The following is a 124,702-nucleotide window of genomic DNA, read 5'->3' as shown; positions in this document are numbered from 1 at the left end:
TACTTTTCACTTGAGATGTTGTTGATATTTCTATCCTAGCTGTTGCAATTGTACGAGTACGTTCAGATTGTTTCTCGCAATGTTGTGGTATCCGAACGTTCAATTGACATCTCTGAAATTTGTTTGTCTGTATGCAAGTGCACGTGTTTGTGTATTAGTTTTTCACGAATGTCGGCCGTAAACAGTTACATATTGTACATGGGTGGCCGGCCTAGTGTCATTTGTAACCAATCTTCTTTGAGTTAAATGAGCTTGCTGACGTCTATCCATTTGAAATGTGTCGATTCACCAGCAAACTCCTTCACAACTTGACCATTGTTTTTCCCAGGTATGCAATGTTCTCTGGACTCCAATTAATTATTGAATCACTTGGCTAGGACCTTTACTTTGTCCTGAGTGTACTGTTTTCCACTCTAGCGCGTTTACACGTCGCTTGTAGCTTTGCATGGACGATCCTTCTGCAAGCAGAGTGAGAGCATTAGTTTGTTTGTAGTGAGACTCTTGTTTGGAACTCTCTGAATTTTTCGTTTTTCCCTCCACAGAAGTTGGCTTAGCTTGTAGTTGTGAGTAGTTGTGAGTAGTTGTGAGCCTGGAGCCTCGTTACTGCATCTATAAATGAGTGACCGTACTGACTTTCAAATAGTGGCTGGAGATCAGCTAAAATCGCATCTTTAGCATTTATCACGGTGGTTGCTACGTCCTTCGACAGCGCCAACTTTTTCCCTGGAAAAGCACTCATTCTTTGCAGTTGGACAGGGTGTGACGTTTTTGCATGGAATTAGGCTATTCACTTCCATTTGGTGAACATGGCAGAAATTTTTTTCCTGTCCTTTTCGAATAGGGACCCTCGACTGTACACACATAAGTAATTATAATTCTTGCAAATTTCACTCTTACATGTACATGTGAGCGCATAGAGTAAAAATGGAAGCTTATACACGTTCACATAAATTGAAAAAAACGCAATTGAAATCTGGTAAAAAGCATGCTGAATACTTCCATTATATCTTCAATACTGTAGCTCAGGTGATGTAGCTCAGGTGACTCCCTAAACGTCACAGGTGGACAGAGTAAGGCTTCTGGAAGAATATGGCTGCTAGAATAGAAAATGAGCTAGAGAAAGAGAAAGCAGTGACATAGATAGTGAGAGTCCCCCCTCTGGATCGAGAAGCTACCTCTAGCCAAAATGACTCAGATGAAGTCAGGCAATCTTCTCCTGGTTCCAGAAAGGAGAGAAGAGCTAAGAGAAAAGAATTGTACTTAAGAGGGGAGGCAAGAAAATCATACCACTTCTCCAAGGAACTTCAGTCCTCCTTTGAGGAAACTGATGACCTACCTGGTCCAAGTGACTTTCAGCCTAGTGACTGGAATGCTAAAGTATGCAAGAGTTGTGCCCCCAAGAGTTGTGCCCCCATACTTAGTAAGTATTATGATACTTTTAAGGGGATGAAGAGGCAAGGATCTGAACTTAAGCGACGAAAGACCATCAATCCCCATCCAAAGCGACCCGAAAGTCAGCAATATCGAGATCTTGTGAAACAAAACGAATGGCTTCGAAATAATGTATTTGACACACTAGGTAACTTTTACTTCTGCTCTGGCTGCATACGCCATGCCCTGGGAATTTCTCACCAGCGTCTATCCAGGCAAAGATCTATTAAGAAGAGATTGAGTAATGAGCCTGTTCGTTCAATTACAAAATCCGAAGTGGAGGCCTCAGTGAATGTGTTGTTATGCCACAAGGATGTGACCTTTCCTTTATGAAATGGTGGAAAACTATACCTAATACTTCAATGGTTGACGTACGTTAGCGTAATGGAAATGCTGGAAAGGATGCTAAGAAAGATGCTAAATCCGACTTTTTTACTTTTGTTGATGTTAATTCTCAACCTAATGGAAGGAGTGCTGACAGCTCTTCAGCTACTCATTTTTTTCTGCCTAACTTCCGAACTATACAGACTGCAAAGAAAGATGTGGCTCGGTATGAAGAAAGAGTACTCCAGTCATTGGTGGGGGTTTTCAACAAACTGCAAAGAGAAAAGCAAGGTGATACTATCTCAAACTACTCGGCATCCACATGGCTGAAGAGAGAACGACCAAAGTATTCCCACAAACTGGATTATTGCGACTACTGTGTAATCATTGCGACGCAACCTCAATAGAATTTGTCAAACAGGATCAGCAAACAAAGAAGAGCAAATAAGCATTGAAACAGACATGGCTAAAATTGAATCAGAGTTGGAAATACATCGTTATACATCGTTATAATGCTAGGAAATCACACGAGTATTATTTTGAGACCAAAAAACGATGTGCGTCAGAGTGGAAAGATATCCAAGCGTTAGAAGCTAAGCTAGACAAGACTGAATCAGAGATTGGCCTTCTAACATCGTATTGGGGGAGCGTATTGGGGGAGTTCACCACAGCCCGGTGCAACTTACTACTTGCAGAAACTGTCACATGACATTTTTGGGATTGTGGACCATTCGTATTTGACGAAACGATCGGGCCAAAGAATACCGACCATACCATCTCCTTGATACTCCAGTACATCAGGAACCGACAGAAGGTACCGTCATGGGTACAGAAGGTACACATATTTTTAGATAATACTGGTAGTACTAACAAGAACGCATTTTTCATGGGATGGGGCATGGAGATGGTACAGCAATTGGAGATTGATTACTTGCATTTCTCGTTCCTTGTAGTAGGGCATACCAAATTATATCGATCGGGTGTTTTCAGTAACTGCAAAAGCCTACAGTACCTCTGATGTTTTTAACCTTTTGGATGTCATGTCGCAAGCTAACAATATATCAGGTGTTATGGTTAATGGTAATTCGATTTTAAACTGGCGAGATGCGAAGTATTCTAAGTTGCCTGGCATAAGGGCACTTCACGATTTTCTGAATGCAATGATGTTTGTACGTGACTACTGTCACGAGGAAGCGGGAGCCCCAAAGCAATCAACCATTACGTTAACTGGAAATAAGATTCCCGAGTTTAACTGCTTTCCAGGCGTGAAAGAGAACTATGTCGATCTAGGAAGGATACGAACACTCCAAGATACGAAGTTGAATCATTTAAAACAGATGTTTAAAAACTATATATCTCAAGAACAATGGCTTGATTTTTTAAAATGAATTCTGTTCATGACCTGTTATTTTGTGGTGTTAAATCTTTCTCAACTTACATGCTTGTGATAGTGTACTGGCTAGATGGGTAGAGCCACAAGTTTATGCTTGCATTGAGCGTTGTTTTGCATTGAGCGTTGTTTCATTTTTACTCTATGCATCCTACTCCCTTTGAGTGTGTCATTCCTGTGGTAATGGAACATTATCCTGACTTGCAATGCTGTACATACATTGATTAAGGTTACATCATTCCAAAATAGAAATAAAATCAATTTTGCTGAAGTGTGCATAAGCTTCCATTTTTACTCTATGCGCTCACACATGTTTATTATAATGTAGCTTATTATAATGTAGCTACAGACCCTCCCCCCCTGCACAACCGTTCACACATTCACTTTCCATTTCCACTTCCATTTCCACTTAATTAGATTTACAAATACAAACCTGAGTGTTCCAAATAAATCTTGAAACGTTTGTGAACGCTTTGTCCGTTGGTCAGCATTGTTTCCAGGGATATCGCAGACCGGGCATACCCTCAGTTGAAATTGATTATTATTATTTATCTGCTCATGCATGTTTCTATTTTGTACAATAATAATTATTACTGCTGTGAATGTTAAACGAGAAGCGTGGGTTTAAAAGTATTGCGCATGTGGAGTTAGGCTGCTCTACGTTCGCGATTGCCGGAAGTAGCATGCGCTTTGCAAAGGGCGGCTTATTCAAACTCTCTTTGCTCACCTACATACGCACAAACGCACAACATACGCAACATAGATTAACTTACACTTACACATATAAAAAAAATACCTATGGCAGGGGCATATATATTTTAGGATAAACAAAAAGTTTTTTTACAAATGGAGTTCATGGAGTTCAAGTAGCGATGGAACGAGAGATATTACAGTGAGTAAAACAATACAAAAGGCAGCGAAGAAGTTCTTCCTGACAAATTTGTTAGGAGACTCCGCGAGTTCTTTTGTGACAATCAGCCAGCAAATTGTTCTGTCCAGTTCCAGTTGAGGTTGAATTACTACTGACGACTCAGAAACCCCAGACTCGGGAGTCACAGCAAGATCAACCGTGATATTCAACAATTAATAACTTCTCTGGCCACCCTCGTGGATACCGACACAACCCAGAGGTCCGTGGCATGAATCACTGCCAATTGCCTGTGTGCACCGTGTGTCACTCAGTTGCGTCCAGAAGGCTGCCAATGAGACATAGGCGGTTACTGAGTGACTTATGAGTGACTTACGAGTGTGGGTAGACGACGAATACCTTGAGCGCGATACAAGATAGGCGGGAGTACGTGAACTCGTATATTGGCAATTACATAATTACACTGTACCTTTCACACATTGTAGGAGATTAGGTCGAGGTCATGACGGCACCTATCGGGACTATCGGTCAACGTTCGAGGCTATCATGTAGTAGTGAAGTACATGTATAATTATGTACGTGTAAACTCAGAATTAATTATCATCAAAATCGTGATGAGTCTGAATAATCGGGAGGCATAACCCCATCTTCAATAATTATCCATCTTCAATAATTATCTGAGCTGTCCTCTTCATAGTCACTCTCGTCACATAGTCACTCTCGTCAAAAAATGTACGTAAATAAAAGTATACAGTGTAAAGTCTTACATACCTTGTCCTCATTGCAGTGCGATCTCGGACCTTTTTCATACTACGATTCACATTCTCATTCTATAATGACACAAGGATATGAAGTAACAGTACAAGTACAGTACAGGGTAAAAAAATGTTGTACTTACCCAGTCCAGGACGGCCAAATTCATTCGCATTAAAAATGCCTTCGTCGAAAAGTGAATACGTTTAGATAGGTATGTTAGCATCTGGTGATTGAAGGACTCGACACTGAATACAAAACAATGACCACAATACTGACATAGTGTACGTACATGTACAATCATAATACTTACTCTGCAAAAGTATTGGGCGTTTCGGTAGATGTATGATCTTGATCAAAGCCTTACTACAAGTTAGCTTGTCTTTGCTGGGGGTGTAGCTCGTCATGTGGCAAGACGAAGTTGTGTGGCAATTGGTGCGTTCTCCCTACACAAATTCATGTACATGAACTCGTTGCGCATAATTATATCATTATAGTGATTTGGAATGTTAAGTATCAAATCCTGCAGTTGAGGCCTCACAATTCTTCATTGACCGTGAATCTTGATACTCTTCCCTATAATTATAATTACGTGTATAAGTATTTAACTTACGCTCTTCTCCCTAACTAGGCCTTGGGTAACCTTCCTCAATTCCTTTGCCACATTTTTTGTACCTACACACCAGAATTATACACATTTACATACATGTACTACAGCATAATAATTTATACACTGATCTTACCGAATTTATGAGCCCCAATTCATTCACATATTTGGACACCTGTGCCTGCATGTCATGGGCTACTACGTTGTACGCTCAAGTAATAACAAACATAAAGTTTTATAACTAACCTCTGTTTTGTTTTGCACTTGAGCTTGAGGGAGAACAAGCTTGGTACATCCCTTGTCTGAGCAGTAGAGCCGGAAAAGAGTTGTGATACCAAGTATCTTCTTGGTACTGCGAAAACTCACTCAAAATACGTATGAATAAGACACATTACATTACCTTCCAGACAAGCAAGGTACAGGTACGCATTGGTGACCCACTATATCAAAGATGAGCAATGGCACACATAGTTTATACAATAACACACCTCTCCCCCTTTGGCGATATATTCTGGGTGTTGCATCACATCATACACAGCAGACATCATACTTGCTTGTGCAGCCCTATCCAGCTTTTGGTACACTACGGAAAATACAAGTATTAGCACTTGTCGAATGTAACTGTGCCCATGCCCAACGTTTCCTAATCGACAAAACTGAGTGAAGTTGGTATATTGGGATGGTAAATCCATGAACCATCCTGCGCACACACCTGCGCACACCTGCGCACACAAAGATACTATTGTTCACTGGCCTGCAAATACACGGGAACTCGAACACGTCCGTTTCTGTTGCCGACAATGGAAGACCCTTTCTATAAAATATACAGTGTATTTCTTAGAGTCGAAGCAGTGCTTCTCAGTGATGAAGAACAACTGATCTTCTGTCTTTGTACACGATGCGTTGTTCACTTACCACTATTACTCATGAAAGATTTCACAGCTGAGCAATCACTAATAACAGGGGGGGTGGGGATGAGAGAGCCAGAGATGGAGTGTTTTTCAACAGAATCAAACAGAGTGTTGATTAAGCTCAAGTTATCTAGAGGAGGTCCGGTGTCAATAGCTCTCTGATGCCTCTGCTGGAAATCTCCACTTGGTCCAGAAAATGAATGTCAAGACACGCTTTCTCGAAGAAGTAGTTGCCATTTTTAACTCAACGCACGTGCCATCTATACGCCTGCTGTACAAGGCAGCTATGAAGTGACTTTCTTAGCGCTCACAGAGAAAAAATTAAACGCGTTGGCCGGGCCCCTCCCCTTTTATACCCGTTTAAGTTGAGATGAATGAATATTGAATGCTGGGATGTTGAATGCTGGGATGTTGAATGTTGGGATGAAGCTTGTGAATTTTGAGCTTGTGAATCTTGAAAAGAAAATGCTTGAACCCAATATAGTTTGCATTGACGTCATTTAACCTTTGACCCCATTTATTTCTCCTGGTGGTAGCTTAGTATTTAGGGATGCCCGTGCTAGAACGGTGTACAGTCGACACGGGTAAGAAGAGGTGACATTTGGATACTTTCTTACCGCATACTAGTCACTAGCTGGGTAGGTACAATTTATAGTGTAACATTCAATAGTGAATAGTGAATGAATGTGGATAGTTCCCAAGGCATTGAAATTTAAGACCTTGTATTTCAGTCACATGATAGTCACCTGACAAATTAATTATAAAATGTAAAAATCATGTAAAACATCGGCATTAAAATAAAGAGAGTTTCTTGATACGACCGTGCCTTAATACACCTGAGAAGTTTCATCTGAGAGTCATCACTGCACAATGGTTGAAGGACTGGACTCTTCATATAAAATTGATGGTTTTCATGTAGTCATGTAGCTTTAGGCCTAATGCATGTTTTGTTCGAGCTCTTGGAATTAAGCTATCTGGTAAACCCTATATAATGTATATACTTGTGCCATATTTCATTAACTTTTAGCGTGGTCATTTGCAGCACGTTGGAAACTCGAAGTTGTAAAACAGCAGTATTGAGAAACGCCCACTCAAAGATTGGAAAAAAGTAAGGTAATGGTGGAAGTAAGGTAATGGTGGCAAAGCGCTTTGTTGGAAAGAGTTGCATCAGATTTTGCAGAGATGTAGTAGAAAGACTGTAGATAACTATAAAGCCAAGAAAAAAATTTATGAGATTATACAATAAATCTGGCTATTGCTCAATACCGCTGTTTTCCCAGAGCCTGTCACATAATTATATTGAACGCATATTGAACGCAACAAAGGCAAATTACAACCGCTTAAGATTAGCCCCTTTTCAGATAGGTACTCCTCGTCTGCCAGATGAATTCAGATTTTTATGTAGCACTTTGATCGAGCGTCGATCAGTCTCCCTGGACTACTTTGAGTACAATCTTCTGAGTTGGGACGACTGTGGAATCGAGGTGTGCGAGGTGTGCGACACTTCTCAATTAGTGCTATTAAGATTTGCTAGCAATTGCCTAAGAGTGTCGCTGTATATGCTTTGCCCTCGCTATATGTGGTAGATCTTTCTCGATCATTTAGGGTATACAAATGATCAGACTCTTTCTCAATAGCTTTACCAAAGTCTATTAAAACCGCGTGATACAAACGCCGTGTTTGTGTGTGTGTGTGTTGTGTGTGTGTAAGCCGTGTGTAAGCCGTGTGTGTGTGGTGTGCACTAGTGTGTGGCCGTGTGGTGTGGTGTGGTGTGTGTGGTGTGTTGTGTGTGTTGTGTGGAGGGGGTGTGCAGGCCGTGCAAGCCGTATGTGTGTGGTATGTGTGTAGGGGTGTGCACGCCGTGTTTGTGTGTGTGTGTGGTGTGTTTGTGTGTGTGTGGGTGTTGTGTGGGTGTTGTGTGTGTGTGGGTGGGTGGGTGGGGGGGGTGCAGTGGTGCCGTGTGTGTGCGTGTGTGTGTGGTATGTGTGTGTGTGTGGTATGTTGTGTGTGTGTGTGTGTGAGGGTGTGCACTGTGTGAGGGTGTGCACGCAGTGTTTGTGTTTGTGTGTGTGCATGTGTGCATGTGTGGTTGTGTGGTGGCACGCCCTGTGTGTGTGTGTTGGGAGGGGGTGTGCAGGCCGTGTGGTGTGTTGTGTGTGCACGCCGTGTTTGTGTGTGTGGGGGTGTGTGTGGGGGTGTGCACGCCGTGTGTGCGACGAGTTCATTTGACGAAAGATATGTGGACAGCGCTTAAGCCATCACTCATGCCTTCTAGTTCTTCTGCAAGCAGCAGCAAAAGCAGCAAAAACAGGCATCCCGTAGAAAATGCGAAGAGAAGAATTTCTTATGCTGATTGACGAGTAAACGAAGGAAGTCCTTCAACGATCTCGGCGAGTTACCGCAAGAAATTCTAAACGATGCTGCCATGGTCAACGAATTGGTTGAAGGCAGTGAAGTTAGAGACTCTCAGCTCCCCCTAACTTTGGCCAACTATAACAGTACTGTAGTCATTATGTCATAGTTATCATACTTATTTGTTATCTACTCTGGGCAGCTAAGGCCTGGGTCAGGCACTGATAAGATTAATTTTATTCATTGCCTATATTTTATGTAGATCATGTAGATCATGTAGTGTTAATGAGATTCATAATGTTTATTAATGTTATTCATTGCACATGACGTCATAAGGTCAATGTATTTGCTTAGCTAGCTGCTAGAACTATTATAGATTGTCTTTGGCAACAAATACGGCGGACTTAAACAAGGTAAGAGTAGCTGTTTAGGCCCTCAAATTAGGCCCTCAAAAGATAGATTATGTTGTTATGATTATGTTTCCTTGATGGTTCCTTGATGGGAAGTAAAAGTCTTTAGCTCTGACAGCCACCCTAGAGGTAGGCTATTTTGTGTATCTCAAGAATACAATAACTCCTACTCTTCCCATCAAGGATACTAGTACCTAGCTATGAGATGTTCATCTAGCCTTGTTTTTGAAGCTTGATCTTGGCATCTTCAACGCCGTATTTGCACTTCTCTTTCTGAAAGTGGCATGACGTCATCATCATTTATGCATCATCATTTATGGGACTAATTAGCATAATTGAATTAAGCTAATTAGGAAAAAGAAAACATTGAGCTTCATTTTGGATCATTTTGATGTATGCTGCATATTGCAAATAATACAGCAGTATGAACATAGTGTAAATTTTGGTGTTAAAATCTGGACCCGGGCCTTAAGTGCGCAGAGTATATAATTATATACCTGTCTGTATAATTATAGTATCTATTATTACTTCTATTCTTGGTGAAACCATCTTGAGAATATTAATTTTATAGTGTATGTTTTTACATGGTATACATTATATTCTTACATCATATTCTTAATTAACAGTGAAGTGAAATGTCTGTAAATTCTCTATCCGGTTTCCAGAGCAATAAAATGCCTAGCAGCCCATACAACAAGGAATAAAATGGTGTTGCCATAACAACCACGGTCACCCGTTTTTGTCATTTTAAATGCTCGGCCAGCGGTGATCCAATTTTTATGGATCAGCCTATTGATTTTCACATCATATGAATGTAACAGTGCTAAGATATATCAATTTGAAGTACAATACGTACATGTATTACTATATCGGTGAACGATCTATGAAATTTACAAGCTCACATAAAGACTGTTCATTACTGCTAATTCTATTTTAGCTAGACTATACTTACACTACTGATATTCTAGCTATACTATACTGAGCCCTGTCCTGGTCTTTCACCGTCCTGCTAGTGTCTAGGTCCATGTCATGCATGTCCTCAGTCCCAGACAGTTCATCAGCGTCTGGTATAAAGCTGGTAGCCTTTGGGAGGTATCCTACTATCCCCTCTCCTTCATAGGCACTGTCATCACCAGAGGAGAAATCTCCATTACTGTCCTCAAGCACATCGGCACATCCAGCCATAGCTTCGTGCGGTAAGATGCTGCTTCTAGACTAAATTGCACGTGATTCTACAGCTGTGCGTAGAGAATTTCGCAAAAAATGGTCACTATTTCGGGCCACGATCGTGGCCTGTGACGGTTAAAGGGTTAATAATAAATATTATAGCAATAATTATGACGAAATAGCGGTATCTATATAATGGTATCTATATAATGGTATATAAATCAAGTGTGGTATATAAAAATTAATAATCAAGAAATAGCGGTGTCTTGGTATAATTATAAATCTAGCAATAATAGCGGTGTCCATAATGGTATATAAATATATAAATCAAGAAATAGCGGTGTCTGTAACGGTATATTTTGTGTCTATAATGGTATATAAATCAAGAAAATAGCGGTGTCTATATAAATCAAGAAATAGCAATAATAGCAATGGTTATAATAAATAGCGGTGGTATTATAAATCAAGAAAGAAATCAAGAAAATAATAGCGGTGTCTATAAATCAAGAAATAGCTAAGAAAAAGCAATATAAAAATAATAGCGGTGTCTATAACAGCAGAGTGTCTAGCATGTAGTAAGTGTGCAATAGCACTTTTTTGTGTAGATAATAGCAGGGTGGTTGCTATTATGAAAATCTCGTCGGCAAAGGGTAGGTGACAGACAGACATAACATAGGTCAGAAAATAACATAGGTCAGAAAAAGTGGGATCAGTTGGGCTTTTTCAGCCTGGTCAAGTTTACCAGGCTCTTGCCTTTCATATTTACAACCATCGTGTCTAACTTCACTCTAGCACCACACACCATTTCACTCTAGCACCATTAAATTTTACCAAGACATCTACATTAGTTAACTGTATGTAACTCTGGCACCACAGCACACCATGTAACTACTCTGTTCGGATAATGAGGATAATGAGGATATTATTAGTTTGACCAGTCATTGCTTACCGCGTTATACTGGGGGACAACAATTGGATATGCTCATCAACATCACTGTAATCGGTCATCGGTAATACAGTAACTCAGCAAATGTACTGTCAACCCCTCTATCTAACTACCGTGCGTAAGTAGTCGCTCAAACTCGCTCAAACTCTTCGTCTCTGCCAGTTTTAAAGCGTCAGAGAGACAGAAATCACAGCAATTAGCAATTTGCCGGTTAAAACTAGCTGTTTTGGCGTACCTGGCAAGTTCTACTGGGTGCAGATGTTTTTGCTGACTTCTTCATGGTTGGCGGACTGGATTGTCTTTGGTGACTATTACGCACAATTGTACAAATCTGGTTCATTGTGGCAAGATGAGTTTGAAATGCTAGAGCTAGTTGTAAGTCACGCCTGGTCAAGTTAGTGAGTAGACACCACTTGGAGAGTTGCTCAGAGTAGCAGACTAGCAGACTATTGCACAACTGTGCGTAAGTATCAGCATAGGCTGAGCAACTGGCACCAAGTATTTCAAGCAACCAGCTTGGAAACATTTGCTTTTGAAATACACAAAAGGCTACAGCAGCTAGCCTATGCTACAGTTGGTGATAATTTGTGTGGCAAGATGAGTTTGAAAGCTAGATGTGCTCGCGTTAGAGGTTACTTTTTACTTTGTAGAGTGAGAACCGATTATAAACGACCTAGTGAAGCATTGCATGTGTACACTGAGCAATAAGGTGAACCTTGTCCCCCAGTACATCCCCCAGTACAGTATATGCGGTATCAGATCAAAAAGATACAACTAAGCACATTGATATGTCGAACAGAAACTGTTGGATTACATGCCAGAATAATGTCTCAGATGGCTTGGTGCAATCTGAGAAAAGAGACCGTTATAGGCGTATTCATGACTCATGGTGTTAATTGATCAATAACGTTTTAATAGCTTATATGTATCTACAGACGAAGAGCCGAAGAGCCGTCAGAAAACTGTCACTATTGTTCACTTTTTCTAAAAAAATGTTGCCACGTAAACAATTTTTCCGCCCTACGAGGACCCTTGCGGTAGAATTTACATCCGTTACTTAGCTAACAAAATTATAATGCACATTCACGCATTGCGACACATACGAGTGCAAGGGAAGCAAGGGAAGCTATAAATGATCTACTACACTACTCCTACTCTCTCTCTCTCTCTCTCTCTCTCTCTCTCTCTCGATCTCTCTCTCGAGTGTCCTAGATGAGTATTTCACTAAGAAGACAGTGATGCAATGGACACCACAGGTAAAATCACAGTATACCATATCACAGTATACAGTCGCTAAAATAAGACAGCTTGACATGCAAAACTCATACACTGAATCGGTGAACGATCTATGAAATTTACAAGCTCACATAAAGATTCTAGTACTATGCTACTTGCCAGAGTCACACAGTGAACCCTCTCCTGGTCTTTCATCCATAGCGCTAGCGTGTAGGGTCCATGTCATGCATGTCCTCAGTCCCAGACCGTTCATCAGCATTGGCAGCTGGTAGCGGTATCCCATCCCCTCTCCTTCATAGGCACTGTCATCACCAGAGGAGACATCGCCATTGCTGTCCTCAAGCACAAGTAAACAATCTAGCCATAGCTATAAACTTCGTGCGGTAAGATGCTAATGAAATTTTAACATAGATTTTAACATAGCAACGTGGCTAGCAACATGGCTTGGACTAAATTGCACGTGATTCTACAGCTCTTCCTCTATACAGGGATGTGCGTAGTTCGAGCTACTTTTCTACTTAAGTATCGCAGAATTAGAATTTCGCAAAAAAAGTCACTATTGCGGGCCACAATCGTGGGTTAAAGGGTTAAACAAATCATAAATTCATCAATACAAGAAATTATAGCAACGACAACTACGTATAACAACAGGACGGAAACACTTACACAATACATCCAATCAAATACGTTACAGGGTGGGTATGCGTAGCTAAATCATGTACTTCAAAATCATGTACTTCAAAATATCGCTGCTGGTAGTGAGGTAGGTGGCTGTTTTTTTTTGTTTTTGTTTTGCAGGAGTTCGTAACTCTTGCAAAAACAAGACCTATGTCTTTTAGAGACTTGCTCTATTCCAGGTTGAATACGTAGTGTATCGAAAACCACAAGCATAACGCTGCATAACGCTTTTGTGAAGGTGGAGCACTGAGCACTCACAAAGATTGATACCCTCCGCAAAAATATGGTATGTGGTATGTGGTATGTGCTCTCTCCAAATATGTGCTCTCTCCAAATGCTGGTGAAGTCATACTTGCTCGCCGTTTAATGGCATCGTCTTCAGTAACGAAGCATAAATAATTAATTATAGCACTTTCATTGATACACATATACTATTATGTTACTGTTTTTCGTCATTGTTTTCGTCATCATTTTTACAAGCAGACAAAAAGCCAAGGTTTCATTATCCTCATCATCTAAATAATAATTATAATTATCACACCATCATTCGTATACCTTTGTACTTATCTTTAACCCTTTAACCGTCGGATTCTTAATTAACAGTGAAGTGAAATGTCTGTAAATTCTCTATCGGGTTTCCAGAGCAATAAAATGCCTAGCAACCATATACCAGTAGAATGCCCCGTTTTTATCATTTTAAATGTCATTTTAAATGCTCGGCAAGAAAATCCCAAAAAATTTTTTTATGGATCAGCCTATCATATGGTATAAAGGCTTGATTAACAGTGCTAAGATATATCAATTTGAAGTACTATATCGGTGAACGATCTATGAAATTTACAAGCTCACCATAAAGACTGTTCATTACTGCTAATTCTATTTTAGCTATACTATACTGATATTCTAGCTATACTATACTACTTGCCAGAGTCACACAGTGAGCCCTCTCCTTGGTCTTTCACCGTCCTCGTCTAGGTCCATGTCATGCATGTCAGACAGTTCATCAGCGTCTGGCATAAAGCTGGTAGCCGGTATCCTACTCAGGTACATTAAGGACTGGGACCAGCAATTATTGTTGATTCAGCGAAAACGAAGCTCTGCTGCTTTAATCTTTAGCTCAAATTCCGGAGCGTCAAACCTTAGTTTACTTTTTATTGCAGTAGTTAGTTCAAAGCTATATGCAGGCACTACCGTTAGCGCCTAACAGTGGGATCAATGAAAAGTAAGTTATTAGCCTTTACATGCAAAATATTAAGCTTAAAAAGTACTTTATTTAGAAAATCTCACCTTTAGCTGATCCCACTGTTAGGCGCTAACAGTAGTGCCGCTTTGAACTAACTACTGCACTAAAAAGTGAACACTTACTAAAGATTAGAGCAGCTAGACTAATGTGTTTTAAGCACAAAACCTCCAAATTGTACCCTTTCCTCCGCCGATTTCAAAAAATCATTGTGCCTCAAAAAATCATTGTGCACACTGTGTGAGCTATGCGCACGCTGCAGGTACCAGCACATGCGCATTGAGCTGCTCTTCCACGTGGTATTTTTAATATTTTGCTTCGAGGTACGGTTCGATCAGAATCGTCGAAGAAAAGTAACCGTTTTATAATTGCTACCCTCAGGGAGGTTCTAGGGAAGCTAGAGAGTGAGAATATGGCACGAGAGGACAGTGACTGGGATCATAGCTAGGTAGGAAGCTTCCTTTCAGAGAGGCACTTGAGGTGGACCATCTTCCTGAACCTGGTAAGTCACTATTGAGTAGTCGTTTGTTTAGGCTAGTTAGTACAGTGGACATCATGAGCCACCATTAAACTGTGTGTAGGTGAAGAAAATATTTCCCGGCGTCTGCCGATAGAACCTCAAATACAAGTTTCTGCAGATCCGGTCCTGAGTGAGCCATGTCACCGTGAGAACATTCTGAAGTCACTTCGTAACATCATACAATATTGTTTGTGTACATAAGTGTTAACAATTGTTATTTGCTAGGCTGATTCCATGAATGCGGTTCTTTCCCGGCTTTAATTAAAAAAACAAAATACAGAATAAATACACATTTTTCTTTAAAAATACATATCTCATGAAGCATGCATTGTAATCACTTGCAACTATTTCCTACAGGTAGCCCATACCCTGGGGGTACAATGACATCATCATCGTTACCTAGCAACTGACCACCCCCACTAATTAACGATTTTTTTACACATTTCACAATTATGAACATAAACAATATTATTGTATTTATTGGAAGGCATGAGGTAACTAAAGACACTAAATAAGTGTTCTCAATGTTCTCACGGTGACATGGTTCAATCAGGATCAGCAGAAACTTCTCGTATCGGCAGACGCTCTTTTCCCGGGAAATGTTTTCTTCACCTACACAGGGTTCAATGGTGGCTCATGATGTCCACTTGTGTACTAACTAGACTAAGCATACCATACTGAAGCTATCCAGACTACATTATGCCACGGGCCACGATCGTACCCGCCAATAGTGACTTTTTTTGCGAAATTCTAATTCTGCGATACTTAGGAAGTAGCAGGAAGAGCACGTGTCTAGAAATTTCCAAGCCACGTTGCTATGTTAAAATTTCATTAGCATCTTACCGCACAAAGTTTATAGCTATGGCTACTTGTGCTTGAACAGCTGATGTCTCCTCTGGTGATGACAGTGCCTATGAAGGAGAGGCCCAAATTTATGCCAGACGCTGATGAACTGTCTGGGACTGAGGACATGCAGGGACTGAGGACATGCATGACATGGACCTAGACGCTAGCACTATGGACCAGGACACTATGACTCTGGTAGTTGAGTAGTATAGTATAGCTAGAATATCAGTAGTATCAGTAGTATAAGTAGTAATGAACAGTCTTTATGTGAGCTCATAGACTCATAGATCGTTCACCGATATAGTAATACATGTACGTATTGTACTTCAAATTGTATTGTAGTTCAAATTGATATATCTTAGCACTGTTACATGTGAAAATCAAGCTTAGTCAAGCCTTTATACCATTATGATAGGCTGATCCATAAAAAAAAATTTTTGGATTTTATCTCACTGCTGGCCGAGCATTTAAATGATAAAAACGGGTGAGTGTAATAACCGTGGTTGTTATGGCAACACATGTTGCACCATTTTATTCGTTGTTGTATGGGCGCTCTGGAAACCCGATACAGACTCCGACTGTTAATACAAAAAACTCTATACAAAAAACTCGTTGGTCAGGGATTGGTCAGTTCTAATCTTCCCTACCTTGCTTCCTTGGAACTGGCTGAAAAAAGTCTGCTCCAGACTTCGTAGTTATTAAACAGCTTGTTGCAGCATGCACATTAATACAGCATGCACATTAATAATTACCGTATATGCTCGATCAGAGGCCGCTCTTGTAAATAGTAGCCTCGTAGCCGCTCTCAAATAGTAGCCTTAGTGAACTTCGACTCTAGTACGTGGCAGCCAAAAAAATTATTACAGTAACTCATGGCAACTTTTGATGACAAACTAAATTATCTGGCCCCTCTTGAATTGTAGCCAGCAAAATGAAACATTTAGTAGCCACGTATGAGGTGCCGTTTGTGTCAAAACTATGTAAAAGTGAGACATATATATATGTGACAGGCTCTGGGAAAACAGACCAATTGGCGCAAGCTATAATTTTTGCGATCTATATACCAGATGATAGAGCAAAGAATTGCCTACGTATTGATGTGCTTAGTTTGCACATATCTCGTTCCATGCCTGAGTTATGCGCGTTGGAAACTCGAAGTTGTAAAACAGCAGTATTGAGAAACGCCCACTCAAAGATTGCTAAATTGGGAAAAGTAAGGTAATGGTGGCTGCTTAGACAAAGCGCTTTGGTGGAAAGAGTTGGATTCAGAGCATCAGATTTTGCAGAGAGGTAGTATAAAGACTGTAGATAACTATAATCCAAGAAAAAAAATTATGAGATTATACACTGTAGTCTATAAATCTGGCTATTGCTCAATACCAATATCTGCTCCAATTGGTCTGTTTTCCCAGAGCCTGTCACATATGTCCATGGGTATTTATAAATGTCCATGGGTATTTATATATATCCACGGGTATTTATAAATACCCGTAGACATTTATAAATGTCCATGGGTATTTATAAATGTCCATGGGTATATATAAATGTCCATGGGTATATATAAATGTCCATGGGTATATATAAATGTCCATGGGTATATATAAATGTCCATGGGTATTTATTATATGTCCATGGGTATTTATAAATGTCCATGTGTATTTATAAATGTCAATGGGTATTTATAAATGTCCATGGGTATTTATAAATGTCCATGTGTATTTATAAATGTCAATGGGTATTTATAAATGTCCATGGGTATTTATAAATGTCCATGGGTATATATAAATGTCCATGGGTATTTATAAATGTCAGTGGAGGATGTGTGCTTTTCAGGGTGTGGTTTTGTTACATTACAAGTGATAGTCACATGACTGTTACATAACCTGCCACATGGTCACAACAATGGCTGAAGGCTCAATAAGTGTGAATGTTGGAGTGTTGTCTAGTGCCCTGGCTGTTGCAATTCAGCAAGCAGCTAGCAGTGGACAGTCACAGTCACCTCAAGTCCCTGCCAATCAAAGTCAGCACACTTCCAGTCAAAGGTACAAATGTAGTGTACAGACCCATGAAAGTTTCAGATATAGGCAGCATTTGATCATGCATCAGCCCACAATAATTTAGCATTACTAAGGAAGAAAGTGCACACAGGTATTACTTTATGTTGTGCATGCTGCATGCATGATAACACTTATTTTTCTGTCTAGGTCTTACGATGTTTACAGAAGCCTTATCGATTTGACACAAGAGTCTCCCGACGATATGTCAGGTAGCGGCACTGACGATGAGCTTCCCAAAGTGGAGTTTTCTCTTGCACCTCAACGTGATTTGGAAGAAAGGTATTGACTAAATTTGAAACATGACCGTGTTTCATTTATTATCTTCTAGGGGGGTTCGCAAAACAAATCCAATTGTATCCAAGCACGTAGTTCTCCAACATCAGTTGAGAGTACTAACTGGTGCAGCTGATGAGGAAGATCGACAACGGATATGTGTACGCCGTAGTCACATTGTACAAGATGCATTGTGTGCTTTCGCCAAACCTTCCTTTCACACCTCAAAGATGTTGAAGGTGACCTTCATTGGGGAGATTTCAGTGGATGATGGAGGTCCCAGGCGAGAGCTGTTCAGTGTACTCATGAGGGAGCTCTTTGACAAGAGTGGCCTTTTCACAGGCTGGCCTGAGAATGCTGTACCAGTGCACAATGTTCATGCCTTAGCTGAAAATAAGTTCTACATCACTGGAAAGATCGTTGCAACCAGCTTAGTACAAGGTGGGCCACCCCCAGTGTGCTTCAGCCGTGCTGTTGCAGACTATATTGTGTTTGATGAAGTGAGGAGTTCTCCAGACCTTCAAGATATACCTGACTTCGAAGTTTGGCAGAATCTTGAGAAGGTTGCGTGTGTACGTGTGTGTGCCTGTGCCTGTTTTTACTACATTTCTACAGATGCTAACTATTGTGAATGTTGAGGAACTCAGGTCATTCACTGATGAGCACCTTGAGCTTCGCTTTGAGTGTGGCTACCAGAAACCAACCAGCTCGCTGCAGATCTCAGATAAGGAGGAGATCCTGAAGACAGTGTGGCTCCATTTTGTGTATTTCCTCCCTCTTGCTGAGCTGCAACAGTTAAGGAAGGGATTGAGGGAGACCCTCCAGCTGGAAATTTTGATGGTCCAATACCCTGATGACATGCATTCGTTCCTTGCCACCTCAATTGCGTTTGATGTTGATGGTGGTGACCTCTTAGACTGGTTTGTGGCTAGCTACTCGGAAAGAGGAAGCAACAAAAGAAAGTCAGAGGAGGCTGTTTACCTCATGTGGAGCAACTATGTCATGGATTGCTCTGGTCAGTTACACACATTTATACAGCACTGTATATATGTACATACTAAGCATTTATCGTTTGTCAGTTACACATTACAGCATTTATCCCAACACAGATGGTGATGAATCAGGTGTGTCGATTGGTGACATTCTACAATTTATCTCTGGCTCTAGGAGGCTTCCAGCAGCTGGGTTTCCTTGTATCCCTAGTGTCCACTTCACAAATGAAAAGATTCTCCCTAAGACTTCAACATGTGACGTAAGCATCACCTTTCCAAGATCTTTTGACGAGCTGCCATATGAGATGTTTAAGAAAAAAATGGATATGAGCGTTTTGGATTCTGCTGGTTTTGGTGGTGGTCCGTAGTTAGTATATAACAGTTCCAACTTTGACATTTTAGCTGCTGTATTACTTCATTGTGTTCATTCATTCATTCATCATCACATTATTCATTCCTTTTTCATTTATTTATTCATTCTTTCATTCATTCTTATCATAATTATAATAATTGAATATTACATCCAAATACATTGTGAGCAAGTAGCATTAAGATGCTGTCCTGTAGTATGAAGTACGTCGACAAAGAGTCCTCTACCATTATCTTCTGCTTCTTCAAGGGGATTTATAGTTTGGAAACTTTGTTTTAAAATTGAGCATGGTATAAACTTAATTCTTGGCACTGATACACGTTCTCCTTCAACATCAGAAGTGTCCACATTAGCTGTAGTACCAAGTTCTTGCTCGCTTGTTTGCAGCATACCTTCAAAAAAAGTTGGTCGATTGCCTTCAGTAGATAAAGGATGATGATTCCAACTATCTACGAAACCTGAAATACATTTGTTTATTCTTGGCAGGAATATCAGATGCAAACAGTAAAGATCCACTTCATTTAAGGGGTCAAGAAGTCCATCACTTTCCAAAGATCGGAAGATTTGGGAAAACACGGAACCAACACATCTATGAACGTCACGCCAGAGTCTCTCAATTCTTTCATTGTGCACAGAACTCCCGGTGATTACACAACTGTAATCATTATTGTGTGCAGCAATCATGTACCGCCATACCTCTACATTTTCTCCACCGTGATCTGATCTCACATGGTTAGGGACACCATAGTGCCTGATACTGTCAGTGAAGAGCTGGAGAACAGTTTCTGAACGATTGTTGTCGGTGCATGCCACATAAATGATAGTGCGGGAGAAGCCGTCAATTGAACCATGGATCACAAAACGCCACCTTATAAGTTTATGATGGCCATCAATGTGCCACACATAATTTGGGTGAGGGGCACTGTACACACGGCGTCTAACAACAGTACAGCGACGCGCAATGACATTTTCGTGATCCGTTCGATGAATGGAATCCCTGACAGCTTGCCGAGGAACTTTTAATCCCCTTGCTCTTAAGTGGCCGCAGACAAGTCGTTCCCCATCATTCGGGTGATCTCTTTTTATACCACTGATCACATCATCTAGCTCATTATCATCCAACATCGACCCATCCTGTGAGGATCTTCCATTTTCTTCTAATCGTCTGTACAAAGTTGCTCTTGATATTCCCAAGATAGACGCAATTTTATTCCATTTGTAATGAAGTGATCGTATTTCCAGTATTTCGTCAATGGTAACAGTGGACCTCGGCCTTCCTGGACGATCAGACCTGTATATACACATAGACAGTTATGTATCAGAATTATTGTTCATACAGATATAGCACAGTGGAACCTCGTCTTATGTGACAAGGGACTTGCCCGTGTATAATTATGGAAACTGAAGTACGTGGTGTTTACCATAGGGTAATGGTAATACCGCCGGTATGGTAAACTTTCTGCTAGAGTCTGTCACTGACCTGTCACTAATGGGACTCTGGTTGGCACCACTTGTTGGCACTTGAGGTAACTGTAACTGACCACTGCTAACTGCTTGCTGAATTGAAACAGCCAGGGCACTAGACAACACTCCAACATTCACACCTTCAGCCATTCTTGTGGACCATGTGGCAGGTTATCATGTGACTACCACTTGTAATGTAACAAAACCACACAAAACCACACCCTGAAAAGCACACATCCTCCACTGACATTTATAAATACCCATTGACATTTATAAATACCCATTGACATATATAAATACCCATGGACATATATAAATGTCTATGGGTATTTATAAGTACCTGTGGACATTTATAAATGTCTACGGGTATTTATAAATACCCATGGACATTTATAAATACCCATTGACATTTATAAATACACATGGACATTTATAAATACCCATGGACATATAATAAATACCCATGGACATTTATAAATACCCATGGACATTTATAAATACCCATGGACATTTATATATACCCATGGACATTTATAAATACCCATGGACATATATAAATACCCATGGACATTTATATATACCCATGGACATTTATAAATACCCATGGACATTTATATATACCCATGGACATATATAAATACCCATGGACATATATAAATGTCTATGGGTATTTATAAATACCTGTGGACATTTATAAATGTCTACGGGTATTTATAATATCCATGGACATTTATAAATATCCATGGACATTTATAAATACCCATGGACATATATATATGTCTCACTTTTACATAGTTTTGACACAAACGGCACCTCATAGCCACGGCTCCTGATCAAGTATGTTGCAACTGCGCATTTGCTGACTCGACCTCTGCGCTTTTAATACTATGTACTGATGATGTACGTACAACTAGCTAGCTAGCTACAGTCATGAATCAGCCGCACCTTTGGACACCAAAGGTGCGGCTGATTCATAGCTAGCTAGCTAGGTACGGTTATGCACAAAATTTAGAGGGGGCATGGTTACGTTTTGCTACGTACGCGGCCGCCATTTTGAGTGGTAAAAGCACCATAGAAACGTAGGCTAAAAAGTGTAAACTTTTGAGCTATGGTGAAGAGCTGCTGCGCTATTGGTTGGATCAAGCCTTTCATTTCCTGTAGATCTAGATTGCCCAATCAACACAGTTTTTTATGCTCTGATCACTTCACTACAGGTCAGGATCCTCTCTCCAAGGAGTTTTCCAGTATACTGACAGTCCAACCAGGAAAAAAACAAGTATCAAAACAGAAAAACTTTATTAACCCTTTAACCGTCACGGGCCACGATCGTGGCCCGCAATAGTGACTTTTTTTGCGAAATTCTAATTCTGCGATACTTAGGAAGTAGCTCGAACTACGCACATCCCTGTATAGAGGAAGAGCTGTAGAATCACGTGCAATTTAGTCTAGAATTTTCCAAGCCACGTTGCTATATTAAAATTTCATTAGCATCTTACCGCACGAAGTTTATTTTACTTGTGCCGATGTGCTTGAACAGCTTGAGGACAGCAATGGCGATGTCTCCTCTGGTGATGACAGTGCCTATGAAGGAGAGAGGATAGTAGGATACCTCCCAAAGGCTACCAGCTTTATGCCAGACGCTGATGAACTGTCTGGGACTGAGGACATGCATGACATGGACCTAGACGCTAGAGCTATGGACCAGGACGGTGAAAGACCAGGAGAGGGCTCACTGTGTGACTCTGGCAAGTAGTATAGTATAGCTAGAATATCAGTAGTAAGTATAGTATAGCTAAAATAGAATTAGCAGTAATGAACAGTCTTTATGTGAGCTTGTAAATTTCATAGATCGTTCACCGATATAGTATTACATGTACGTATTGTACTTCAAATTGATATATCTTAGCACTGTTACATTCATATGATGTGAAAATCAAGCTTAGTCAAGCCTTTATACCATATGATAGGCTGATCCATAAAAGAAATTTTTTGGATTTTATCTCACCACTGGCCGAGCATTTAAAATGATAAAAACGGGTGAGCGTAATAACCGTGGTCGTTATGGCAACACATGTTGCACCATTTTATTCCTTGTTGTATGGGCATTCTATTGGTATATGGTTGCTAGGCATTTTATTGCTCTGGAAACCCGATAGAGAATTTACAGACATTTCACTTCACTGTTAATTAAGAATCCGACGGTTAAAGGGTTAAGAAGGAAAATTGTAAGAAGGTACAGGAAAAAGCTGAGAGGATAGAAGAAGAAAAGAGAGAAGAGAAAGTTGCAGAAGAAAAGAGAGTTGCAGAAAAAGAAAGAGTTGCTGAAGAAGAAAGACTTGCACAAGAAGAGAGAGCTGCTGAAGAAGAGATAGCGACGAGAGAGCTGCAGAAGAGTTGTTGAAGAAGAGAGGGCTGCTGTGAGCGTGAGTACACAAACTGATTTTACGAGCCTGCAATTTACTGCAATAATTTACTGACGATGGTCTTTCCTTCTTACCATAGCCCGTTCTTTACGGGCAATTCATATTCCTAATAAAATTAAATGTAATTTACAAGAGCCGAGAGTGTCTCACAGAAAAGTGTGGTCTTTTGAATTACCTTGATTTAAGTTTGGGGTTTACCGTGCAAGATGCAGTGGGATAAGATGCCAGCCTTTACAAAAGACAAAAAAACAACTCTCACAACAGGAAGTCGATACTGGTAGACAACTGGCACGCGTTCGAATTCATGTTGAAAGAGTAATCGGAGCGATACGACAGAAGTACTCTATTCTCTCGTCAACACTGAATGATGATGTGCGACAAAAAAACAGGCAGTAGACAACAATTGTGGTAGTTCCTATTTTTTTTAGTTATGTAATCGTCTATACATGCACGCTCACTATGAAATAATCTTTCATAAAATAATCTTTCATAAAATAATTAAAAAAGTCTGTTCACTCTTTCTCACTGTTCACTTTCTCACTGTTTCTCGTTGACGGCATTTTCAGGGTTAGGGTTAGGATTTAGGGAAGGGGGGTTCTTACTTCTTGGCCGCGCAAAGCGCGGACAAGAAGTGTCACTCGGCGCATAGCGCCGAAATTTTTGGGCTGACCACGCCCCCTTTTACATGCCACGCCCATTAATTAACCACATTAACCACATTCCCCTTCAACAAAAACAATTATATAATATCGGAAAGAACACAAGGCAAGCCATTCTCCAAGGCAAGCCATTCTCATGCTCTGGGATAGTGATTGCACTTTCTTCTCTTTCAGGAGAGCACCAATGTCCATTGGCTGATCCTCAGCGGAAGATCTCGTTGCTTGCTTCGATGAACACGGAGGGGTGATGGAGGTGGCTGGTGGTTCCAGTGGAGAGATAGTTCTGACTGGAGGAGAGATGGTTGTGACTGGAGGAGAGACGTTGATGACTGGAGGAGACGATGGTGGCTGGTGGTTCTCTTAAAGAGGAGACTGGCTGTAGACTTGACGCATCATCTAGATTATTATATTAGTCATTATAGCAATTATAATTAATCTATACAGTGTCTATCATTCAGTATGCAGTGCCATGAACTCTCCCTCACCTGAAACTTTACCTCACCTGAAACTTTACTCTTCTTAAACCAGGAGTCAATGGAGGGTTGCAATCTAGCCTTTTGTTAGGATTCATGGCCAGGCTCCATTATCACTGTGACCATGTGGCTGTGAGTCAATATAGCCAGCCCCACCCTCATATTATGCAGAGAGAGAGTACCAGCCCCACCCTCACATTATGCAGAGAGAACTTTGTACCCTATTGTCACGACAGTACAGTAAGCTAGCTAGCTAGCTAGCCAGGTGTATTAAATATAAAGTATCAACTTAGTGGAAGGGTAGTTCGTACGAACCACCTCTGGATCCGCCACTGCATTCTACATGAAACCTGAAATAAAAAGACCATCTTTTTCATTTTTACAATAACAATATTGTAGAGGAAACAACCACGAGCGTGTAGATTGCATCTAGCCAGTAGCTCAGGAAGTACTTAAAGAATTCTTTTGCTTTGTGCAGCGCTTCCTCCAAAAAGCGCTTCCTCTAAAAACGTTAAATCTTGTTCAATTCGAATTACCACCAATTAATTCACTTTCTCTCCAGATAATAAAATCAGCAGATCGCAGAGTTGGTAGTAGTAAGCATGGTTTTTTTTCAACTGGTTGTTCGTTCCTGAACAAAAAGAACCAAAAAAAAAGATCGTTGCACCTCCACTTATGGATTGATTTGGGTAGATCGAATATTAAGAACAAAAAATGCATGTGTTGCACCCCCAGGCGGCGGCTGATTTATACTATGTGATTTATACTATGGGCGTGGTTTCCAGTCTAGCAACTAGCAACACTGCACTGTACTGTGCCAACCCGTATGAAGTTTATTTAATACTAACCTAATACTATACTAGTTAATCATAGAAAGCCAGCTATTGGCCACTAAAATGTGAATCGGATCATGTGCTCTGTCAGTATCAGTATCAGAGTTCTCTGTCGGTAATATATAATGTTTACCATAATTATAATGCCACAATCAAACATATCCACAAATCAAACATATTAACATAATTATTATGCTAAATAGATAATAATAGTATACTGTAATAGTTATGGCATTATTCAGAAAGTTTGGCATTATTCAGTTAATCACGGATAACTTTCCAGCTGGTGGATGACAGCTTGGACATATCCAAACTTGGCTCTCGAAAGGCAGCTCCTTCAATATGGGAGGTGATTCCCGCCAAAATAGCTGCTTTTCACTGAGAGGTCTGAGAGGTGTATTTTTTGAATGGTCTATTTTTTATTAGGAGGTACATTTTTGCCCGAGAGGTGTATATTTTTGAGTGGTCTATTTTTATTAAGATGTGCATTTTGCACGAGAGGTGTAATCTATTCTATTTTTTTAATGAGATATGTTTATTTGAGAGGTGTATTTTTTGACGAGGTGTGTTTTCATGGCATTGCATGTTGTTCAATGCCAATGGTTTAAAGGTCAACTATATCGCAGTTCTGCGCATGCGCAATCCTAGGCCACATGGTCAGTAGCTCTAGCTAGCTCTAGTCTTGCTCATATCGTGTCGACAAGAGTCAATATACCAATATACTATCACTATACTATATCTATGGAAGAGTCCAACTCTGAGAATCTGAGGCAGCAAGTTTTGCAGACAACAAACCTACTTTTGAGGGCTGTAGATAGACTTGCGGCTGGATCAAGCTCCACTGGCACCAGTGTCGAGGTCACTTCCAACTCACGCGAAGATATCCGCCCAACTAGCCAACTAGCCAAGATGCAGGTGGAATTCCTGGCACAGCCAACTCACGCCCTCAAAGAGGTGTACTTAACGCTAACCATGCAGGTGCTAGTGGATCTGGTGGAGCTGGAACATCTCGTGAAATGGCTAGACTCTTCAATTGGAGTGGCAGTGAAGGGTCCGTGCACCAGGTCCTAAGAGTACTGCTACAGGAGTTTCGAAAAAAAAGAAGTTGAAGATGTACAAGCACACGTTTGTTTGCCTTGCCAGTACAACTCAGAGGTGAGTAAAAAAATGGCTATGACGTATGACGTACTGTAAAGGGCGTATGAAGAGAAGAGGGCATGCAACTACAATCTATCCTATTACAAATGGGCGGGGCTTATGTGTAAAGAATTTGTGTAAAGAATTTGTGTAAAGAATTTGTGCCTAGTGGGCAATTGGCTAAATCATGGCTGCATATCCTGCTGACTCATCAATATACGTTGTGAGTTGCATGCCCTCTTCTCTTCATACGCCCTTGGTACTATGCTGTTATAAAATAATGTAGGTGTCTGCCAGACCAACCAATGCGATCTATGCTGCAATTAGCTGGCCTTGGTGAAAAGCACTTAGAAATGTTCCTGTATGGGGATGCTACACTTTGCATTGCTGGAGAATTTCCCAAGACTTGTAGATGGGGGTGGGTATGAACTTTTGAGGCTAAATGGCAAGGGTGAGAAAGAGCTGATACTGATAGACATGCCATCTGAAGGGTACACTCCTCATGTCCTGATCTCAAGTTAGTTGATCTCCAGTGCCAAAATATTCGTACGACCACTACAAAGGAATTGTTCGTTGTAGTTGTCACCATACTCAATTTTAGAGAGGAAGTAGTCGAAGTGTTCTTCAAGAGTGTCAAACATAAGTTACCAATGAATGAAATCAAAGAAGAAAAGTTGGCTGAAAAGTGTATGAAAAATTTAATGTGTATGAAAATGTGTTAATATTTTTTATTATAGCTCACCTGCAGACAGACCTACTGATGCTGAGGACCACAAGAATTTAGGTAACATACATGTATGCACTTGTGTACATTTTTGTATCCACAGTGTTTGATAGAACTCCGACCAGTAAGTCCCATAAAGCGGTTATAGGATTTAAGATCTTGTTCAATATGTTTTAGAAAAGAGCCGAGAGGATTGTCCACCCAGGTCTGAAATTTGTTTGTGTCTTGTCAATTAATCAATAGTAGACATCATCAGGCCTGCCCAAACCAATCTCCAATCTGATGAAATGTTCACATTTGTCGTTAGGAGGCCACATTTTCTGGATGATGTACTGATGCAGATGGATTCAATGCAGTATTCTCCAACAAAGAAGATTGAGGTATTGACTTCTAACTCTTTGCGTAATGTGACTCTTTGCGTAATGTGATTATGAATTCATGTGTGCTAGGTGAGCTTCCTGGGTGAATGTGGACTAGACGATAAAAAGAGAATTTCTTAGCATGCTACCAAAAGCCATGTCCAAGTGTTACATGGACTGTGGTTCTTTTAACCACGACCCTTGCAGGTGACAATTTCACGTATAATTAATTATGTACATGTATTTTAGTTTATTTTATTTACCAGACTGACGTGTTTCTAAAGTTGGGGAAACTTGGTGCTACGGCTTTAGTGGGCTTTAGTGCAAGGAGTACTCTGTGAAGGAAATGGCACAGAAGGTAGTATATGCTTGAAATGTTCGCTTCAATAGAAGATTCGCGTTAAATGCCAGAAACCACACCCACCAATAGCTTTGCGTGGGAGTTTATCCCCAGTTTTAAAACATGAATTTTGCACAATTTTGCACCCCACAAAATTTCCTGCTATATTTTTATACTTGTGTTCTGCAGATTACTGATGCTACCACCGTTGATGATGTTAGGAAATTAGCTGGAGAGCAGTTTGATCTGTTGAGTTCTTGTGGCTTTGTAAAACCAACATCCAGCATTTCACTGGACGATCGTGCTGTTATTGTGAAGGCACTGTTTCTACATCATACATTGCTACAGTCCAAAGCAGAGATAGATCAGTATAATTATGGAAGGCCTGAAAGCATTGGGTGTGTTGAATTCAATCAAGCAGCATGCTACACTTCTAAAGCCATTCTTTTGTGTTGGCCAAAAGGATATTACAGCAGGTGCAGTGTTGCAATTAAAAATGCATTAACATGACAAGAAGATTGTAACATGTATTTTGTTAACTTGTGTCGTAATTGCTTAATTTTATCCAGATTACATTCGTGGAATGTTGAAAGATATCAAGTTCTCTGAACAAGGATCTTCAGCTCGTGAAAGAGAAGAAGCTACATATATGCATTTTTTGCGATATTTGCAAAACTGTGAATGGGTACGTTCTAATGTTTATGTACAGTAACAGTATAATGACATTTGTTTATAGGACAACATGAAGCTGAAGCTGAAGAAGAATGTGAAGGTAAACCCTAGTTCTGTTTGTGGTGTCTGATTTTTAGCAGCAAATGGGGTTTTCATGCTAGTTACTACGTGGCGGCAATTTGTGCCACAGGCAGTTTATTGGTCCAATTCTAGTTATATTCCCTAAAGGCTGGCTGAGAACAAAGGACAAGGGGCCAACACACCAAGTTGCCTACAAAAGGCCATTAACCTGCATGTTTGCAGTTTTGGTTGGAGGATATAGGTTCCAAAGGTCACTACTTACCCACAGTGTTATATCATACGTGAGGTCAAAATGCAACAATAGCTGGTTTCGTGTGTAGACCTAGCCTCCCGTGGTGCTTTTGTTAATAATTATTTATTATTTTACTCAGGTAAAGTCACGATCAGAACGATCATAAATTTCTTCACCGGGGCAGAAGAACCGGGGCAGAAGAACCTCCAATGGGATGGGAAAACTGTCCTGTTCTAAACTTTAATGATGACAATCCTTTTCCCACTGCTTCTACTTGTGCTTTGCACCTGACTCTGACTCTTCCCACTCGTTACTACAATGTCACTATAAGGATTTTGCCAAGGCAATGGACGTTGGGTTCATCTATCATGGAGGCTTTGGTCTGACATGAAGTGCTGCATACTGGCTGTTTTTCATAATACTCTCTGTATCACAAGTGTTTTTTTCTCATTATCATCTCATGTCAGACACCAATCATAAAAAGTATATATCCATGATGTTTATTCTCATTCATTATCATTCATTATTCATTATCATTCATTATCATGAAATTTCATAAATTAAATTAATTATAGTATATATACAATCATCATTTGAAAAAATTTATTATTATTCACTTGTCAATATGAGTCTTTGAATATAGTATAGAGCCAAGTTGATACCGTAATTTTCTGATTCATCAAGAGATGGCACAATACTGCTGAGGTTAGAGACTTGTTCATCTGACAGAAATACCGTGGATTCTGGAACAGCTACTGACGCTGCTTCACCGTCAAGTTCATAGGGCATTGGACCATTCCAGTCCACACCATACAGTACAGTATCATCCTGTAATAATTATTTGTGTAAACACCAAAACAAGTTCCAAAATACGTCACCAGTGTTCAATATAATTATAGGCGTAGCTTGAGGACCACCCCCCCCCCACCCTCTAATGTCATAATGACGTTAAGTAGTTTGGAAGTGCCCCTATAACAAACAAATAATTTATTATCACAATCTATTACCTCACTTATCACACCATCAACACTGGTCCTGGACAACCCAGATATCCAGAGTTGGTTAGGCGATAACCCACCCTCACTCGACAGAGGATGCGGATTCCATGAGCTCATAAATGACATGTTGATTCTCGGTAGAAACACATGTCTTAGACAAAACATATGAACTTCGTCATCTACATCTAGCAGGTCAATGTTTTCCATGTTAAAAACGTCAGCCTCTCGATTCTTTGATTTCTACCTGTAATGAAGCTGGCGCGACCAGTACCCCTTAGTGGATGCTCCAGCATAAATTGAGCGACACTCACCACCCCTGTCAGCTCTCACCCTACTAGGCAGTCCACACTCTTGAACACCTTTCATAAACAAGTTGAGTACAGTATCCGCTCTGTTGTTGTCATGACATTGAACGTCGCCTGCTGTAGCCGTCTATGCATCCATGAATAACCAGTCGATATCTACAGTAATACAACACTAATTTGGAAAATTGACAATTCACCTCAATGAGGATGGTCTGCACATTTGCATCTGGAATCTCATCAATGGTAGGTGAAATTATACACACAGTAGCTAGTTCTAAGGCTAGTACACACAGTAATATTTGGAAGGAGCTGTTCCTTCAACTAAAGGTGAGATATTCTATAAAACATAGTTTTCTAGCTTAATTTTTTACATGTAAAAGCTAATAACTTACTCTACGTAGTGCAGACGGCTCCTTCCGAATATTACTGTGTGTACTAGCCTTAGAACTAACTACTACACTAAAAAGTAAGTGCTTCAAGGAGCGTTTAGGACTCCGGAATTAGAGCTAAAGATTTAAGCAGTTTGAGATCCATTTTTATGCACAATTGCTGGTAAAAAGTGTGGGCGGAGCTTCGTTTTAGCTGAATCAGCAATAATTGAAGGACCCAGTCCTTAATTCACTTGAGTTTAATGAAATCATCTTGTCCTGGGTTCTTGGATTATTATGGAACGCCAAATAGGTCAAAAATACATCCCACTTCAAGGGGGTGTCTCACACATCTATCGGTTGCTTTGCACACATCGATCTTTACCCACTTGTACACTTTTGACATCTATCGACTACTTGACATCTATCGACTACTTGACATCTATCAACTAGTTGACATCTATCGACTACGTATACTTACATCTATCAACTACTTGACATCTATCCGATATGATACTACTTGACATCTATCCGATATGATACTACTTGACACTAGTTGGAATCCGCCCAACTATACTTGACACTATCCATGTACATGATCTAGTTGGGCGTGGCCCCACCCATTGTAGCCCCACCCCACAGGGCATGGTCCAATTTTAGGTCAGAGTACATGTACCTACATACCTGTGAGAAGTATAGTATAGTGCAGTGTAGTAGTAATCTAGTCTAGTCATGGCTCTTCATGTTAGCTCTGATGAAATGATCGAGTTTCTAACAATATTAGAAGATGGTATAAGGACTATTCAAGTGGAAGATGAACAAGGAACTTCCAATGTGCACAGTCTACTTCATCAGTACAGTGTGAAGACATTCTCGAAGTTGTTGTTTATGCCTCTGACTTGTTTCCAGCTGGGTGTGGAGATGCCATTGTTGATGCAGTAACAGAAGTGTATAAGTATATTGAAGTAAATTGCCTAAGAGATAGTCACAGAAGAGGGAGACCTTGTGTGAACGTGTCTGAGACTCAGTTGGAGCACCTTTTGTCGTTTGATTTTAGAGTTAGAGATATTGCACACATGCTTCATGTATCTGAGAGCACTGTCAAGCGAAGAATAATACAGTTTGGATTTGAAAACAAATTACAGCGCACAGACAGCGCACAGACATCTCCGAATCTGACTTGGATATTATTACTGCTGATTTTGTTCGCCACTTTCCAAACAGTGGACAAAATACTTATGATGGTTATCTAAGAGGGAAAGGGATAAGAATACAACGATATCGAGTAAGAGAGAGCCTTTCTCGTATTGATGAAACAGGAGTACAAAAACGTCTGAGACGAGCCTTACACCGCAGGAGATATAGTGTACCTATGCCTAATAGCTTGTGGCACATAGATGGGCACCACAAATTAATACGCTGGAGAATAGTAGTGCATGGAGGCATTGATGGTTTTTCTCGATTACCAATCTATTTAAAAGCGTCTACTAACAACAAATCTGAGACTGTACTACAGTGTTTTTTGCACGCTGTTTCTGTTTCTTGTTATGGTTTACCTTCACGTGTGCGGTGTGATAAAGGAGGCGAAAACGTTAAAGTCTCAGAATACATGCTTTCAAATCCTGAACGAGGTCCTGGTAGAGGTAGCTGTATTGTAGGGAAAAGTGTCCACAACCAACGGATCGAAAGATTGTGGAGAGACGTATTTGTTGGTTGTCTGTGTATGTTTTACCGGTTGTTCTATGCTCTCGAAGACTACAGTTTATTAGATCCTACAGATGAAGTGGATATATTTGCATTACACTTCGTGTTTCTTCCACGTATTCAACAACAACTAAATGTTTTCCGCGAGAGCTATAGCCATCACAGATTGCGAACTGAAGGCAATAGGACGCCATACCAGCTTTGGATAGAGGGAATGACCTCACTAACAACAGATGGAGCAGCATTACAAGGAGTATTGGATGATTCATCAATTGTAAGTATTAGTGATGTGTTTACCTTCATTAGTTTACGAAGTCTGTGCATGTAGTACGATGTACAAAATGTATTTGAAACTGGTGGGTCAGAGTATAAGCATTGTGTTTAATTATTTCCTAACTATTATTACAGGGAGATTATGGAATAGATTGGAACGGCCTCCCTTGTATCGAGTCCCAAGATGGGGTTGCAGTCCCAAGCACTAATTGCCCACTGTCTGATGCACAGTTTAGTATGCTTAAAGAAGAGGTGAACCCACTTGCTGTTTGTGATGACTATGGCATATCGTTGTTTGGTCGCACCAAAGACTTAGTAGCTAGATGTCTGTCTATTTAGAATGATGTAACATAATGATATTGAAAGAATCATGATAAAGTATGAAAGTGATACAGGGTGAATAGAACACAAAAAGAGTATATGTTCGAAAGAATCATGATAAAGTATGAAAGTGATACAGGGTTAATAGGTTTTGTCAAACACAAAAAGAGTATATGTTCATTTTATTGCAGTGCTTATAGGCAACCAAATCCTCCATGGTTTTTCATACCATATACCATTTTCTTTTTAAACTCCTCTGGATTGTTATAATACTTGGAGGGCAGGGTTAGCTCCAACACACAAGTGGACGACGTGGGAAACACATTGGTATCGTTAAATCTCAGACCCAAAGAGTTATCAAATCCCATCGGTGGAACAGACTCTGAACCAGTAGTAAAAGAAAGAATGGTCTTAAGACTGACAGAATCCTCCGAGTCACCTACAGTATTAGCCTAATGATAACAGGCACACTGTAATTATAGTTCATACCTTCAACACATTCACAATCGTACAGAAAATCTACAAACAGCATGTAAGTAGCCTCTTCTTTAGCAAGATCATTTGAGCCCTTAGGTGAAAAGTGGGTGATTTTGAACATGGCCTTCATGGTCTCTGCAATAATTACAACAAAACTAATTATGGTTACCAGTTACACACGACACTTACCAGCAGTCAGAACTTGTGTGTTATTGTGCACAAATAGAGGCCTCATTAGTTCAGGGTACTTCACAAGTGCTTCTCCCACACCGTTCACTTGCAATCCCTCCTTGAGCTGGTTAATCTCTGCTAAAGACTCGAGAAGAGTGTAGTAGAGTTTTAATGTCTTCACTATCTCAACTTTGTCTGCTTGCGTCGAGGTAAAAAGTGGCTTGCTGTACCCGGCATTCACAATGGTGTCACATTCATCAAGGATACAATCTTTTAGGTCTTTGTCATCAGCAGCATCATTGATCTGCAGGTACAGTGTTGAATTATACACATAATTATATAGATAATATTATATACCTTCTGAATAAGGATCCGGACGTTAGTATTTGGTACTTCTTCATCAGGTATGTCAATATCACAGATTTTAACACCACACAAGTATGCGTAGAGACTACTTCCAAAAAAGGAGAAACCACTACCACCCTGAGTGATTCCCATGGTCATCAATTTTCCTACGAGAAGAAACGTCTCACCCTGTATAAAAAAGTGTATGTCAGCGACTACGCATACACACTTTTACATCAAAATACCTGCAAAGCCAATAAATCATGCCGCACAAACTTACTGTTCTCATGGCCCTCAAACATGGACTGAGCTATCTCTTTCCCCAACAGGCACCAAAACTCCCTGGATGGGCCTCCACCATCTTCTGCTTCCTCACTTACAAAGTGAACCTTAATTAGAACATAATGTAGAGTGTTTATACACCATTAATCCTTATTCTAACCGTCAATGTCTTGATGCTTGTAAATGCAGGCTGCCTTGCAGCTCTGAGTGCATCTACTAACACATGAGTGCGTCGTATTGGGATCTGATGATATTCCTTGAACCGATACTCAGACAGAAGCTTCAGCAAGCAAGAAAGAGAGCTGACCATCACACTGCACACAGTACAGGTATAAAAAGTGTTATAGTGAAATTTAAAGCTTACGATTTATGTTGAGTATCAGGTTGCTTGCTCTCTGTCAAAGCCTGTTTAAGTAAGGCATCCTCGATCTCCTATAACATTAAATCAATATTGTAACACTAATTGTAACACTAAATTGTAACACTAACTACACTAAAAGGATACTAACCTCCCTAGAATCGGAATCTGAGTCAATCAAAATGGAGTCCTTTGTTGGTTTGACATCTTCATCAGATGAGAAGCTGCTAGAAAACCTAAAAATGATGCTAGTGAAATGAAAAGTGTTGAACTGACCTTTTATAGCGGCATCTTTCAACATGATTTCTCAGCTTGCTCACTTTCATTGCTTCACAGCAAAACATGCACTTCTCCTCAATCTGTCCATTAAACATCAAAAACAATAATAATTTTGCACTTAACACTTTCCTACCTCATCTGCCTCCCACTGCAGGTCTTCGACAGTTGTCAGATCCAAATTCTTCTGTATCGGCCGGAGGTAGAGCCTTCCACTCCCAATAACGGTTTTCAGCGTTTTAACAGATTGTGTTAGTTTCCCTTCTACAAGTGCTAGGTCTTTTGAGTTGGGTAAACACCTGAGCATTTCAAAACCACCGCAATCACTTAGCTTGGGAAAGGTTCGAACAATAATACTCCGAAATTCTTCCATGGAACATGTGTTGATGTTAGAAACTGTTACAGAATTTTCTCCAAGTCCAGCTCCAGGCGCTTTCCACTGGCAAGTATCACTTAGACAAAAGAGTTTTAAAGTCCATGGCTGAGTGCGTCCTTTTTTTACTTTGGAAGTAGATAGAGAAGTAGATGGTCTAGAGTACGGAGAAAAATTTTTTCTTTGCTCGAGCCTTGCTTCACTACTGAAACTTTGTCTCACAGATCTCAGCGTATCGATAGCACGACCACAAGCAGATGAGCTTGAGCCTACATCACCCACACCCACACCTGCAATGTACACAAATCAATTATCAGGAGGTGGACGGGAAACTAATTTGTAAGTTGGAGTGGCCTAAACGAAGTACAGCTTGCTTAACTACACCTGATGAGTGTCTTGCAGGTTGTTGACTACGAGCATCTCTCTGTTGGCTAGGAGCTTGATTAGCAAGGATGGTGTTCAAAATAGTTATTCCTTCCTCCAGTTTCTTGACTTGCTCTTCTGAAATCGACATTTTGTCTTTTATTCCATGACTTGCTCTTCTGAAATCGACATTTTGTCTTTTATTCCATGTGGGGCCAAGCAAGCGTATCACGTGACTTAAGGGGGTTCACCTGAAGTTAGGCCACACCCAACTAAGGACACTATCTCAAGTATGTACTCTTGATCTTGCTCGTATATAAATGCACCTAGACCTAGACGCGACGTACGTGGTGAGTGGTGGACGTGTGATGGTAGATATCAAGTAGTGGATAGATGTCACCTAGCTGGTAGATGTAAGTATCTGGTAGATGTAAGTATACGTAGCAGAAGATGTCAAGTAGTCGATAGATGTCAAGTAGCTGATAGATGTCAAGTAGTTGATGGATGTCAACTAGCTGATAGATGTAAGTATACGTAGCAGTAGATGTCAAGTAGTCGATAGATGTCAATTAGTCGATAAATGTCAAGTAGTCAATAGATGTCAAAAGTGTACAAGTGGGTAAAGATCGATGTGTGCAAAGCAACCGATAGATGTGTGAGACACCCCCTTGAAGTGGGATGTATTTTTGACCTATTTGGCGTTCCATAGGATTATAGCCGCTACCGTTTCTGATTGTCCTGATTGGAAAGCTTGCTATACCTAGATCTATCCAATACAGCAAACCAGTGCTATACCCTAGCTACAGAAGGCTAACTTTCCATATCGTGTGGTTTCGAAGAATGCAATCAAAGGTCAAAGGCAATTAAATCGAAAGCGACTAATAACAGGAAGGTTTCCATAATATTATGCTGACTCAGCGCGGTTTCCACAGTGTACGTGTCAGGGCTCCTATTTGAATTCTTCTTCTTCTTCTGAGACTGTACTAGTAGACTCCTGTGGACTAGCTCATCTACACTACTCTATATAGTTTACTGTGGACTGTGAAGAAGGTAAGAAGATGGAGGGCTATGGAATAGATAGTAAAAAGTAGTCTACAAAAATTAATATTAAATAAAATTTATTATTATAATTTTCACAGTTCCTGCAGTACCAATCTGTATCTTCTGAAGGAGTATTCTTCTCTACTTCAATGTCAGTGCAAGACCTATACAAGAGATAGTTATTAAAAATGTATGTAGTAGCTACATTAATTTTTATTCTTCGGTCCCAAACTTACCAATGATACCAGACAAAACATGAATCACACATAACCATGTTCCACTTTGACGTAATGGCTCCACATTTCCATTCTGTTCTCTTTGCTTGAACTAAGAAGAGCAATAATCAATACCAAATTATTATACATTATTGTACCTTTTTTATCCAGGAGTTTCTTAGAGAAGTAAGATTGGATACTGATCAAATCTTCGTCCACCACTTCATCAGGCAAGTTACCCTTTATCTCAGATTCTTGAACGTACTTACCACCATTACATACCCTATGCAGTGTAGGTACATCCTTGCAGCACAGTAGTATCAATTCTAATGACATATAGTATGTAAATAAAAGTTTTTATATGATAGGCAACCATCTCACCTTGTGAGATACACTCATTTCCTACATTGTGTACCTTTGTACTCTGAAGGAGATTTGCACCTATAATTATAATGTTTTGTGTTTTCACACGTCTCTTATAATCTTCTAATAATTATACCTGTTACAGTAGAACTGATTACACCCACTGAGGTGCATCTCGCTAAAAGTAGCTTCAATGCACTTCTCTATACTTTCTCCCTGTGATCATTATAATTCCCTATAATTATTATTCTTACGTACAATTAGAATGTGGCTAGAAACCATAGATGTAGTGGAAACTTGCTCACACTCACTGCATTTAACTGAAGGAACAAGTATAGTCACGTACTATCAATATTTAAAGCATACCAGTGGTCGATAAGAGAGTTGCCATTACTTTATCCATTGCTGACTGAGTCATGCTGTGCATGTGATGTTTGCAATACTGACTGAGTGTAATTAATATCTACACTTACTTCACTTACTTCTCGTCTACAACTAGGTGGCTGTTTATTCTGTCAAGAATTGCCAACATGAACTCGTGAGCATCTTCTTGATTACCTGCATGGCTGCCAGTGATGCATCAAACCTTCGGTATGTTCAATAAAAAGTAAGCAGCTTGTATGCACTAACGTACAATGTCATTATTTCCTTCCTTACTTTTCAGCTGAGAGTATATGCCAGAGGGATGAACTTGGGATCTCGTCTGACATTCGTCGTACAGGCTTTTAAGTGTGCACACCATGCATAACTGTTCACTTCCCTGACTATGTTCTGTTACAAATTTTACATGAACAATTGAATGTGCATTATTAATATTCTCCTTACCATGTGGTACTCGTTCATCACACAATACCTTCTGTATACGAGATGTATAAAACATACCCTGAAGTACAGAGTTTGCAAAGCATGTATTGCCCATGTTGTGCAAGCCTCCTCCAAACGATGAAGCCATACTATGAGCCACTAACTCAGCCATAAATCAGATCTAAACTTGCTTATACAGTACACCATGGCCATGTGGACATGAATAAAAATATGGAGGGCGTTCATAATTCGAAACTGCTGAATCAGCATATGGAAACCTTCCTGTTAATATCACCATTCATTAAATCTGGGATCTCCTCTCTCAAGCTGGTTCGCCCTGGGGCGCAATAGCTCAGCTGTGATTATGAAGAGGATGAAGCTATAGTGGTGGTGTATAAACCCAGGGGCAGTAAACGGTTTACATGTAGAACACGTGATGTTTTACCTTTTGCATTGGCGTAGACTTGAATGTAAAATGGGCGGTAGGTGGGTGTGGCTAAAACTACTACAGAAGTAAAAGTAGTAATCAACACTAATTGCATTCTTCAGCTCTAGCATACACACGTTCTATCCCACCTTCACTCTTCTGAAAGGATTGAACGATGTTTGCCTTGTTTCCCTGAGGACATCTTCTAGAACATGTCCACGTCTGACCTGAAGTTCATACACATCTACTTTCAAATTCTTCGCCAGCTGCTTGAGAACATCTTTCACCAAAAGACCTGTTTGTGATATTAGGATATTATAAGACTAGACAACATATCGCACACATACTTCGAAAGGGCTTGTGTTTCTTCATCGTCTGCACTTATGGTCAAGGCGTACTCCACCATCGCATCTTCAGTCGCATCTTCAGTAGTCAACACCTGCAAGGTTTGATAGAAAATCAAGTTTGTATAGCGATAAAAGCTTTAACTATACATGTACATCAGAAGGGCGGTCCGATGAAGGTAAATCTTCTTCACTGTCCGTATTTTCATCCACTATGATTGGGCTTTGCCTTCCTTCGGCTGTTATTCTATATGTGTATATAATGTATCTAGAACAACCTATGGGTATACGACTTAGACAACTAACCCCTCGCAGCTGTCTCTATGACTTCTCAATTTGCTGATAGGCACAGTCTCATCGCAATCAATACACTTCTCTGTCTTCAGAGTCTACATTATATGGCATACACATGACTATTGGTTGGTGTATAATTATTGTATTGTTGGTATAAAAATTACAACTGGAACACCTAATACTCACTCCAGTAGACACGACTTGCTCCGTAGAGAGGTTTCTTTGTATAGGCCTGATGTATATCTTGGCTTGTATATCTTGGCTTGAAGCACAGGCAGTGTACCCGTCTGGGGGAAGAGGGATCAACTCCAGTGAACGTCCTTTGTCTACTACTCTCAACACCACCAGCATTTGCAAGCTTGGGGAAAGCAGATACCAACTCCATATCCAATTCTTCAGCATCTCAGGCAATTAGTTGTAATACTAACCCTCAGTCAACAACCATAGTCTATGGTATAGGTACAACTGCACTAGCCTATTAGCCTTGAATCTAGGCTACCACTGCACTATTCTGGAAGGGCAGCTAATTCATGAGAGTATTCGCGAACTTGGACCTCAGCTAACCTTCTGGATTTAAGCACTAAAAATAATAGCTAGCTCTCTTGCTTGTAGCGCTAGCACAGGCTAACTCACTAGAAACTTTGTGCGAACAGATAATGCTTCTGAAGAGATTGCAACAGTAAAATTATAGCCATAACTAGAGAACAAAGCTTTAGTTACGAATCAAAATCCATAGCTATAGAAGCCTATAGAAGCTGTGCGGCTACGCCTTGAGGCATAATTACATAATAATTACATAATGGTAGGCTCATGGTTGTTGGTTGGATAATAGAGAGAAGGGATTATAAGACAACTAGGATAGTTTTCGAGGCTGTATGTCTACACATCTACGTACCAATTGCTAGAGAGTATACCGTACAAGATAGTGGTTGAATAAAGCATTTACGTTAGGTCACATCGCTATCCGAATTTCATACCAGACCCAACCAGGAGTAATTATTGAGAGGAAATGGGCGTGGGGCCAGGACACATGGTACAAGCTGTAGACAATAGTATACTAATTATATTAAAATCGCAATACCTGCATTGATGAGCACGCTTCTCTCAAGGGCAGAAGGTGTCTTGTCCTGGTCTGCTTTAGCCAAGCATATAAAAGGGTGGTTCCAACTTGCAACACGCTTCTTTTTGTTGGGTCCTTTTCCTTTTCTGTCGGTACTCTTACGGCTCCGTTTACTGCCACTGTGATAGTTAAAAAGACTGTTTCTTTCGCTATGAGCTTCTGTTTGCCAAGCTAGCCCCCTTCCTTGCCCTCAGGGCTGAAATGGTCTCGCACCCCGCTGATCGGCAGGTGTTGAAGGCCCCGCTTCCACAGGTAATGAAGAAGTATTAACAGGTGATGAGAGACACTGGACAGCTTGTCCTAGAAGATTTTTGAGCCTTTCGGTTCTGGAATCAGTAGACATCTTTTCTCCCTCTGCTCTAGCTCTACACGTACACGTGGCTGCTAACACGCGCATGCGCGTCCGGGCACCCACACACTTGATATACCGGTAAGACTAGCTGGGCGTGGGTGTTCAGGTGTCGGGCCACGCCCAGCTATGTTGCACAAATTTGCATTTGCATGACCATCTTCACCATGCAAATAAAAGATCACATGTACACCATGCAAATAGAGAGTATCGTTTGCATGTACAACTTCACCATGCAAATGAGAGAGTATCATTTGCATGTATACCTTCACCATGCAAATGAGAGAGTATCATTTGCATGTACAACTTCACCATGCAAATGAGAGAATCATTCGCATGTACACCTTCACCATGCAAATAAGAGAATATCATTTGCATGTACAACCATGCAAATGAGAGAGAGTGTATCATTTGCATGCACAACTTCACCATGTAAATCACTTTAGTACTAAATAAAAAAAGGTGGGGTTTTGGCACTGATCACCCCCCATAAAATTTTAGGAGCTATACTTCCCAGTTGTAGTTATCGTTTTATGAAAATACAAAGTTAGTCAATAATTATAACAAATTGTTCATCCATGTCATCTCGATCATAATCGGGACTGTCTGGTGCTTAAATATTGTCATAAGATCATACTAGGGGCTGTCTGGTTCTTATATATTATATTGTATTGGCTAAACTATAATTATGTAAGTAAAAAATCACCAAATACTTGCTTAACTATAATTATCGTCTGTTTCTGATTCTGAGCTACTTGGCTGCTCCATGCAAGGTGCGGGTGCTACTTAACTGTAGAGGTAAGTTTGCCAGGTGCACGTATTGTATTTTTCCAAGATCTTGCAAAATGAGCCCACGATAGGTTTATTCTGTTCACGCGCATGCGCAGTAGATCTGTTTGAATTTGAGCAATGGCTACTAATACTTCTTGTGAATCAAAGAGATCTAGTGCTTACAGTGAAGATCTACGTTGGAGGATCATATGGCAAAGTGAGGCTCTTCTTTATAAACCATCAGTGATAGCTCATAATCTCAACATTGATGTGTCAACTGTTTGGAGAGTGATGCACATCTTTAGAACCACTGGAGATGTTGCCAAAAAAGAATACCCAGTTCAGAGAGCATTTCGGGTAATCACAGAACCAGTGCAGCTCTTCTCATCATCCATCTCATACTCCAAAGGCCGGGGATGTTCCTCCGAGAAATCACAAGTGAAGTAAAGTCAACACTTGGGCTAGATGGGCTAGATGTGAGTGAAAGCGCTGTGTGTAAGATGCTGAAAAAAAGCGGATTTACAAGGCAGAAGCTGGTTACATTTGCCTTACAGAGAGACGATTTACTCCGAAATGAATTTGTAACTGATGTTTCTTTGTATGAAAAGAGTTCTCTTGTGTTTATTAACGAAACAGGCACCGACGCAAGGGATTCTATACGCACGTATGGCTACAGCTTGAGAGGCAAACCATTGAAAGCCCAGAAATTGTTTGTGAGAGGAGAACATATTTCTGCCATTGCGGCGATGTCGATTAATGGAATTATAGGATTGAAATTGTACAAGGTGGTGTAAATGGTGATCATTTCTATGATTTTATGATTTTGTGTGCACTTCCCTTTTTCCTCATCTTTTGCCATTCAACGGTACTAACGAAAATAGTATTGTCATCATGGATAACTGTTCCATCCACCATGTGCCTGAAGTTGAGCAAGTTATCAGTGATGCTGGATCGGTCAGTCATTACCTGCCTCCGTACTCACCGGATTTTAATCCCATAGAACTAGCTTTTTCGAAAGTCAAGTATATGATGAGATCATTGGAAACAGAAATGCAAGCAATCGATGATATTGAAACTATTGTATTATATGCATTTTCAACAATAACAGTAGCAGATTGTCAAGCCTGGATTTCAAGTATAGGAATATACTAGAATACAAACACTAATTATTATGTACAAATAACAAAACGGCATAAATAACATAATTATACAACATACTAAGTTGCAAGTACATTATATTCATGTCACTGAAGCCTTTTCAGTCCGAATAAAATATCTCGCTTTTGCTCTTCAAACTCATCTTGTGTTAAGACACAGTCATCATACAACTGTTTGAGAGTGCTTAGCTGTCCAAAGGATTTTCCACGTATTTCAGAGGCTTTACCAGGGGGAATTCCCAATTGTGATAAATCGTTTGAACGTCTGGTAGGTGTACATGAATCTAAAATAGTCTGTTGAATAGTAGCTGATTGGGTGACTGGAGAAACACAATTTATTGCCTTAACAACGGCTGCCGCAGTGCTCGCAATAGTATCTGACATTGTCAAGTCATCCTTTCTTTGTTTCCTTTTTGGAGTAATACCAGTAATCATAGGGACTTGTGGAGGTGTATCTTTACTTGAATGGATCCCTGTTGTAATCATGCGAGCCCACAGACGGTACTGCACTTCGCTTAAATTTAATTTTTCTTTATTCAGTTCCTTCAATTCTTTTGTTAACTCTTCTACCTCAAGCTCCTTTTCCTCTCTTCTTGACAAACACCCTTCTCCAGTCTTTCGCCGCTTAGGATTTGGAGTTTCACTATCAGTAACATTTCGGCCATCACACCACAACATAATTTCTTGAGTGATAGACTTGCTATACATCGAAGCTAAATCTTCTTCTGTGTAAATCCAATATTTAGCAGATGGGCGGCCAGCAAAGTAACCCATTGAAAATGATGTTGTTGCTGGTACTTGACTCTTGAATTCTTCCATTAACCTGACCTTCATATCTGTCATAGATGAGAAATGGCTATGAAAAGTCCTCATGTCTCTAACAACCATGTCTGTTTTTTTTGCCGGGTTGATGATCTTTACTCGGTACAAAATTTGAGATTGTGTTAGTGGTGTCGGAGCAGGAGTACGAGTCGTGTCAGAAGTTGTACTTCCCTATGAAAACATTTACACGTAAACAATTATTATCAGCAGTTAGCGCACTTATAGTTTAGATCTAGCTCCACAAAATAATGTATTTATTGTCACCAATTATGTTTCTATTAAGTGAGCACTATAGATATAGATCTTCCTACATGACAATCTAATTGTGCACACTTACTGTTTGCATACATCCACTCGTACTCATAAACCCTGGTGGCAGAACAGTGACTGTTACTCTTCTGCTTGGAGCTGGTTGCCTAGCTGTTGCCTCACGATCACTTGCACTGTAAGCCATTGTACGTTTACATGTGTTAGATCTGTGCGCGTGCGCAGTGACGTTTTTGGACTTTCACCAAAATGATTGCAAGATCTTGGAAAAATACAATACTGTTCTTTTTTTACACCTAAATGGAGTGACGTTGTTGTCGCTATCCCAGTTGATCTTGAGGTTGTTACCATCCATGAAGCTGAAGTGGTGGGTATATTGAGGTTGCTTGGCCCTTTACACAATAAACCCCAACATGAACGTTTCCAATGTCTGTTCAATCCCTTATAAGATCAAGCCATACACTGCTCTTATTAAGGATTCATTGGGGTTGGGAATGATGGCAAACGTGTGCTTCTTGAAGTAAGCATAACCTAGTGAATATTGTACTGTAAGAACTGCGACCTTTAAACACTACAGATAATAATAGAGCAGTCTGTTTTTTAGTTCTCCTATGAATCGCAACTACAGCTGAACCGTTATTTCATTTGTGGATAGCGATGTAAAAGCTAGAGCACTGAAGTGCAAACCATCTGCATTTATTTGAGGTTTAGTTAGTCTACAACCTCGAGTTAAAGCCGTGTGTACATCTAGGCTAATGTTCAAGTTCGAGCTTTTTAGCTTCTGATCGCTTTTATTCGACAACGAAGCTTGATTAACATTAAATTTAAAATTACTACTGTATCTTGTTGTGTTGAGGCTATCCATGGTACAAACACGGTGCCATCACATCCGAGTGAGTAGACTCAGAATACACAGAACGACATACAGTATAACCCATGGCGCCGCAGCGCGCCATTCCCTCTAGGACAAGTCGCTCGCGAGGCCTCGGGTTAATGAGGTCTTCGTCAATACTTGAAGTGAGCCCCGAGTGTGTTTTAAGTACAATTAGATATGAATTTGTAACAGGTAAAACACACTCTCTCTGAAGAAAGCTTCAGGAATGAATCGGCATAATAAGTTTGCTATAATTATAATGATCATAGTAAATTAATTGGTTAGTAAATTAATTGGTATCTGTTAAAGTGGTATCTGTTAAAGTGGTCTCTGTTGCTAGAATCAACTCTAGTTTTAACACATTGCTTAATCATTTTAGCGAACTGATCTCACTGCAGTCACTCACATTGCACTGTGCTGACCTTATAATAACATCACTTTCTTTTTTCGGTCTAGGTATGAATCCACTATTACTGCGACGGAGCTCCTACATAAAACAACTGATATCCAAAATAAGGTGAAAATACTTCGGACATAATTTTTTTGCGTTCTCACAGAGGATATACATGGCTGACATGGGAGGGTGCGACATGGTTGCCCTGGATACACACTGGATTGAACTGGCCTCACGTAGTGTAATATAATCAGTTAACTTCTGTAACGTCCATTTTTGTGTTGCTAGATTGGTTCTACAACAACAATAGATGCATGTAAATAAGCCTTTTCTTCTCAGTGACTTTATATAGTTCATTATAGATAACACTCTAATACTTTTGAGCAAAAGCGAAGCAAAAACATGGCGAGAGGCATTAGCACAGCGCCAGCTTGATTGGAACTCATAATCCCCGCTAAGGAATACTCGGACCTCTGTACACGTTACAATTATAAAACATTCAGTGTTTAATATTCTGCCTCCATGTCTTGCTCTGTACCTCATCTTCGAACCTCTGTAGTGCAATCGTCCACAAAAAGCACAGGTATGCTCTACATTACATATCTGAAACACCATCTTAAAACTCCCTCCCTCCTCCCTTATCTCCTCCCTTATCTCCACCCAACTTGACCCAGATCTCGTCAGCAGGTATCTTCCCTTCATGCCTAAAAAGAATACAATGTTTGCACAGTCTCTTAATTAAATTGTACCTTCTTAATTAAGAATCAGAGATAGACCCAGAGATGTGGTGTATAACACATGGGACAGTGTGCCAGCCGAGTTAGCTGCATCTTGTATAACATTAAAACTTAAAAGATATATACCGTATATGCTTGATCAGCTACTAAATGTTTCATTTTGCTGGAAGAGGAGGCAAGAGGGGCCACTGGGGCCACTGTTCCAAGAGCGGCGTTTATTAGCTCCAGATAATTTAGTTTGTCATCAAAAGTTGTTTTCACCTGAACTCTGCCATGAGAAAGTCTTTGTGAAGCACTAACAAGCTGCTACTCATAGCTACGTACATGTAGCTAGCTGCTAGTAATAATTTATTTGGCTGCCACGTGCACGGCCTTTATACAAGAGCGGCCTCTGATTGAGCATATACGTAATATGCCCGATCTTCCTTCCCTGCACTGCTCATCTACTGTACCTCTGCACCACCGGTACCTCTGCACCACCGCTCACCCGTCTCAGGGTCGGTGAGCTGACCTTGCATCAGCTTGAAAAAAATATATAATTATAAAAAATAATATAATAATTATTATAATAATTATTATAATTATGTCATTATTGTTTTTATTCTCACCCGTCCCACTGTCTTCACCTGCGCTTGATGAGGACAGTTTTCAGTTTTCAGTTTCTCCTCAAATGATAGTTCTTCAGGTAAGGTGCGAGCAATTGGGCATGTGTGCTGCGCCAATGCCATATGGCTTCATCTGGTCATCAGAGGTCAGCTGAAGGTCAGGAGCACCTCCTGACGTAATCGGAAGGAGGGGGGCAAGAACAGTTTAGTAACCCGAGGAATGAGGGGTCTTGCTGTCAGTCGGTTGCAACCCTTCAGCAGAAGAGATGCGGTGTCCCAGGTAGGGCAACATAAATTCGTTCGCTTGAGCCGGCCCTTGTCTGGGCGCCGAAAAACTTCCACGAGGGTCCATAGTGCGCTGGAAAATCCCAGGAGTGCCAAAAGGTAGACGCTGGTATTCAGTTAGGGGGACCTGTGTGAGGGTCTTTCCACGAGAGATGCAAAAATGTCTTTGATTCGAGGGAGTCTTTGCTACAGCGTTCACCGTCAGCTTGTAGTTGCCTTCATGCTTGACCACCGGTACAATTGGGGCAGCCCATTCAGAAAAGTAACAGGTTTTATTACACCTTGGTTTTGATAGTGCGCAGAGAGAGTAGGGAACACAGGTCGGGCAATGCTTCGAGGAGTCAACATGCCGCCGAGTTCCCCATTGAATACAGCAGGGTCTCTAACACATGGTAAGTAAGTCCAAATTAAAACATCGCAAGAGCTTCTTCCTCGGCTCTATATTTTCTAGCTTGAGGTACGCATATTAAAGCATACAGCGTGCACAACAAATGACCACTAGAGAAACGTAATTTAGAACATTGTTTGGTGATTAGCAGAATCTGGTTGGTCCATCTGAGTTCATATATACGAGTTCATATAACTGTGGCGTGGCTGGTGTTAATTTTCGTCACAATGGCCGGCATGGCTACTGCTGTGTTGGAGCTATGCACACGCCGCGCAATGATTTCATGTGGTGGTATTTTCATTGTGCTGCCTCGAGGTATGCTTTGTACAGAATTGTCGAAAGAAAAGTGACCAATTACTAATCGCTACAACATCTTTGTAGGATAATTAATTTTGATGCCTATGGCCTTGTTGAGTCAGAGGGGAGTGACTGGGCCAGCTCTAGAAAATAAAGAGCCAGAGGAAGAAATTCCTGGTCTGTAGCCACTGGTGAAGAAAATAAAATATTTCCCGGGAAAAGAGCGTCTGCCGATACGACCAGTTTCTGCAGTCACCGTGAGAACATTGAGACAACAATTAGTTGGGGGTGGTCAGTTGCTAGGTAACGATGATGGTGTCAAGATAACCTGTAGGAAATAGGAAATGTATGGTTCATGAGATACGAGAAAAACATGTATTTACATGTTTTTTCGAAGTCACTCTAACAACTTCCACCTGTGTGAGTGAGTGAATAATGTGACATAGACAAACTGTTGTGCGTGTCTTTACTTCGACTTTTTTTTCTACTACTCGCCGCCGTTATGCAACAAACTAGCTACGGTCAACTTCGTTATGTGACCAAAACTCAACGTAATGCTGGTGTCGCGGAACTGCGTATCGAACCTGGGAATCCTGTGGATCCAAATTTTATGGATGGCTACTTAGGATCGGATATGTAGTAAAAGGATGCTGTGCGACATCACTCTGCACCCAGGGTCAAATAATTATTGAGTCGAAAGTACGAGATAATTGGTCACCTAAACTGATCATACTCACCCATGCATCCTAATATATGATTAATAATTAATAATGAAGATGTTATTAAATACGAGGGGATGATGACAATTATTACAAGTAGTTGTGGTCAGTTATTGCTGGATGCATATTTATTTCCGAGATAGGTCAACTGTTATTTCGCAACTTCCAACTTGTAATTTTGCCATATCTAGAATGCCAGGGGGGCCCTGATGATGCGAGCTGGTGTAGTCCCACCATGTCACGTAAAAACAGTCAGTTGTGGCTCTCCGAGATGCTCCGGCTCTTGAAACTGACTTTCAATGTTCGTTGTCAGGGCACCTGGCAAATAAGGTCGCTAGATATCGACAGCGTTCCGTCAGAAAAAAGATTGGAAACAATGCCTTGTGCATGTAACTGGATCAAAACACGTGAAACTGCAGATCGAACGTTTTAGCGCTTACCCCTACGAAAATGACTTGCGTTCTGTTGAGAAAGGACCGGTTTGTTTGTATCGTGGCCGAGGGGGAGCTAGATAGAAGTGCACAATACTTGCTAGCTTAATACTTGCTAGCTTCAGCTTGCTGTTCACTCCCCTCTCCTCTGAAAACCTGCCACTGTTTGCCCAGGTCAATTGTGCAAGTATACGTGTCAGCTATGACACACCGCTGTGGGAAGAAAACATCATTGATAGTCTGAAACTACTACGTAACGAAATATTTCAAGGCGACTACCAAGAACTACTAAATAGATGATGTTAATAGATGATGTTAACGAGCTGACCATCTCGATGTCTCCACCATTGTAGCTGTCCATTAACCAAGTCACAATAAGGATAAACAGCTTTCTGCCTACAATAATTTCCATGTGATCAGCTATGAGCATAATAGTAACAATATTAGATTGTTACCATGTCATGAAAGAAAAAATTACCTTCAAGAGAGGTACCGGCTAGGTGAGTCTTCATCTGTACAATTGTATGTAGTGCATCATATAATTATGGCAGCCTGTTCACTCTCCGGATGGCGCGCCAAAAGCGTCCAATATCACCTACTCTCTGCGCAGTTAAGGCCGGCATAGCCTCGAGACCAGGCCGATTAAAATACGGCCTGGTACCTATTGCATGGGTGATAGTGCACACTTTCAGCCGTAGTGCATCTTATTTAACAAGATATAAAACGGAAAATACACAAAATAAGAATACGTTATACCGCATGGTTCCTACGAAATCGTGGTTAAATAGACTTCCCAGCTATGGCTACCAGAGAAACCGCACTGTGCAGGATTTGCAGCACTTCTTTGACTAAACAAAGCATATCATTATTCTCCAGAGAATGTATAGCCTCAGACTCAGGTCTTGCAGATCAGCAGGGTCATAGATGTGCCAGTCATTGCAAATGATGGTCTTTCACAGCACATTTGCAGGCCTTGTAACAGGAAGTTTGTATCAGCTGAGTCTTTTAGAGTTCTAGCCAAGGCTAGCTATGAGAAGAATAGGACATCTCTACCCAGGCCTCTCACAGGCGTCACCGGCAGCCCCAAGAGCACTCACGCTTCAAGACGCTTCAAGAAAGAGATCCAAGGACACTAGTGGGGTTGGAGTATCTCCACACACACAACAAGTCAGACCAACAGCAAAGCAGCAGACTGTTGGAGCGTCTGGTAGGAGGCTCTGTTTCCGTGTCCAGGACGAGAGTAAGATAAAACATAGTGATTTCGATCATCATAGTGACTGATCGGAGTGGTGCGTCTTTGAGAGACATGAGCAACGTTCCTCCAGCTACTCGTGTTGAGAGTTCTCGCCAGACTGCCAATACTCAGCAACCCAATGGTATATCTGCAGAGTGTTTAGTGCTATAATTTTTAGTATACTCGGTAATCCCTTTGGGTCATGTAAATTAAGGCTGGGATTCAAGGGTGGGACTCATATTCATTCACTTATACGTAGAGGTAAAAAATGTCCTGTATCACAATGAGAATTTTTTGTTTATAGCTGGAATGCAGTGCACTCCCCAGAGTACCAATACCACTGCTACTGACATGAAGTCAGTCAAGGTACACGCACGTACATGTAGTAAGTACAGCTAAAATAATTATATAAATGTGTGCTATTACAGATATCGGTGTACTCACCAAGCAAGAGGGCGATATGTACAGTATCCATTCGTCCAGAGCTTGAGAAGATTGCAAAGGCACTGACAGGGGGGAACCTGCAGTCAATTTGTAGGGCTGTTTTCTCATACCCTCAGCTCAGGGACGAAGCTGTGTCTCGTATCTCGAGAATAGTAGATGATGAGTGTGCCTCGTTGTGCAGCAAGAGTTCACAACCTGTGTCACTGTTCCGGTCCATGACCATTGAGCAAGCAGAAAGCTTTTCCTGGAGACAAACAGTCACTGAGCTTGAGACCAAAGCACCAACTCTCCACCACATTATTGATTGTGCTATCACCCACTCGTCCAAGAGGAACAAGCTGAAGAAGGGAGAGCGACAGTTCCCAGGACTAAGCACAGCGGTGGCTATCCTCTTGAAGGAACGCAACAAAACGATGTGTGGGGTTCAATCTGTCGAGTGCCCTCTTTTCTACTCACATCCAGAAGAAGGTCTGTGTGTAATTGTGTGTGATTGTGTATTGTGTGTGATTGTGTGTGATTTATAATAGGGAGGTCCGAGGGCATGCTCCCCTGTAAAAATTAGGCCTTTGATCAATTCTGGTGCACAAGTCATTAGAACTATACATTGTAAGCAGTACAAATGCCTATACTAATGTATCCTAGGGGGCCCGGGGGGGTGAGAAAAATACCCCCCTCAATGCAGCCTGATAAAAAAATATTATTATTATTGTTAATTTCTAGGCTTGGACTAGGCTCAACCACATCAACGTGACCCTCAGTTACAACGCAATACTGAAGCGTGTGAATATGATCAGTAAGGTCACACTAAAGTGCTTGATAAGTGGTTAAAGGACGGGGCATTTGTGAAGTTCGTGGGGGACAATGTCGACAAGCAAGTCAATGTACGAGACATTGCAAGTGACCATCATGGGAAGCTCATGCATATGTTTAGTATATTTGCTGTCAAGGCCCGTGTCTCACCTCCTGCTCCTATCGCTGATTTGTCTCGTTCTATGCTTTGCACAGAGACTGTCGAGTGCTTCCTGCCATCCAAAGAAGACATCATTGTTATCCAAGGAGACTTAGAAGTACTGGTCAGTCGAATACTGTGCGATTAGGTTGGTCACTAAGCACATCCCACATCAATACAGTGAAGAGATGACAGTAAGGTCAGAGGTGGTTGTATTGGATGTACTGCACAACAATGAGAATGTGAGTAGTGAAATGATAGAAATAATGAGAACAATGGTGTCGTACCTGGGATCAGACCACAAGCACACGGCCCTGTCTGGGGGTGATCACCTCACATGTGAGCGAGAGCAGAGCGAGAGCAGGGTGCCAAACGTCATGTGCAGTGGCTCCAATACTCCTGGAGGGAGGATTGAACAACTTGAGCCATGCATTGAGGACTGGCATTGTGTGATGAACTTTATGATGATTGTAAGTTTAAAGTACGTGTGATAAATTATTATTAAAAGCCCACCATAATACATATAATTACAGTAACTTAATTGACTTCGTGTGTACAGTATTATATACCAGTGTATATACTAACAGGAGTGTATGTACATGAAGCACGCAAGCATATTATATGTTACCTTTTTACATGTAGCTCATCTGGCAGAAGCTGCACAAGGACAGCCAAGAAGATTACGGCACTCTCAGCAGTCTTTTTGCTCGCATTGGATGCTCCAAGGCGAAGAAACCGAAGAATGACATGCACACATGTCAAGCTGCCTTCCTAGCAGGCTGTAAGGAATTTGACATTGAAGGTAACATAATTATTGCTTACACAGCATACCGATAAAATAACATTTACATTAACATACACCATAGGACCCGATGATGAGATCAAAGACAAAGAGGTAAACCAATCTCTGCTGAGTAGTGTGGCCCAGACAGTGGTGAAGGAGTTCACAGTGATCCCTGAGGCGCTGCTTGGAGAGTCTGTGATAGACAGTGATAGACAGTGGAGATAAAGTGCACGGGTATGCTCGAGTGCTATGTCATTTCGCCTCCTTAGTACTGCTGTTTGTGGATGCCTGGAAAGAAGGAGACGGTGAGCGTGTTATTAGGCTGTGGAAGATTTTAATGCTCCACTTTCATGCTGAGAAAAAGACAAAATATGCACTAGAGGCACTTAGGCTTCAATTTCAACTTGCCACTCTCCAGCCATACCTCTCTCATCAGCTGACCTGGGGCCGCTTCATCAACACTCATGGCGGCCTAGGACGGAACATCCCATGTGATCTCCACAATGAGCACATAAACAAGCTTTACAAGAACATCATCTCGAACATGGGTGCCAACTTTACGAAGACTGCCAGCACTTGGGCAGCACGATCCGTATCGTCTCTTCATCGAATCTCCATGGCCTTTGACAAGCAGACTAACATCCACCGTGAAGCAACAGCTCACAGCACGAGGTCAGATGAGAAGGACGTCAAGACAGTTGTAGCTGTGCTTCAGAAGGCTGAGGTCCTCAGCGTTATTGTGAACCGGTCTCACAGAATGTTCCCTAAATTCTCCCCAGACCCCCTGCATCAATTAAACAGAGAAAAAATGAGCACATGGATCAAGAGGAAGGCTAAAGAATACACAAGGAGCGAAACCGCTATGAGAATTGACTCAGACACCGAGGATGAGGACGTGTATGGTGCCACGTACGGACTTGATGATATACTTGATGATATACCAGCCTCAGATATTTTTGACTCAGACACCAAGGATGCGGACGTGTATAGTGCCACGTACGGACTTGATGATATACAAGCCTCAGATATTTTTGAATATGATGGTATTGAGGCCTGATTCTGACTACTACATGTAGCTAATTCTAATACCCTGTACATTACTTACCCCCATCATTTTCATCACTTAGCAACGGATCGACAATTGTCGCAGCACCACCTCTTGTCACGAGACTCCATGTTCCAGGCAACAGCTGGATCAAAATACTTCAGCAGCACGAATCTCCTACGCTTCGTGTTCTCAAGATACTCTCTCACAGCTCGTAACTCCAAATTCCTTGAGATAGTCAGATCGGTATATACAGGAGCTTCAACTGGGCTCCAGTACACTCGAGCCAACGACTGCTGATTATCTCTACCAGCTCGGCCGCTCTCTTGAAAGTAGTCTTCCAATGACCTAGGGGCACCATAGTGGATGATGAAGTCCAAGTTCTTGAAGTCCACCCCCATACCAATAGCCATCGTCGCAAACAGAACTCTGACAACACCATCAGGCTTCCCAAGACTCTCCATGATAACTGCTTTGTTGTGTTCGTCAGTACAGGAGTGAAACATCCCGAACATTCTGTTGTCACTGATCTGTTCAGCTCCTGGAGGGTAGTAGCCCGCATCCTTGAGAGTGTACTTAAAGTGCTCGTACAAACTCGCACACATGTTTAACGACTGGCAGTAGACAACTATGCGTCGAGCCTTGATGTTCTTCTCCCACAAGTCTGCCACAACGAATGCAAAGTCCTCCTCGATAGATGTCTTACGTACAACCTCATAACAGATGTTGGGCTTGTTGGGAGACTCAGATGCCATATAGCAGCCTGCCATGCCAAGCTTCTGAACAATATTGTCCCTCATCCTCTTGGTCACAGTGGCAGTCGCAGCCAGAAATGGTGTATCGGGAGGCACAAATGCTCGCAGGTCACAGATACGATCAAAGGCAGGACGAAAGTCTTTACTCCTGTAAGTTGTGCAAATCATTGTACACAACTGAGAGGAACATGTATGGTACCCGTTAAACGTAAATTGTACAGGTATGTATATGCATGGTATATACAATACATGTAATTATGTGTATATTATTCTGACGTGTGCGTGTATTAAAACTTAAAGGCTACTGACAGTAACACTGTATATGTACATGTGTATTTAAATGACTCTTACCACTTGTACACACAGTGTGCTTCGTCAACAGCGACTGCTACTACAGTGTTACAAAGAGGACGTTGGACTAAGAGCTGCTTCCATGCTTCTTTGTCTAGGATGGCCTCGGGAGCACTATAGAGGAGAGAGAACCGACCCGAGGAAACGTCACTCTCACTAGCCAAGAGATCCTTCTCGACATCTATGAACAACGCAAGCAACGCAAGCAATTACATAATTATACAGACTGGACATGTACATGCTATATTAAACGGTGTTCACATCAGTTTCTAGCTATCTTTCTAGATCCTAGAGCCATTACCTTCTATATGTACTCTGTCAATCAAAAGAAGTCTGAGTATTATGGCTGTTCTAGCTGCTTACCTTTGTTGCCAGAGAGTATAGCAGCAGAGACACCCCTCTTCTGCAGGCCTGACACCTGGTCTACCATCAAAGAAACTAGTGGTGACAGCACCAGCACAACACTTCTCTCAACTCTTGGACAGCCTGTCCACTTTAGTTTGAAATCAAACATGAAGGGCAGAAGTTGGAAACAGAGAGACTTGCCATAGCCTGTAGGGAACCAAGCAAACACATCCCGACCATCGTAGAGGTGGATGAGAGCCTCTTCTTGCTTCGACTTCAGTGTGAGGCCTTCTTGACCAACACAATTTAGGGCATAAGCCACAGCTTGACAAAACTCGGTTGACGCCATTGCATAGAGATCTAGTAAATATCACGGAATAGATTTCCCAGTAAAAACTAGTTTACGGTATAAGTTTACGATAGTTTACTAAGGTAAACGAATCCCCATATTCTGGGAGACTCAGTTTGCGCATGTGCACTATCACACATGCAATAGGTACCAGGCCCTCTTCTCAAGGGGCCTGGTCTCGAGGCTAAGGCCGGCACTAATAAGATTAGTTTTATTCATTGCCAACATTTTATGTAGATCATGTAGATCGTGTAGTGTTAATGAGATTCATAATGTTTATTAATGTTATTCATTGCATGTGACGTCGTAAGGTCAATGTATTTGCTTAGCTAGCTGCTAGAACTATTATAGATGCAACGGTAGCGATAGAGTATGTTGTTATGATTATGTTTCCTTGATGGGAAGTAAAAATGTCCAAAACTTTCTTTAGCTCTGGCAGCCAGGTAGGCTATTTTGCGTATACAATAACTCCTACTCTTCCCATCAAGGATACTAATACCTTGCTATGAGATGTTCATCTAGCCTTGTGCTTGATCTTGGGATCTTGGCATCTTCAACGCCGTATTTGCACTTCTCTTTCTGAAAGTGGCATGACGTCATCACCATTTTTATGGGACTAATTAGCAAATTGAATTAAGCTAATTAGTTTTTTGGAAAAAGAAAACATTGAGCTTCAATACAGCAGTATGAACATAGTGGAGCGTAGCCAGGATTTGTGGGAAGGGGAGGCAAACCTAGCTGGGCTTTGCCCAGCTAGGTTTTTCCTGGGCACGCTAGCGCCCGAAAATTTTTGACCGGAAGCCACACCCCTTTTAATTAGTTGCGGTTAAAGTTCACTTCCTGTCAGCATCATTAACATTGGAGGCTAGATTCTAGCATAGATATTGTCACTAAGAAAGTTGAAGACGCCTGGGATGACGTCTTGAGAATTCATCAATGACTTCTTCTATGATCACTGGTATGTCTTGATGAACATGAAGTAGAATCAAACTTGTGAGGCGTTCATTGCTCATGCTAGATCTTACTCTCTTGAGCCCACTAAAAGACCTCTCAGCAGTGCAAGAGGTCACTGGTAGAGTACAGAGAACTGTGACTAGAGCTTTGATGTTGGTGTAGAAGTTTGAAATTCGGGGCATTGTTGAAGAGAGAGTAGAGGGTAGTGCACTTAGACCATGTTCTTTCTCATCAGATTTCCATTTAATGTACCAAGTGTGGATCTCAGCACTGAGGGATGACACGTCTGAAAGGTCTACGGCATAAAGGTCTCCCACTTTTATCGATGCCCTCTCCACAGTCCTCTGTTACCAACACTGATGGCACTAAGTATTTGATGGCACTAAGTATTGACCTTGTAAAGCTGTTTTTTGGTGTGATGTAAAGCGCCTGTCGAGCTCAGCAAGGAATTGTGATTGTTCTTTTGTAGTACTCAGAAGGATTGATTGCTGGTGTGCTCGCCTTTGACGACTACAAATCCTCGGCATTGCTGGTACTGTCCCTACTTCGCTACATATAGCTGAAATTGTTTCAAACCACTTACTATGGTAGGAGTCATCGTTCTCTCTCACTTCCTTGAGCGATGATGTCAAGGTCTTGATCTCAGACACAGCCTGAACAATGTCTTTGGCTTCCTCCTGAAGGCTAACAGTGAGGCCCCTTAGGTACTGGAGGCACTTGTGGGTGATTACAAGAGCGCTAATGAACTCTGTATTGGTGATAGCCAGCAAAAGAGTAGTTGCATCTGTGATTGATTGAGTCTGGAGACCACATGCGAGAACCCTCGGCTGAAATGCTCTCAAAGCAAGCGACAATGGAGGAGTACCGTCTCTCAATCCATCTGGTCCTACAGAGATCTTTGAGCTGGCTGTGTTATGGCCTCTTCCAATTTCATCTGGCGTTTAGGGTGAGCAAAGAAAAATATACACAATCGTTTCACAACACCAATCATGTTACGAACAGCTGTCTCCTCCAACGAAGCCACAACTGCCAGGTTCAAAGAATGTGAAGCGCAATGAGTGTATAGAGCAAGAGGGTATTGAGAAGAAATCCGAGCAGCAGCCCCCTTTGTCTTGCCAGCCATGCTGCTAGCTCCATCATAGGCCTGACCACGCATTTTGGATGGATCCAAGTGATGTGTGACGAAGCTGTGTGACGAAGCTGAGAATCTTGTCGGCCAATGCAACACCACTGTCACATTCCAAAAAGGTGACAAGATCCTCGCTGATCAAACAAGACCCTGGGTCAACATACCTCAGGACAATACAGAGTTGTTCTCTGTTGGAGCAATCAGTGACCTCATCTGCTATCACAGTATAACAGGCACTGCTACGAACCTTCCTTAAGATCTTCTCACCGATTTGGTCACCAAGGATGCTGATGATCTGGTTTTGTATGTCAGGGGATGTATAAGTGGCATTCCTACCGGCCTTCTCTAGATGTTCTCCAAGGGTGGTGTCTCCAGCTGATACTCAGAAATCTAGCAAAGCCCTAAAGTTGCCATGGTTTCTGCTTGCTGACTGTACACCTTACCATCACGATGACCACGAAGGGCTAGATTTTGTCGACCACACAAGACAATTGTCTCCACAATTGAATGGAGTTTTTGTCGGTTCTTCTGAATAGTGTCTCGTAATTCGGATCTTAGTTGAACTACCACACTCTCTTGTCTGCCACTCATCCTCTCGATGAAGGCATCACAAATCACAACAGCCTCCTTGTGATACTGTCGCTCGGCGTGAACATCACAAATATCGTAGGTCTTCTTGAAATTTGTAAATGCCATCTCTACAAATGTTCCCTTACCCTTGCGACAGTCTATACTTCTGGAGAAGAGTACACAAGGGAGACAGTACCCACCGTTCTTCTTTTGGCTGTATATCAACCACTTGTACCTTTGGAGATACTGATATCGAAAACTACGTGAATTTACCCTTGGAAATTTGTAATCCTGGCCAGGTGAAACATGATTACAGTAGAAGTCGTACTTCTCGGTCTCAGTTAAGACACTTCTTCTCTCGGCTACATCTGCTACATCAATATTGATACTTCTTTCTCCTCTAAGCGTGGTTGTTTTGGGGATGGAGGAACGTCGGAAGATAAATCAAGGTCAATCAGAGTCGCCATCAGAGTCTAAATCTGATTGATCACAAGTGGCGATGACGAAGAGGTGGTTCGATTGCCAGAAGCGCTGTGGTCGGACATTTATTAAAAGTTAGCATAATTATAAATAATTTAATACTATTATCATACATTTACATTTTCATACATTTACATTTTAAAGTGTCAAATACTTTGATTGAGAATTGGCTTCTGTTGCTTTCTTAAAGAATTTATCCAGAGTTTGAGACATGGTGAATATTTTGTGATTCTTGGTCAGCAGTGTGCCACATGGACTCAATATTGCATACTTGTGGCCAAATGTGAGCATCACATGAACCCAAAATATTGTGCATGCAATCACACCCACCATGCCCCACCCATATTTGTTTGCACATGCGTGTAGCTATTATCACACAAAGAACGTAGCTAGCCTGCTAGCAGCTACGTAGCTAGCTAGAGGTAGCTGGCTTGAGACTGGTAGTAGAGATCCGGGGGCAGTTGCCCCCTTTGCCACCCCCTGGCTACGCCACTGCGCAGAGTCTCTGCCTAGATAGCGACAACGATTTTGTATAGAGAGCTCTTAAACAGTGTTAACTAAAGTACGTAAAGTGTTACCAAATGATTGCTAATGCAATACCTGATGTGCATAGTCAGGCTAATGTTGGAAGAGACGACACGACACCTTAGACAATAATTGTGTGTCACACTGTGTGTGTGTCAGTCAGCTATAACTGCTCAACTGTTACAATGCTAACAGCATCTATAGGCTTCTAGCCACGTTTGTCCAGAATGAGAATGCCCCCACAGATAACGGTGTGCGCACACCTACACACCTGCAAACCCTACGATCTGATACTGATTTGCCAAGCAAGACAATGCTCAAGCTATGGGATTGATGATGACGAAAATAATTTGTCTTGTTAAAGAGTGCAAATAGAAGTGGCGCATTTGCTCATTCAGTTGCTGCAAGCTGCAGCAGAAGATACGGAGTCTTGCAGTCGTTTGTTACGAAAATACCTCGCTTAATAACTTCTCAGGTGCCTGCAGCTCGTGGCCGTAAAGCCTCCATGGTACCAGCAATCACACAAGTCGCTTTCCGTTTAGTATAGGTAGTAGGGCAATCAATTACACTCCCCTGAGTCAGGGTCTCTGCCACTAGCTGATGATTGTAAAGCAACAGATCATCATGGATAGACTTCCCAGTAAGGGATTATCTTTTCTGGCCAGTGTGTGAGGCAGTATGCTTTGATCTCGATCTTAGAACTCTTCGAGCCTCTTTGTACTTGCTGGCAATGTCCTTGCTGGCAATGTCTTCTTGCTGGCAATGTCTTCTTGCTGGCAATGTCTGGCAATGTCTTCACAACCATTGCTGTATAGAACTCTGTTTCCTGTTCTAGCTGTTCTGGGTCGCTCCCGGGGTTAACTGGTGCCCTTGAGAGTGCATCTGCAGTTTTCCTGGTACGTGGATCTCGGTTGAAGATAGTTCTTCGTATTGAGGATAGGGACAAGTGGTTTGTGTATCTCAAAAGCGTGTCCCAGGATGTGAAGCGATCACAAGCCCAGCCAGAGCTTCTTCTCCACCTGAGTGTATCTTCTTTCCGTATCTGTCATGGCATGCCACTGGTCATTGTTTTTCTGTAAGACGTCTGCTGAGACTTTTGTTGGAGCAGTTGGATCGTATAAGGCCAAAACTGTGGGTTGAGTCAGCTCTCTCTTGATTTGGTTGAAAGCTTGTTCTTCCAAGAATGCTGCTTAGTTATGCTAACTTGGGAGAGTGATTAGCCATGCCGAGTGTCACAGCAAAAACCCGTGCCAAAAACAGGTGTCACGGGAGGACCGTTAGGTATCGCACAAACAGTATAAATACGGTGTTAAACGGAACGGGCATGGGGTGTGGACCCGTTTTCATGGGGGAGGAGCTAACGGGCACCGTTCAAAGCTGCGAAGATCTCGGAGCTGACCAACCATGAAACTAGCTCTCAAAACGGGCTCAAACGAACGCCGTTGTAGATATAGCTAGCTAGATAATAATATTATTTGTACATTACGTTATTCTGAAGTTATTGTGCATTACTATTGTTATAAAAATAATGGCAACCTTCAATGAGAACATTTCTACTGATGATGTTACTGTAGATCTAGAACCATCTAGTAAAAGAGTAAGAGCTAGTGTTCTGTGTCCCCACTGTGACCAGTACTCAGGTACATCATAGATTGAAGAGTTAGAGGGATAGGAAACGGTTTGTATCTCGAGTAACATCCGCGCTACGGTGCGGTTTAATCGAGGCCATCACAACAATATCTATTTCTACACTCAGTGCATAATAAACTACAAGTAACTGTGCTTAGTCCGTGCAACTCACTTATATTTCAAGGTCTATACCTATTGTAGTAGTCATAACCAGCACGCTTACACGTTACATGTTCCAATAGCTCTAAAACAGCCTTGGGAACATATAACTTTATTGGAAAGTCTCTTTTTACTGGGTGTGGTCAGTTATTAGCAAGTACTACACGTGGCTCATGGACTAGGCGTGTTTTAAGTTGCTGAAAGAGATTATGTCTCGAGGAAACACAGCTTTGGGAGTTACCCGGCAAAAGTGTGCTTAATAGCTTCGTTCATAGGGCGTAGCGCGGAAAATTTTTGAGGCTCCAATGCAGATTCAATGTAAAATCATCACGTGCACCACTCCGTTTCCTATCCCTCTCTCTTCAATCTATGGGTACATTAAGGACTGGGACCAGCAATTATTGCTGATTCAGCAGAAACGAAGCTCCGCCCACGATTTTTACTATCAATTGTGCAGTAAAAATGGAGTTTTGCTGCTCTAATCTTTAGCTCAAATTCCGGAGCGTAAAACCTTAGTTAAAGTGTTTACTTTTTAGTGCAGTAGTTAGTTCAAAGCTATAATTATACAGGCACTACCGTTAGCGCCTAACAGTGGGATCAGCTAAAGGTGAGATTTTCTAAATAAAGTACTTTTTCAGCTTAATATTTTGCATGTAAAGGCTAATAACCTACTTTTCATTGATCCCACTGTTAGGCGCTAACGGTAGTGCCTGCATATAGCTTTGAACTAACTACTGCACTAAAAAGTAAACACTTTAACTAAGGTTTTACGCTCCGGAATTTGAGCTAAAGATTAGAGCAGCAAAACTCCATTTTTACTCCACAATTGATAGTAAAAATCGTGGGCGGAGCTTCGTTTCCGCTGAATCAGCAATAATTGCTGGTCCCAGTCCTTAAATGTACCTGAGTATCTGTCGAAGTCTAGTTATTACCGACATATGTCTAGTTTTTACAATAAAGTTACCAAGCAATGGCTTACTAAGACTGTTTGTGATGGCAGGCCTGGTCTAGAAGTGCAGCAAGACTGTAACACTGATGATGAGACTCTTGAACAGACAGAAGATACTGATATTGATGCAGGTGAGTATACTGAAAGGCTCCGATACTGTATTAATAGGGCCCCTGGCTTTTTTTCACTGGATTCATGCAGAGTCCAACTGTACCCGTTCAACAGCCAACTTGGGTGACGAGGATAGGGTATTCTTTGATGCCACAGATTCTTCAGATTGTGATGATGACAATGAACTACATGTCAGTGATAGATATGCATTTGTGATTTACTTGTAATTAAATGCATGCATGCATATCATATAAAATATACACGCATGACGTAAGTATTATATAGACCACACCCTCTGTCACAAAACACACACACACACACAGTCATGCATATGCATTAATTGTGACAGGCTCTGGGAAAACAGACCAATTGGCGCAAGCTATAATTTTTGCGATCTATATACCAGATGATAGAGCAAAGAATTGCCTACGCATTGATATGCTTAGTTTGCACATACCTCGTTCCATCCCTGAGTTATGCGCGTTGGAAACTCGAAGTTGTAAAACAGCAGTATTGAGAAACGCCCACTCAAAGATTGCTAAATTGGGAAAAGTAAGGTAATGGTGGCTGCTTAGACAAAGCGCTTTGATGGAAAGAGTCGGATTCAGAGCATCAGATTTTGCAGAGAGGTAGTAGAAAGACTGTAGATAACTATTAGCCAAGAAAAAAATTTTGAGATTATACACTGTAGTCTATAAATCTGGCTATTGCTCAATACCAATATCTGCTCCAATTGGTCTGTTTTCCCAGAGCCTGTCACAATTATGAGCACCAATAATATTTATACATTCTCTCACAATATATTTTCTGTAGGATATAAGGCTGGAGGAAGTGTGGACTTCAGATGATGATTCAGAAACAGATGTACATGTTCCACAGGGATGTCAAATGGTATCACAACCTGTGTACTACTTTCTTCTGCTCCTGTTATTTTGGAAAGCAGCATTTAGAGTGTCAGCTTCTTCAACGGTGTTTATCGTAAAATGCATTAAGTACTTTGTCAAGCTCTTGGGTAGCACTTATAATTGTGCAAAAATTGTTGAAGCTTCGGAACAAATTCCTGTTACCTTAATGTCAGTTGAAAAAATCATTGGACTCGAGAAGAAATGTTTCATTGAATATGTAGTTTGCCCTCAGTGCAGTGTGATATATGAATTTAGTGATTGCGTTCGTACATTAGCAAATGGTAAAACAGAATCTAAAACATGTCGCCATGTTGCCACTCCAAATCATCCCCATGTAAGAAAGAGAAAAGCCTGTGGTGCGCTACTACTGAAACAGCAGAGAAGGCATAAAAAGTGTATTCTAGCACCAATCAAAGTTTACCCATATAGATCTCTCAAGAAAAGCTTATGCCACATTCTCAGTAAGCCAGATTACATCGAAAAATGCGAACAATGGAGGAGTCGAATGGCTGTCTTGGCCAATGATATTCTTGCTGATATCTATGATGGACAAGTGTGGAAACAATTTACTGAAGTTGAACTTAATCGATTTTTGGATACTCCACACTCATATTTGCTCACAATGAATGTCGACTGGTTTCAGCCCTACAAACGATCTATCTACTCAACAGGTGCAATATATCTAACACTTCAAAATCTACCACGAGAAGACACGAGAATGTGATCCTGGTTGGAGTTATACTGGTCCAAAAGAACCGAAGCTTAATATGAACTCATATCTTACACCACTAGTCGAAGAACTACATGAACTATGGAATGGCTTACTGTTGCCCGTAACTATTGACGGTTCGAAGTTGCAAATATTCGAGTCAGAGCAGCACTTTCTTGTGTGTCATGTGTGACATTCCAGCAAGCAGAAAAGTATGTGGCTTCCTTGGTCATAATGCTAAACTAGGTTGCAATAAATGTTTGAAACAATTTAACACGGTAGGAGACAACACAGGATTTCTCTGGTTACGATCGCAGAAATTGGACTCCGAGAACAAATGAAGAACACAGAGTTAAATGCTCTCTAGTACTCAAGGAAGTAACTCCAACTGCTGTGCAAAGGCTCGAGTCAGCCTCAGGCGTTCGTTATTCAATTCTATTAACACTACCCTACTTTGATCCTGTTAGATATACAGTTATAGACCCAATGCATAATCTGTTCCTAGGAACAGGAAAGCATTCCTTTAAGGTTTGGCTTGACCAGGGCTTGTTTAGTAAGCAGCATCTAGCAGAGATTGAGAGTAAGATCAAAGCCTTCTACATTCCAACAGGATTCCGTATAATGTCTCTTCAGGAAATGTCTCTTCAGGATATGGTGGATTCACAGCAAACCAGTGGAGTAACTGGATAACCATTTACTCTCCAATTTTGCTCAAAGGAGTTCTGCCTGATTCAAATCTGCGATCTTGGTTACTGTACGTGAGAGCATGCTCGATACTGAGGAAGCGAATCCTGAAAACACATGATGTTGTATCAGCAGACCATTATTTGCTGGAGTTTTGTCAATCATTCCAGAAATTATATGGCTCAGAAGCATGCACGCCAAACATGCATTTGCACCTTCACCTCAAACAGTGTATACTAGATTTTGGACCTCCCCAAGCCTTTTGGTGTTACGCATTTGAAAGGTATAATGGTATATTAGGTTCAGTGCACACGAATCGCCGATCTATCGAAAGTCAACTAATGCAAACATTTTGCCAAGAACAAGACTTGAATCATCTACCTTTACCGAGTGATCCAGAATTTTTAAATTTAATGTTACTTGTCAGCAAAGAACGAAATTCAACTTCTGTGTACTACGATGGTGGTTGTATAAATGAAGCAGATGTTTCTTCTTGCCTAAGCATGGCAACCTCTCCGCTTTCCGGCATACAGAGCTTCTGTATTAACGATCAGCAGTCACTAATCAAGCTGCTACCACCATTTCAAGAGAAAATTCTAATATCGACTCATTCCAAACAACTACGACAAATATATGAACAGCTTTATCCAGGTTCTAACATTGTTCATTTTCCCTTGTTTTACAAGGAATTTGGACGTATTGAGATTGCTGGTGATATTGTTGGTTCTGCTAAGAAAGGTCAAAATAGCCATTCATCATCCGTTGTAATGTGTTACTGGCCTGGTACTGGTGACAATCTTGAAGTAATTGACTACGGGCGGATGAGGGTTGGTGTTGTTCAACAGTTTGTTCAACAGTATCTTAAACATACAATCAAGCTTCAGACCTCATGTGGTACTGTTAAACAGCTTAGCCATATTTTGTGCTATGTTCATTGGAAAAAGCTTCACCCTCATGCTGCTTGGTATGGGATATCTGCTACTGTAAGTACAGATATTACTGAACCACCAGATGCTTGTTGTTTCATGCCTGTACAGCGAATTGCTTGTAGGTGTGCTCACGCAAAATTGCTAGTTGATTTTCGTACGCATAAAGAAACTGTGTTTCTAGCGATTCCAATTCCTTTAAAATACAGCATTTGACTTTATAATTTTTATAGTTAACTTGTGCTATATTATGATTACATGCATTTGTTGCTCGAATTGTGGATATCACATGCATGCATGCATGATGGGGGAAATTATTTGCACGCATGGATATGAAAGTAACAAGAATCAAGAATTCGTCGTACACTTCTAGACGTAATCATAATATATATATAATTATATGTACGTGTGCATATATGACATGCATGCATAGCCTAAAATGTATAGAAGCATGCTTACGTACGTTGCATGATCATACCATCAATTTATCTATCATTGCTATCGTTCTCTCAGCACATGGTCGTCTTTCCCAACGAATGGACTTGAGACAGTTAGTGACTTTAAGTATTTCTTCCTTTGTTTTGTTAGGGAAAGTACGAAAGCAATCATAGTCCAACATTTTCTGCAAAACATTCCCGATGGAAAACATATCACTACGAGTAGTCTGCCTGCTTTCTCCATGCACAACTTCTGGGGCAATATGGGGGAACTTTACTAAGTATTCAACCTTTTCAGATTCAGAAAGGTGGTGGCGCCTACTTTGGGATTCCATGGTAGCTTTTCCAAAGTCAATTAGTACAATGTGACGATCATACGCTCTAACATCAATCAGTGCGCTTGGTCCTGTGGCTGCAATAGATGCTCCAGATGAGCTTCCGAATGGACTTGTGGTGATCAGAATATTGTTACTCTTAATATCGTTGTGGAGTATTTTATGGCTATGGATGTATTGTACTGGTTCGAGCACTTGTACACAAATAACAAGCCACATCATTGGTTGTGTGATGCCAATTGGATGCTCCGATAGTTCTCTGTATAGAGTTACTGTTTCAGAATCGATTCCGTGAAATTGCATAACAATACGGTGCGGGCGTGATCTTGTACACACTCCAAACACGTAGGGAAGATTAAGTGTAGCTAGAATGGTTGCTTCGTACTTTACATCTTCACAAATGGTATGTGGCCGAAACTCCTTGACAGCAACTTTAATCCCACGATACAGTTGCAACCTAACTAAAGAAAAAAAAAGATTTTGTCTATGCTAACTTCCACCCAGCAAGTAATGATTAAACAGCAAACAGCTACAAAAAAGCTTGCATTAGAGGTGGAAGCAATTTCTCTTGATCTAGCGGAGATGAAAGAATCTCAAAGAATCTCAAAGGACCTCTGTAGATCTGGCTAGTCAAAGCTCTGGTCATAAACAACGTGCAAGTGTTCCACCTTCATTATCTGTAAGTGCATAATGTTCCACTATGTATATAACAGAATCTAAATTTCTTTTAGGTCATGGTCAAAAAACAAACCACTGATCACGATGACAAGTTTAATGCTTCTGAGATGTAAGCGTATAGTAAATTACTTACTATACAAACTAATGTATGGTAGCACGAGGACTAACAGCAATAGGCAAACCCTCCACCTTGCCAGTCCTTGTTGTGAGCCGAACTTGTGACTTTGCACATGGGTTATTTACAGCTGAAGACTTCTGTATACTGTACTTATATACTCTATAGTGCACAAAAGTTATATTATAGCGCATAATATTATTATTATGCTTAGCCTTGTTCCCAAGTTGTCTCCGTTATTTTAGAGATATCTTGGCTTCTGAGAACGAGATTAATATGCCAATTGATACATGCAATACATACATACATACATGCATATAGGTACAGCAGTGATCAGAACCAAAAGGTAGCAGACTTTGTCATCCAACAGATAAAGAGCGAGCATGAAGACAAGTACACTTCTCACATTATAAAACGTAATTTTCTCTGCATGCATGCAAGCTTATTTATACACAGCCAAAAATCCACGGGTCCGTTTCAGGCCGTTAGTTGAAAACGGGCCGTTACGGGCCCGTGAACGGCCTGTATACAGGATGTAGCCCACCGACGTCCTGTATACAGGCCGTTCTCACAGGCTGTAAACAGGACGTTAGCCCACGTCCTGTTTACAGCCCGTGGATACGGGCCTGTATTAGGGCGTAGCACCCACGTCCTGTGTACGGGCTGTTGCAGCTGTGTAGCTTATGCGCATGCGCTAGCTTGGGGCAGGATGACATCACCTGACTACAAAAAGATAATGAGACAGACAGATGAGAAAAAATCCTGCTGCTTGTCACAAGAGGAGCTGCTGGTCCAAAAAGACAACTTGAAGAGGACTATACAGTCCATTACTATTAGTCTACCTGTGAACAGAAAAAGGTGAAGCTGTAGCAGCATGTTATTATATTAAACAGTTATATTATTTTTATTGAACTTTCTCATAGCAGTTTGTGTTCCTCTAGTTCCACAGCTATTTCAAATCTGTAGTGAATTTGACCTCTAGTGTAGTTGGCAGCAAAGGTATGTAAATTTCACCTCTACTGTATGTTTATAAATTCAGGTTTGCACGTTGTTATGGACTTTTGAAGCTGGAACACTGGCCAATTTTACAAGGTAAACGTTTTGTTTTGCTTCCTTTTTGAAATAATCCTCCTCATCGTAGGCTCCCATCTGTTCACTATTGATAAAGAGGTGTTGAAGAATGCTCCCAGGTTTGTTGTTCTCTTTCACTAGCATTCTCTTATTAAACACGCGATCAAATTGACTTTAGATAATGCTGCCGAGTTGAAGTCTGGACTAATTATGTAAGTGCCACTGTTCTATTGTGTTTTGTGATACGTTATTACTTCTGTAGACACTAGATGTTGTCAGAAGAATGAACTAAAGATAAAGCAACAGTTTCCTGGTAAGAAAATTCAACAACTATGTAATCTGTGTGAATAGCGTATCATTGGTGTACAGTTGCGAGATATGTTCGAGATGAAAAAGAGCCCTTGTAATGTGTACAGCACACTGTAAGCTGTTGACTGACTTCATAGTACGCCGGTAAGATTATTCACAGTGGTGTGTTCTTCTTTTAATCTTCTAACTCTTTTCCAGATGTTGAAAAACTCAAGGTTTGTTTATTGTTTTCATCTTTAGCACTCGTTACACATGTTATTTAATAGATTTCTTTATTGGCATGCCGAGTTGGAGTCTGGGTGTGTTAGGTAAGTGCCATTATTTTGTATGTGTTGTGGCTGATAGATTGAAGTTTTTAGACGAATGATAAAGAGAATGCAACAATTGCCTGGTAAGCAACTTAGTTTAATCTATGTGAATTAGTGTACAGCTGGTGAGCTATCTCGGAGATGAAGAACGGCCCTTCAAGCTGTTCACTGACTTCATAGTACGCCGGTAAGCAGTGGTGTATTTTTTGTATAATTCCCAGCCTCTTCTCCTCAGAGTCTATCTTTGTGCACAAAAACAAGACGAATATAAATACAGTAAGTTAGTATACTTATGTGGCGTTAACGTACGGTTCAACTGGTTGTTTTTTTCTGCAGTGCCACCGTGGGGATGTGAAGACACAGACATGATAATGAGAGACATAATGTAGCTGAACAGAAATTAATATATATATATATATCTTGTTCTTGTCTTCTTTGTCTTTGAATTGTGACCTTTTGAAGCATGATACTAGCTTATTAAATTGTGCATGAGAACGGTATGATACAGGCTGAATACAGGCCGTTTGTACGGGCTGTTTACAGGCTGTATGTGAACGGCCTGTTTCTTAGTGTCTACCCAACGGTCCCGTATCAGGATGTGGTAAACGTCCTGTAACGGACATGTAACGGACCTGACACGCCCCGTGGATTTTTGGCTGTGTAGGTTACTCTACTCTTTAATTTCAAGTGTATTAACGGGATACAGGTGCTGTTTATCGATACTTTGAGTCTCGGCGCAGGATATACAATGATAGTCAACCCATGCGGTTGGAGAAAGTGAAATTAAATAGGAAAAAAGGCCAGCGGAAAGCTTTTCAAAAAAGGGCAAGCCTATTATTACCTTATTTATTGGATAAATGTACGTGCACATCATGTAATAGTACCTCAAGCGTGATCAAGAACTTAGCCTATGGGAAGAAATTGATCAAAACTTTATGACAGAAGAAACAGAATCTAAAGGTGGAGATATTGTAAGGAGGCATAAACTGCCATGGAGATCAGAAGGTAATCATGTTATGCTGAGTTTGGTAATTATAATTGTCCGGCAAGAGTTGCATTATGTTGGGTTTGGAGTGACAATCAGAAAGATGGCTATTAATACATACAGACTTAAACAAGTTTCTTGGCCGACTGGACAAGAGAGCTGAAAAGTCTGTGCAAGCCATCAAAGGGCCAATCCAAGTCAAGACACGACTCGACTCAACGCTATCCAAACTATCACCCCCACCTAATGCGCCTGTCTGGGCTATTGATCAATCGTTTTTACACCAACAGGCTAAAGATGCAAACCCATTGCCACGCGATTTGGAGCCAGTTACTTCTACCGGGGTTACGTTAGCTGGAAGCTCTAACCCGGCTCGCCGTCAACTTAATACTGCCGACATACTTCAAGCGATTTCAGTGACGAGTGAAGATGCATACTAGACTAAGACTTGTCTTTGTATATAATTATATCTTGTGTATGTAATACTACAGCCATGGACCTGAATGTAACATTACATTATGAACTATTTACACTTACTTGAACCTTCTATCATAGTTATTTGCGCATGCGTACACGAAATCACGTGCACTTCCAGCTGCTGATGACTCGACTATGCTGCTCTGTCTAGCTAGCTTCACACTGTACTTGCAGCACGGAGTAAGTACTCTGTACTGCAGCGCTTCCAACAAGATGTGGTCTGTGAAGGAGATACAGCAGTTTTTCAGTGAGTTTTTTCCCGAGGTACCGTAGTCAAGATCTAGCTAAAAGAGACTTAATTATTATTGTGTTTGGTTGGGTCCTTGTACTTGTGTCTGTCAGGATGTTTCATTCTTTGGCAACAGCCTGTCAATATATAATTATGTGTCATCTTTCGTCAGGTGGCCCGTCCATTTGTATGCTTTAGTTACGCTTGTGCTTTGTGTTGTAGTGTGTACATTGGGTCCTTGTGTCTGTCAGGATGTTTCATCCTTTGGCAACAGCCTGTCAAGATGTGTCATCTTTCGTCAGGTGGCCCGTCCATTTAGTTACGCTTGTGCTTTGTGTTGTAGTGTGTACATTGGGTCCTTGTGTCTGTCAGGATGTTTCATCCTTTGGCAACAGCCTGTCAAGATGTGTCATCTTTCGTCAGGTGGCCCGTCCATTTGTATGCTTTAGTTACGAGATGTGTCATCTTTCGTCAGGTGGCCCGTCCATTTGTACGCTTTAGTTACGCTTGTGCTTTGTGTTGTAGTGTGTACATTGGGTCCTTGTGTCTGTCAGGATGTTTCATCCTTTGGCAACAGCCTGTCAAGATGTGTCATCTTTCGTCAGGTGGCCCGTCCATTTAGTTACGCTTTAGTTACGCTTGTTGCTTTGTGTTGTAGTGTGTACATTGGGTCCTTGTGTCTGTCAGAATCTTGTGTCTGTCAGAATGTTTCATTCTTTGGCAACAGCCTGTCAAGATGTGTCATCTTTCGTCAGGTGGCCCGTCCATTTAGTTACACTTGTGCTTTGTGTTGTAGTGTGTACATTGGGTCCTTGTGTCTGTCAGGATGTTTCACGTTTTATTCTTTAATTTGGCTACAGCCTGTCAAGTTTCGTCAGGTGGACCTGTCGTTGTATGTACAGGTGGACCTAGTTGTGTTATATGGTGTTTTTTTGACTGAGAGCGTAATTGTGAGTAATTGTGAAGTGCACATTAGAGTACATTGCTATGTTATTGTCCACTAGCTGTTTATGTGTTTACTGTAAACATGTTTCATTGCAGGCTCCTCTGCCTAATGAACACCAAAACGAGGAGCAGGCAACTTCGAGGAGCAGGCAACTTACAAGAAACACGATGACCTAGTGCTGTGTACGTACCACTTTTCGCTTTAAAATTGGGCCTGGGAACCAGTGTATGAACTAGGATGTGAAGTGCTCAAACATGCGTAAGAGATTTTAATTGCCATAATTATGCCTCGCATACGCAACGAGATATACGGTAGGTGGTCATCCATGTAGGTGGTCATCCATGTGAAAATGGACAGTTGCACTCTAACTTACACGAGCAACCACATATTCATAACAGATAGTTGCTTTATTATTCTTCCATTTTGTAGATACGATGACTAGGAAGGTAAGTGCGAAATGAACAGTCGCACTATAGCTCCGCGAGCAACATAAATGTGCGTATGATGATTATATTATAGTTGCTTTAACACTGTATCCTTCCGATTTGTAGATACCTTGACTCTGAAGAAATGGACAGTCTTACAAGAGCAACCACACTAATTATGCGTAAGACATTATTATAGTTAGTCTGTGTTCTTCCGTTTTGTAGATACCTTAACTCTGAAGAAATGGACAGTCTTACAAGAGCAACCACATTACAAGAGCAACCACACTAATTATGCGTAAGACATTATTATAGTTAGTCTGTGTTCTTCCGTTTTGTAGATACCTTGACTCTGAAGAAATGGACAGTCTTACAAGAGCAACCACACTAATTATGCGTAAGACATTATTATAGTTAGTCTGTGTTCTTCCGTTCTGTAGATACCTTGACTCTGAAGAAATGGACAGTCACAGTCACACTCCAGCTTTGTAGATACTTTGCTAAAATCTCATGAGGCAGTAACAACAGTAGTATACACCACAAACAATCTTGGAATACAGAGTAATGAACTTATAACTTGTGATATTGTCTTATTTTATTAGTCTTCGTCTTGTAGCTTGTGTTTCAATTTACATCCATTCTTGATCTTCAGTGTTCTTGCACTTTGAACTGCATGATTAAATTCAGTATTTAATAATAATTGTTCTAAATATAGATCTAGCAAAATTCAAGACGACACAGAGACGGTAAACTACAATGTTAGGCTTAACGGTGAAGTTCACGGTTAGTTAGAGTCTTGCTACGGGAGAAGAACGGCCAGGGACGTGCAAAAGACGGCTACCGTTACAAGGTGCCGTTAAAGTGGTCCCATTACGGGAGTGCGTGGGTTTCGTATTATACGTTAACGGACCCGTATAATACCCCGTGTGCGTGCACGTTGCCCGTTTATGACTAGCGCTTTTGCTGTGTGTAACTCTGGGACATTGGAAACTCTGGGAGCGCTTCCATATTGATTATAGCTGCAATTTTGTCAGGGCCCGCTCTGATGCCATCTTGATCAATGATGTGGCCCAGGAATTTTACTCGCTTTTTGTTTAACTCACAATTTAGTGTTGACACCAGCTGCTTCTATTCGTGTCATAACTGCGACCAGACGAGCGAGAACATCGTCCATCATACACAGGGCTCCTTCCCACTCCATGGATCCTCAATGGAGTGGAAGGAGGTGTGATAAACGTAGTGATTATTCAGCTAGCGGGATCTGCCAGAATCCGAATCCGCTATCTAAAGATCTTAGCACCGGCTAGCTGGGCTAAGGTTTCTTCGACCTTTGGAATGGGTAAGCTTCTCTCCTAACGTTGACGTTAAGTGGGTCCACACAGATTCGACATGCTTGGCACCACGACCAGCACCACTGTATGGGCTCTTTGATTTCTGAGTCTAAGCAGTTCTTCCTTCACCTTGGGGAATGCTACATTTTGTGGTACAGCCCCATCTTTGAGCTAATAGCATACTCATCTTAATAGCATACTCATCTCCCATGTTCCCTAGTCCTGTGAACACTTTCGGAAATTTAGAACGGATGTCACCAGTTACGCTGATAATCCTCGTACCACAAACACAGTCTGTTGTGAGACCGCTTAGCTGGTCCATAGAGAACTCAGTCTGGGGCTCGTAGGCCTCCTCTTGAGACAGCTGCTCCAGTATCCAGCTTAAATGTGATATCTCGAAGAGATAGTGGTACTACTTGTGGTTACCGCACTCATAGTATGGGACTCGATAAGGAAGGGTGACTCTTGGCCGCTTTCCTTGTATAGCGACAGCTTCGTCCTTGCTTTCTCAAGTCGTTCTGACAGCAGTTTTCAACTAAGGAGTAAAGAGCTGTGAGGTATTCCTCAATAGATTCTCCGTCTAGCTGGTTTCTGTGATTGAATCTGGCTCGTTCGAATATTACATTTCTCCGTACTTGTATGATGGGTCTGCGTCTGTGATGTTAGTAGAGTTTAGGACATCTTCTCCTAGGCAGTACAATAGTGTGCTAACTTGTCTAGGCTCCGTGCCACCCGAGAGGCCTGATGCTATTCGAAATTGTTCAAATCTTTTTTTCCAGGTGTCCGCTTTTTCAATTGGCTGCCACCATGTAGCAGTTGTTAGAGCTAAGTTCAGTATAGTATTAATAACACAACTGAATTAATAACACAACTGAATAATACAACAGCACATATATTTACATCATAGTTCAACAATCACATCTGCCACACATTATAATAATACTATACATGTACAGGATACTTACTACACGGGTAGACTTAAGGCGGCACTGATAAGATTAATTTTATTCATTATAATGTAGATGATGTAGATTATGTAGTGTTAATGAGATTCATAATCAATATTAATGTTATTCATTGCAATTGATGTCACGTGTCAAGAAGAAGCCAAGGTACTTGCTTAGCTAGCTATTGTACAGAATCTTTAGCAACAAATGCGGTGGACTTGCACAAGGTAAGACTAGTTGTTTAGGCCCTCAAAATGTTTAGGCCCTCAAAAGATAGAGTAGGTTGTCATGATTATATTTCCAGCGGGGGAAGTCAATATGTGCAATAGCCACTCTAGAGGTAGGCTATGCTCAAGACTCCTACTCTTCCACCGCCGGATATTAGTACCTAGCAATGATAAGTTCATCTAGCCTTGTAGCATCTTCATGGCCGCATTTGTAGTCCGCATTTGTAGTTCTTCTTATTTGTAGTTCTTCTTATTAAAAGTGGCATGACGTCATCACCATTTTTGGGGCTAATTAGCATAATTGAATTAAGCTAATTAGTTTTTTGGAAAAAGAAAACATTGAGCTTCATTTTGGATCATTTTGATGCAGCCATACACTGTATATTGGAACATAGTGTTAAATTTTGGTATTTACAGCCAGACCCGGGCCTTAACTACGCAGAGGAAGTCAGTTTCTTCCTCAGTGCCGTGTTCATTGAAGATTTGTAATTCTCTACCCAAGCACTTGCAAATAGTTTTTAGTAATTGTTGGCCATTGCCTACAACGAACTTGCATGTCTGCAAAACATCGTTTTACTGTTAAATGCTTTCGTAACTCCAAACAGTTTACACGGGAATGGCATCGACCCAATCATTTGCTGTGCCACCTTAGATTTGTTACAGTCCTGCTTATCTATTGGACTTGCCAGCTTCACCAATTCGTTGAATAAACGGTCTCCAACACACTGGGTAGTTCCTTCAAAAAATCTTTCCAATTTGAACAATAGCATTGTAGTATCGCTGCCAGAAAGGACTTCATATCAACGGAGGAAACAAAAGTGGAGCAAAACTGTTGCTCGTGAGACGAGTGGCTGAACTCTGTCGTCCCAGCCAAGTGGAACATGTCATCATAGCAGCTGCAAAAAGTACAAGGAAATGGGCATGATGGGGTACGGGTTGAGGCTACTACCATACACTTGATTATAGTAGCTAGGTGACTTTTTGTAAAACTTACACGGAGAGACACTCATAGTAGTACTACTACACTCATATACCCAGTAGCCATTCTTGCAAAGAATTTCCAATATAAAAGCACCAAGCTGTACTTCCTCCGGTGCGACACGCATGGGCCGCGCGAAATCCCTGTTTCCAATCCTTCCCTTCCCTTTACTATCAAATTTGTTTGGTCAAGTTAACGTTGTATTGTTAAATATACAATTATGTCACAGTAACAAATAGTTTGTCAAATTAGCAGGTACAAAGTTCATGTTGGGTTGTCATAATGACAGTAACATTTTGTCATTAAGCCAGAATAACATTATTCATTTCATTTTAGTAACATAACCATCACATGTGTTAAGTATAGTGTAACCTTGACACTATCAACACTATCAAGTTATAACAAATTCTGTTACTACACCAATTCCCAGTCAAGTTACGTTATATTGTTAATTTTACAATTATGTCATAGTAAGAAATGCACAGAGAAAAGAGGTGTGCTGTTTTAGACCCTGAGCGTGTGCTATATTAGCACCGTGGTGTGCTAAACAGTGATTCAGCACGCTACATGTGCTGTTTCGTAGGCATATAGCACAGCCTATGTGTTTGTATTGGTGTGCTTTTTCATAGCTTGTAATTTTGATGTTCGATTACATGTGCTAAATGGACTGTGCTAAATGTAATGGGTGTGCTGAAACAGGTACACATGCTAATTCAGCACAGCGTGCTGTTTTCAGTACCAAATAAGGGCATGCAGTACAACAGATGTGCAGCTGCAGCTGCATAGCAACAAAGATTTTTTAAATTTGCTGTTCTTACAAAGAAAAAAAGAAGTTGAGTTTAGACATGGTTTAAGAGCTGTTTGACAAAACTGTGGAACTAGGTAAGTTTCCCTCAACATGCTGAACAATGCTGTACAATGTAATTGCACGTATAATAATTATTGTACCAGGACACGGGGAGTATCCCCCTCTGGCTCCAATCCCCCCCCCCCCCTGAAATTTGCATTCAGGTATTATAATAGTAATGTTGTATGACTGGAGTGTCCATAGCCTGCATATAATTATACTAACCAGGGTATTGAAATAACATGCAGTTGATTTTTTTAGCTTAAAAGAATGCCTTATATTTCCCCCCCTCTACTTCAAAATCCTGTATGACACCCTGTAATAACTCTACAATATAATATGCAGGAAGGACAAGCAAGTAAAAGGTTGAATGGGGCTCAAACAAAGTGGAAACCAATTGAAGCCTATTGCCCAAGTTTCATAGCACAATAAGTGAGTTATTAAACTGGAGTTAAGCCAACCACGAGTTACTGTCTTTCTTACAGCGCCACTCTAATTGAAGGGCCAAGTTCACAAACAATTAAGCGGCTAGTTGCTAGCGCTTACATAATTAGAACGCATCCTTAATTCGAGGCTACATGTACAACTGATCTGATAGCCTCGTTGAAACAGCTATACTATAGTACTCTACGTTGCTAAGCACCACTCTAAATAATATTATAAGTGCCAAACTAGAGTTATGGTTTTTTCTTGTTCTATTTGTGCGCCACTGAAAATCTTTAGTGGCACCGTAATTAGAAGAAAGACGGTATAGTAAGTGTGTTTGTTTGTGTGTGTATTTTCACTTGGATGCCATGGCACTGCGTTTACAGCTATTACAGCTAGCTAGGATAGATAGCCGCAACAAAAAAAGTTAATTATTGTGACATATTTTCAAATGGTAAAAAGCTTAGTTGGGTAAAAGCTAAGAAGTATAAATTAAACCTTGTACACATGCATTGAAGCTAGCTAAATACAGTTTCATTTTAAAGCTTGATACATCGCATGCGCACTATACAGCCACGCTTGAGTTCTGGCTTGTTTACTGTGAGGCTACTCTGGTCCCGGTGAATGTCCGGAGCGCTATTTTTAAACACATTTTTAAACACATAAAGCTTAGTTCCCATAAAGCTTAGTTCCATTCCACTGCCGTTTTCAACTGTACTTGTCATAGTGTACGTTGCACTATTATTGTATAGATGCAGTAAGCGGTCAATATAAGTTCATTTATGCAGTACGTCAGTACGTTTATAATTTTAAAACTGTACTAAAAGCGTTGCAATTTACCGTTGCAAGTATACGTTTTGCAAAACAAAGAGACAATCCTAGTGGGTTTCATCTAGGATTTAAAGTTTAGGGGGGAAGTTTGAAATAGAACTGCGCGCTAGTGTGAACAATTTTAGGCCACTCCCACTTCTGGTCACCCCCCCTCCCTATATTGTTTATTGTTGGTGCCTAGCAATGTACTCTTAGCAATGTGCATTGACAGGCAACTCCATGTAACTTGGTAGCTAATTATAGTGTATAGAACACTAGAAACCACATGTTCTAATTATATACAAAAGCAATGGATAGATTTGTGGTAAGACTAGATGATGACCAATTAATCATCCTCTGGCTTTGCTAGAGGATGATTAATTTAGCCATGGTTGGCTTAAAGACCATGTCGATCTAGATAATGTTGGGTTAGTACTCAAACTCCCTCTCTCCTCTATTTCTCTTCCTATTTTCCCCTCTGTTTTGAGGGGGGGAAGCTGAGCATTCTGGGCCCCCCCCCAACTAGATAAAACCCTGCTTAGTCACCTCGAGTATTGTAGCTAGACTAGCTACTTAGCTATATGCTGTACATACTTGATGCTATGTTTCAATATTACTATAATTATTATTATACATTGTACATACTAGATCTACTGCTTTTCACGTACACGTACACATTATAGTTGTCAGACGCCAACTGCCACATAATCACAGAGTGAAACCACGCCATTCGCAAAAATACACCCAATTCCCTCTCACGTCTAAAGTTCTTTCAAAATGGTGGTCGTACTTTTTTGGAGATACTATAATTATTGTTGTAAGAATTGATGTGAAAAAAAAATTGCAGAATGATGTTGAAAGTGACACGTGTTGGAGAGAGCATTATACTGAACACCCTTGTATGACCAGACCACTGTAAAGTATCGACACAATTGGAGGTATGTATTATTATTATGCTGCTGTATTGCCACAATGTTTTAGGTATAGTGGCTTTGCCCAAAAAGCAACACTGACTTAAAGCCCCTCTAAAGTATAGCTATCTGCCTATAATTATACGTATATAGCGGTTAATAATTATAATAAATGATCCCATTCTGTGCACGTAGTACGTTTAAAGCGTTTCCGTTTTAATAGTGCGTATTTTACTGTACCGTTGCTATTACCATTGCAAATTACAAATGCGGTGTGCTGTGTTTTTGAATGCATAGCGACAATCCTCTAGTAACGGTTATACCAAGCTAAATTATGCTTAGCTATAAGCCTATAGTTTTACATAGATCTAACAAAGAATAGAACGCACCATTGACTGCACTATAATCTTAGCATAACTGCTATATAGCTAACTTACATGTAGCAAAGCTAGCAAGCTGCAAAATGTCGTGATAACCATAGCTGCATGGGTGGCCAAAGTAAAATGTAACAACAGAAAAAAGCTCTTATCTTGAGCGTCCTTTTTAGCGTTTAATTTGCGCTCTATCAGTGTATGTACTCTATCAGTGTATGTAACGGGGACTTTATATTTACCACTTTGTAAGTGTTAAAAGTTGCTGCTACGGAAATCCCAATATCCTTACGCGCAAACGATTTTCGATTGCCACACACCCTCCTAATTAATGCAAATCTATACTGCCACCTGTAGCATATTGTCTGCCGGCCTTGCAGCTGTATAGCTGTTCTTCTTAAGCTAACAATTCTATCAATATATTTATATAGGACAACGCAACTTTCGTGTTAAGCTTTGGATTATATTTGTTGTTTAACCCTTACAATGAGTAAACCCTTACAATGAGTATTGTCGGAAGACAACTTCTCAATCTGCTCTCTATATGCTCTCTATAGGAGATAATTGATGGGCCCGAATATTGATGCTGCTCTATAATAGCACAACAAGAACTCATTTGCATTATCATAGTCTCGCAAACTTAATTGTGCGTAAAAACGACTTACTAAGAGTTCATTAGGAAGAGTACGCAACTCCACTAAGCAGTAGTAAGCATTCTGTCTAACCTACGTCTAACCTACGTCACAATCACATGCTGTTGTATAAACTGTAAATCTTAGCGATGATGGATGAATACGTTAGTGAGGTTACCACTAATTTTATTCATTGCTTTTCCTTATCAGCATTGTTATTGTTATTGTTGTATCTCAAGTTACATGCAATAGTGAGTTTGCCTCCTGTGTACAGTCTATTTGAGTTATTTGAGTGTCGTACTCTTCCTCTTGTTCTTATTGTGTTATAGGACTCTTTCTGTAGCTACAATTCTTTGCTTTTGGTTCATGTACTTTTTCATGCACTCGGCATTTGTCATAGATCACAGCAAAGGCTTTTCTTATTTCGCCCTATAATAATTTTAAGTTTCATTAGCATACTTTGTTCATGCATGCTATGACTGATGGTATGTACCTAATCTATGCGCACTTTAATTATTCTTATACTTGGTTATGGCTTTATGTGACATATTTTTCTACTTCACGCAGTCAAAGGCAGTATCTTACAATTGCAGTGAACTGAGTGCAGACTTGCTATGGTTAACTAACTATGTTTAAAAAACCTTTTTTGTATATCATCATCAATACTGTATTGATGTATTGTTGTTTTTATTGTTGTTTAATGTTTGAAATTGATTTAGCACAATACAATCAGCACAGCTGTTTCAGCACATCAGAATTTAGCACATGTGCCAGTTTAGCACATCATGTGCAAACGTGCTAAAACTGGAGACGTTCGGTTTTCCGTGCTAAATTAGCACATCTTTTTTCTCTGTGTGGTGCATGTTATATGTTATGTCAAATTATTAGCATGTATAGCAACAAAAAACGACTACGAGTTGTCATAATGACAGTAACATAATGACAACAAGCAACATTTCAACATAATGACAACAAGCAACATTAAATTTTCAACATTTCAGTATATTATTATGCGTATCCTTGTGCACAATGACGGATTTGAAGTTTTGAAGAAATGGAACACATGCATGTATATCGCATGTCGCACTTTGATTAACCCTTTAACCGCCACGGGCCACGATCGTGGCCCGCAATAGTGACTTTTTTTGTGAAATTCTAATTCTGCGATACTTAGAAAGTAGCTCGAACTACGCAAATCCCTGTGTAGAATCACGTGCAATTTAGTCTAGAATTTTCCAAGCCACGTTGCTATGTTAAAATGTTGCATCTCACCGCACGAAGTTTATAGTTATGGCTAGGTTGTTTACTTGTGCCGATGGTTTACTTGTGCCGATGGCTTGAACAGCTTGAGGACAGATGTTGATGACAGTGCCTATGAAGGAGAGGGGATAGTAGGATACCTCCCAAAGGCTACCAGATTTATGCCAGACGCTGATGAATTGTCTGGGCATGGACCTAGACGCTAGACCAGGACGGTGAAAGACCAGGAGAGGGCTCACTGTGTGACTCTGGCAATGTGACTCTGGCAAGTAGTATAGTATAGCTAGAATATCAGTAGTAAGTATAGTATAGCATTAGCAGTAATGAACAGTCTTTATGTGAGCTTGTAAATTTCATAGATCGTTCACTGATATAGTAATACATGTACGTATTGTACTTCAAATTGATATCTTAGCACTGTTACATTCATGTGAAAATCAAGCTTAGTCAAGCCTTTATACCATTATGATAGCCTGATCCATATGATAGGCTGATCCATTTCCGCTGGCCGAGCATTTAAAATGATAAAAACGGGTGAGCGTAATAACCCGTAATAACCGTGATTGTTATGGCAACACATGTTGCACCATGTTGTATGGGCATTCTATTGGTATATGGTTTGGTATATGGTTGTATTGCTCCGATACATAAAAAAAAATTTTTTGATTTTTTGATTTCCGCTGGCCGAGCATTTAAACTGGCCGAGCATTTAAACGGGTGAGCGTAATAACAATAACCGTGGTTGTTATGGCAACACATGTTGCACCATGTTGTATGGGCATTCTCGATAGAGAATTTACAGACATTTCACTCCGACGGTTAAAGGGTTAATCGTTCAATAATATGACGTCATATTATAATTATATACGTATATAAAGTACAAGCAATTATTCCGTAATACAAAATGAAAATGTAGGTTCAACGCCACTACTCCACAGTTTATTCGAAATTTAAAAATAAACTACCCTCTTTAATTATATAACATAGGCCACGTCCGAAAAATGCACCATAATGCAATAATTATTGTTTGATTTCATCAATCAACCTCACTATAATTATAACAAGTTCACTGGCAACTGGCAAATAAGTTCACTGGCAAATAATATTTATAATAGTAAAAAAATGGTGAAGGTGAAAAGGTGGTGAACATAATGTATAACAGGTCAGTAATTATATACAATAATCCATCGCTAATAAAAATCCACAAATAATTGGAAAGCAAAGTTTTAATCCAATAGTTCTCTATATACAAAAAGGGTAGTCGACTATCACAACAATCTCATCTTTTTGCTTCCTACAGAGGTACTCTTCTCTGTAGATTTTCACCCAGTTTAGGCTATACAAATAGAGCATAATAATCTTCGAAGATCGTAATCTATAAAATTTATATTATGGACTGCACCCTTTTAAAGAAAATAATTACAGTACTTTTCAAGTAGGTTGAATACATTCAAAGTTGAATGTTGAAGTGAGTACTCACACCACTAAACCACTAAACCACAAAGCGTGGCTGTCGATGCAGCGTGGCTGTCGATGCATGATGATGCATGAGTCCGAGTCCGAGTCCTAGCACATGACGGCAGCCATCTTTAATAGGTAGATATAGTGCTGTGCTATTGCAAGTGATCTGTTGTATACCTGTACCTACCTATGGATGCCGACTACAGAACTGAAATGGCAGTATGATGAATGTGGACTATGACTTCACCGCGCTGCTTCCGTTAACACGGCCACAGCGGAAACTGTGAAAACTATGAGTATCAATGTGAAGGTATTCTCTCAAACCGGTAGAAACATGTGTTGCCATAGCAACCACGGTTATTGCGCCCACCTGTTTTTATCATTTTAAATGCCTGGCCAGCAGTGAGATAAAATCCAAAAAATTTTTTTCATGGATCAGCATAAAGGCTTGACTAAGCTTGATTTTCACATGTAACAGTGCTAAGATAATTATATCTTGACATCAGAGAGAAGGTGGATAAAGACTGTTCATTACTGCTAAGTCTATTTTAGCTATACTATAGTCAGCCCACTTTCACCGTCCTGGTCCGTCTAGGTCCATGTCATGCAGTCCCAGACAGTACATCAGCGTCTGCTGGTAGCCTTTGGGAGGTATCCTACTATCCCCTCTCCCACCAGAGGATACATCGCGTCCTCAAGCTGTTCAAGCACATCGGCACAAGTAAACAATCTAGCCATAGCTATAAACTTCGTGCGGTAAGGTGCGGTAAGATGCTAGGGTAAGATGCTAGCAACGTGGCTTGGAAAATTCTAGACTAAATTGCACATGATTCTACAGCTCTTCCTCTATACAGGGATGTGCGTAGTGCGTAGTTTGAGCTACTTCCTAAGTATCGCAGAATTAGAATTTCGCAAAAAAAATCACTTATTGCGGGCCACGATCGTGGCCCGTGGCGGTTAAAGGGTTAAGCATAATCTGCATAGATTTGCATGCCATAAGTTTAGATGACTTTAAGAAACAGAGAGACTCGAACAAATCAATGCTTAACCCTTTAATTAAAAAAACAAAATACTTTCTTTAAAAATACATATCTCATGAACCATGCATATTGTAATTCACTTGTAATTCACTTGCAACTATTTCCTACAGGTAGCCCATATCCTGGGGGACATCATCATCGTTACCTAGCAACTGACCACCCCCCCACTAATTAACGATTTTTTTTACACATTTCACAATTATGTACATAAACAATATTGTATGAAGGCATGAAGAAGTAACTAAGTAAGTGTTCTCAATGTTCTCACGGTGACATGCTGCGAGGCATTTTCCCGGGAAACGTTTTCTTCACCTACACACAGGTTTACAAGTTCAATGGTGGCTCATGATGTCCACTTGTGTACTAATAGACTAGCTATCCAGACATAATTATGATAATCCATAGTAACTTACAACGTCCAGGATTTTGGTTCCTCCGGCTCTATATTTATAGCTTGACCTCTGAAAAGTAGTTTCCTCTCTTGGTATGATCCCAGTCACTGTCCTCTTACTCAACAAGGCGTTATTCTCACTGTCTAGCTGCCCTAGAACCTCGCTGAGGTTGTACTACGAAGATCTTGTAGCCATTATCAAACGGTCACCTTTCTTTCGACTGTACTGAACAAAGCGTACCTCGAGGCAAGATATTAAAAATACCACGTGAAAGAGCAGCTCAATGCGCATGTGTTGGTGCTCCAACATAGCGCCCACAACGATTTTTTTAAAATTATTACTACCGCTGCTGTCATATGACGGCTAAAGCCGTTAAGCAGATTCCTATCTATGTGAAACCTCCGATTATTTTATAGTGTACATTATACTAGATTCTAGTTAAATTATCTTAAATTATCCTGCATGTCTTATGTACTCATGCATACTATCGATATCGAATGCATGAGCTACAATTATTCTAGGTGTGTGTGTTGCGGGGGAATACGGTGCGGGGGAATACGGTGGTAGAAAAAAAAAAACAAGTCCAAAACTAAACTACAATAGATCGAGGATTTTGTCCATCAAATGGTTGAATAATTGGCAGTAGAGTACGCTGAACAAATGTGCGTCTTCCATACCACGCGACACGCGATGACAACACACCAATTCTTTTGCCATAGATGCGAGTCTGATCGCATGAGTTATGACGCAAAATGGTCAGGCCTGCACACATATATCTGGCTTTTTGTACTGTATCATAACTCCTATAGGGTGGAGCTCTCTTAAGGAGGACTGTTTCAAAATCACTCAACGCCTTTGCTCCACTTGTCCTGAATAAATTAACAATTCTCCTTTTGCTGATGTATAGCTGTTTGCTAAGTAGTGTAGAATATGCTTTAGGCATTGTAATAATAATGTTGAAAATAGCAGCTAAATTTTAGTTAACCCTTTCCCGGCTTTAGCCGTCATATGACGGCAGCGGTAGTGATAATTTTCAAAAAATCGTTGTGGGCGCTGTGTTGGAGCTATGCGCACGCTGTAGGTACCAGCACATGCGCATTGGGCTGCTCTTTCACATGGTATCTTTAATATCTTGCCTCGAGGTACGCTTTGTGCAGTACTGTCGAAAGAAAAGTGACCGTTTGATAATGGCTTCAAGATCTTTGTAGTACAACCTCAGCGAGGTTGTACTTAGGGCAGCTAGACAGTGAGAATAACGATACTTATGGCCTTGTTGAGTAAGAGGATAGTGACTGGGATCATACCAAGAGAGGAAACTACTTCTCAGAGGTCAAGCTATAAACATAGAGCCTGAAGAGCCGGAGGAAGAAGCTCCTGAGCATGAACCAAAGTCCTGGACCTTGTAAGAAACTATGGAGTATCATATGTAGTCTGGATAGCTTCAGTATGGTATGCTTAGTCTAGTTAGTACACAAGTGGACATCATGAGCCACCATTGAACTTGTAAACCTGTGTGTAGGTGAAGAAAACAGGTGAAGAAAACATTTCCCGGGAAAAGAGCGTCTGCCGATACGACCTCGCAGAGAAGTTTCTGCTGATCCTGATTGAACCATGTCACCGTGAGAACATTGAGAACACTTACTTAGTGTTTTTAGTTACTTCATGCCTTCATACAATATTCTTTATGTTCATAATTGTGAAATGTGAAATGTGTAAAAAATCGTTAATTAGTGGGGGGTGGTCAGTTGCTAGGTAACGATGATGATGTCATGGTACCCCCAGGATCTGGGCTACCTGTAGGAAATAGTTGCAAGTGATTTCAATGCATTGTAGAAAAATATGTATTTATTCTGTATTTTGTTTTTTTAATTAAAGCCGGGAAAGGGTTAACACATGCACACCCACACACCCACACACATCTAAAGTTAGTGCTGCATAATGTGACAGGCTGTGACAGCCACCTACACATGTAGATAGATCATATCAGGTTTTGGTTTAGTCAGGTTTGTGGTTTAGTGGTGTGAGTACTCACTTCAACATTCAACCTTGAATGTATTCAACCTACTTGAAAAGTACTTTTTTCAGGGCGTTTGCTGAGATAGTCTGCCTAGAGAAAACCAAAAATACCTAAAAATAGAAACCATTATGTTGGTAACAACTCTTCTTTCAAAGGGTCACTGCAAACTTGAGCACGTTTTACTGACGTACCTATAGGAGACAGTAAACACAATTATACTATACACATTATACCATGCAGTAGTGATTTCGCAGGAAATTCAAACTACACTGCATGCAATAGCTTTGCTCACTAGCTTATTCTACAGTCTTTTCTGATCAAAATGATATATGACAAGTAGCGATTGGTTCAACTGTTGCAGAGTTAGAGCTTGATTAGCACACTATAAGTGTTGTAAAATTTCTCCACAATTTCCTTAAATTAGAACACAGGAAATGGCACAAACCGCACATTCCAATTGAATTCCAACTGTAGGCTTTAGTTAAAGACATATTTCTAAGGTTGTATTGAGTTTTATAACATCAAATTTGACACACATAGAGAATAAAGACAGGAGAATCAGATTATATCATAAGAATGACAAAAGACACAGAAATATAGATTATAAAAATGACAAAAGACATGACTATGCATTATAAAATCTTTAAGTCACCACAAAGTAAATCATCTAGCAGAGGAAAAGAGAATGTTTCTTCTTCATTGTCGTATGCTACTTTAAATTGCTTAGACACAGCATCATAGGAAATCACAGTTCCACTGTACCAAACATCAGTGCCATCAACGGTGAACAGATGTTTGACTCGCCTATACAAAAGTAGTTCGGGGTCTCTCACAAGATCACTGTGTTCAGGTACTCTTGACTGTGCATGTGTTGGTACGGGAAGAAGCAACTTAGACAGGTTGCTACACAGTTCTTGAACTGTCAAGGGCCGACGATCATGAGAAAATTGGAACAGGTGCTTTTCATTTTGCTGACTGAGCACTTTCCGGCGAAAGTTGATCTGGGCTTTCACACCTTCTAATTTTGATTTCTTTGTCTTCATCTTACTCAACTGTAGCTGTACCTCACTACTGCTGGTCCAAAGGCCATAAGTTTGTATCTTTAGAGTTAGCTCTTCCTTGTCCTTTAGCTCCTTCTCATGTTTCTTTGACAGCTCACGTTCTCTTTGCAGAAGCAATTCCAACCTTTTTGCTTTGATTTCGTCAGTCCGTTTCCGAAAATTTTGTTTGTGGACTTTGGAGAGTTTACGAGAAGCATTCAGAAGTCTCTTTTTCTTCCTCACTCTTCTGTCTGAGCCAAGCAGATGTCTTGTTCTGGGAGAATAAGATCATAGACTCCAGTGCAATGTAAGTAGCGTTTGGTTTTTGACCCATGAACCTGTCGAGAAGGGCAAAATCCCGCTCTGGCATTACATTACTCAAAGGTACTGATGATGTCTGTGCCACAATGACAGGATCTGATACAGCATGGAATTCACCTCCAGGTAAGTGGTCAGGCATTAGTCGTTCCATTGTTAGGGCAAAGCTCTTAAATAACAATTGAAGCAACTCCTGAACTAGTGCATCATTCTCTGTCTCAGCGTACAATGCATCCATCACTTCGTCCTGAAACGATGTGGTCTCTGGGAACAAAATGGCTTCGTTGTCTAAAACACACTGAGCGTCGTCACTCCACTTTTGCATCCTGTCTCTCATCTTGGTATAGACTTCACCCATTTTCAGGATTGACAATGTAGAGGTCTGCAAGTAGCGCCAAAAAGGACCACTAACCAACTTGTCAATTATTCCCAAAGCTTTGCACCCTGCGATATGAAGTGGTGACTTGAGGTCTTTCAGAACAGCTTGCAGGAGTAGGTTGAGATTTGCCCCATGGTATTTCAACAAATATTCTGTCATGTGTGACTTCAAGAAGAACACTCCTGCAGCATCATAGAATAGAATGTTAAACCTATTGCCAATAAAGGAAGCTAGTGGTAGCCTTGCTATTCCATTCTGTCGTAAGAAGGTTCTGAAATGAGTGGAGCAACCAGACTGTTCAGACCCGCGGTGGTGGAATGCTTTGCATGCTGTCCGTATGAGCCTTTGTGTTCCTGAGCTCCTCGAATTTGGGGTGCTTTCTTCCTCACTGTTTGCAGCCTCCCATACCTTTAGTGTCTCTTCTGCTGAGTCTGCTAAGGCGATCAGAAAATGTAACCCACAAAAAAAGTTATTCATCCGGGTAAGTTGTTCTTGTTCCCCACTAGTCATATCGTCCCAATTGTCCACAATGTCAGGTAGGATACTAGCTCGGTAATCAGATAACAGAGTAGAGAAGAGCTTTTCGGCAGCATGTCGATCAGACATGGTGTTCTTCAACTTATATACTATCTTTGATGACACGCTCGACTGCCCAATTTCCTGTCTCACAACATCTAAGTCATCAAGACATCTAAGTCATCAAGAATCTCTCGGAAAGTATCCAATGTTGTCTGTGCTGACCCTGAAAACACGTGTCGCAGCCCTAGAGTGTATGTTTCTTCTGAAGTGGCCAGATCAAATGTGGAAAAATGGTGGCCATGCTTGGTCGTACCATCAGTTTGTAGTGTGTAGTGCTCACCATCTTCAGAGCCCAGTTGTTCACCTAGTTGTGCTTGAGCGACTGTCAAGCACTCGAGCATCATCTGGCAGACTGCAGTTCTTTTGGGTAGACGGTCAGCTTTCTTGTGCACTAGATTTGTCAGTACACTCTCAATCACTGACCGGACATTGTTGACACCAACATTAAGCGAAAGCAATTCATAACAACAAGCACGGACATCATTGGTGTATTTCCCCCCTTCGAATGTGACAATATTGTCTGACATCACTTCATCAACTTTGTCCTTTAGTTCAGCATTGTCATATTCAAGCTTCCTGACTTCTTCTACAAGTAGATTCTGTTTCTGTCCGTACTCTCGTTCTAGTTCATCCAGTTCCTCACAGTTTTCACCTCCACTGATTTCTGAGAACTTTGATTTCCAATAGGAAGCCCGGTGTCTCAGTCGATCAACCTTTGCCTTGAGTGAAGTCACTTGTTTGGCACTCTTAGTGGCCTGTTTCTGGAGCATGTCTATAGCTTTCTTGTCTTTCTTGAGTTCTTGGGCCTGATCCTTAATAGTATCATCTCTCCTTTTAGTTCGCTTTTGTCCATTCCTTCGAGCAGCGTACATTTTCTGTCTTGATTGTTTTACAACATTCTTCATTTCTGCACATGATGAGCAACTACTGCCCTCACCACCAGTATCAGTGGAAACAACAACTTTGCCTTGTGAAACAAAGACCCGAGGTAAGGAGTATAAGTGAGCCTTAAACTCAGCAATCATGGTGACCTTGTCACTGGAGGATGGCATTTTCTTTAGGTTCATAAACTTTGCAGACAAGCGAAGCACACTTTGCCGAATCGATTTGATGGTAGGAAATTCTTCTTGCTCGCGTTTGGCTGAAAACAAGGATGACATCCAACACCACAGCACATAGAAAGTGCAGGGCGAATTTCTGTTCATGAAGTTATACAGCTCCAAAACAAACTGGTTTGTTATATGTGATGCAGGCACATTGAGAGCTTCAATATCTGATCCTTGGTCAGAATCATCTGCTACTGCCAAGAGACGCTCAGACGTTAGCCCCACAGACGTCAGGGTGGGGTACAGATCCTTGAAATCAGACATTGGTGCCTATATAAACAAATAGTCACATGTAAACAGACCTTTAATTGTGTAGCTGTATATACAGTGTACATTCCCAGAATGACTTAAGCATAACAGGCTATGTGTATACATGTACCTAATGATGGTTTAACTATGTACAATTTTGCACACAGAATAAATCCAGTGTCATATAAAAACCTAGTGAAAACATTCACCAAGGGGAAAAAATCAAGCTTACCTTGTTGATCAGCACCCTTGATAATTTAAACAACACTTGAGTCGTCTATATACAGTCTTGTGCCACAGGTACAGACCTTAGACATCGGACATTAGTGCCTATATAACAAATAGTCACTATGTAAACAGAACTTTTATTGTCTAGCGTCAAACATGTACACTCCCAGAATGACATAAGCATAACACTGTCAGGCTACATGTATGTTTAACTACATGCATGTAAAAAGAATGAGTACCAAAATTTACCAGAATATCTCCAGTATCATATAAAAAAATCAAGTTTACCTCGTTAATCAGCACCTTTGATAAGCTCAGAAAGCGTTTTGAGGTATTTAAATTTTGAGGTATTTAAACTACACTTGAGTCTTCTACAGTTATGTGGGACGGGTGCAGATCCTTGATATCGGAAATTAGAACCTATCTAAACAAATAGTCACTATGTAAACAGACCTTTTATTGTCTAGCGTCAAATATGTACACTCCCAGAATGATTTAGGCATGCCAGGCTATGTATCTAATGATGGTTTAATTATGTATGTGTTTCTTTCAGAAAGATAGAGTACCATTCTTTTGCATTCAGAATATCTCCACAGTTTCATATAAACATCAGGTAAAAGCGTTCACTAAGGGAAGAAACAAAGCTTACCTCGTTAATCAGCACCTTTGATAACCCCAGAAAGCGTTTTGAGGTCCTTCAACAACACTTTAAGTCCTCTACAACTTTGTGCCACGAACAATTATGCGGATAAAAATATTTCGAAAAAATTTCACTTCCGGAATGCCTACATGCAGTAGTTCATCGTACCTTCCAGCTTAGCACACATTAGCTTCATCAAGCTTCTGATGACGACTTGTTCTGATGATGACTTGCAACAGAAAAAGATATAATTATAGTGGCTTGAAATAATTTATGAGTTTTTTGCCATGAGGGTCCAGATCTGGACAGATCTGCACAGTACATAACTAGTATACTTATTTGAATATCAATTACACTATACCAATGTTAAAAATCGATTTCCTTACAACAATACACACAAGAGAACAATACACACAAGAGTGTGCATGGTGTAAATAAACGTAGGGAAAAAAGTGTAACCATGCACGTAGTGTTAAGTGGTAATCACTAGCGAAACAAAACTATTAAATGAGGGTTTTGGACGACATATGTCGTCCTTGCTACCGATACCGATATTTTTCAAATAATGCTATCTCACCTAAGCATATCTGACGGGAAGTGCACCATAAGTAAAATTAGTGCAAGTCAATCACGACGGTACACACTTTACAAATTTGTAATAGAATTCCCACATCGTAACCACAGTGTCTGGAATGGAAAAGTGTGTTGTTGTCTGATTTAACTTTACCAAAACTAATTCTGCAGGGTTAAGGTCAGGTGAGTATGTGGGTAAAAATACTAAATGTGCCCCTGTCATGTCAACAACTCAGTAGTAGTCCTCAACAAAATGACCAAATCTTTCCCATTGATTTTCCCTTGGGCTAAGAAAACATCCTGCATTCCATCATGGCTAACTCCTCGGACAAGCTCAATAGGACGTACCCCTCAGGGCATACTGTAGCCATACTTTCTCATTTATCATGACCACTCCAAATTAGAGTTCCAGGATCGTACGTAGAAATCTTAGCCATAAATCTTGCTCTCAACTCATCTGACTGCTGTAAAGCGACATGGTATATCCCATAATTATACTTTAGGGCGCTGCATGCATGTTGTATAGTGCTGACTCAAAACTTGCCATACAACTTGCTCTTTTAGACGTACTAGGGGTTACTAGGGGTTTCAGATAGTAGTTTGAGGATCTCCAATAGGACGTGAGCAAGTGGCTGAAACTTGGTTAGACAACCGTTCTCTCTGAAATGGACAGGGTCTGTGCTGCCCTTCTTTCATGTAAATTGAGCCACACCATCCGCCACCTGAGGTCTAGAGAGTAAGGTGCTGGCATACTGCTTCATCAATCTAATGCGCATGCTCAACGTCAAACACATGATGCCTCTGGACAACTGACCTGAAAATAACTGACCTGAGTATAAACCTGAGTATAATAAAGATGCTCAACAATATTATTGGTACAGAGCAAATATTACGTGGTGGTGAATTCTTAGTTTTTTTGAAAGTTCTGGTAGACAGTGGTGTTCGCCTTCGCCTTCGTCCATGAAGTGATGAGCTGTGAGTGTAGGCTGGCGAGAGTTTCGTGTGGGAGGTCAAAGGACAGAAGCTTGCAAGAGTGTTTTTAAGTGGAGTGTTTTTAAGTGGCCCTCATGTGATTAAGCTCTGTGATTAAGCTCGTACAGTCAGACAATTTGAGACTAATCAAACAAACCGTCAGGCAGAGATGATGTTTGCTAACTGCACCCACAGCATTAGTCCACAACATTAGTTTGGTAGAGGCAAGCATGGCGGATTACTTTTTAAGGTGTTCATCATGACTTAGTGGCTGCCTCTACCAAGGGCGTATAAGAGAAGAGGCCATGCAACAGCCCACGAGCATAAATATAGCTTCATACAAAAATACGCAATAGATTTGCACGTGAGAGGCGCAAAAGTTCTAAACCGTTTCTGATTATGCGATGGAGGTAGGACTAGTCCAAGAAGAGGTGAAAACTACTAGAAAGAGAGGTGAGTAGTAGCTAATAGTCGATATCGCTATTTATCCGGCTAGCTAGCTAGGACTAGGACCTGGTCACTAATTGGCAGCTGCATGTAGTCTAATATTGCTGTTAATCTAGCCTGATGTGTGTTGATCTAGCTTGCATGCCATGTGATATATTAGCTATGTGTTGTACACCCATTTGTTGCAGCTTTAAAAAGTTCTGAAGCTGTAGATGTACTTGTAAATTCAGCGAGAGTCCAAACAAGTAAGAGAGGGCCTATAAACAAGGCTAAAGCTATAAAGAAGCGTAAAAAGAATGGAACCAAAACTGTGCTATTAACAGCTACTGAGAAAGCGACAGTGTCAAATGTTGATGTAAATGTTGATGTATGTAAAATAACCAAGGATGTGATTATTCAAGTTGACAAAGAGTTGTCTGGGGAGCTTTTCTAAAAAGATTCAATTGTGGGAGTACATGAATGTTTGCCCAGCGAGGTTACATCAAGTATTCTGTGGATGAGTACCTAAAGCTGTACCAGGTATGTGGAAGTTTTGCAGCCAAAGAATCTGAACTTTTTTTAAGGTGGCTTGGTCTCTTACTTGTGAGGAGAAAAAAACAGAAAAGACAAGACTTTGGTTCAGGTTTCTATGAAACACAGCAATCTGTAATTGCAATTGTTTTAAACTCCATTCATTGTGGCGTTCGACAAGAAATGGCTAGTACTATCTCCAACGATCATTATGGTATTATGATGTTAAGCCTTCGGATAGTACAGCTGTGCATAGAATTTGTGGCTGGGCATTGAAGTGGCTGGGCATTGAAGTCAACATTAGATCGTTTGAAGGGATTACAACGCGAGGCAGAAGAAAAGGTGAATAAAAACGAAATGCGACTGGATGAGATTACCAAACAGTTAGATTTTTCTAATGCATTGAAACTATCTAGCTCGGATAAGCACTTGTTGTTCAGTACTTGGATCGAGGAGGTCTAACATTCTTCAAACCTATCTTTTGGTCATGGATGAATACTTTAGAAATCAAGATAGTTGAACAGTTGAACAATAAACGTTATCGGCAGCATGGGGATAAACTTTTTGACATTGCTAATACAGAAATTAACTCCAACCAAATTTTGCTCCATTGCTCCATGAATTTATACACGTTGCAGCCGAGATCGATGACAATATCCCTATTGAACCTAGTAAAGTATTTAATGCAAGATGCAATGAATTTCTACGCAGTATACATGCATAGAAAACAGTAAAGTAATAGATGGTAGTGTATCGTTAAGGGATGAATTAAAAGTGTATGCATTGAAAAAAATTATTAATTAGAAATGTCAATTAGAAATGAATTCCAACATACTATTTCTTCTTTTTGGCTAGTTCAGATTGTCTTAATAGCTGTTCCATTACCTTGGGAAACACAAGCAGACTTGGTGAGGAGAGTTGCTTTTGCCATCTCGTAATTAGCAGCCGTTAGATTACTACTAGTTGTGTGTTTCAGTTGCCCAAAAATAGTCTCAACGGCACTCGTCTTGGGTTGATAAAATATCCAGGATTAAGTGGCCTTTAAATAAAAGGTATAAGTTATAAAACTTAATACTTTCCATCGCTTGTTGCCTTCCATCTTCTGTAGAGACACCCTTCGTACTGACATTCTGGACAGTTGTAAACATTTACTTTCCTGCCTAACAAAGACTTCTCAAACAACTTATTCAGAGCTTCCAGGTATTGAATCAATGCTTCCACTGATTTAGCATCTTTCGGTGTAGGACTACTGCGAGCATACTCGCGCAACTCAGCCAGTACTTCGTCTTGCTAAACGGGGGACATGCAAGCATGTACTTATAATTACTTCCAATTTACCTCCATAACGCTGCACATTCAAACGGGTCCAAGATTCTCGAACTATGTGACTTTTTTTTAGCTTGGGCACTCTTGAACACTGACCACTTTGAATTCGACACATTTCTCTTGAGTACAAATCTTCAAGCACAGACCAACCGAAGTTTACTTCCCCAATCTGAAAATCTCTCGTTCCTCCTCTTTCCGGTGATCTTGACTGAAACAGTGCGGATACCATATTTTTCAACTGTGGATGTGCGTGTGTGGATGTGCGTGTGCGCGTGTGCGTGTGTTTTGTGTTTTGTGCGTGTGTTTGGTAGCGACCATACAATAATTATACATCCTGATGACTTGGGCAAATGATAAAATGTACTAGTTTTCCAGTGTATGGAGAGAGGAGAGGACGGCTGAATGCTTTCAGAACCATCAAGAAAACTGAAAAATAAAATATTGTACATAAACATATCTCGTTAACACACGAGATAACTTAACACACGAGATAACACACCCGTATGCTCCACGTTTAGAGCCACTCATCCATCGTCATATTAGAAGACTCAAAACCGCATCAGTCTCAAAACCGCATACATGAAACTGGTGAATTGAATCCATGAGAACAACGTGTAAACGGCTTGCTATTGGTGTAATGCGGCATCTCTCCACAAAACATCGCACAATGTATCGCACAGTCCAGATTAGTTTCATTCCAACCTGTAATTTTAGAATAATATAGTGAATATTAAGGGCTCTGATATTAACTACACACCTTAACTTCATCGATTATCACTATTTTAAAACACAGTTAATTGTTTAAGCAACTTTATCATACCTGTTTTCTGTTTTCTTGGAAGCTTCATTTTTTTCTAACATTTTTCTAACATTTTTCTAACATGGCGCGTCCTGATCAATTTAATCCTTGGTGTGCAATCACCAGCACCTTCCAAATTTGCAGTACGGACACACGGAAGTTGCACCATCTTGAAACTCAAAAGGGCTGCATATGCTGCCGGACTACGACAGTACACTGCCAGAGCTGCAACGAGAAAACCAATACTCAGGAACTTCCCATCCTTATACTTATTTTGCTCCACTTGTTACCTTTGCTTTTAGTTGCCCTGCCCTGGAAACTAGAAGAGATAGGTATGTGATTTTATTTGCCCTGAAACAACAGCTCTTACTGCAATTATGCTGATCTTTTTCATACTGCAATCTCTCTATGACGTCCTGGTGCCATGCCTCTCTTAAAATATTGTCTCTTCAATTAGCTCTTCAATTAGCTCATTGATGACTTTTGAACCATTATTTTTGAACCATTATTGTCGATTTCAGAGACTATTTGCAGTAATTCAGCACTTTGCTTTTCGTTAACTTCACAGTCAAATGGTTGCAATTTAGACAATTTGTGAGTTTAGACAATTTGTGAGACATGTCCTTTCGTTCAATGATAGTCTTATTGACGCACTTTTTGGCTTACAGGGGACAATTTTGCTATGGGAACAATTTTGCTATGGGATAATTAGAGCAGTGGTTGTACTCGTTGTACTCCTAGACTTTAACGATAGCTTATTTATGCTATGTAGTAGCTCCTTACATGCCTTACAGCAATTAAAGGCGATACTATCACGTTGCTGTTTAATGTTGCTGGGAATATATTGTTGGGAATATGCCGGGAATATGCCATAAAGAGCATGATTCTTTCAAAGGGCATCCGAAGATTCTTAGTAACAAATCGAACCTCCTCAGGATATTTTAATATTCTTCAATATCCGTGGGACCATTGTACATCCCTTCAGCAACAGTACTGTAAAATATCTTGGCAGATAACGATGTGCCCCATCTTTGTTAACAATACATATGCAAGGGTTTTGAACCGAAAATAAACAACTGTTAAAAATAATGGTAGGTATATCATCCATTTTTCTCCATCTTCACAGCACTCGTCAACAGTTTTCAAACAGCTAATACTTCTCGTTCAACAACGTATGCAAATTATCATCCATTTCATCTGTGAGATGATAAAGCTATAACTATTCGATAAATAGATACATATATACACCAAGTACCAAGCACGTACTTAAAAAAATTTTCTACTGCATGAATATGACTAGTATACTGTCATAATAATATTAACACTCTAGCTACAAATCAATACAGGTAAGGTAGATGTAGCCACCTCAGGTGAATTAAGGACTGGGTCCTTTAATTATTGCTGATTCAGCTAAAACGAAGCTCCGCCCACGCTTTTTACCAGCAATTGTGCATAAAAATGGATCTCAAACTGCTTAAATCTTTAGCTCTAATTCCGGAGTCCTAAACGCTCCTTGAAGCACTTACTTTTTAGTGTAGTAGTTAGTTCTAAGGCTAGTACACACAGTAATATTCGGAAGGAGCCGTCTGCACTACGTAGAGTAAGTTATTAGCTTTTACATGTAAAAAATTAAGTTAGAAAACTATGTTTTATAGAATATCTCACCTTTAGTTGAAGGAGCGAATATTACTGTTTGTACTAGCCTTAGAACTAGCTACTACACTAAAAAGTAAGTGCTTCAAGGAGCGTTTAGGACTCCGGAATTAGAGCTAAAGATTTAAGCAGTTTGAGATCCATTTTTATGCACAATTGCTGGTAAAAAGCGTGGGCGGAGCTTCGTTTTAGCTGAATCAGCAATAATTGAAGGACCCAGTCCTTAATTCACTTGAGACGTAGGTATGCTTGTAACTTCAAGTAGTAGTACATCTATATCTTGATCTTCAAGGCTACCTATATCCATACTCATATCCTCCATAGAACTACTTGGCTTTCTCTTTACTGCATCGAGATGGTCGAGCACGTTTAAGACCCTTCTTGACAGGAGCAGGAGACGAACTATCAACAGCCCTTGCAGCCATGCTTAGCACTTTTTTACCCGGGAAAGAAGGCTGTAAATTCTTAGTATCTCTGTGTACATCCAACATCCAAGCCCACATCCAAGGTGCACGGATAGCTATATTTAGTATATCCGGTATTAGCATACGGTTTTTGCTCGCACGTAGGACTAATAGGACTAATAGTAGGTTACCTCTTTGCAAACATAGCAAGACGTTAGCTATTGGTAATTTTGTAATCGGCGCAAAAGGATCTCGACATCGTCTTTAGTGTTAGTGGATCGTTCTGGTGTGATTCATTTGGCGGAAATTGAGTACTTTCTGGAGTGTACATGTATGGTTGGTTGGCATCCGTGCAAGTTGTGGTATGGTAATCCTGTTCAGGTTTGGACAACTGTCAAGTCACCAAGCATAAAATCTCGTGTAGTCTATTCCAGATGCATTGAAACATTTGGTAATTTATCGGTGTATGTTGTAGCACCATTGCTTCGAATTAAATAACATTACTTTTTATCGTGCATTATAATTATGTTGTGCTATTATTAAAACATTGTGAAACATAATTATGTATAGTACAATTATCGATCAGATCACAATATAAATTCATGGAGCATGACATAGTGGTGGATCGTCAGATTGATTTTGCTTCCATTGCCATACGTACCATCACCCCACCTCTTGATCCACCTTCAATATAACTACCATTCTGCACATTACCATTCTGCACATTTCAAGTATCCTTTTCTCAGTGCCTTTTCTTGTACATTTTGCTGATATTGTTTGTTTCGATTTTTCCATGGGTTGTTTTCACGATAACGTTTTCGCGTTTTCCTGGTCTGTTCAGCTGTTCTTGGTTCCTAAGAGTAAATGGATACTAATGATACACATATCACAGGGCCAGATGTCCTAGTGTACAGTAGTGTACAATTTTGTAAATGGGGCATAGCACTATGCAGTGTACATAGCCTTGTCTGATATGTGGAGTGTTCTGCACTGAACACTTGAAGAAATCTACACATAGTTTACAATGACATATGAAGTTTACAATTGTTTACAATGATCTGTAGACTCAGCACTGTAGACTCAGCATGCAGGCTTGAGCTCAATTCAAAGTTCTTGGTTCCTACATAAGCATAATATATAAGTATAGCGTATACATGTAAAATAATCAACCACAACTATTATAAGCAGCAAACTCTCAACACAACACTCTCAACACAACACACACACATTCATTCCTGCCTACAAGACTGCCTACAAGACCGCCATGAGGCAAGATCGCCGGTCAGAAACACAACACACAATTCCTGCCTACAAGACCGCCGTGAGGCAAGATCGCCGGTCAGGAAACACTCAAACACAACACACACATTCCTGCCTACAAGACAAGACCGCCGTGAGGCAAGATCGCCGACACATTCCTGCAGCTAGCTAGCTAACTATTTTCAATAGAGGGCTCAATAATATGATATGCGACTTATATCAGTATCTAGATATTAGACACTGTACTGAACTGGGATTCCACTAAATACTGATTGGTTGCCATCAAATCTCAATCTGGGGTCAGAGGTCGCATGTGAACAGATATGAATTAAAGCGCATCAAGATTTGTATTTTGCTACTTCAGATCATGAGCAGCCCATCTAAAGACCCAGGATCATCTGATCACTGCTTCAATATTTTGATGAGCAAGGGATATGACCATCAAGACGCAGAAATGATGGTGAGCAGACATACGTAGGCCTACATTCTATCATAATTAATAATTATTATTTTATGCAGAGTATGTATTTAATGGCCCCTTCATTGTTGCCCTCTCCCCTCTCCTCTCCCTGAATCCTTAGCAGGCACTAAGTTGAATATTACAGATCATACATTCACTGATCAGACTCCTCCACAAAGCATTCAAGGCCAAAAGTTCAAGGCCAAAAGATCAAGTAAGTGTATTTACAATTGTTACAATGTTACTGTTTTCGTGCCCTGTAGGTGTCACCTTGTAGAGGACAGCGGTCTATAAAGTCAAAGCAAAGAAGACGACAACAATACCAAAATAAAAAGAAGGCAATAGTGGCAGCACAAAAGCGTGATTCTTTTTGAAAACAACTTGTGTAAACGATGGAAAAAAAGGGAAGAATTTAGCCAGCAAATTGAAGGACTAGAAACAGCAGAAAAAAGAATGAACATGTTCTTGCAAAACAAATTTATGCAGGTGTTGGAAATTATGTTATCTTACTAGTTATTGTGTCACCTTATTGTGTCACTACACACACTACACATTATGTCATCAGTATTGTAATCACATGATCAGACACATGTTGTGAGAAATGAATGAAAGATGAACAAGAGTCAATCTAATTGAATCCTGTAGTATAACGAAAATAATAACAGTTTGAACGGTTAAGTAAGAGTGAATTCTGATTATTTACATGGTCCTTCGAACCGGATTGGAATCGGAAGTCTAAAAGCAAGTTTGCGAAGACTACTCAACGGATCACTCTACTGTCCTAATTGGTGCCCACGAAAGTGTGCAAGAACAAGTTGCGAAGACTACTCAACGGATTACTCTGCTGTCTGCGCACATAAGTGTGCAATGACCGACACAGAAGTCTCAACAAGGAAGAGAAGAATACGCGCTGGCCACAAGGCGTCGGCCACGCGCACTCTGGGTCAACTGGCTGTTGCTCTTGGAGAAACACACCCAAACCCAGATCGACTGTCTCTACTTCAGCAGACCCTCGAACAAAAGTTGGAAACACTAAAGGGATTAGATACTGAGATTATTGAACTTACCCCAGAGGAAACCCTTGATGATGAAATCCAACAAGCCGATGACTATCGGGAGCGAATATATGAAGCCTTGACACGAATCAAAAGAGCTGAACCTACTGCTACAGCACCAGGGATTGTCCCACCTACGGCCACTCGAGGTCCTGAACGAGGGGCGAGAGTTCAACTGCCCAAACTAACACTTCCACACTTTAATGGTGACCTGATGAAATGGCCAACCTTTTGGGACTCATATGAGTCCGCTATTCACAATAACGATGGGCTAACAGACACGGACAAGTTCAATTATCTGAGGTCCCTGGTGGAACGAACTGCGTATGATGCCATTTCCGGACTCACCCTGTCGTCCGTTAACTATCAAGAAGCGATTGAGATCCTGCAGAAAAGGTTTGGCAATAAACTACTGATAATCTCGAAGCATATGGAGACACTGTTGACGGTGGAGGCTGTGACATCAGACCAGAACCTGAAGGATCTGCGACGACTCTACGACAGCACCGAATCACACATGAGAAGTTTGAAGTCCCTAGGAGTGGAATCAGAATCGTATGGGGCTATGCTCTCCTCTGTGCTGCTAACCAAGCTACCTACCGATCTACGTCTCATTGTCAGCCGTAAGGTCGCATCCACAGATTTGAACATGGATAGCTTACTTAAACCCTTCGAAGAAGAACTGGTCGCTAGAGAGAGAGCTTCCAACTCCAACTCCAACTCCTTCCATACACCACCACGCCGAAATCAAGATCGAGGCCGTCAAACTTCCTCTGCCCTATTGTCAAGGGCGCAGGAACCAAGAGCTGGAGTAAGTTGTAGCTACTGCCAGCAATCCCACCCGTCGACCGACTGCAAGACTGTAATCAGCCTCACCGCTCGCAAACAAACTTTGAGAGATAGTGGTCGTTGCTTCAACTGCTTACGCAAGGGCCACATGGGCCGCAATTGTCGATCCACAAGCAAGTGCCTAAAATGCAAGGGACGGCATCACACGTCAATTTGTGAACGAGAAGTCGCTGAGCTGAATCCTCGACCCCACACAGTACAACCTGAAACAACGCTGAGTCCCGATGCAACCCCGTACACACCTACTTTGGCCAACAACGCTTTATGCTCTGACAAAGGAAATGCCATCCTATTACAGACCGCTCGTAGTATCGTGCACAACCCTGCGAAATCGGAGACCTCGATTGAAGTTCGACTCTTATTCGACAGCGGCAGCCAGAAGTCCTACATCACTGAACGAGCCAAGAATCTGCTGGCATTGGAGCCTAGTGGAGAACAACTTCTTTCCATTGCTACCTTTGGATCCAACCGAGAACAAGCGAAGGTATGTACGATTGTGAATGTGGGAATGTGCTTGAAAGGATATCCACCCATGTCGTTGTCACTGTATGTTGTCCCAACCATATGTGGACCCTTAGTTGGTCAGCACATTACTACTTGTTTTGAGAATACCCAACAATTTATGGGACTAGATTTTGCCGATTATTCCGATGGGAGGTCCAGTCTAGAGGTTGATGTCCTTATCGGCTCCGATTATTACTGGGACCTAGTAACGGGAAGTGTATGTAGGAGTGAAGGTGGACCTACCGCCATTCACACCAAATTAGGATGGGTACTGTCTGGCCCTACACCAGCAAAAGACCAAGCCCAATGCTCGATGAATCTGACGACCACACATGTACTCAGAGCCGAAACCCAGGAACTTGAGTCCACGGCGCTGGACGAGCAGTTACGATCATTCTGGGAGCTCAAGTCGTTAGGCATAAACAAGGAAGAAAAGACCCTGTACGATGAATTTGCTAGCGACATCACCTTCCACGAGGGACGGTACAAGGTGTCGCTCCCATGGAAGGAGTTCCACGATCCTCTACCGGACAACTACCAACTAAGCCTCAAACGAATGCGAGGAATGCTATGCTGACTCCGGCAGAATCCAGCAATATTGGAACGGTACGACCGCACTATCAAGGAGCAACTGGAAAAGGGAGTCATCGAGACTGTCCAAATCGGAGGCAAGGACCCGGAACGGGTACACTACCTGCCTCACCATGCCGTCGTGCGCAGTGACAAGACTACTACGAAATTACGCATTGTTTACGATGCTTCAGCCAAGTCCGACGGCCCCTCACTGAATGAATGCTTGCACAAAGGTCCGAAGTTCAACCAACTGATTCTCGACTTATTGCTGCGATTCCGATCATATCCGATTGCCTTGACAGCTGATGTCGAAAAGGCGTTTCTGATGATAGCAGTTAACGACAGTGACCGTGATGTCCTGCGGTTTATTTGGATAGACGATATCACCAAGGACAATCCAGAGTTACAAGTGTTCCGATTTGCCAGAGTTGTGTTCGGCGTATCCTCAAGCCCCTTCCTACTCAATGCCACGATCAAGTTTCACTTGGAAGGTTACTTGGAATCCAACGAGGGCACCGTTCGACGCCTACTCCAATCAACTTACGTTGACGACATCGTCACAGGTGCAGAAACGGAAGAAGCAGCGTTTGATCTATACGTCCAAGCTAAGGATATGTTTCGTCACGGAGGATTCAACCTCAGGAAATTCCTGACCAACTCAAGAGAGCTACAGCAACGTATTGACTGTGCAGAAGATCCAACCAACAAAATCCCAACCCCAAGAAAGCTGCCTGGACGAGACGTATGCCAAGGCTACGCTCGGATGTTCACCCACTGAAGAGAATAAGGACGAGACGTATGCCAAGGCTACGCTCGGATGTTCACCCACTGAAGGAGTCGAAGAGAACAAGATTCTAGGAGTACTCTGGAACCCCACTGCCGATTGCCTCATTTTTGACGTCTCGGAGTTGGCTCAACTCGCGACAAGTCTGCGACCAACCAAACGGAACGTTGTTAGCCTGATTGGGAAGTTTTACGACCCATTGGGATTTCTAGCACCTGTTACTATCAAGTTCAAGATCCTGTTCCAGAAGCTATGCCAGAACAAAGTTGAGTGGGACAGTACCTTACCAGAGGAATTGATGCAAGAATGGAAGGACTTGGTGGCCGATTTCAGGGAAGGTGGTCCGGTCTCGATACCCAGAAGCTACTTCCACAATGTTAATGGTACTCCACTCTCCATGACTCTATATGGATTTTGTGATGCATCGACAAGAGCCTACGCTGCAGTGGTCTATTTGGTGCTGAGGACAGAGGCCACCACGACCGTCCACTTTGTCGTTTCCAAGACGAGAGTTGCACCACTTCAAGCTCAGACTATACCACGCTTGGAGCTCCTCTCAGCCTTCCTTCTTTCCAAACTGATTGTAGCAGTCTCAGACAGTCTCCAGCCAACCCTATCTCAATTAGAGATTTCGTGTTTCACGGATTCACAAGTTGCACTCTATTGGATTCGTGGCATCAGCAAAGAGTGGAAACCCTTCGTACAAAACAGGGTTAATGAGATTCGGAAAAACGTCCACCCCAATCACTGGAGACACTGCCCAGGAATATCTAATCCTGCCGACCTACCTTCGAGAGGACTTCCACCATTGGAATTGTCAGTGAATCAACTGTGGCGAAGAGGTCCTGAGTGGCTGGCTAGATGCAGACAACACACCTTGCGGAGAAGCGAAAACGCATCTGATGCCAGAAGAATGTTCTGCAGAACTGAAGACAAGTGCCCTGAGATCGCTCAACCTTGTAGCGACTGACTCCGAGGGCAGCATAAGTGAGTTGTTGGACTGCGAGAGTTTTGGTACATTGTCAAGACTGTTGAGAGTAACGGCCCAAGTCCTGAGAGCAGTTGGAGTATTCAAGAGGAGTTACATTGACATCTCAGCCAACCTGACCCCAGAAGAGCTAGCCCATGCGGAAGGATTGTGGATAACGACCGCACAGCGACAGTTGGTCCAAGAGAAAAACTTCAAGGCTCAGGAGAAACAGCTAAACCTCTTCAAAGACGAGAAAGGAATATGGCGTTGTGGAGGAAGACTCTCCAATGCAGAAATCCCGTATGCTACCAGGCACCCAATACTCCTACCCAGAACCCATCCTCTGACTAAACTGATTGTGAGAAGAGCCCATGAGCGGGTTTGCCATAACGGAGTGAAGGAAACACTGACTGAGACCAGGAGAAGTTTCTGGATACCGAAAGGGAGAAGTCTAACGAAGTGCATCATTCACCGATGTGTTCTGTGCAGAAGATTCGAAGGAGCACCCTTCAAGACTACACCACCACCACCTCTACCCACGTTCAGAGTGAAGGAAGATCCAGCCTTTTCGTACACTGGTGTCGACTTTGCTGGCCCTTTGAGCATCCGTGGTTCGGTTACACCCGACAAAGTATGGATCTGTCTGTTTACGTGCTTAGTCACTCGAGCTGTACATCTGGACATCGTCTCAAACCAATCCACGTTAACGTTCTTAAGATGTTTGAAGAGATTTGCATCCAGAAGAGGTTTACCCCGAAAGTTCTTGTCTGACAACGGAAAAACGTTCAAAGCAGCAGCCAAGTATATGAAGGCTATTTTCCAGGACGGTACTGTCAAGGAACACTTAGCGGAACTAAGCTGCGAATGGGTGTTCAACGTTGAACGCTACCATGGTGGGGAGGTGTCTTCGAGAGAATGGTCAAATCGACAAAACGTTGCCTACGAAAAGTGATAGGGAGAGCCCACCTCTCGCAAGATGAACTCCTCACTGCAGTCACGGAAATCGAAGCCGTTATTAACTCAAGACCATTGTCATACATCTCGGCCAACGATTTGGAGGAAGCACTCACTCCTTCTCATTTAATTGTGGGACGTCGAATTCTAAACTTACCCGACCACATTGGATATCTATGTGATTCTACCGAGGATGAAGAGTTCTCAATCAATGCTACACAACTTGCGAAACGCGTTAAGCATCTCAGCAGTACATTGAATCACTTTTGGAATAGATGGAGAACCGAGTATTTAGCAGAACTAAGGGTAGCCCATTACAATTCTGTGAAGAAAATTGCCAATACTGGAGACCACAACCTGTCGATTGGAGATATCGTGATCGTACACAACGAACACCTACCCCGTGGACTTTGGAAGCTCGGGAGGATACAGGAACTCATGAAGGGTCGAGATGGACAATTCAGGGGTGCCACAGTCAAGATGGCCACGAGAGGTCGCCAACAGACTCTGCTGCATCGACCGATCCAACTACTATACCCCTTAGAAGTGAGATGTCCCAATGGATCAGAGATGCCGACTAACGATGCCAAGGAACCTGACACCGAACAAGAAGCTGACGTGGTCACGGAAGATCCTGTGGAAACTCGACAAAGAACAACACGCGTTGCAGCCCAAAAAGCTGATGAACGCAGGAAGGCTTGTATGTATGAACTGGAAGACGATTGAACTTAATGAACTGAACGTATGATTATGTTATCCCGATTGTTGACCATGTTTGGTCAACGGGGGGAGTGTGTTGGAAATTATGTTATCTTACTAGTTATTGTGTCACTACACATTATGTCATCAGTATTGTAATCACATGATCAGACACATGTTGTGAGAAATGAATGAAAGATGAACAAGAGTCAATCTAATTGAATCCTGTAGTATAACGAAAATAATAATAGTTTGAACGGTTAAGTAAGAGTGAATTCTGATTATTTACAGCAGGAAAGGCAAGAGGCTAAACGGATTGTTGAGAAAAAGAGAAAATCGACAGGTGTACAGTGCATAAAAAGTATGATGAACTACTAGCGAATTCACTACAAAGTGTCACTCAACCTTTACTTCTGCCTGAGGTACTTCTGCCTGAGGTGTTTGCTTCTACAGAAAAAAATGTTATAACCATGGATAAAAACCAGCGTGAGCAGCTTGTGGAGGATATGAGGATTGAACTTCCCTTATACCAGGCAGAAAAGTATGTTACCAAATGGAAACAGTCTCATTTTTGGCGAAATATAAAAGGTTCATCAAGAGCAGCAAAAATTTTGCGATGTGCTGTTCAAAAGGAACCAACTGCTTGATGCTTTGCAGTAATTAATATTCATTATTAGCATAACTTTTAGTAAATACAACATTGAAATTGCACAGTGTAATAATAATATTATACATGGGCGTTGGTTGTGTGCACGATTATAATTAACTACGAACTGTAGTCAACTAAAACAATTTGTTTACCAATACGACTCCCAAAATCAACCTCATGTTCACAGTAAGCTACTCGAGTTTTTATAGAAGAAAGTTCGATATAGTATGCACCTGTTGTTAATGACCTACACCATACTTGTGTTGGACCACCAAACCAGACTTTGCATACATGAGGGTCATGAAAAGTAACTCGTGCGATCCAGTGAGATTGACTACTATTACTCAAATTATCGTGAACATTGACTCGACAAAAATTATCTAGATAGAGCTCATTAGGAAAGTCAGTCAGGATGAATAGCCATTACATGGGACTTAGTAATATGCCGACTCAAAGCTGATCCAAGCACAAACCCCCCAACAATTACTGCAGATGCTTTTTGGTATAATGTGTAATCCTCGTGACCAATAAACAAAGTTAAAAGGGATGCTATGTCAGTCGAGGCACTTTCTGATACTGGGGGAATAACATTATTTTAAGTCATTGGTACTAAACTCATTTAGAGCTTCATTTAGAGCCTGTGTTAAAGAATGAGCTTTGAGTGATCCTTCTTCAAAGAAATGTCTATCAAGTAGTGGAGCAAATTGACGCTTGAAGTGTGGTGGCCAATGAACACATGGTGGCCAATGAACACGCTGGCAAGACATATATCGCTATTTTTATGAAATGATCCTAAGATCCTTTCTTAGCTGAATACTCAGGTATATTAAGGACTGGGACCTTCAATTATTGCTGAATCAGCTAAAACGCAGCCACGCCCACGATTTTTAATATGTTTTGTGTGTAAAAATTTTGTGCAGCCACTTATCTTTTTTAGTTCTAAAAACGGTGTTCTAAACCTTCCTTTTAATTCTTAGTGTAGTAGGTAGTTCAAAGGCTTAAGCAGACATATCCGCTGGGAGAGCATCATGTTCTATTTAGAGTAAGTTATTAGCCTATAAAAATTTATTGTCAGCTGTAAGACTAAGTTTTGTGCAAAATCTCACCTTTGGCCAAAGAAGTAGCTCTCTCCCAGCGGATATGTCTGCTTAAGCCTTTAAACTACCTACTACACTAAGAATTAAGAGCTAAAAGGAAGGTTTAGAACACCGTTTTTAGAACTAAAAAAGATAAGTAGCTGCACAAAATTTTTACACACAAAACATATTAAAAATCGTGGGCGTGGATGCGTTTTAGCTGATTCAGCAATAATTGAAGGTCCCAGTCCTTAACCCTTTCCCGGCTTTAGCCGTCATATGACGGCAGCGGTAGTGATAATTTTCAAAAAATCGTTGTGGGCGCTGTGTTGGAGCTATGCGCATGCTGTAGGTACCAGCACATGCGCATTGGGCTGCTCTTTCACATGGTATCTTTAATATCTTGCCTCGAGGTACGCTTTGTGCAGTACTGTCGAAAGAAAAGTGACCGTTTGATAATGGCTACAAGATCTTCGTAGTACAACCTCAGCGAGGTTCTAGGGCAGCTAGACAGTAGGGCAGCTAGACAGTGAGAATAATGATGCTTATGGCCTTGTTGAGTAAGAGGACAGTGACTGGGATCATACCAAGAGAGGAAACTACTTTTCAGAGGTCAAGCTATAAACATAGAGCCTGAAGAGCCAGAGGAAGAAGCTCCTGAGCATGAACCAAAGTCCTGGACCTTGTAAGTAACTATGGAGTATCATATGTAGTTTGGATAGCTTCAGTATGGTATGCTTAGTCTAGTTAGTACACAAGTGGACATCATGAGCCACCATTGAACTTGTAAACCTGTGTGTAGGTGAAGAAAACATTTCCCGGGAAAAGAGCGTCTGCCGATACGACCTCGCAGAGAAGTTTCTGCTGATCCTAATTGAACCATGTCACCGTGAGAACATTGAGAACACTTAGTGTTTTTAGTTACTTCATGCCTTCATACAATATTCTTTATGTTCATAATTGTAAAATGTGTAAAAAATTGTTAATTAGTGGGGGGTGGTCAGTTGCTAGGTAACGATGATGATGTCATGGTACCCCCAGGATCTGGGCTACCTGTAGGAAATAGTTGCAAGTGATTTCAATGCATTGTTCATGAGATATTTATTTTTAAAGAAAAATATGTATTTATTCTGTATTTTGTTTTTTTAATTAAAGCCGGGAAAGGGTTAATATACCTGAGTAGCCAAAATGTGACAGGGCCTAGGAAAACCCCCCTTAACGTGGCACTAATTAAATTAAGCTATAGGCCAATTTAGTAGAAATGAAAAACATGGGCAAAAAAATTTTTTTTTCACAGGTGCTAACTTCAACCCTTCCTCTACCTACCTGTAAAAATTTGGGTCTCTACGAAGCTTTAAACAGGTCAAGCGCGGACGTTGAAGAAACTCACCGAACGTTCATTTTTTATAATGAAATTTACTGTCTACGTGAGGGGAAATTCCCCAGGAATTTCCCTATTATTGTTAAAGAGGACAACTTGTAAGGACTATTTCATCAGCCCAGTACTTACAATCATCAAGAGGAGCCAGGTATATTATAGCTCCACTTCTTAACACACATAATTTAGCAACAGAAATAGATTAGAAAGAGCAGCTATCTAGCTAGCTAGCTTGGCGTAGATCCACTCTTGTTTCTTTAGATGTACGTATCCCGTGCCACTTATGAGGATAAACCACTTATGAGGATAAACACTTCATAACAACCTACAGATAAGTAGTAAGTTAAGATAGACACAATATCAATGTCACTTACATTCTAGCCAATAGACAAGCGTTTCTCACACCTCTCTCACACTTACCACCACCTGGGGGAACCATCAATATAAATGTTATACGACAATTCCACGCAGTTTCCTGGGCCCTCCATGATGTGATCACCCATCATCAGGCCTGTTACTACTAAGCACAATGGCAGTGATACCAGTACTAAATTAAAGGAGGAAAGCTTCTTATAAGGCTACTAATAAGTTGGATCAAGCCTTAGATCGATACGGACGAATACTAAGTGAAAGACTACTCACTTAGGCTTCCTTTAAGCTGTATGAAGGACAGAGACACTTTCTGTAGGCTCCATACAAGTGAGGGATCTTTGATACATTACACAGATAATAAGTACAAGCTTACCATTCGAGCGACGGGAGTCTTTGCCTCTTTATTTCTTCGAAGATCCTTCCTAGGTGCCAAGCAATCCAGCTACATAGCTATACTAGCTAGCTAGAGAGACGCCTAGCCTTCATCTAACTAACTATACGGAAGTGCCCGGAAGGCAATAATTGAAGTTCAGTTATTCATGACGTTTGAGCGTTTTACTCAAGAGGGCGTTGCAATACCTTCGTAGCGTTCCATAGCTAGAAGGTCGATCTTGGTATCATTTTGAAGCTTAGAGAACGTTTTATCCGATTCAACAATAAAAATAAACTCGGGTGTTTTCCTAGGCCCTGTCACAAATGAGTAAACAGGACCAAAATCTAAAATGCACTCTTTCAGATGAGCATGTAAGTGCAGGTTGATGGTGTACTGTTCTTTGCCATTACCTCACAGAAATCCATTAGTAGAGCATCACCTCTTTCAACCTCTGTAAGAGAGAACACAGAGAATAAATCAATGTCCAATTACGCCACTGTTCGGCAGAGAAGCCAGATGCAATTTATACGCCCAACAGCTGTGAATGAGTCAACAGTCTGTTGAATGATCAGAAAGTGTGCCGTGCCTTGCTAAACTAGTTCCTTTGACACCCAAACATTCAGCATGTGCTTGGCAGTCCCAAGCAATGAATTGTGCATTGGATCCACTACTCAAGTGTATATGTAAAGTGTATATGTACGTATATTATAGGCCACTCTTATATATATATGTCCCAATATAGATTTCTTTTGCCATGCATGTATATATATATAATTATATACGAACCAAGAGACATGTCCTGAAATATAATTATGTTTAATTATACATGCATGTATGCATGCAGCAATATATACTGCATGTCAGATTCACTATGCCCAAATGCATAGACCAGATCAGACTTGTCCTCAAGTATATATACCGTATATTATGTCCCACAAATTTCCTTTGTCATTAATTCATGCACTTGCTCTATATTGTAGGCCATGCTATATATATATTACGGATTTCCTTTGCGCACACATGTCTTGAGCTCTCGAATATACAGCCCGAATAAAAAGGACACAGGTTCATTCAAATACTAGATAACTATAGTATGTTCATGCACTGTTTATATTTTTGTCGTCTTTTTCAAGAAGCTGTACTTGTAACTTGCTGAAATCAAACGTTCATTGCATGCAGCAGTAAGCGAGTATGATAACAGTACGGACATAAAATGTGGGTGTGGTTTCCTGTATGTCTGTCAGGTGGTTGGTAGCCTCCTTCCAGGAAGTGCGGCCTGGGATCGAGGCTAGTCAGTTTCAGTTGGCTCTGGGGGAACATCAAGCTTGTCCTCCAGTCCGGCATAAAGGACTTAGATGGTCATAGCTAGTGTCCTTTATATAGAGCTCTAGTGGGAGGGCCTGTTATGGGAGTATATCCTTCAACTTTCAAAAAAAACACAATCATGTAATTTTATTCTAACAGTCATCATATCGACATGTAGTTTCTGTTTATTCTGCAGCATTAATCCGGTATATCTGTGAACTTGCATGACAATGGTGCTATATAATATATAAATGAAAGCACCACGTGTGGCTGATGCCTTGGTGTACAGAACATAAAGCTATACTGCTATACTAGTATTGATGATACACACATGATTGATAGCCACAATTTTTGCTAAGCACACTTCTGAAAAGGCTACAATGGCATTCTAAGTAAGCAAAACTAGGCACAACTCAAGAACCAAACATTATTTTGCAAATCCATGAATCCATGACTATTGAAGCCTATTAGAAACACTTACTTGCACTTCATTGATTCTTGAGCAGCTGTAGCAATCTACATAGACACACAGACTAGTCCAGGGTCAGAGAGAGGGGAGCGCCCTGGGATTATTCTCCCCTAGAAATCTGAAAATTAATGATGTCATAATAACAAATAATATTATTATTACTCTATAATCTCAGATGCTCTGCTTCAATTATTGGGCGCCCTTTTTCCGCCTCCTTATGTTTTACCATGCACGGTAGCTATACGAGCCAGTAGTATAGTTAGCTTTCAGTTGTTCCAAGTCAACATGAGTCCAGCAGTGTGGTAGCCTCGATCCCAGGCCAATCCGTCTCTAATTGAACGCTAGGTCGCCTCCTCGGCCTGGTATTGATTGTATCTGGGCGCGCTAAAAAAGAGCGAATACCTGAGCAAGGTGGAGCGAATAGAACACATGTAAGCATACTTACTCCGTAAAATCACCGTTAAATCACAAAGAACTCCGTGTCATAGGTCTATTCGTTTAGTTTGTCATAGATATAGGCTTAGCTAGCTAGAGTGTGAGGAGCTGTCTTGTGCGAAGGAAGAAGGAGCATCACTCTTGTGAAAGAACAGACCTAGGTTCTCAAGTTTCTGCTATCAGTGGCTACCTTTGATTGACTACACAATTTAATACAAGCGCTTGATTAGACCATTGATTGCCAGATACACTTGGTAGAGTCTATCCTCAGACTCTGGCCATCGATCTCTTGTATACTATGCTCAGGGGTGTCCACAAGTGGCTGGGCCTGGGATGTATTGTCAAGGTGAGCGATATAAATCAATAATACCCTTTCATCATTGGAAATTGTACACTATAGCCTATAGCCCAATCCTTGGTATCTGGATCAAGATATGACATTACGGCACTGGTACTGGTGTTGTGATAGCCTCCTTCACCGGCCTTCAAGGAAGTGCGGCCTGGGATCGTGGCTAGTTTGTGTGGACCATCACTGTGAGTTACAAAATGTATAGTGGAATTGTATAGTGGAATTGTATAGTGGAATGGTGAATTTAAGTTCATACTAATTTGTATACAGGAGCAAAATGGAACCTTCCCCTCCAACCCCCGTCGTACTCCTCCTAGCTGATGGGTGTGAACTAATTGAAAGAGGATGCCCCAGTGCCACTCGTGTCCTTCCCAAGGGTCCGATCTTATAGAACTACCTGCACTAAAACTACGGACGTGGAATGGCTCTTTCAACACTTGTGGTTGCTATCCTGACCAGTGACGTCAGGATTCTACTGTCTCTTGATGCACTGTGAACACACAATCTTTGTTATGCCACCTGAAGGCTTAGCAGGCATATCCAACGCAGTATTTATTAAGTCTTTCTGGAAGCTCTTGTTTGAGATCTTCGCTTCTAAACATCTGCATTTTATTATGGACACAGTACTGCTGTGCACAGTATTAATTTCTAGTGTCATTATATCATTATATCGCTGTATTTTTAGCCAACTGTGATAAACTGAAGATTTTACAGTCATAGCTGATACTTACCAGTTTCCAGTCACGCCCAGATACAATCAATACCAGGCCGAGGAGGCGACCTAGCGTTCAATTAGAGACGGATCGGCCTGGGATCGAGGCTAGCAGTGTGGCTACTTTACACACATACCCCGCTGTCAAGTTGACAGGCTAAAACCAGCTAGTGTAACTGACACATGAGTAACAGGTAAGGCTATATAAGGCTATATAATCATACACACACGCTTACGTAGCATGGCTGCAAGCAAGGCTATACACACACCTACACACACCCATCTGGGAACAGAGAGCAACGGGTAGGGCTATACACACACCTAAGTTGACAGCAAGCAAGGCTTTACACACACACCCCACTGCCTAAGTCGACTGGCCTAAGCCAGTGTAACTGACACATGGGAACAGAGAGCAACAGGTAAGGCTATACAAACACATCTAAGTTGACAGGCTAAAGGCGGGAAACAGCAAGCAAGGCTTTACACACACACCCCACTGCTGAAGTCGACTGGCCTAAGCCAGTGTAACTGACACATGGGAACAGAGAGCAACAGGTAAGGCTAAGTTGACAGGCTAAAGGCGGGAAACAGCAAGCAAGGCTTTACACACACACCCCACTGCCTAAGTCGACTGGCCTAAGCCAGTGTAACTGACACATGGGAACAGAGAGCAAGGCTTTACACACACACCCCACTGCCTAAGTCGACTGGCCTAAGCCAGTGTAACTGACACATGGGAACAGAGAGCAACGGGTAAGGCTATACAAACACATCTAAGTTGACAGGCTAAAGGCGAGAAACAGCAAGCAAGGCTTTACACACACACCCCACTGCCTAAGTCGACTGGCCTAAGCCAGTGTAACTGACACATGGGAACAGAAAACAACAGAAAACAACGGGTATAGCCATACCCTATACAGTTGATTGGCTAAAGGCGGGACAGAAAACAGCTAGCTATACACACCACACACCCCTAAGCCAGTGTAACTGACACATATGGGGAGAGAACAATATTATCTGTAGAAGCCTGACCATCCTCTCCCCATGGATATCCACTCGACTCGTTCAACTCAGACGTCTAGTCTATAGACTCGCAAGCCGCCACTGTTGCACGCGAACAGTACTGAGAAAAATCTATGCTCGAATCAAGGCAGATTTAGACTACAACGTCGAGGGCGGCACTTCCGATATCTACACATGCGCAGTATTATTAGGAGCACATGGTCAGCCAGCTGCACAGCACAGTACACAGTTCTCTAGCTCGATTGAAATCAATGGCTCGCAACTTAAACCTAGAAGCTTTTGACTTAAGTGATCATGAATTAAGTGATAGCTGCAGCAATGGATCATTGGATAGGCGGCAGTACCCTGGTAGTCAAAAGAGACGGCGTCCGGCGTTCGCTTCCAGTTCTAGTGAAGACGAGGACAACGATGGCCTAGAACAATCGTCAACACCACCCAAAAGAACAAAGAAGAAAAAGAAGTCCCTCCAGGCTGCTAGTTCTACCAGCTCCAATGTCATGATTTTAAAGGAACTACAGAAAACTAACTCAGCAATTGAAAAGCTTGTGTCTACAGTAAAGACTACCCAGAGAAGAGTAAGAAATGTTGAAGAGCAGATTTCCAGCTCGTCTTGTAGCACTCCAAAGAGGAAAAAGAAAAATGTCCCTGATGAAGTTAGAGTAAGTTAATGCGTTAAGCTTCACCACTCGAATTTAGTTTGTTGTACGTACGTGTCCAATTTTATCTGCCAACCTACACCCAAAATGACCTAGTTTTTGGGCATCCAACCAGTATACTGTACTGGTGCATGGCCAGTGTACGGAATAGTGAGTGGCCGCATTTCAGGGCGAGTTTTGTCTATATATTTTCCCAAAGAAATTACCCACTATAATTAAGGTTAACACAACTCTTCCGGCCAAGCTGCACTATCCCAATGGTGTTCAAACTACTGTAGCCAGCTGTAGGTGTCTTCTACATGTTTAAGCAGTAATTGAGAAACAAATGAACTGCACATAGTTTTTGTTATAAATATTTACAGTACATCAAGATGCCGGGACAATCCAATTATTGGGGTATATAACTGTTTTTCTCACTGCAGCGTGAAACAAGACGGATCTACGGTGTGCTGTTAACAGAGGATCAGAAAACTTCCTTGGGTGGAAAACCGAGCCTGGGTAATTAAGTGTCTTATTTTTCTTATTTTTCTTGCCAACCTTATTCATGATTATTGTAATATTCAAAGATGACCAAAACCAAGTGACTTTGAATCGCTTACTCAAGGAGGTTAAAGGCTTTAAACTCGGGATTCCTCACTGAGCATATCAAAGGTACAAAAATGATCAACTGATTTAACTATGGGTGTTTTCATTATGCCTCGGTTCGCATGCGCACTCGAAGTATACGGTAATGTGTTTGTGTACAGCTGCTCAAGGATTTCTATAGGCTTCTAATCATCATTTCATCATGTCTTCTTGGCTTAATGTTATTGCAGCCTTTCAGAAGAGAGTAGCAAACAGAAGAGAGTAGCAAAACCTGTCCATGGAGTGTTGCTACTACAGTAGCAGCCAATATAAAGTACCCGTTCCGCAGCTAGCTAGCTAGCTAGAACTTTTACAGCAGTTAGCTTTTAGATATTATAGCTAGGTAGCTAGCGTTTTCTAACCTTGTAGAACAGAGATAGAACTCTATAGAGACTGCAGACATCCTTTTTGATGAGAGACTTTAAGAAGAATTATACCTGTGAATGGTGCGCGTTTTACGTCTTTGTTGTAAAGCTAGACATAGCCATAGCATAGCTAAGTAAACTAGCTAAGTAAACTAGTCTAGCTATGACAGTCGAAATCACTAGGATTGTCTCTTTGTTCGTTTTCAAAAACTTTTCTGCAAAACGTACTTGCAACGTGCAACGGTAATTAGCAATGGTAGGGTAAAAAACGGAAACGTCGCGAACGTACTACTACGTAAACGGAACAGGTACTTTATATTGACTAGTGCACTAAAACGCTAGCTACAGTGCAAAAGTGAGATTAGAGCTGCATGCTAGCTATTGTAGGCTCTACTGATCAGCAGCTATATAGACTTTGTACTTTTGGCATTCTTTTTAGCATCAATCATGGTCGATCATTTGAGTTTCCCTGTATACAGTAAATTACCCCGTAACAACGTATTATAGCCATAACTAGTATGATAGAGAGTATCGAATGTAGGCATACTGTACATCCTGTACATCAGATGTATGCGGAGAGTAACGTGACTTCCTGTATCTGTCACAAGCTTGGAATTTGCACACTGACCAATCCAAGCGTGGGTGATGTAATCTATCAACCCATCCAAGTGTGGGTGATGTAATCTATCAACCCATCCAAGTGTGGGTGATGTAATCTATCAACCCATCCAAGCGTGGGTGATGTAATCTATCAACCCATCCAAGTGTGGGTGATGTAATCTACTTTCTTGATAGATTACATCACCCACACTTGGATTGGTCAGTGTGCAAATTCCAAGCTTGTGACAGATACAGGAAGTCACGTTACTCTCCACATACATCTGATGTACAGTATGCCTACGTTCGATACTCTCTTCTCTATCATATACTCTTGGTATAGTTAATGTGACATATCCACCGAGGCATCAGCACCCGCGGTGTTTTCAATTTAATGTTCAATTATGAGACAATAACTTGTTGTTTATGTTTGTGTAGACGCTGCTTATCGATTTTATCGTTCACGTAACGAGGAGGAGCCATCTCGTAGGCGAGGAAAACTAGGAGCCAAAAACAAAAGCAAAAGAAAACATGAACGGCTTGCGAGGGTATGTATAATTGTCCTGTGGGTGTTGTATGATGCATCGGCTTGCGTGCTATAGCTGGGTATGTTAACTTCTAAGGGTGTACTGTTGTATGGTGCATTTCGATGGCCTTGCTACAATTGCTCTGTGAAAATTTCCAATTTGTGCAAATGTTCCTATTAGGCAAGGCATGGTAAACATGTGGCGTAGTCGCTAGAAGTATTGGCCCTCAAAAATTACCTGCTATGCCTCTCTGCAATATCCGATATTTTGAATATGCACTCTTCTACAATGCATGGCATTCCAAGTAAGCAAAACTATAGGCATAACTCGAGAACCAATCATTATTTTGCAAATCCACGAATTACATCAGAAGCCCATAAAGAGAAGGACTACGGGGATCACGTTTCGTAAGTAGTTATGACCGCATCCTGAGGACTTCTAAATCACGTGGAAACTCCGTGACTAGAAGCCTGTATAATTATATAGAAACTCTTATTTGCACTTTATTGATTCTTGAGCAGCTGTAGCAGTCTACACAGACAGACAGACACAAACACACTACCGTACGTATACCTCGCTTGTGCATGTGCATGCGCACCGAGGCATAACGGCTTCCTGTGCAGCTTGCTTTCCATTGAGGTATCAATCAGCAATTAGCACCCGTTGCACTTTGAGTCAAGTAGTACACTGTACACAGAGCTAGAACCCTTAGCATGCACTGGCTACAAGCTATATGCGCACAAGCTTGTCGTTCGTTGAGACTGTTATAATTAGCTATATAGTTAGGTAAGGTAGCTTTATAGGTATTTTTCATTCCAAGTGCATGATTAAAATTTTAATTATGCATTCGATTATGACAAGGTAAACCATCCTTCTCGTCCTGAGAGCCTGATGTATATTATTAATAGTGGACATACACTGATATCTTGTAGTTCTTGATTGTTATATACATGCACACGTCTATCACTTCAGCTATTCACATGCATTTCCATACACAGAAACTCCAGGAGCGTGAGGAGGCTATGTTGGAAAAAGCTTCAGATAAAGACAGCTTCAGATAAAGAAAAATGGGTAGTGGTGCTGTGTCCTCAACTCACTTCAAGTGATGAAAGCGATATAGATGATGATGGGACAGAGATCATAAAAAGGCATGCATTGCCCTGGCTCTCGTCTCGTCTTGTGTTGATGAGTTTAAAAGAAGAATTGATGATGCCAGCCTCAAAGACAAGAGCCCTCAAGCAAAGAGACAAACAAAGCAGAGAGTTGAGGGAGAGCTCTCTAGTCGGAAAACGCCTAGCAAAGAGAAGTTCCCTCCTTGGGCATTCGTATGATCATGACTATAATAAACTGTCTACATTATGCATAAAAATTATAGACAACATTTAGTCCCTATATATACATGTATTTCTCACTGTCTTATATCGAGATTATTTGGAATAAGTCAAATATATTTATAAGCGTATATTATGCATGCACCGTATATAGGTGTGGTCTAAGAGTATATCTGTTGTATAGTACTGATTCACTCAGCATGCAGTCGAGACATGCAGCTAGTTATACAGCTAGTTATACATAACTACACTCTATATAATTATGGCAGTGCACTTGTAGTTTACGTCATTCAACCTGATTAGTAGACAGGTGGTCTACCATTGCAATTGCATGCAGTCTATATTGCATGCAGTCTATATAGCATTCAACCTGACGCATATGTATTATTATACACTATAATTATTATACTGCTATAGCAATAGCTATATAGCAATCCACCTATCCACCTCACATGCCACTGCAGCCCAGTCGGACAGGTTTATATTAGTTTAGGTTATTCAACCTGGTGTAAAGGACACTAAAAGTCCACCTCACATGCCATTGTAGTCAGGACAGGTTTAGTTCAGGTCATTCAACCTTATGTAAAGGACACTAACAGTCCACCTCACATGCCACTGCAGCCGGGACAGGTTTAGTCCAGGTCATTCAACCTGATGTAAAGGACACTAACAGTCCACCTCACATGCCACTGCAGCCGGGACAGTTTGCGCTCTGGGAGGTACTTAGACTATATTTAGATCTAAGCCAGTAAGCCGTACGAGTAGTTTGCAAGTCAAAGAAATCGTTTCTAGTTGTCAATTTTGACAATCAAGCAGCTAAGGCTGCATTCAAGACAAGGGCTGAGCATGTACGCTCTGTGCTTTCTCTTGCTGGACAGCCAACCCTGGTTTGATGTCAGCCATAGAGGATGCTTGTATGTAGAGGATGCTTGTACCTTTATTAGGTGACGATGATGATGAGGAAAGATCTGTGATTAAAATGTTATTTCAACTTCTCTGTGTGCAACGAAAAAAGAAAGAGGGGGACCTGGGTGGTTTTTTCAATGAATATGAGGTATGCGACAAAAAATGGAGCCCGTTCTATTGACGAATGCTCCCTGGATTGGTCAATTTTGTGCCGAGGATGGTGTTGTCACCTTTTTCGTTTTCGTGGAACAATCTGTGTTTTGCACTGTGACAACCCTATCAAAAGCGATCTTCATAATTATTATGGTTTTCTCTGTTAATGCTCCCTGGATTGGTCAATTTTGTGCCGAGGATGGTGTTGTCACCTTTTTCGTTTCCGTGGAACAATCTGTGTTTTGCACTGTGACAACCCTATCAAAAGCGATCTTCATAATTATTATGGTTTTCTCTGTTTTATGTTTTTAATTTAGAATATAGCAAAGCAGTGCATGACCTCTGTATCTTTTTTCAAGAGTTTGTGTTTGGCCTTCCTCATAGCGTTTCAGGAAAAACTTCTACCTATTATTTTTATCCATCACTAGATATTCAAGCTTTAGCTTCATGTTAATCATGTAGCTATTGTATACACCCATTATGACTTACTCTTTCGCTACATGTACGTAGTGCTACCTCGTATAGGTTATTTTCAGTTTTAAGAACCAATTTGAGTCATTTTTATAATTTGCAACTTATAATTATGATGCTATAATTATTATTATAGCTAATTGTTATTGTAAAGGTAACAATATTAAATTGTTACTTTAAAAATATTCAATGTCTTAACAAAATGAAAATGTTAAATTTACATCTTGGATAACTCTCTATTAACTAAATGATAGTTATAATCATAATATACTATAATTAGTTAGTAAGAAACACCAATAATAATTCAGTAAAATAACACTTCATATTTTGTTATTTACAAATAACTAATGTTGTCACCTTTTTTAGAGTGTTATTTTAACAAAAAGATTGGTTACCTCAGTTGCAAAGTTTTTAACTAATTTTTTTGGTTATTATTTTTAACTAAACTGTTTTTACGGTGTACTCCCATGCCTAGAATGTGGCTTACCGATGGCTATTTGCATAAATCTTTGCAGCAATACGACAACTGTTGCCACGTGGCTAGTGCAGGAACTGTTAACTCTATGTGTGTTAAACATAGCGCAAACATAGCGCAAACATATTGACGTTGTGACGTCAACGTTCAAAACTATAGCAACCAGAGCAACTATACAACTTAGTACTGGTATCACTGCATTGTGGGTGATCACATTATGGAGGGCCCAGGAAACTGGTCGTATAACGCTGGTAGCTAGTGACTGTGTACATCGACCAGTATATACAGTATATAGTTGTAGTAATAAATCATGAGGGCATACTTTGAGGGCATAAGTATGCACATAACAGACACGTCAAAAATGTATGTATACATGACCAATAAAATAATCCTAAAGCCTACTAAGGCAAGGATGCTAGTTGCCCCCGCTACAGCCGCTAATTGGCTTCTGAGATAAATGAGATAAATGAGGAAGGCTGAGCTGCTCCACCGTCATAATGAGGGAGTCCTCAAGACCGATCCGAAAAGCAAACGACAAACCCACAGCTTCCAGCACTGAGCGGAGGCGTTTGAGAAACCATGGTTTCAAAGCTGGGCCTGAATCCTGCAGGAGGAAGAAGGTGTACGTGAGCATGGCCTGTACTGGGCAGTGTGTTGCTCTCCCCTGCCAAACTGGTCGCTTGCTTGAGATGTATTTGGATAAGTGACGGAGCTGTATAGCGCCACATCGCCCCATGAGAGGTGACGCTTCTGATCCCATTCAGAACCTGCTGTTAGTCACCCAACCGGAAAAATCCGAAGATGCTGCCGTGGCAATGGCCCAGAAAACCTGGCGGCGTCCAAGTGCGATGACTTGATCTGTCTCATGGTAATTGAACACTTAGAATTTTTTAAGGTGAAAAGAACCTGGCCAAGTCCTTGTTCCTAGGGTACATGGTAACAAACACCGCCTACCAAAGAATACCCTATCCCACGAGGAAATTGTGGTAGGTATTAAAAAAGCATAACCAATTTTACACCGAGATGCACGGTCTCCTTCTGCCACGCGTTCCGGGATACAGTGGCACTGATATCAAGCTGCGAGGCATTTGGAAACAGTACCAGAGTTCCACAATGGCAACAGGAGGAAGGGCGTCAGCATACTGGCAGACACTGGCAGACTCTTCTTCCTGCAGTTGTGGTGATGAAACCCATGTCCGTGGACTGGAATCAAGAGAGCCACAAACAGTGACATAGAGAAGTCGTCAGCACTACAGGTGCGTGTATAAGTTTAAACAATACATTTTTGACCACAACATTTTTAACCATTCTGTACATACAACATAATACAATAATAGTTATTGTTATGCAGGAGTACCTGGATCACTTGCATGTAGTTACTCTGGAGAGGTCACTCTACACCAAGCAGCTTCAACAATGTAAGGAGTCTAGCATTACTCAGTTGACAGTATTCTTACTGCTCCTCTGCTGTGTTCCTCCTAACTCTGTGGATATTGAGGCACACTTGTTGTGGTTTAGTTTACTTCCTGTTCTATGTGTACTATTTATGTACGTGTGTTCTCAATGTTTTTAGTCTCTATTAAACTGTCAACTGTAAACCAGTACTGAGTTGGTAACTTAGCGGTGAGTCCAGACCTAGCTAAGTTACGACATAAATTGGCGACGAGGAGTTAGAACTCTATGATGGCTACAGGACTGCTTGGGCACCTCGAGCAATTCGATCCAGCGTTGGAGGAATGGCCGCAGTATGTGGAGAGACTCGAACAGTTTTTTGTTGCGAACGATATCACTGGAGATGGTAGTGCTGTGAAGAAGAGAGCTACCTTTCTCGCAGTAGTGGGCCGTAGTGCCTACAATCTGCTGCGAAGTCTAATTGCACCAGCAAGGCCTGCAGAGAAAACATTTGAGGAGCTGGTGGAAGTGCTTACTGCACACTACAGTCCGAGGCCTACCGAAGTCATGCAACGTTTCCGATTCAACTCTAGAGCGAAGAAAGAAGGAGAGTCTATTGCTGACTATGTAGCTGCGCTGAGGAAGCTAGCCGAATTTTGTAATTACGGTGCTGCATTGGACAAAGTGCTACGTGACAGGCTAGTGTGGGGAGTCAAGGACACCTACATACAGAAGAAGCTGCTAGCAGAACGAGAGCTGACATTGGCTACGGCTATTCAGATTGCTCAAGGTTCTGAGACTGCAGAGAAGAACCTTCGTGAGATGGGAAGCGAATCCCATAAAGAAGGAGTACATTACGTCCAGAAACAGACGCCGAAACCGATTAAAACTAACTCGAAGTGTTATCGATGTGGCAAGACGAGTCACAGTGGCAATGACTGCCCGTACAAGGACTTTGTGTGTAGAGGATGTCATAAAGTGGGACACTTGCAAAAGATGTGTCGAGCTGCCAAGGGACGCCCAAACCCGAAGAAGTTCCCCCGACATGACAAGTATAAGAAAAGGGCTGGAATAAACCAAGCAAGAGAGTCTGGAGAATCAGATGACGAAGACTTCCTGCTGATGGTAGAAGAAGTTGGAGGAATCCACAGGATCTACCAGCCCCCAATAAAAGTACCCGTGAGTATAGAGGGTACTACTGTGTGTATGGAACTAGACACAGGTGCCTCAGTATCTCTAGTATCAGAGTCACAGTACAAACAGTTGTGGCCAGGGAGGAGCTTAGACCCATCTGATATCAACTTACAGACCTACTCAAAGGAACCCCTTGTAGTAATGGGAAGTTTTGATGTTGAGGTTGTGTATGATAACAAAAAGGTGACCTTACCTCTTGTTGTTGTTCAAGGGAATGGACCTTTGTTGTTTGGCAGGAACTGGCTAAATGCTATTAAGTTGAATTGGTCTAACATTCACTATACCCAAGCTCCAGGTTTACAGGACTTACTGGCCAAGTACCCCGATGTGTTCCAGAAAGGACTGGGTACGTACCAGGGACAAGAAGCCTCCCTTGTAGTGGACGCTGATGCTGTTCCCCGTTTTAACAAAGCCAGACGTCTTCCATATGCTATGCGAACGAAAGTTGAAGAGGAACTGGAGAGGCTGGTTCAGGAAGGCACTCTGAAGCCCGTGGACTATGCTGAATGGGCCGCACCAATTGTGGCAGTGTTAAAGAGTGATCGAACGAGTGTGAGAATATGTGGCGATTTCCGAATGACAGTTAACCCCGTTTCTAAACTCCATCGTTACCCCCTGCCGAAGGTGGAAGATTTATTTGCAACCCTGGCTGACGGAAAGATCTTTACTAAATTAGATCTGACACAAGCTTATCAACAGTTAAAGCTTGACACCCAATCTCAGAACTATGTGGTAATCAACACCCTAAAAGGGTTGTTCCAATACACGAGATTACCTTTTGGAGTGTCATCAGCCCCTGGCATTTTTCAGAAGACCATGGAGACCCTGCTACAGGGTATTGCTGGGGTAGTGGTGTATTTGGACGACATTTTGATCTCTAGTGCAACCGAAGCGGAGAACCTGAAATCACTCGAGGAAGTGTTGAAACGCCTATCCGAAGCTGGTTTGCGAGCCAAACGAGGCAAGTGCACGTTCATGGCTCCATCTGTCCCTTACCTGAGAAAGTCTGTGCTGTCCAGCAAGCACCTACCCCTACCAATGTGACGGAACTGAGGTCCTACATTGGTCCTACATTGGATTGATTTCTTATTATGGGAAGTTCCTACCGAATCTAGCCACTCGCTTAACACCATTGTACAAGCTGTTAAACAAAGATGTGCCATGGGAATGGTCATCTGAGCAAGAACTTGCTTTTAACAGGTCGAAACAGCTGCTGACATCAACAAATCTGTTAGCTCATTACAACCCCCAATTACCTATTGTTCTGGCCTGCGATGCCTCTGCATACGGAATTGGAGCCGTACTTGCTCACCAAATGCCTGATGGTACCGAGAGACCGATAGCCTATGCTTCTAGGACTTTGAATTCGGCTGAAAGAAATTACTCGCAGCTTGAAAAGGAAGGACTGTCCTGTGTTTTCGGAGTAAAGAAATTCTATGCATACCTATTTGGTCAAAAATTCACTCTAATTACGGATCACAAACCGTTATTGAGCCTGCTGAGTGGACAGAAACCAACCTCATTACAAGCCTCCGCAAGGATTCGTCGATGGTCATTGGCACTGTCGATGTACGAGTACGAGCTGAAGTTCCGAAACACTACAGCTCACGGTAATGCAGATGCTTTGAGTCGTCTGCCCTTAACTGACACTGTTCCTGATGACCGAACACCACCAGAACTGGTGCTCTTACTGGAACATCTCGATTCCTCACCGATCACGGCTGCACATATCAAAGAGGCTACCAGACGAGACCCAGAACTCTCTACTATTCACCAGTATGTGCAACAAGGATGGCCACACCGTTCCGCCATGGAAACCAGTCTAATGCCCTTTTATGAGCGACGAGAAGAACTTTCAGTACATGATGGTTGCTTGCTGTGGGGAAATCGTGTGGTGGTACCCAAGACCTACCGAGGTGATGTGCTCGTACAACTGCACGAAGGACATCCTGGCACCACTCGCATGAAAGGACTATCGCGTATGTATGTGTGGTGGCCTGGTATTTCGAAAGACGTCGAAGAGACGGTACAAGATTGCATTCCCTGTCAACAACAACAGTCAAAACCACCTGTTGCTCCACTCCATTCTTGGGCTTGGCCTACACGCCCGTGGGCCAGATTGCATATCGATTATGCTGGTCCCATTCACGGACAAATGTTTTTGATTATCATTGATGCCCATTCAAAATGGATTGAAGCAATTCCAACATCTGGCTCGACATCCCGAGTAGTGATCGAAGAACTACGGGTTTTGTTTTCTCAATTTGGCCTACCAGAGTGTGTTGTGTCTGCCAATGGCACATGTTTCACTAGTGCAGAATTCAAAGGATTCCTGAAGAAAAATGGTATCAACCAAATTCTGTCTGCCCCTTATCACCCCTCTACAAATGGCCTGGCTGAACGAGCAGTGCAAGTAGTTAAGAAGGGACTTAAGAAGGAAACAAAAGGTTCGATGCGCAGTAGACTTGCAACGGTGTTATTTGCTTACAGGTTAACTGCACAGTCAACCACTGGACAATCCCCAAGTGAACTTTTGTTAGGTCGTCGACCACGATCTCGTCTAGATCTGCTTAAACCGAACACAGCAGAGAGAGTTGAACGTCAACAAGCAAAACAGGTGAAACAACACGACAACCGTGCTCGCGAAAGAAGTTTTGAGCCCGGAGATCTGGTGTATGTCAGAAATTACCAGTCAGGAAATCGTTGGTTACCGGGTGTGATACAGGAAAAGACAGGACCAGTATCGTTTCGAGCGAAGATGCAGAATGGTCAAGTGCGAAGGTGTCATGTGGACCAGGTTCGGAACCGAACAGTAGACGAACCTACCTAGCCAGAAGAGGTCCCTATTCCGAATGCAATTCTTCCTGACGAATTGACCACACCGTATGCACCTCAAGCTGATAGTACTCCTGGAAACAGCTCCCCTTCACCTGAAGTTGGTGTAGAACCACCTGTCGACGTCCCTAGTCAAGGTGTTGTCTCAAAACCTGCAACTGCGATTAAAGTATACCCTAAGCGTAACCGTAAGACTGTGGATCGATATGAACCTAAATGGTAGTTATTGATTGGAAACTGGTATTTTATTGGTATTGTTTTGTCATTAGTTGGATGATTTTTGTCATTAGTTAATTTTGTGAGTCCTCACTAAAGGAAGGAGGAATGTTGTGGTTTAGTTTACTTCCTGTTCTATGTGTACTATTTATGTACGTGTGTTCTCAATGTTTTTAGTCTCTATTAAACTGTCAACTGTAAACCAGTACTGAGTTGGTAACTTAGCGGTGAGTCCAGACCTAGCTAAGTTACGACAACACTACTCATTTGATTTTGCACAGCAGGTACTTTAGTGCAATTGAATTCCTCTATCAATAATAATTACTTATACACACACACATACATACACGCACAGTACCACCACGTGTGAGCTTACACACGTGTACACAACAAAACAAAATTACCCTCGCACACACACTGAAAATAGAAATACAAACTTTCTTATTTTTGTTTTGTCCACAGGTCCACTACCCTGGTCCAGTGTTTTTCCTGACCCCAAGGAGTGTGCCCTTTTTGGTCTCCAGAACGAGAGGTGTTCTTCTTAATTGATGCGTCTGGAGATTGTGGGAAGGGGGCAAACACGGTGATAAGTCTACTCCACTACTACTTTGAACACCATGGTCTAGATACGTACGTAAAAAAATGGGTTGAAATAACGAATTGCGTTTTGTGTGCAATTTTGCAATTCATGCAATTCAATACTATGGTGGGTTCAATCATGCATATACAGTATTCATTCAAGACCTGCAATTGTCATTCAAGATTTTCTACAGTCATTAAAACAGTCATTAAAACACAACATGTCCTTTGCTTAATGCACAAAACTGCACAAAACTGCTCAAAATTCGGAGGTCGGCAACGAACCCCTGACCTCTCGTTAATTTTCGTCAATCAATGTCATATTTCTGGTTTGGGAATCACCTTACCACTACGGAGTTGAGCATACAAGAACAGCATGCATACAAGAACAGCATGAAAAAATTCAAAAAAAAATGTTCGGATAATTTTTTTCCTTAAATAGTTTTCTATACTGAACATTATAAGGGTTGTTTTCCTAGGCCCTGTCACAATTATTAGTACCAGGTGTTGTTTATTTTGTTACAGATAATATAAACCTTCAAATGAGTGTGGCATCCGATGACAATGATATCATGTCTTATATCTCGTCAGTGAGTGGCATGGATGACCTACCACCACTGCCATGCATGACCCGCGCAAAAATATGCTCCGCACTCATTTGCTAATGAGCAGACACATGTAGCATGTGGAAACATTTACGGCGAGCAACACCATCCATTTGGTACAGGTAACCAGGCCAGCAACAGGCCATGCAGCAACAACAGCACCCTCGTAGCCTGCTTCCCACACTGTCATTTTCCAGCAGAGCCAGCAATACCCGAGGCATCCAAGGCATCCAAGGTACAAAAGCCTGTGCACGCTGTGGAGCTAG

General features: G+C 41.2%; 16 protein-coding genes, 10 long non-coding RNA genes and 1 pseudogene across 33 annotated transcripts; 14 read left to right on the top strand and 13 right to left on the bottom strand.

Moving 5' to 3' along the window:
• Window positions 1-3,852: 3,852 nt before the first annotated feature.
• Window positions 3,853-5,020, bottom strand: LOC135336259 (uncharacterized). Of its 2 annotated transcripts, XR_010394811.1 has the most exons (4): window positions 4,912-5,020; window positions 4,483-4,843; window positions 4,390-4,412; window positions 3,853-4,341 (listed from the first exon to the last, which is right to left on the bottom strand). It is a non-coding gene; the product is annotated as an uncharacterized LOC135336259 (long non-coding RNA). The 2 variants fall into 2 exon arrangements; XR_010394810.1 differs by having other exon boundaries at window positions 3,853-4,412.
• Window positions 5,021-5,023: 3 nt separating this feature from the next.
• LOC135336262 (uncharacterized) lies at window positions 5,024-7,438 on the bottom strand. The gene is made up of 6 exons (XR_010394814.1): window positions 5,862-7,438; window positions 5,774-5,813; window positions 5,620-5,725; window positions 5,510-5,554; window positions 5,380-5,441; window positions 5,024-5,212 (listed from the first exon to the last, which is right to left on the bottom strand). It is a non-coding gene; the product is annotated as an uncharacterized LOC135336262 (long non-coding RNA).
• A 9,997-nt stretch (window positions 7,439-17,435) lies between these two features.
• Window positions 17,436-19,531, top strand: LOC135336250 (G2/M phase-specific E3 ubiquitin-protein ligase-like). Its single transcript, XM_064532007.1, has 5 exons — window positions 17,436-17,721; window positions 17,884-18,015; window positions 18,065-18,572; window positions 18,625-19,024; window positions 19,119-19,531. Exons 1-5 carry the CDS (start codon window positions 17,570-17,572, stop codon window positions 19,367-19,369), a joined length of 1,443 nt encoding a protein of 480 aa, XP_064388077.1. The 5' UTR covers window positions 17,436-17,569; the 3' UTR covers window positions 19,370-19,531.
• Window positions 19,519-21,038, bottom strand: LOC135336369 (uncharacterized). The gene is made up of 2 exons (XM_064532132.1): window positions 20,852-21,038; window positions 19,519-20,662 (listed from the first exon to the last, which is right to left on the bottom strand). Exons 1-2 carry the CDS (start codon window positions 20,983-20,985, stop codon window positions 19,519-19,521), a joined length of 1,278 nt encoding a protein of 425 aa, XP_064388202.1. The 5' UTR covers window positions 20,986-21,038.
• Window positions 21,039-24,674: 3,636 nt separating this feature from the next.
• On the top strand, window positions 24,675-29,289 carry LOC135336260 (uncharacterized). The gene is made up of 9 exons (XR_010394812.1): window positions 24,675-26,378; window positions 26,647-27,047; window positions 27,098-27,144; window positions 27,392-27,464; window positions 27,534-27,650; window positions 27,973-28,259; window positions 28,353-28,468; window positions 28,520-28,555; window positions 28,908-29,289. It is a non-coding gene; the product is annotated as an uncharacterized LOC135336260 (long non-coding RNA).
• A 10-nt stretch (window positions 29,290-29,299) lies between these two features.
• Window positions 29,300-31,289, bottom strand: LOC135336261 (uncharacterized). The gene is made up of 3 exons (XR_010394813.1): window positions 30,269-31,289; window positions 29,776-30,198; window positions 29,300-29,596 (listed from the first exon to the last, which is right to left on the bottom strand). It is a non-coding gene; the product is annotated as an uncharacterized LOC135336261 (long non-coding RNA).
• A 1,467-nt stretch (window positions 31,290-32,756) lies between these two features.
• Window positions 32,757-35,299, bottom strand: LOC135336249 (apoptosis-resistant E3 ubiquitin protein ligase 1-like). Of its 2 annotated transcripts, none has more exons than XM_064532005.1 (10): window positions 34,783-35,299; window positions 34,647-34,729; window positions 34,522-34,597; window positions 34,377-34,444; window positions 34,173-34,326; window positions 33,976-34,119; window positions 33,743-33,919; window positions 33,404-33,689; window positions 33,227-33,349; window positions 32,757-33,176 (listed from the first exon to the last, which is right to left on the bottom strand). In XM_064532005.1, the coding sequence occupies exons 1-10, from the start codon at window positions 35,017-35,019 to the stop codon at window positions 32,932-32,934; spliced, it is 1,593 nt and encodes a 530-aa protein (XP_064388075.1). In that variant the 5' UTR covers window positions 35,020-35,299; the 3' UTR covers window positions 32,757-32,931. The 2 variants fall into 2 exon arrangements, with proteins under 2 accessions (XP_064388075.1, XP_064388076.1); XM_064532006.1 differs by having other exon boundaries at window positions 34,522-34,594; window positions 34,783-35,298.
• A 966-nt stretch (window positions 35,300-36,265) lies between these two features.
• LOC135336258 (uncharacterized) lies at window positions 36,266-37,839 on the top strand. Its single transcript, XR_010394809.1, has 2 exons — window positions 36,266-36,432; window positions 36,522-37,839. It is a non-coding gene; the product is annotated as an uncharacterized LOC135336258 (long non-coding RNA).
• On the bottom strand, window positions 36,295-37,977 carry LOC135336253 (PHD finger protein 14-like). 5 transcript variants are annotated; one of them, XM_064532012.1, is made up of 9 exons: window positions 37,827-37,977; window positions 37,659-37,772; window positions 37,484-37,559; window positions 37,368-37,420; window positions 37,260-37,321; window positions 37,020-37,062; window positions 36,797-36,964; window positions 36,660-36,750; window positions 36,295-36,587 (listed from the first exon to the last, which is right to left on the bottom strand). In XM_064532012.1, exons 1-9 carry the CDS (start codon window positions 37,975-37,977, stop codon window positions 36,449-36,451), a joined length of 897 nt encoding a protein of 298 aa, XP_064388082.1. In that variant the 3' UTR covers window positions 36,295-36,448. The 5 variants fall into 5 exon arrangements, with proteins under 5 accessions (XP_064388082.1, XP_064388080.1, XP_064388084.1 ...); XM_064532010.1 differs by having other exon boundaries at window positions 37,659-37,977; XM_064532014.1 differs by lacking the exon at window positions 37,827-37,977 and having other exon boundaries at window positions 37,484-37,587; window positions 37,659-37,794.
• A 56-nt stretch (window positions 37,978-38,033) lies between these two features.
• On the bottom strand, window positions 38,034-39,658 carry LOC135336255 (uncharacterized). The gene is made up of 7 exons (XM_064532016.1): window positions 39,057-39,658; window positions 38,883-38,965; window positions 38,733-38,823; window positions 38,580-38,671; window positions 38,382-38,527; window positions 38,251-38,310; window positions 38,034-38,184 (listed from the first exon to the last, which is right to left on the bottom strand). The coding sequence occupies exons 1-5, from the start codon at window positions 39,270-39,272 to the stop codon at window positions 38,467-38,469; spliced, it is 543 nt and encodes a 180-aa protein (XP_064388086.1). The 5' UTR covers window positions 39,273-39,658; the 3' UTR covers window positions 38,034-38,184; window positions 38,251-38,310; window positions 38,382-38,466.
• A 2,285-nt stretch (window positions 39,659-41,943) lies between these two features.
• LOC135335768 (uncharacterized) lies at window positions 41,944-43,545 on the bottom strand. Its single transcript, XM_064531315.1, has 2 exons — window positions 43,427-43,545; window positions 41,944-43,260 (listed from the first exon to the last, which is right to left on the bottom strand). Exons 1-2 carry the CDS (start codon window positions 43,541-43,543, stop codon window positions 42,355-42,357), a joined length of 1,023 nt encoding a protein of 340 aa, XP_064387385.1. The 5' UTR covers window positions 43,544-43,545; the 3' UTR covers window positions 41,944-42,354.
• A 5,233-nt stretch (window positions 43,546-48,778) lies between these two features.
• On the bottom strand, window positions 48,779-51,139 carry LOC135335729 (uncharacterized). The gene is made up of 4 exons (XR_010394595.1): window positions 51,001-51,139; window positions 50,725-50,937; window positions 49,765-50,234; window positions 48,779-49,468 (listed from the first exon to the last, which is right to left on the bottom strand). It is a non-coding gene; the product is annotated as an uncharacterized LOC135335729 (long non-coding RNA).
• Window positions 51,140-51,177: 38 nt separating this feature from the next.
• LOC135336368 (uncharacterized) lies at window positions 51,178-52,554 on the top strand. The gene is made up of 4 exons (XM_064532131.1): window positions 51,178-51,183; window positions 51,356-51,515; window positions 51,580-51,647; window positions 51,700-52,554. The coding sequence occupies exons 1-4, from the start codon at window positions 51,178-51,180 to the stop codon at window positions 52,552-52,554; spliced, it is 1,089 nt and encodes a 362-aa protein (XP_064388201.1).
• LOC135335728 (ATP-dependent DNA helicase RecQ-like) lies at window positions 52,145-54,342 on the bottom strand. Its single transcript, XM_064531274.1, has 4 exons — window positions 54,012-54,342; window positions 53,649-53,829; window positions 52,603-53,445; window positions 52,145-52,281 (listed from the first exon to the last, which is right to left on the bottom strand). Exons 1-3 carry the CDS (start codon window positions 54,340-54,342, stop codon window positions 52,617-52,619), a joined length of 1,341 nt encoding a protein of 446 aa, XP_064387344.1. The 3' UTR covers window positions 52,145-52,281; window positions 52,603-52,616.
• Window positions 54,343-60,455: 6,113 nt separating this feature from the next.
• On the top strand, window positions 60,456-64,315 carry LOC135336252 (uncharacterized). Its single transcript, XM_064532009.1, has 3 exons — window positions 60,456-60,868; window positions 60,939-61,039; window positions 61,662-64,315. Exons 1-3 carry the CDS (start codon window positions 60,727-60,729, stop codon window positions 62,475-62,477), a joined length of 1,059 nt encoding a protein of 352 aa, XP_064388079.1. The 5' UTR covers window positions 60,456-60,726; the 3' UTR covers window positions 62,478-64,315.
• Window positions 64,316-65,442: 1,127 nt separating this feature from the next.
• Window positions 65,443-71,038, top strand: LOC135336256 (uncharacterized). Its single transcript, XM_064532017.1, has 7 exons — window positions 65,443-65,523; window positions 65,576-65,631; window positions 65,959-66,053; window positions 68,032-68,150; window positions 68,207-69,034; window positions 70,058-70,457; window positions 70,514-71,038. The coding sequence occupies exons 2-5, from the start codon at window positions 65,579-65,581 to the stop codon at window positions 68,471-68,473; spliced, it is 534 nt and encodes a 177-aa protein (XP_064388087.1). The 5' UTR covers window positions 65,443-65,523; window positions 65,576-65,578; the 3' UTR covers window positions 68,474-69,034; window positions 70,058-70,457; window positions 70,514-71,038.
• Window positions 71,039-74,378: 3,340 nt separating this feature from the next.
• On the top strand, window positions 74,379-78,351 carry LOC135335732 (uncharacterized). The gene is made up of 3 exons (XR_010394599.1): window positions 74,379-74,753; window positions 75,064-75,150; window positions 76,802-78,351. It is a non-coding gene; the product is annotated as an uncharacterized LOC135335732 (long non-coding RNA).
• Window positions 78,352-82,947: 4,596 nt separating this feature from the next.
• Window positions 82,948-83,715, top strand: LOC135336711 (uncharacterized). The gene is made up of 2 exons (XR_010394908.1): window positions 82,948-83,423; window positions 83,554-83,715. It is a non-coding gene; the product is annotated as an uncharacterized LOC135336711 (long non-coding RNA).
• Window positions 83,716-84,271: 556 nt separating this feature from the next.
• On the bottom strand, window positions 84,272-86,381 carry LOC135336732 (uncharacterized). The gene has a single exon (XM_064532586.1). It carries the CDS (start codon window positions 86,379-86,381, stop codon window positions 85,284-85,286), a length of 1,098 nt encoding a protein of 365 aa, XP_064388656.1. The 3' UTR covers window positions 84,272-85,283.
• Window positions 86,173-88,766, bottom strand: LOC135336730 (uncharacterized). 2 transcript variants are annotated; one of them, XM_064532584.1, is made up of 3 exons: window positions 88,587-88,766; window positions 87,942-88,039; window positions 86,173-87,730 (listed from the first exon to the last, which is right to left on the bottom strand). In XM_064532584.1, exon 3 carries the CDS (start codon window positions 87,722-87,724, stop codon window positions 86,450-86,452), a length of 1,275 nt encoding a protein of 424 aa, XP_064388654.1. In that variant the 5' UTR covers window positions 87,725-87,730; window positions 87,942-88,039; window positions 88,587-88,766; the 3' UTR covers window positions 86,173-86,449. The 2 variants fall into 2 exon arrangements, with proteins under 2 accessions (XP_064388654.1, XP_064388655.1); XM_064532585.1 differs by lacking the exon at window positions 88,587-88,766 and adding an exon at window positions 88,226-88,256.
• A 5,411-nt stretch (window positions 88,767-94,177) lies between these two features.
• On the top strand, window positions 94,178-99,972 carry LOC135336735 (uncharacterized). The gene is made up of 3 exons (XM_064532591.1): window positions 94,178-96,981; window positions 97,041-97,195; window positions 97,245-99,972. Exon 3 carries the CDS (start codon window positions 97,849-97,851, stop codon window positions 99,964-99,966), a length of 2,118 nt encoding a protein of 705 aa, XP_064388661.1. The 5' UTR covers window positions 94,178-96,981; window positions 97,041-97,195; window positions 97,245-97,848; the 3' UTR covers window positions 99,967-99,972.
• LOC135336737 (uncharacterized) lies at window positions 99,972-100,740 on the top strand. Its single transcript, XM_064532592.1, has one exon. It carries the CDS (start codon window positions 100,288-100,290, stop codon window positions 100,738-100,740), a length of 453 nt encoding a protein of 150 aa, XP_064388662.1. The 5' UTR covers window positions 99,972-100,287.
• Window positions 100,741-101,608: 868 nt separating this feature from the next.
• Window positions 101,609-103,582, top strand: LOC135336736 (uncharacterized; annotated as a pseudogene).
• A 4,668-nt stretch (window positions 103,583-108,250) lies between these two features.
• Window positions 108,251-109,371, bottom strand: LOC135336715 (uncharacterized). The gene is made up of 2 exons (XR_010394910.1): window positions 109,004-109,371; window positions 108,251-108,734 (listed from the first exon to the last, which is right to left on the bottom strand). It is a non-coding gene; the product is annotated as an uncharacterized LOC135336715 (long non-coding RNA).
• Window positions 109,372-109,629: 258 nt separating this feature from the next.
• LOC135336716 (uncharacterized) lies at window positions 109,630-115,012 on the top strand. The gene is made up of 6 exons (XR_010394912.1): window positions 109,630-109,772; window positions 109,827-109,960; window positions 110,046-112,169; window positions 112,589-112,664; window positions 112,733-112,817; window positions 114,191-115,012. It is a non-coding gene; the product is annotated as an uncharacterized LOC135336716 (long non-coding RNA).
• A 4,120-nt stretch (window positions 115,013-119,132) lies between these two features.
• On the top strand, window positions 119,133-121,245 carry LOC135336367 (uncharacterized protein K02A2.6-like). Its single transcript, XM_064532130.1, has one exon. The coding sequence runs from the start codon at window positions 119,296-119,298 to the stop codon at window positions 121,243-121,245; it is 1,950 nt and encodes a 649-aa protein (XP_064388200.1). The 5' UTR covers window positions 119,133-119,295.
• Window positions 121,246-121,271: 26 nt separating this feature from the next.
• LOC135335710 (uncharacterized protein K02A2.6-like) lies at window positions 121,272-123,440 on the top strand. Its single transcript, XM_064531255.1, has one exon. The coding sequence runs from the start codon at window positions 121,517-121,519 to the stop codon at window positions 123,029-123,031; it is 1,515 nt and encodes a 504-aa protein (XP_064387325.1). The 5' UTR covers window positions 121,272-121,516; the 3' UTR covers window positions 123,032-123,440.
• Window positions 123,441-124,702: the final 1,262 nt, after the last annotated feature.

The sequence above is a fragment of the Halichondria panicea genome, chromosome 5 (genome assembly GCF_963675165.1).
Source record: "Halichondria panicea chromosome 5, odHalPani1.1, whole genome shotgun sequence".
Taxonomy (NCBI): domain Eukaryota; kingdom Metazoa; phylum Porifera; class Demospongiae; order Suberitida; family Halichondriidae; genus Halichondria; species Halichondria panicea.
Note: the sequence above shows the minus strand (reverse complement) of the source record. Positions and strands in the feature narration are given on the sequence as shown.

Bases quoted from the DNA above. Each gene is read 5' to 3' on its own strand.
- LOC135336250 (XM_064532007.1), top strand. From the start codon at position 17,570: ATGGTCACAACAATGGCTGAAGGCTCAATAAGTGTGAATGTTGGAGTG. The intron at 18,016-18,064 runs GTATTGACTAAA...ATTATCTTCTAG, and splicing joins CAACGTGATTTGGAAGAAAG to GGGGGTTCGCAAAACAAATC. The intron at 18,573-18,624 runs GTTGCGTGTGTA...ACATTTCTACAG, and splicing joins TTTGGCAGAATCTTGAGAAG to ATGCTAACTATTGTGAATGT.
- LOC135336369 (XM_064532132.1), bottom strand. From the start codon at position 20,985: ATGGCTGAAGGTGTGAATGTTGGAGTGTTGTCTAGTGCCCTGGCTGTT. The intron at 20,663-20,851 runs GTCAGTGACAGA...GTGTATATACAG, and splicing joins CAGAGTCCCATTAGTGACAG to GTCTGATCGTCCAGGAAGGC.
- LOC135336249 (XM_064532005.1), bottom strand. From the start codon at position 35,019: ATGGAAGAATTTCGGAGTATTATTGTTCGAACCTTTCCCAAGCTAAGT. The intron at 33,920-33,975 runs GTATTTTGATGT...TTTTTTATACAG, and splicing joins ATGATTTATTGGCTTTGCAG to GGTGAGACGTTTCTTCTCGT. The intron at 33,690-33,742 runs GTATATAATATT...CTGTACCTGCAG, and splicing joins TCCGGATCCTTATTCAGAAG to ATCAATGATGCTGCTGATGA.
- LOC135336253 (XM_064532010.1), bottom strand. From the start codon at position 37,977: ATGGCTGAGTTAGTGGCTCATAGTATGGCTTCATCGTTTGGAGGAGGC. The intron at 37,322-37,367 runs GTATGCTTTAAA...TTGTTCCTTCAG, and splicing joins AACTCTCTTATCGACCACTG to TTAAATGCAGTGAGTGTGAG. The intron at 37,063-37,259 runs GTACGTAAGAAT...AATCTCCTTCAG, and splicing joins TTTCTAGCCACATTCTAATT to AGTACAAAGGTACACAATGT.
- LOC135336255 (XM_064532016.1), bottom strand. From the start codon at position 39,272: ATGCTGAAGAATTGGATATGGAGTTGGTATCTGCTTTCCCCAAGCTTG. The intron at 38,966-39,056 runs GTGAGTATTAGG...CATATAATGTAG, and splicing joins AGCAAGTCGTGTCTACTGGA to ACTCTGAAGACAGAGAAGTG. The intron at 38,528-38,579 runs GTATGTGTGCGA...TATCACAAACAG, and splicing joins GAAACACAAGCCCTTTCGAA to GTCTTTTGGTGAAAGATGTT.
- LOC135335768 (XM_064531315.1), bottom strand. From the start codon at position 43,543: ATGGCTTACAGTGCAAGTGATCGTGAGGCAACAGCTAGGCAACCAGCT. The intron at 43,261-43,426 runs GTAAGTGTGCAC...ATGTTTTCATAG, and splicing joins CGAGTGGATGTATGCAAACA to GGAAGTACAACTTCTGACAC.
- LOC135336368 (XM_064532131.1), top strand. The intron at 51,516-51,579 runs GTAACATAATTA...CATACACCATAG, and splicing joins TAAGGAATTTGACATTGAAG to GACCCGATGATGAGATCAAA. The intron at 51,648-51,699 runs GTGAAGGAGTTC...AGTCTGTGATAG, and splicing joins GTAGTGTGGCCCAGACAGTG to ACAGTGATAGACAGTGGAGA.
- LOC135335728 (XM_064531274.1), bottom strand. From the start codon at position 54,342: ATGGCGTCAACCGAGTTTTGTCAAGCTGTGGCTTATGCCCTAAATTGT. The intron at 53,830-54,011 runs GTAAGCAGCTAG...CGTTGTTCATAG, and splicing joins TATACTCTCTGGCAACAAAG to ATGTCGAGAAGGATCTCTTG. The intron at 53,446-53,648 runs GTAAGAGTCATT...CACAACTTACAG, and splicing joins GCACACTGTGTGTACAAGTG to GAGTAAAGACTTTCGTCCTG.
- LOC135336252 (XM_064532009.1), top strand. From the start codon at position 60,727: ATGTCTAGTTTTTACAATAAAGTTACCAAGCAATGGCTTACTAAGACT. The intron at 60,869-60,938 runs GTGAGTATACTG...GGATTCATGCAG, and splicing joins AGATACTGATATTGATGCAG to AGTCCAACTGTACCCGTTCA. The intron at 61,040-61,661 runs GTCAGTGATAGA...TATTTTCTGTAG, and splicing joins ATGATGACAATGAACTACAT to GATATAAGGCTGGAGGAAGT.
- LOC135336256 (XM_064532017.1), top strand. From the start codon at position 65,579: ATGGTCAAAAAACAAACCACTGATCACGATGACAAGTTTAATGCTTCT. The intron at 65,632-65,958 runs GTAAGCGTATAG...ACATGCATATAG, and splicing joins AAGTTTAATGCTTCTGAGAT to GTACAGCAGTGATCAGAACC. The intron at 68,151-68,206 runs GCAAGCCTATTA...ATCATGTAATAG, and splicing joins GGAAAGCTTTTCAAAAAAGG to TACCTCAAGCGTGATCAAGA.
- LOC135336732 (XM_064532586.1), bottom strand. From the start codon at position 86,381: ATGTCTGATCGACATGCTGCCGAAAAGCTCTTCTCTACTCTGTTATCT.
- LOC135336730 (XM_064532584.1), bottom strand. From the start codon at position 87,724: ATGTCTGATTTCAAGGATCTGTACCCCACCCTGACGTCTGTGGGGCTA.
- LOC135336735 (XM_064532591.1), top strand. From the start codon at position 97,849: ATGACCGACACAGAAGTCTCAACAAGGAAGAGAAGAATACGCGCTGGC.
- LOC135336737 (XM_064532592.1), top strand. From the start codon at position 100,288: ATGATAGCAGTTAACGACAGTGACCGTGATGTCCTGCGGTTTATTTGG.
- LOC135336367 (XM_064532130.1), top strand. From the start codon at position 119,296: ATGATGGCTACAGGACTGCTTGGGCACCTCGAGCAATTCGATCCAGCG.
- LOC135335710 (XM_064531255.1), top strand. From the start codon at position 121,517: ATGCCTGATGGTACCGAGAGACCGATAGCCTATGCTTCTAGGACTTTG.